Below are 144179 nucleotides of genomic sequence, written 5' to 3' on the forward strand. Positions count from 1 at the left end.
CGTAAACGTGCCTGATAAGATTCCAGCAGATGTGATCACACTGTGTACCCAATCAATACATACTATGCTAATGGCTTACACACACAGACAGTGTTTCATTTACATGTGCAATGCCATTACTTGGAATGCTATATTGAGGAGTGATTACGCGAAACAAGATTAGTTAAAGGGATACTGCACCCGAAAATGAAAATTCTGCCATCGTTTAGCATCACTTGGGTTCAAAGGATTTTCGGTGCATGATGTTTATGAACACAAAATGTACTTACATGCTTCAGTATGTAGACATTTACAATGGCAGTGCAAGCAATTTTATATTCTAGACCATTATTATTATAAAAATAAATAGAAAAAAAAGACATCAACGCTGTAAATGCACATCAAAACCAACACACAATAAAAGAAAATATAGACAGTAAATACTTTCTAGATTTTGACTTGAATCATGCCAGTGACAAACAATACCGCATAAACGTTTGTGCATTATTTAAAGAATACCATCCAAAAACAAAAAACTAGCTTCTAAAAATGAATTCCTACCTTAATCTTTTTAATCCACACTTTAGAATAATAAAACCAAACAAATAATCTAAAGGCTTTACGGATACATGAGAAGACGTGTTGTTCTGGCCGATGGCCACCGGCCACCATTTTAGCGCTTTCTAAGGACTCATTCAATGGTGATTTGAAAATTAACTTTCGAACAGATGCACTAATTCCATTTGTACTCTGGAATGCCCGGGCACCATGTAACCCAAGCCAGGCCGGAGCTGGGCTAGATCCAGGGTAAAAGGTTACGCTCCGACTGCTGGAGACTAGAGCGCGCTCTATCTGCCTGTTAATCAATACGGCTTTGGGAATAATGGACGTAATCAGTGAAAGTGATTCTACTTTTCATCTGCCCGCATTTGCCACAAGCCTTAGAGGGCACACCTGTTCCTAAATCCCCAAGTTTGCTCTTAAAAGAGGACTAAAATAATTATCAAGAGTTTGGAGCTCAATGACAAGAAAAACAAACCAGCACAACAGGTTTTAGCTTCGTCGTGTCCCATAACGTCATGGCAGCTTTGTTATGGAAATCATTAAACAGTTTTTGCATAGGAACGGCTTTATAGATGTTACATTGAGGCAAGTGTAATTACTCTTGATGGACGTATGGGCCGTTTGAAGTAATGAACAAAAGTTCAAAGAGATCACACAGAAAAAATCTGTAAAAACGTCTTTGTGAGCGTGAATGTGTTTGTGCAGGAGCTCTTTAATCATTCGCTTTACTCTCTTTAATTTTACTATTAAATTGCATTTCCTTAAAGACAGCTCTTGATAATGAGTTGGGGGAAGGGGATGCTTGTCCATCGCCACTGTTTAACAAACTGCTTTGCTTGTTCTTGAGTTTGCAGTAATTACATCCTCTGCAGGAGCTCTGTGCATCCACACCTCAACATCAACTCCCCGCTCTACCAGCAAGACAACCCCCTGCTAGGCCCTATCATTCACAAATTAACCCCAATACATTAGGGGTTCCACAAGGCCCAACTCCTGCTGTACTTATATTATTGCAACAGATTTGCCACGGATTTGCTGCATATTTTGAACTTAAATCGCTGGCCAATTAAAATGACATCATCGTGTCTTGCACTGTGATAAAAACATTTTAAACAACTGACAAGTTTTTTTTTTCCATGCAGTTTTTATACTTGTGCAGTTTTACAGTCACATTGCAAAACAAATTAACAAAAATTGCTACCAAATGTTATATATCTGGTGATAACAATAGCCTATATAGATAATAAATCAAAGTGGTTGCCACTGTAAAAAAAAAATTGTGTTCATTTAAACCCTTAAAATGAGTTCATTCAACTTAAAAATAAATATATTAGTTAACTAATTAATTTAATGCAAATTCGTTACGTTAACTAATATTTTTAAGTTGAATTAATTCCTAAATTCAATGCAGCCATGTTATTGATTTATTTTAAGTTAAACCATCATTTCTTTTTTAGAGTGTATGAATGCCAATATGACATAATCTGGTTTGTTTTCAAACGAAAGCATCCCCAAACAAAACAATTCAGACATTCTAATGTTTTGCTTTTATTTCAAGCTATTTTGTTTTTGCTGTGATCGCCTCCTTTCGGCATAAATCCGTCTCTTTTAATTCAATTTATGTACAAACCCAAGAAATAATCGTTGCTGCAACTGTACACCTTGAGCAAACTTGATTGACACATCACTGCCGTCCTCCTCCGCCGCCGTGTGATTGGTCGAACGCGCGCGGGGGGCGTGCCATTCCGCTGTCTTTTAAACTCGGTGCGTCCTATTCCACAGCACTGATTTGTATGGGAAAGGCTCTTGTCAACACCGTGGATGTAGTAAACGCATTTACACCGGGAGTTTTCTTTTACCGGTGAAGTTTCTGATATTGGAAAGCGTAAATCTGCAGCGCAGAGACTCGAGACTTACCACCGGCGCGCGAATACGGAGAGTAAACAGGAGATTAAACGTATAACGTTACCCTCAGCCATTTTGCCTTCGCCGGCCCGAGGGCTATTTATTCTCTGACCGTACGGTATGCAAACCTGCCGCAAGTCCGTGCCAAACAAGTGAAGCGGAGATGGGTTGGCTCTTCAAGATCTGAATTCAACTGAACTGTTTCCAGAGCCGCGCTGCTTTCATCGACAGGACAAAACAGACAGGATAGAAAGGATGGAGTGCAACCTGTTGGGGATTTACCTGTTCCTCGCACTTGCCCTACTGCCCCGGTCGAGCGGCACCACGGCCAAAGAGATCACCTGTCAGGAGATAGCCGTGCCTCTGTGCAAGGGCATCGGCTACAACTATACCTACATGCCCAACCAATTCAACCACGACACGCAGGATGAAGCGGGCTTGGAGGTGCACCAGTTCTGGCCTCTCGTGGAGATCCAGTGCTCCCCGGATTTGAAGTTCTTCCTATGCAGCATGTACACCCCCATATGCCTCGAGGACTATAAGAAACCCCTGCCGCCGTGCCGGAGCGTATGCGAGCGAGCCAAGGCGGGCTGCGCTCCGCTCATGCGCCAGTACGGCTTTCCCTGGCCGGACCGGATGAGGTGCGAGTTGCTGCCCGTGCAGGGCACACCAGACACGCTGTGCATGGACTACAACCGAACCGACTCCACCACGGTGTCCCCCGTGCTGTCCAAGCCCACCAACTACCCCAGCAAACCGTTTAACCCGCATAAGAAGAAGAACGGACGAGTGGCTGTCGGACCTAAAGCGAGTAAACCCTGCGAAGCGGGCTGCCAGTGCCGCGCGCCGATGGTGGCTGTAAACAGCGACCGCCACCCGCTGTATAACCGCGTCAAGACGGGTCAGATCCCGAACTGCGCCATGCCTTGTCACAACCCGTATTTCACCCAGGACGAGCGGACCTTCACGGCCTTCTGGATCGGACTTTGGTCGGTGTTGTGTTTCATATCCACGTTCGCCACCGTCGCTACGTTTCTCATCGATATGGAGCGATTTAAATATCCCGAACGGCCGATTATTTTCCTCTCGGCGTGTTACATGTTTGTGTCCATCGGCTATATCGTGCGCTTAATCGCCGGACACGAGAAAGTGGCGTGTAATCGGGAGTACGACGTGGAGCACATTCACTACGAGACCACCGGACCAGCGCTTTGCACCGTCGTGTTTTTATTAATTTATTTTTTCGGGATGGCCAGTTCGATATGGTGGGTGATTCTCTCTCTAACCTGGTTCCTGGCGGCGGGCATGAAATGGGGCAACGAGGCCATCGCCGGGTATTCTCAGTACTTCACCTGGCTGCCTGGCTTATCCCATCCATGAAATCCATCGCCGTGCTGGCATTAAGTTCGGTGGATGGCGACCCGGTGGCCGGGATCTGCTACGTGGGCAACCAGAACTTGGACAACCTGCGGGGCTTCGTGTTGGCGCCGTTGGTGATCTATTTGTTCATTGGCACCATGTTCCTTCTGGCTGGATTTGTGTCGCTGTTTAGGATCAGAAGCGTCATTAAAGAAGGCGGCACTAAGACTGATAAACTGGAAAAGTTGATGATCCGAATCGGGATCTTCACGGTGCTCTACACGGTTCCCGCCACCATCATCGTGGCGTGTTACTTTTACGAGCAGCATAATAGACAAAGTTGGGAGATCACCCATAACTGTTCTTGTTTATTAGAGGAGGAGATCAAGAGACCGGACTATGCTGTTTTCATGCTGAAATACTTTATGTGCCTTCTGGTGGGCATCACGTCCGGTGTGTGGACATGGTCCGGGAAGACCCTCGAGTCGTGGAGGAGTTTCTGCACGCGCTGCTGCTGGGGCAGTAAAGGCTCGGGCGGCTCCATGTATAGTGACGTGAGCACGGGATTAACGTGGAGGTCCGGTACCGCCAGCTCAGTCTCCTGCCCCAAGCAGATGCCTTTGTCCCAGGTCTGAATCAAGAAAGTCCCGCTAATTGTCTCGGGTCTCTTGGTCGTTAATCCATTTGCATACAAATGAACTTGTTGATGGTTTCTATTAGCTGAAGGACTGGTTGAAACAATGCAGCAATGCAGAAACAATTACTTTTTGCTAATTCCATTCTATTGATATGGACATGACATGCAATCAGTCATTCTTAAGGAGAATTCGGGCATTACATTGTTCCTGGTGGAGTAACGTCACCACAAATGTCCCCAATTTGCAGCATTTAATGTTTTTTTTCCTTTACAACCTTGTTGTCAGACAAGTTTTAAATTGTCTAAACAATCAAAGAGGGTTAAAATAAGCCTTAATGTCTTAGTGCCCATTTATTACAAATTATTATTATTATTATATACGGGTTGTTGTTTTTTAATTGCGAGATGTATTTATACAATAGTTGTGTACAAACTTGTAAATTGTGTATAAAAGAAGATTTATGAAATAATTGTAAATTTGTACATAGTGTAGATGCCACATGAGAAGCAAATATGACGTTTATTTTGACAATAAAAACTTTTTGAGGAATCTTGATTTTCTCCAAATGCTTTAATGCTGAGGACCATGCGGAGAGGGTTCTGGTAATGAGTGCAAGGCATCGGCTCTTTGTGGTCATTCCCATTGAAGATGCTTTTGCAAAAGATGCTTTTGTGGGTTCTGTCGAGAGAAACTCTTTTCGCTATCTGAGGCCTAATTAGAGACAAGGGCCTTGTGTTGGAGAATCTCCATAATTGTTGAACTCTTCACGTGCTTGCTACTTAATTTACTAAAAGAGGGCCGGTGAATGGGTTTTAAATGCAGGGAACGGGCCCTTTTCATCTGGGGAAACTTTGATCTTTCTTTTAAAGTCTAGAATAAAGGTGCCATGTAGATAGAACCTTTAGACTGATGCGGCAAGTTTTTTAATGTCTAGTTCGAAGCCGTTGTGCTTTGATCGACATTATTGAATTGGTTTTGAAGCAGGGGCCCCAGCCACGTTTTGTTAGAGGGAACCTGTGACAGTTTGATTTTTTTAACACTATCAAAACCTCCTTCTTGAATTTCAGCTGTGGTATTAATAGTATAGTTACACTCACTGAGCTTTTGAATGGAAACCTACAGGTGGTCTCTTACGTAATCCACGGAGCCTTTTTCGTGAAACTCTAAAAGAGTTCTTTACACAAAGAATGACATAGATGATGTTACAATGAAATAGGTAACAAACTGGTTTCAGTTCTTTTTAAGGAAATACTTTTTTTGAAGCATAGCTATGTGGTTTCAGCAAATTTATCAAATGGTACAAGATTTGGCTAGTAACACAACTGAACTGGAGATCATAATCTGCCTACCAAAGTAGCACGAAATCTCACTAAACTATTGTACAATTCTCACAGATTACTATATAATTGCTGTTAGAACTTTTCTTTTTTATTTACTTTCATTGATGTATTTAAGGCTATTATTTCAGGTTGTTTAAGGGTTTTAATACATTTCCCATTCCTGTGAACATGTCAAAGACAACTTCTTACATTATTTTCCGGTTTTCACATAAACTCAAAACATGAACAAAACAAAGAAAAAATACATTAAATTCTTTAAATAACCATTTTTTTATTCAGAGAGATACATACATTTATCCATCAGGTGTTCATAATGATATTACTTTGATATTAAAACAAATGCATTTTCAAACATTTCAGATGACACCATACTTTTAGGCCTATGTGAAAATCTCTCGTTCTATTGTGGTGTATCCCCATCTAGTGGTCAATCTGAATAAAACATTTACGCTGTTTGCCAAAATGCGATCTGATTTACACTTCTACATTCAAATGACTGTAGCCCCAGATAAAGTTTGTTTATAATTTTAATTCTGTTGTAGACCAACCGCTTCTATATCGATCCGTACGTATTCTAAATAGCCTATCCCAGAACAATACAGAGAACATGTATAAACATCAATAATGCAAAAAGTGTGGAGGATGACTGTTTTTTTTTTACATTGGGGTGGATATACAAGGGGGTATTTTAGTTAAAAAAAATTAAAACATCCATTTTGCAAACTTAAAACACACACCCTACTAACATAGTCATTACCGTAACTAATAGTAACGCATTTCTTCATGGACGTACCTTCAGAATGTTAAAGGCTTATAATGTAATTACGACCATTTCTGTAGAATTGTAGTAGCTATAAGCCTAATCATCACAAAGCAGTAAAATTGTGAATTCTAAGAAATAACAGAGAATAAATGAATACTGTCCACGCCTGTATTCTTTGAAAATCTAAATCCAGTAATCGGAAACTATTAGTCTAAATGGTCGTTGAGAAAAGTAACTATTGTCACGTGACAAACATCTCCGTTTCCTGGCACCAGTTTACATCTGAATGACAATAATGAGGTGCTAAAAGTGAGGAATCAGCCATTGGACTGAAATACATAGTAAAGAAGAATAAAATTAAATAAATTAACACATTTTCCGGGGTTTTCCCCTGTTCTCAGACCCCTGTTCTCTCTGCATGAATCCAGATTCTGCCACCAGATGGCGTAAAGTCTCACTGAAGCGCATGAAGGTTACAGTCTGAAGCTCAACAAGTGCTCAGTGATAATAGCTCAAATACTTATGGGACAGTAAAGGTATTGTCTAACAAAGTATTTAACTTTAAATATTGTCTAACTTTAAATATGTAAAAATTTAAAACTCAAAAACCATAGCAATCTGTCATGCATTTAGTCAATTTCATGGAGGCAATTCAAACAAAGTTTTAGTTTTATAGAAGGTGCATTAATATACAATTAAATCCATTCAAATTAATAATACAAATAACATTTGGTAGTTGAACATGTACGGGGATCAGATACATTAAGGCGGTTTATTTGTGTATTTTTTCTGGATTTATACACTGTGGAATCTTCTGAAATCTCATATAACATATATTCACTCTAATAGAATAGAATACTGAAAACACAAAATCATAAAGTGGCAAAAATGCAAATGTTGATGTGACAAGACTAGTGTGCAAACATCTGCAGTATTCTGCATCTTGAGAAATTGAATGGGGTGCATTTTAGACCACTAGATGGCAGTGTGACTCAAACAAATGACATTTATCAGTGTGGCCACACTGTCTGACCACAGCACACATTTCTGGGTCGAGATTGAATTTATATGTTGGCACAAAAATTATTTAATGTTTAATTCACAAATTCACATTTATCCGAAAAGGTCCACGGTCACTTCTTTATTAAGGAGGCCTAGAAAGGGAACAATTAATCAATAACTTCTTTCTAAATATGTTCTGGCAAAATTATCTCTGTTGCCTGCCTGTCCAAAAGAACCCACTGATAATAATAAATCATAGCATGCTTTGTAGTAATAGCAGCTGAATTGTACCATTCAATTGCATATGAAGAGTTCGGTTCCAAAATAATTGTTTTAAAAAAGATAAAACATCATGTTTTTTATTATTTTATTATGTTTTTATTGTGTTTTATTATGTTAGTTAGCTGTATTTTGTTATTATGGCTTAGATCAATACAAACCAACTGGAGTTTAAATAATATTCATTGGAATGCACAATTAAAAACATGATTTCTAAAAATGAGCTCGGTTATCTCATTTTGAAACCAAACTCTTCATATTGTTTCTATACTCTCAGTGGACGCTACGTTTGGTCAGGCGAATCAAAACAAATAACATACATCTTAAGACAAATATATATTCAAAAGCAAAGATAAAAGGCTTTTCACATCAAATCATCATCCGTGACGCATATGGTTCTTACATTAAAAGACAATCCCAGAAGTCTCCCCTGCGACTCTAATTTGACACATGACTGACATTGTGAAGACAGGACGGCTGCAGTCCAGGTGACTGCCCAAAGCTAACATGTCCAAACGTTTGCACACTGAGGCTAGCTTTTGAGAGTCTGTAAGGCGAGTGCGGCCTTGCTCTCGTGTTACACCAGATTATGGAGCTCTATTTTAAGTGTTTGCTGTAAACCTCCAAACCAAATCCCAGTGGGTCCTCGAAATAGTGTTAGATCCACCTCCATAAACACAAAGCAGTAATTGCTTCATCGTCTGAAACTTGACAAATCCTGTGCTTTCAAAGTCTAGAGGATTCCGGAAGCACTTTAAGGCAGGATTTACCACCATACCCGCAGGGAACGGGTCTGTTTGACCATTCTTGTTTGGTGCCTGCCCCAGTCGAATAAGAATGTGTGTCAGTCTCAGCTATTCAACCTCAGGGTTGCAACAGGCCTGTTTTTAGAATGGCCCTCCACCTTGTTGAAGGGAAGGCAGGTCAAGGACTGTCTGCACGGTGAAAGAAAGAGAACGTTGTAACACAAACGTGAGTGACAGGTGGATGTTGAAGGTCATATGTGATCTGAGCGTTGGCATGTAGATTGACGTCAAAGTCTTCCTCATATTTCACCTTGTGATATTTATTCATGCTGATAATTCTCAGTCACACCCACTCGGACCGTTTCTCCTCCCCGTCTCCACCACAAGTTGGCATATCGTCACCCGTGGTCATTTCTACAAGTGTATACTGTCCCATTCTCTTGGCACACAACGATGTTCCTCCAGAGACATCCATCGCCCCTTGACCGGCTGCTTTGTCCCGTCGCGGAGGTGGCGGAGGCTTGAGGCGGCCACGTTTGCTAACCCGGATGGATCTGGGAGTCCCCAAAGGCTCATTGGGACACAACGCCACCTCACTTCCCCCTCGCACCATCCCTTCTTCCTGGTTGGGTTGGTAGCTAGCGCTATCATCGTTGTTGGAACCCGGCGTTCCTCCAAGAGTGGATGATGGTGGAGGGTCGTCGTCTAATAGGATGGAAGCCGCTTCATCGCCACTTGAGACTCTGATCCCTCTTTTCCGGAACCCTTCAGAGACCACCGTGTCTTTAGGCGGTGAGATGCTGGTGTCCAGAGCTTGACTCCCGTTGCCCGACAGGTAATACTGTTCCTCTGCATACATCTCCTTCACCAGCATTTTTCGTTTGCTTTTTTGCCTCACGGAACGCTTGGCGGCACAGATCAGGTCGCACACGTTGAGCAGCAGAGAAAGAGCGGCCTCCCCTAACATGAAGTTCAGCATGATGGTTTTCTCAGTTGGTCTGGAGATGTAACAGTCCACCATGGTTGTGCAGGGCGACTGCTGGCACATGAAGCGTTTGGGGACGCGGAAGCCAAACAGGTAGTAGTGGGCAGCTCCAAATCCAGCTTCGAGAATCATCCGAAGAAACAAATGCAAGATGTAAGCTCCTGTGAAATGCTGCAAGCGCCCCTTTCCGGGCGGCACATCAGTCTTACAAAGAGATGCTTTCTTGAATGATTCTTGGTGGATCTTGTAGACGGAATCTGCTTTGATGGACTCAGAAGCAACAGTAGGACCAGAATTCACTTTGTGAATGACGTAGATGACGAACATCAAGTAAGGAAGGCAGATGGTGGTGAGCTGAACCAGCCAGAAGCGGAAAAGGGAAAGAGGGGCAAACATGTCGTAGCAGACATTGGCACAACCGGGCTGAATAGTGTTGCACACAAACCGCTCCTGCTCATCTTGATAGAGGGGATATCCAGCAAACAACAGGATCAGGATCCTTGAGAGTATCATCAGGATGAGCCATGCTTTCCCTAATAGGCGGGGTGAAAGAATATGCTAAGATTAGTGAATAAACCATTAAAAACTTTCAAACGAAATAAAATTTATTGGAGTTAAGGTTTAAGTTTGAAGATAAGGTTTGAGTGATTCGCATATTCTTTACAGTATGTCATGTTTTTTTTTTATTTCAAGTTGTGTACATTCTGGACTTTTTTGAGAAAACAATAAGGGTTTATCTACAAAGTGCAAAAACTTTGAAGCTCAATATCTTAAAACGGCCCAGAATGCAGATCGAACCTTGCCTTGTTACGTAATGCAGTGAAATGCAGTAAAATGTTTGTTTTGGTATTTTACGGTGTTTTCAAGGAGACTTTTCGTATGGTTTATAAAATATTGATATTTCGACTAGCAAATCACCTTGAAATAGTGGTAGCCAATGTAACCAATGTGGTTATTTAGATATAAGTATTATATACATCTCCAGCCAAACAAAAAAATGTATTAGTGTCATTGCCTTATATACAAATCTCTAACCAAATAGTAATCATCTAGAAACCATAGAAAAACATATAGATCCTTGTGAGTCAGTTTAGCTTTTACATTTATTTGTATTTCAACCCTTCTTTTTAAGTGAACCATATACAAAAATATTCATACACTCAACAACATGATGTTGAGTAAAATATGGACAAAACTGGGTTATAACCTATAGGCAAATTAAATGTGTTTTTACCTAATCATAGATTAAAACCCTGATTTTGGTTAATTGCAATGCGCTTTCTCCAAAGTCAAAACAACACACAGCTTTTTGGATTTAAAGGTGTTAAATTTACTACAATATATAAAGCACACTTGGTTTAAAATATTTTATACATTTATTTCACACATGGATAAATACATAAACTCCACGTGTAAAACAAATTTATTAAGACATTTAAATTATATCAAGTGTGATTCAGTAGAATTTTTAATGCAATGGAAAATGACTTTTTCGGCCAAACTGAGACATATAGGATGAAAGAGTGCAGAGTAAATGACTTCATTTGATCACATTATTAAATTTAAATTTGTAAACCACAAACGTACCATTTTTTTGCTTTTTTTTTAACTGGCACCATAATAAACCGTTGGTTGATTTAGTGGAATTGATGTATGAAATCAGTACTCAGTTGTCACAGGTTTCTTAGAGTCGTGGCAGGTGTATTGGCATGTGACAACCAAACATTTATTTTAAAATATTTAGATATCAAATCTTTTGTTGTAAAATGTTTCAAACGATTTTTTTAACAAATTACAATCATATATTTCAAATTGCCATTAGTATTGGCCATTATAAATGTAATATGAACATCACAAATTGTGCACGTACCTATGAGGGTGATGTTGTGGTTCAGTGTCAAGAAGATCATTTGTGAGGCAGTCTGTTTTGCCATGCCAGCAGAACGAGGCCTTCAAAACCCGAGACAACCGTACTGGATATCACACCGGTCTACACGCAGCCCACTTGATTCCACATAAGAGACAGAGTTTACAATCTGTATTAAGCTTGGTCCCAGTAGGCATTAAACTGTAACCCCTTTACAAGCACTCAGAATCCCAGTCAGGATAGATGGTCTTTTTAGACAGGTCTGAGATAATCCAAAATTTGCAAACACACTTGTAGATCCCAAGCCTGCCTCATGTCTTACCTCCGCCACTCTCCTGACAACAACTGCTCTCAGACAACAGAAGACGAAAGATGTGAGGCTTCATTGTGGGCTATTCTTACCCACCAAAGGCATGCCGGCACACAAACATTGCTGTGATATTTGGGTTCTGTTTGTCATTCCAGAAAATGGAACTAGCCTATGGACCCAGCATCAAATAACTTGTATTCCATCAAACGCAAGAATTGAGTGTCAGGTCATTGAGGTAATGCAGCCTGCATGAGGTCAGAATAGTTTGTTTGACTTTTTTTGACATTTCTTGACGTTTTAAATGTTTATGATCTCTCAGAAATGTAATTCATGAAGTTTTGATTCATGGACATCATAAGGTCCCTTTAGGTTAGGTTGGATTGTGTTAATGATAAACTGGGTTATTCTAATGCTGTTAGAGTATTAAAAAGAATCCCCTCTTTAGCTCTGTCCTTGAGAAGTTTGACATGACTGAATGCCATGGGATCAGAGCAGATCCTGGTGGAATCTCTAGAAGCTTTTAACCCTGTTTAAATGACCTCTGAACGAGGGACATCTGGACAGAAGGTTTGAAGGACTCGCCTTTTAATGAATGGGGACTTATGGCAAATTATATAGGTTGGACGCTTAAAACGAGTTCTATTTTGCATTGACAAAAAATGAACGCTACCAAATTCATTGTAAATTATATCATCAGCCTATTACGGTTAATGTTTACATGTACAGTACATTTCTGATTGTTACAGTGAGTATATTGTTGTTATGTCATCTTTAACAGCAGTTCCTTCAGCAATCATGAAGTTCAGGCATGATTTATGAATATTGAGAATGGTAAACTGTGGTATTTAAAACAAGACAATTTGATTTTTGTACAAAAGAGCCAGCATGGTAAAGGTCACATGTTATGTTTGTTATAACATTGGTGTCACTTTAAACATAAAATCAAGTCATTATTTAGACATGAAAATTAAAGTAACATATCGCGTCAAAATGATGATATTTATAAGACTTCCTTTCTTTAGCTCTTTAGCTCAACTTTTCTGTCGGCAGTATCCCTTTGATCTGAAATATTTACTCAAGGTACATCCTGAGAAAGTAAACATTTTAACACTGTAAAAAAAATATTCATTGTTTTTTGTTAACGGGTTGCTATAAAATGTTTAGTTAATTTAAATTAAAAAATATTATTTATTTCTCGATGAGTGGACTTAACTCGTTGAGTTGATTACTATTTTTTAGTTGATTTAACTCAAAATTTTAAGGTCACCCCGTAACTTATTTATTTTCGACGTTGAACAATGTTTTGTGGTTTTTATTTAACAAACCCCAGTTTGGGGAACCCTGCTTTAACTGAACATGCACACACACAAAAAAAATTCAAACTGATAAAAATGTGCATGCAAAAATGTATAAGTCACTTCGGTTATGCGCTCGATGTATTTTTTAGGCACAGTAACTTTAAAACGTTTTTTTACCCGTTACATTACAGATATCATTTGGCTTTTATCCGAAGCGACTCACAAGTAGGAGAGCATATAGACATTTTGTCAACACGCTTAGCAATACCGTTTACAAGGGCATGCTACTAGGAGGATTACAGTTAGCAAAGGAGAGAATTAACAACATTTTTTTTTTTGTTGATGACAGACAGACAGACATACAGAGTTATTGGTTATTCAAATAAATACAGACAGGTATGTTTTGAGCTGTTAGAAATCTCACATATATTAGTGATATTTTTGTTGCTTTTATAAAGATGCCTAAGCATACTTTACTGGTGGGCATCTTGAGGCAAAACAATGGCACTGATGTATTGTAAGATATTTCTGGGTAAGTTATATTCAGTTAAGACAGGTCAAACATTCATTTTAGTCTGGGACTAGCTTTCATCCTTGTCTGTAAAACCGGGCCTAAAGTATCTTTCCTGCACTTATATTTATGTAACTCAATTAGAAGGGCAGCTAGACACTATTTAGCTGCTAGATGGAGACACATGTCCAGGCAACTATACTGGATATTTTGTCCAAGCACTGGCAAAGCTCACCAGGCACACATTTAGAAGTATAAAGCCTTAGAGTACGAAGACTGATGACCAAAAGATCCCGGCTATATGCTGCTCAGAATGACTTCAAATGTAGATTGGGTTCATTGCATTCATTTTAGAAACACTTAATTGAGTTATTTGTTTAATAAAATTATAGGAAATGCTATAGCTGAATTTTATAGATACTCAGGAAAGTGTTCCGCTCAGTTTAACATTAGCAAGGGAGTAAATTTGAGTCTACACAAACAGCATATTTTACATAATTTTTTTTTACATCTGCATGCAAAACGCTTTCCTATTTTTCTGTATGTCCACATTTTTACAAATGTGTGATCAGACACAAAAACACGCATCACATCAGTTTTATTGCAACTTTTAAAAGTTTATTCTTGTGGCGGTTTCTAAACATTGCTTCTTGAACCTGGAGCATCAGTTAAAATCATAGTTTGAGAAAAAGAAGACTGCATGCGACCATAGCCTCCAGCTCCTGGGGTTGGTCACCGCAGGGAAGCTGGGTTCACTTAGTTCAACGGAAAGTAGAATGAACTAATATAAGTAGAAGATAGGATTCAGCCTTTGTCACACTGAAAACAGATACCAAGGAAGGCTTTGATCTTTGGATCAGAAACAAATGACAACAACAACATTGTAATTTTTCATAATAACAGGCATACAACCAGTGACCGAACATAAAATTATAAAGTCACAACTACAGCAGTTTGCTTTCTCTTTTCACAGGAAACCACTTATAGTATAAATGTTTTGAAAGAGTTGAATTTGTAATTTCCTAGAAATGAGAAAGATTGCAAGAGAGAGAGAGAGAGAGAGAGAGAGAGAGAGAGAAAGAGGTATAAATAGAAACAAAAAACTCTATGCAGAGGTAGTGTTCAGTCCAGACGGCTAAAACACGCCACACGTCTGCCTACTGTCTTCCATCACTAAGACTTGAGTTTACAACACTTTCTTAAGACCCCACAACGGGCAGGACCCTCACATGCTCACTTAAAATAAATAGAATAATACTTTTTTCATATCAATCTTCTCATCTTGAATCGCTTTCCGAAAGATGCATTTCTTGAACCTTGATTTCAAACCGTTCTACGCTCTTGCAATATGCAAGGGGAGTGTAATAGAGATGCCAGATCTTCATTGAGAATAACTTTGGTACAAGTTCCGCTGTCCTTGAAATAATGCAACTGTTTTAGTTTCATGCATTGTCTGGTATTACCTAACCTGGATATCCGTTTGGTTTGGTCAGTGGATATATTTCACAGAACTTGTTATAACATGACCGGCTCGTTTTTTTTAACCCAAAATAAAAAAAGCAAGTCAGCTCTCTTATTTTCATTTTTAGGAACATTAAGATATGGTACAGTGAAGCCTTATTTTGATGACAATAAACATTTACACATCTTTCCCCATTACAACAACACAAAATTAAAACTATTAAAAAAAAGGAAAAATGTTTATAGATAATGTAAGTGTCGCTATTTAATCAAAATTGTAATTAATTATTATTATTAATTTATTAATAATTAAAATGTAATTTTTAATGTAAATTAATAATAAAGTACTGTACCAAAATGCTGTATTATGCTAATGCAAATAATTTTTTTAAAATAATAAAAACCTTCAAATGAGAATATCGAATGCTTAATTGTCATAAAACCCATTCAATTATTTATGGTCCCAAAAGCAGTCTATTTATTGTGTAGAAAATGTTTTTCTTTTAGATTTTGGGAGAAATGTATGACATTGCCATGCTCAGACTGATATATTAATAAAACTTGGCCTACTTGTTTATATAAAGAATAAGTTACACGCACACAAAATTGAAAACAAAGAGACATTCTTGCTTGATTTGTTAGGAGTATCGTCAAATTAATTGTTTCTAAAATGTTTAGAGAAAGAAAAGAGAAAACCTATTGCAGAGTTACATTCCCATCAGCATACTGTAACCTTGCAAAATCACTCATGTCACTTTTGTGAAGAGGAAAAAAACATAAACTTCACTGATGACAGACTCCAAAAAGATTTGAAGAAGTTTAAAATCACATAAAATTCCTCCAAATCAACATATATCTTCGAAACTGAATCCATCACTGTTCAGAATTTAAGAATTAACACTGGTCACATATAAATATCTCAAGATCAAATTTCTTTAAGCATGTTGAAGTATGTACAATATACAAAAAAAAATTGGGTAGTTTTAATCCTCAATGTATTTCTGAGTGAAGTTCCACGCACAGGAGAATTTCAGTCTGAAATAGCAGGTGAACCGCATAATACAACAGATATTTTGGAAATCATACATACATCAGGCGACATAATTCAATACTTGCTGATGTTCTGAAATGGGAAGAACTGATTTGAAATTAAACTAAAAACAAGTTATAATAATAAAATGGAGTTTTTAGAATAATCTTCACAGGGTACATCGAAGGCCCTGTTCCCGCGAAATGCAGGCACTGTGGGTGAAGCGCATGGCAGTGGATACAGCAGGACTCCCTCACAAATCACAAAATTCAATGGTTCGTCACATCATAATTGAAAAATAAAACGCTGCAGTCCGTCTCACCATTTTATCGCAGTGACACCATCATTAATGACACTTTTATGTTATCACCAATTGTAATACACTTAAAAATCCTATCTCTATATCTAGTCCCATAGACCTTTCATTTGCTAGCTATAATCAGTCAAGCAGATATTATATTATATGGAACACAGTGCGTGTATTGCTTTGAGAATTTGGGAGAAATTAAGTTGAGAGTAAGACAGCATGTGCATATCTGTCATTTGATGAAGCAGACATATATATAACCGGGTAAACAGTGTGAGGGTTAAACACCTTTGTGGGCTCTGAGAATTGAATGCCATTGTGAAAAAGATTCTGGGTTTTAAAACGGCATAATAAAACCATAAATTTCAATCTGTCTATTACCTTTCCACATATTTCAGACATTTTAAACTTCTGTCTGATGGGTTTTCATGGTATTAAAGAATTATGAGAAATTTCATTAGACAATCGCTTCAAGAATTTCACATTGAGACCGCCAGAGCACCCCTAATATTTCCCTTCATCTACTCACCTTCCAGCTTCCGTTATTTTTTTTAAACAACATGAAACATCCTAAATGGCTTGATAATGCATTAAAACAATAGCAAGGTAAAAAGAATAAAATGTAAATATAATCAGCCTTGTAATACACAGTATATAGGAATGTATGACTGAGGTCCAAATTTGATATGTTCCTATTATATAATATTGTTTAAGTCTGATTATAAATGTGTAACATGTAATTTAGGATGTTTTCTCTTTAGATCTACTTTAGATAAAAATAAATTGTGGACAAAATTTCAAATAACATTAACTGCAACTGAAGTGGTAATCTTGCAAAGTTACTTTTGGCTATACTGTTTTTTGGCTGTTAGGACACAGCCACGAGCAACAAATGAAATTTGAACCATTCTAGTGGTGAAGAAATACGCTGTGAAAACGCATATGAAACAGAGCAGTTTGAATGCTGTTCCTGTCGTTGGGGGTCTTTTAACATGTTCACATCCTCTATTCCTTCTGATCCGCAGCAGAATCCTCATTCTCCGTGTCCTCTAAGCCACAGGTTTGAAATTGATCATTTTCGTTTTGTATATACAGCAGCCGTCCGACCAGCATGGAGAATCTTCAAAAGAAAAGCCTCTGGCTTAAGAGTCCTGCTGAGGTATTAAGCACATATGTGTCCTCTTAGAGAACGCTTCTTTCGACAGTCTCTTTCTCTCCGTCTCAGGTGAGAGTCCCAGAAGTCCACCATTATTAGGATATAATGGCCGGGGACCATCTAACCACTGTCAGGTTATCCGCACTCACCGAGCGCTTCTTAGCTCCTTTTCTCAAGTCTTTGTATTTGTCGTCACAAAGCCTGGAGATGGCCTGTAACATATGAAGAAGAATTATTATGTACGTTGTCAATGGCGTTCCTGTCAACAGTTTATCAAAAGTTGTTCCCTAGATTAGTCTTTGAAAGTACAAGCAAACTTAAAATTGTCTTTTCCCTTATCTTTTACAAGTCCAGTACAGTGCAAGATTATTAGCCAGAAATACAATTCATTAGATGCACTTCTTTCTCAAGGTATCCCTCAGGGCTCTGTTCTAGGTCCTCTTATTTTCATCTAGTAAGTGAACTCTTTGCCCGCCAGCCTTTAATTTAAAGTTGCCAGCATGCGCCAGCGTTTTTGAACATTTTCACTTAACTTTATGGGCTCACAGTACATTTTCTGTAATGAATATATGGACAAACAATATATCAACTGAAAGAATAGAGTCTCTTATGAAAAAAAGAAACCGTGTTCTTCAATCTTTATTTGTTCTTTTTGATCACCTCATAAATAATAGTAGGTTTGTTCAAAAGTGCCTCGTTTCGATTAAAAAGATTAGATAATAATTAATATTTTTTGTCAAACACTCTGCCCAGATTTACACCAAAAAAGATAAAATATAGACATTCCAGATTCAGAGATTCTGTACATATATCGAAGGTGTGTAACAGCGCCACATGCTGTACAAACACAGATTGCCAAAATTACTTGTCTTTGGCAGGGAACCATTGATTTTTAAATGTCAATGGCAGGGAAAGAGTTAATATAATAATCTCGTATCATCTATTGAGTAATATTGTATTATTGAGTACATACGGATCTAGTTAAATCCATTGGATACAGCTAAAGCTAGCACACAATAAACATGGGGCAAGCCTGTGCTGTCTGATGTAAGAATGATGAAAAAACCAAGTGGAACACAAGAGGCAAAATTGTCTGGCGAGTGGTGACTCCTCTTATAAGTGGGAGAAGGCTTCAATGTTGAGTCAAGAAGGAACATGTGGCTGTAATTTTGAGATGCTATCTGATTGCAAGTGGGGGGGTGTATGAACAGTGCTGGATGGCACACGGTGTCAGTCCTCATAAAAGAAAAAGATCAGAAACCAAATGACAGAGATCCCCAATCTGGGACTACTGACCCTAGACAGGTTAATGGGGCCGGGTATGCTTGACTTTCCACGTTCGACTTGACCAGAATTGCGTCCAATGTCTTGAGCATACTCAATCGCGGTTAAGTACATAAAGACAAGATTGACACATGGGCATTATGTCACCGAGTGGACTAGGTTGATTCAACACTTTGTTGCGTCTCAGAAAATGGGCTGCACACGGACGGGGAGCACGGCCAACCGCTGTCCATCCTGACGAAAATCAGCCGGACTATACTTTTGCCTTTACATTCATCATAGGCCTTGTATATAATTGAGTATTATTGGGCAGCATCAATGCTAAATGTTGGCAAAAAACACACAAGGGGATTCAGGCAGGGTAATTACTCAGCTGCTACTGAACCAACACAAGTAGCAAACACAAGCTTTCGAGTTTCATAGTCATGCTTCCTAAATTTTGAAGGAAGAGGGCTAGCAGAACTTTCATGAAAACCACAGGCCACTGGGATACAAACGAGATCGTGAATGACAATCTCAGATAAATATCCAGAGCTATATAACACAAGTAAATGATCAGAATAGGTATCGACCCCTCACCTCCAGTTTCTGGGCCTTGTCTCTGCTAAGAGGCTCCAGGGGGAAGCTGAGATTGTTAGCCTCGGAGAGCGAACGCAGGTCGAAGTAGTACTTGGCGTAGACGCTGGATGGAACATTAATATTGAACTGCAGCAGCTCCAGAAACTGACGCTCCAGCTCGTTCCTGGTGGAAACAAGCAAAGATAATTAGCTTTGCACATGTTCCTTTCCATATTTGTCAGTGGGTGGAAATATGAAAAGAAAATGTCAGTTTGCTATTCAAGCAAATTCTGATTTGGCATATCTTAAACAAGCTGAAGAAAGTAATACAACAGTGAATTGTTTCAATTTCAAGCTGTTACCCTGAAAAGAAAACCCATCCATCGTGACAAAGAGGCTTCTTCCTACACCTTTAAAATTCTCACCAATTAAACTAATTTAAGCTTTAAAGAATAATTATTTTAATTGTGTGGAGAAATCGAACTGCTAAATAAAGCCAGTCGCAAAACAAGACAACAAAAACACAAAGTTTTCTTTTGCGGTAGTCACAGAACTATTTGATTGTCACAGAGACAAGTCGTCTTTAAAATAACTGTGTGTTCAGCTGGAGTTGAAAGGGCAGATGTGACAACATGCTGAAAAAGTGTCAAGTATCACCCTTTAAATATCTTCAGCTATTTTCACAAGTCTGAGTATTTTGCTTTCGGGTTATGATATATGCTGCCTTATGTGTAGGATGTAGTGTTGCACATTGTCACAAAGCATTATAAATGTCAAACATTTCAATGTCCTAAACCATTTGTTACCATAGTAAATGTTAGGAGTAAAAAATGTAATATGTCCATAACAAGTCTCAGATAGCTTTCTGATTTTATACAATTGTTCAATGGACAACAAAAAGCAAACATTGAAATGCAAACATGTGTTGCTAGTTCTTTAGACATCCAAGCCTTGGTTTTTCAAAAAAAGAAAATGTAATAATCTTATTTATACTTTTATGCATTGTGAAAAATCTTTTTATGTATAATCATTATTTGCTGTACTATCTAGTTAAATAATATTAAAATTAAAATATTTACATAAATGACAAATCTTGTATTTCTTGATGCAAAGTATTGTAAATAAAGCACTGAATTGCCGTAAAGACAAAGAATCCACACAGACTTGAAACACACACACACACTCACATGTCTTCAACCGTGATGTCTTTGAGAATCTGGCAGTAGTCGACATTCCACACAGCCTGATCATCCCACACTTTAGATGCCAACAGGATGGCACCCAAAACAATCCTCTTCCAGTTAGCAGGAAGGATGTCAATCTCAGCGTATGTTAATAATCTCTCCAAATACACCTGAGACAGAGAAAGAGAGAAAAACATTTTTAAAAGACGATGAACGATAATATTCATGCACATTCATTGATCTCTTTCATTTTAGCCTGCAAAAGTGAAGCATGTATGTATAATGCATCATAAAGAGTTATTAAAGGGTAAATGCACTATATTTCTTTATAATGTGTGTTGTAATGAATTTTATGTAGTTGTAAAGAATAATAACCAATTTAAAATGTGTGGTGTAACAATTATTTATATGACATAACAATGCATTACACTGCTTTATAACTACTTCTATAATGCATCATACATACATTCTTCAAGGAAAGTGTTACCCAAAAGGGTCTTAAATATAAGATCTGTCAGTCAACTTCGATTCTGGTTTCGAATCATATGTTTTTTTTGTTTACCATCTAACACCATGGCACCACCACAGTACTTCTTGTATAAGCAAGTCTCATATCTTGGATGTGTCTGACATGTTTATTAAAATAAGCAAATGCACAGTGTAGTTTTTTGTTATATTAATGAGACACAAGCGCCTTTTGTCAAACCCTAAAGACAAAAATATCTAAACATTTGCTGCAATATTTCACAATTCTTAAGGGAAGAGGTAAATCCATCCATTCCATCATTCAAAATTCACCCGGCTCATTTGACTCTTAAATCCATCCGACAGACTCTTTCCACAAATCTTCAGATGCTTAAATTCGCAGACAGGGAAAACAATCCTGAAGAACGTAATTCCTGAGGTACTCATTAAGTCTCAATGTTTGTGTGTGCTGTGAGATTGCATAAACTGGAATTTGACTGTTTAACACCGCAGAACGTAAAATCTCAATTTGTTTGAGAATTTTTCTATATGAATGCGAGCAGTATTGCCTGTGGAAACTCAGTATTCAATCACTATATAATTATTTCATCATGTATTCACCGTCACATTATTCAAAACCTGTATATGACTTTCTTGCGTCATTTTTAAACTCTGTTGGAATATTACTGCTCGACCCAAACTATGTTAATAAATCTAATGTATGAATTGATGAAGACCACTTATAAAGAAACATCTCATATTCGGCGGCTGAATAGAGAGCCTGTGTTCTGTTGTCAGTACGTGACAGCCATGGGCGTCTTCAGCATTTGTGAACGCTGCTGGTGAAAGTACGTGGACAAAGACGTCCTTACGGAACGAATGCAACGAGTACGCATGATGTATACGGCGTCAGGGAATAAGTAAGACAAATAACATCAGTTTCACACCTCAGTGATGAAGAAATCCAATAGGAGGCCAGACATATTTTATTTGTTTTGGATATTTCACTGCTCAGGGGTCTCAGACTCGCCCGTGGACAGCTGTACATTAAATATGCTGGTGTGTTTGTGAAGAGTTCTGAGAAAATATGACGTCTAAAATCCATTACAGTACCATAGAACTGTTTTGCATGTGATGGAATCAGATCCCATGGTCGATGTGTACCATGAAATAATATGACTGATATTCCACTAACATCATTTCATAATAATAGGCAGTTATTCTTACCTTACTTCTTGACTAAATTTCAAATGATTCGTTCCTGAGATTAATCCGTCTAATCCCCTCCTATCCGCTAGCCTAGTCTAATGTGATTGGTCAGATGGTCTTTTCTGCTGGTCTACCGCGAATGAGGCTCACGAGCTACAATGTTTGGGGGAGAAGAGTGAAGTTTTTGCGGGCAGTCCTAGCAAAACGTGGGCGGGGACTATATGTAGTGACGTAAATCCGCCGAATCGAACTAGGGACGACTCGTTTGCGTGATTTAGAGTCGACTCCCTTGCATCCAAGCCAATAACTTTCTTATTCATTCACTTTCGGGTTTACAACTTGGAAGACTGCTTGGTTTCAAACACGGCAATATTACACACTGCATGAAATGTAATTTTCATCTCATGTTATGTACTCTTTAACAAAGCACCCAAAGAAACATTACAGTGTACAATAGTAGTTCTCTGGTAACGTCCAAAAGAAAACATAGCATCCATCAGTGTGGAGAGTGTAGAGAAACTAACTCAAAGAAGAACTAAATGTATACTAAATAATACGCAGTAAGATATCCGTATAAAGAAATAAAAAGTCTATCAAGAAATACAAAAATGGTCCCACTTTTACTTAAAGGACAAAATAATAGCAATTATTGTTCAAAGTTCCATAATAACAGAACTTCATCCTTTAAAATACACGCAGTACTTCGGTCAGTATTGATGATAGTGCTGCTCTGATTTTACATCAAAACCGAAAGAAATATGCACCCGGAATACTTTGGTGCATACACTTGCCATTAACACAAATCCTGTTTTTCAAAAGATAAGTCTAAACCAACAAAGCTTAATAAGGTTAAAGCACAAATTGACTGGTTAAAGTGGCTGATTTGGTGGAAAGTTTGCCTGCACAAAGCTCGCCAGTAGACACCCGAGGGAAATCATGAGGATCTCTTCACCCTCTGCAGTGACTCATAGTTTTCATCAATAATGAAAGAATCCTTGAAAGCCAGGCGGCTTAAACCGGAATCGCTCCACCTGTTGCCCCCTACGGGTCAAGGAACTCAATGTGTCTCAATCTACATTTAGCAACATGACACAGACACATAGAAACCTCGCAGAAGAACAGACCATGTGTGCGCCAACTCAAACCCAGAGATAGCAAGAGAGACCCACAAAAGAAATAAAACCATATCTTCTTTGCGAAAGTATAGTTTAGAGTCAGCATTAAGTTTAAAAAACTAACAAAATTAAGCATCATTTACGTACCCTCATGTCATTCCAAACCTGCATGACTTTCTTTCTGTATCAGAACACAAATATGATCTATTTGATATGTCTAACACGTGCTTCATGACAGGGAAGGAATTAGGTTGGGGAAATAAGTCGGCATGGCCCTCTAAAGAAGGATTTTATAACAGCAAAAGAACAGTTTCCACAAAGACAGCTGCTAGGCTTAGCGCCTGCTAATAAAGCGATAAATATGACAACCATTTTTAACCGAGGTGATGGTCAATCCACTTCACTTATGGTAAATGCTATTTTTACTTGTGCTACCTAGTACAACGCCTTCACCAGCCAATCGAAAATGACACAGCTGAGAGTGATCTAACTGGACCACCACTAAGTCACATGACCTGAAACTCACCAGAGTAACTATGGCACACTCGGCTGTGAGCTGGGCGGCACTGAAGAGCGTCCGGACAAATCGGTAGATCTGCTTCTGTTCCGGGTGGTGTTTGTCATAGTCTGAGGGCACCTCTGATTTCTGCAACAAGAGACAAGTGGTGACGGATGCAGAAGGGTGGTTCATGTACAGTACGTTGGTATTTTAAACAAACGGCAGGAAGACTTACTGAAAGCGGATGAAGTTTTTCATCAAATATATCTAACAGCATTCGACCGTCAACATTTCTGAAGGGAGAGGAGTGACATTAGATACGGCAGAATGTGAAAGGTGATATTTAGATATGCAATACACAACATTGAAAACATCAAGCTTTAAAAATGAAATGTACTTAATAGGGCTATCACGGTATTATCTCGATATTTATCTAAATTGAAATAAATGGAAATAAATGATGCCATCAGTGAAATTCTTTATTATTTTGGTGTTTGTTTGATATTTGGTCAATTAATCACACTTAAAATGAAAGCGTGTGTAGGAAGAGAAAGAGTTTGTAACCATTGTAATTGTTATGGAAACTTTTGGATTTGGGTGCTGAATTTATTAAAATTATGTGTAGATTTTCGATAACTGTGGTTTTTAATATCCCGATTATTGTCAATACTGATAAAATGTATACTTGTATTTAGCTCCTAAAAGTCCCAAAAGTGAAAATCAATGCACTTATAATTCATTGTATGATCTTTACTTAGAATCACTAGGTCAAATCTATTTTAATCTCAGAATGATCTATAGTGAAAATCTAACAATTTGCAAGAGAAGTTAATAATGACATATTTTTATTTTTGATCGAAATTCTAAAATATTCAAGCTGTAAAACACTTTTGTGGTTAAATTTAAACAAAGATTAGTCAATGAATGAGTACCAGAGTTATTATAGTTTTGTTTTATTAATATTTTAAATCAACTTTTATTTTTAGATTTTATGTTAAATTATCTACATTTTAAGCAATTTTCTTGCATGCTTTTGCAATTTTATAATTGATTTGGTTATTTTTATGTTGGTATGTAAGATTAATTATTACTTTTAATTTAAGTTTTTTGTGTTTTTTGTGTATTATTATAATTTTAGTGCCATAAACTTGAGGCAACATTGACATTTTTTGTTTAGTTTAAGATTTAAGGCCAGTATTTATTTGATTTCAACAACCAGAAACAATTTTAAACTTATAATAAAGAACTAAATAAGTTCATAAACAATCATGTTAAAATCTCCTTACCTTACACTTATAATGATATTTTTAGTTGACCTGTCAAATACGATTTTGCTTGAAATGTCAGAATGACATCATTTGACTTCAACACAAAAACCAGTCAAATAACTTGCATTTACATTTACGCATTTGGAAAACTTTTTTATCTTAAACATTTGTTTCTAAGTATGTGCAATCCCCTGGGATCGAACCCACGACCGCAATGCTCTTACCACTGAGCTACAGGAAAGTAAACTTCCAGTTTTACGTTTAAAATGTTGCTTATTCATTTTACAATATAAATAATACAAAAATGACAAAATAAGATAACAGTTTACTTTTAAAGGGGATTTTGTTTTTCAGATTGTTACTGTGGTCTCTGACCAAATTCCGTCAACTGTATAACTGCATTTGTTGAATGTTGTTGTCTGAATGTGGCTCTCTTGGCTTTCAAGGACGAGTACCTCTGTGACACATTACGAGTAGAATATTACCGCAAAACGGGACTCATTGTTATAACTTAGGACCAACAGCCCTTCTCTAACTCGCACACGTCTTTGCTGACAGCCGGACGATCGATATGTCTCTTACCCACAGTGCACTGCCACACATGTGGTCCAGAATGCTATTGCAACCCTTGAGTCCAGATCCATTTCAGAAACTAGATGCTGTCTTTTTAAAATATGACCCACACTGCAGGACTTCACAACTCCATTAAGCGTAAAAATGAAACAAGGTTTTACCGCTGTGCCATTCACATTTTACGGTCTGAGACCTCATAGCAATAACATCTGATGAGAGAGACCGCAATCATACCTGTTCTTTATGTGGTAGTATATTGCAAGCGCAACGCTGTAAACAGAGAAAAAAGCATGTGTAATATTCGATTATTATTATGATTATGATCTGCTTAAAATCATCATTTGGTCTGAAGCTCTCTCTCAAATCTCAACCAGGAAAAATATGGTGCATAAAGATTGGACGATCTTAATCTTAAAGACATTTAGATTTGATCTCTATCATATACAGTATGTTTGAATGTGTATTAATATGTGCTAAACTAAAGCTCTGTGTTTGTTTGGATTGCTTGAGTACCATTTGATGGTGTATTTGAGGTTGGGTTGGCTGACGGTGCTGTCGTCCAGGAAGATGGTGGAACAGGAGCTGTACTTGCGTCTTATCGGACCAGACGGATGTTGCTGAACGGATACATACAATGCAAACAAATGCATCAGTTCACAAACGTACAACAAACGGCGTTAAAACGAGGCCACCTGGAGCCCCAAACAACCCATTATCTTCTCATTTCAACAAGATTGATTCTAGCTTAATGTGTTCATGTGGGAATGTGTGTAAAACAACAAACACACACCTCAATTACAAATGCCGCTTGCCAAGACTTTTACAGCAAGATATCAAGCGAGCTATTATAAGCAACACCGATGCAAATAAATCATTACAATGTCAAAACAGATAAACAGATTTTAAGGAAATAAAGAGCAATATATGCTTGGTATACTTTACCTTCGACTCCGCAATGTGTGTTAACTTGCAAAATAATAAAAGACGTTAAAACAGGAACAAAGCGTAAGCTGTTCATTGCAAGTATTCATCGGTATGAATAGCATGCAATAATGAAATAAAGAAAATGAAGCCATGCAAACTGAATTATGTATAGAATTGAAGAATTTAAAAGAAGTGTAAGAATGGTAAAGGTGCGAGAAACGAGCGGTGAGAGTCATGCAATATGAGTTTCCACATTCAGAGGTATTGGATTTGATTAGTTCCGTGGGTGTTGTGCCTCTCGAGGGAGATGCTTTTACTGCAGGCACACAATGAGCTTTCTAAAATGAAACAAGCAACATCACTGATGGTACTTACATGGTTGACATACAGACTTTTCCTTTTCTCCCGAACTGAAAAGAAAAAAAAATTAGTCATGAAACACTGATCAAAATACAGTACCAAGATTCGCTGTGATTAGATTAAGCAGCAGATAGGGGGCAGCCTTTCCTCTCTCGCTTAAAAAGTGGTCAAGAATAGGCGACCAAAAAAGACAAAAATGTTAATATTTCACTTTTGTTATTAAATTTATTTTTTATATTTCTGTTTTATGAGGCAAGATGTGAATCATAAAAAGTATTATTATTAAAAAATGTAAGAATGAAAGCCCAACACTAACCCCACCCCTAAACAAAACCGTCAATGGGGTGAGAGCAATCGATTGTCAGAAAAAATTGAAATCATTCAAATAAATACAAATTACCCACCAATATGCTAGAACTAAAAAAAAGTTACCAATTCATATAAGACTGTATTGACTACCACAACTGTTTGCAAAGTTCTTAGTATTAAGCTCCATCATAAGGTTCTGTTATACGCCGCAGTATAAAAATGAATAACTGTCAGTCGTTTTTTTCCTGCAAACATTAACCTGCGTGGCAATGATGTTACGCATTAGGGATTTTGACAGCAGTGTTGCTGGCACGAGCCGAGTTGAGAATAGCTCAGTATGGAGGCGTAATATAACGTATTAAGAGAGTTTGTGTTCTGGTGATGTTTGCACAGGGTTTAGTCTTTGAACTGATGTTGTACACCGACTAAGCTGCAAAGCTTCATGGAACGCTCTTTATTTATTTGTCTTTATGGAGTTCTGTAGGTCTCGTTCCAGTGACAGTGTTTTAAACGTGGGCATATATCATGAAAAACAAGATTTCCATTGCTCTTTAAAATAGAGTTTGATATACTACATAGACAGACTATAAAATTCACGCAAAGCTTCCTCTCCAGTCCAACAGTCCTGTAAATAACACAGTACCGTGAGCTTATGACTTGTGAACCAATCATAACAGAAGTCATTAGCATATACACTTTTATAGTCCCAGTGAAATAAATAAATTTCATGAAATTTTGCAGCGTTTATTGTTCATAGTTTATCAATGTGGGTCATTCTCTTTTTCACTATCCGTCTTAAATGACTTCTGTTTGACGGCTTGGGCGGAGCATCCGTTAACTCCTCCTCTTCAACAGTTAGTACATCCAATCAATTCGCAGAGAAAGACGAACCACATGGCCACTATTCTCATTCAAAATTCTATTCAGCTGGGAAATGCGTCAAAATACAGATGTAAAAACTTCAGGTTCACAGGGACTTTAAAGGTAGACTAACAAAAACAGCCTGTTCAACTGCATACAAATCGTACAAATGTACACTTATAATGTATATCTTTAAGACGTCTTACCCATAAGCCCATTCTATTAGTAACAAAATTCATTGAGAAACCTGAAGAAATGAACTTACGATTATCTTCCAATGGACTGAGTGGGTGGGGCTTGTTAACTTGATTGACAGACGATGTGTTTACAGTCTGAGCCATAGTTTTTATGGATGGCACAGATGAGAGTGAAGGTGAAAATGAAGAGTCCATGACTTTGGATAGCACACAAATCTTAGATTAAACATCAGCTCTGTTGAACTAAACTATGGTACTAAAGACCCACAGAGACATCACAGCATACACACAAACCAACAGCTGCAAAGCCAGACAAACAGAGCCGTTTAGAAAAGCACTGCCAACATGCTTTGAATTTGTTTACTTGACAACTTTACTGAAATGGGAAAAAATAGACTTGCAGATTCATTTGAATCATTCCTGAATAATGTTGCTTGTAGCCCGTTTTGTGGAATAATCCTGGTAAATTGCCGTAAATTTACCAGAAACGTTTAAGAAACCTTTTACCCATCAGCACCAAAATACCAGTAAACTCTGTGATGTCACTCGGTTTCCGTTAAACCGCTGCGGTGACACTGTTGTTGTGTGTGAAAACACAAATGGGGAATGACTTTTATCTGAATGTACAGAGTCTACATTTATGTTGTTGTTTTCATTTCTGTGGCAAATGTTACTTGTTATGCCTCTTGACCACCTGCATTGTATTAGGTTATCGTACATCCAGATGGTTTTCATCAAGGAATGAACTCTGTCAGGATGATCTTGTCACACTGAACAGGTTTCTTTGGCAACAAACAGCTGGCCATACATTGTCCTAGTTATCATATGGCCGATTACATTATTATTGTTGTTGTACATTAAATATTGATACGATTTTTTTGTAACTATAAGTTGTGTTTTCGGACTTTTCCACACCACTAATCCTCTCACGGAGTACGTTTACATATAGAAAGAAACGGATATATATCAAAAATCTGCTTAAAAAGAAACCTCTCTTCACGTGTTTGCATGCATGGTATTAAGGCAGCTACGCAGAAAACCATGTTTACATGGAAGCTTAAGACTTGCCAGGTTTCTCGCACGCAGTGACGTCATCATCGATAGTCTGTATAGTAATTAAAAATGCAGCGGGATAACAGTCAGACGCTGTATTTTTATATTTCTTCTCATGTCCGCAGTACCTGCATATGCAACAATAGTTCGTCATTTTTACGTTTTCTACATCAACTGCATGATTCGAGAGCGGACTTTCATGCATTATTTTACAATTACTTCCATTTGGGAATTTTTCAATTATTGTGGTTTGGTAGTCATTGTTTAAAAGCTTAACACTAACATTACATTATCTCTTCTCTACCTTACGGTTATAAATTATGAACCAGTAAGGTAAGTGCGCCAATAAACAACCTGAGCACAGCCTAATAATAATGCCGTAAAGCAGGTGATGGGCGGACGTTGTAAACCTACCCACACACCAAAATTACAAGTGTGATTACAGCCATAGAGAGATGCTCAGGTAGCAGCGGCAGTGAAATTTGTCCGCATAAGAGTTGTCCTACCGCTTAAATAATGTTCGATTATTTTGAGGTCGACAAACTTTCTAGTGTTGCTACAACTGCTATCGGCGCCAACTTTTTATAAAGGTTGCTAACACATGATGTCTTGGTCATTTACAAGACCGTATATTTGAAAAGGGTGGGCTTGTTTGAAATAAAATACACATTTATACATTAGGGGTTCAAAATTGTACTTTTATTCACTATTTTTAGTTTAATTTGGCAATAACCTTTTTTTAAGGAAACAAAAAAATATAAGTCACGTTTATATTTTCTAACTCATTTGTTTGTACACTACCAGTTTTTGGACACGAGTGAATTGTTTCTTCTTATTAACATGTTGATCTGAATGTGCATGCTTAAATGACGTAAATGCAATATTTTTCACGACAAAACTAACATTTTATTTATTAAAAATGCTTCTGGAATGGATGACTTTGATTGAATAATGAAGAAAGAACAGCTAGTAAGATCTCAGAAAAGATGTGAACTCCTTTAATCTAGCTTTGAATGTGACACAAAACACGGCTTGTTCTAATGGGATTGTGACATCGCACCGCATCCTGTGTTGAAAAAATGTAAAATTAGAATGGGTTCTAATGCGTTCCATTGGCTTTGTTCGCGTCCAGTGTAGACACAGTGTTAGAACTGTTTCGCTTTGTATTAAGTAATAATGTCGTAATGAAGTTTGGCCATGTGTTTAATAGTCTCTTTAAAGAACTTTAACGCCTTTGTTCGAATATAGTTGAGTACCTTAACTGCTTTTGCAAAAGCGTAACCACAGCTACGAGTTTTAATTTATCTTGCTTAAAGCCACAGTCAGACTTGACTTTGAGCATGTGAAGATCGTTCAGACGGTCGTACGAAAATGGGCGGGCAGGATTCCTCCATTTTTTACATTTCTGTATCGAGAGGTCACTCTGTGACATTTTGATCTTCTATTGGTCACACAAACTCACGTGACGCCGATTCTCAGGTCAGTGTTAACCAAACTTGAACTTTGTCAAGCGAAATGCGAAGTATCGTTAGACGGCCTTGCGTTTCCGGTCTGTCGCAATCGCATGCATGTGAATGGAAGTCGATGGAGGGAAAAGTCAAGTGTGACCGCGGCTTAACACTGCTGTACAATATGAACACATAGCAGCCTGAGGCATGATATAAAACTATAAAGCTTCAACAGAACACATAGCAGCAGACCAACAGACACGTTGAGGCTAAACATACCTTTCTTGTTGGGTAAAATAACTGTAAAACAAAGAGGGCAGTGATTTCTAAATTAAATTCTTAAACACAGTTTCTATCTACTGAATTATCCCTTTATAATGTCATGGAAGCCATGTGCCAGTAGCATAACATCACACTAATAACTCCCAAAGAAACAAGGCTAATATCATAACATTAGATCCGCTAGAAATATCGCCTGCTGGCTAACTCAGACAGTTTCAACAAACCATCATCGCCCAGAGGCATCAAATTAAATACAACAAGAAGGATCTCTGAGGAGGGAATGTTTGGTCTGACTAAGTGTCGGCCATCTGTGTTCTTGTCCCTTTCGTTTGCACTGAATTTAAGGCATCCCGAGCTAAGCTTTCGATATAATTAACGTTCCCTTCCAGCATGCAGGCCTAAAGGGAATCTATCCCACTCATCTGTGAGTCAGGAAACCTGGACACTCTCTCACCGTCTGTTTGGGACTTGCTGAGAAAGATGGTGCTGGCACGCGGGTGGTCCGAAGGGTTGTACTCCATGTTGAGTTCTGAGGAGGGGAGAAAAAAAGACTATTTAAGACAGAGGCTTGTGTTTTTAATAGAATGATCAAAACATTGTTTCTAAGGAAGTGCTGGCAAACATTGAATCAGGCAAACCAAAACATTGACAAGCTGTTGTGTACACACAGCTTTGAGATAAGAAACATGTCAGGGAACGACTGACCGCATGAAATCTGGGATAATAGCTTTTTATCACATACATATATTTTTTTGAACTGTTCCTCAATACATTTACAGATTGTTGTACTTAAAAAAGTGAATATAAACTTGTTTTCTTTGCAGTATTTGAGGTCTGAAAGAATACAGAGCATCTTTTCTGGTATTTTCACCTGTTTATCCAGTTTTGTTTTTTCTGCAATGCAAATAGAAACAATCTTTTTAGATAAATAATTGTCAGTACTTCACCAAATAATACAAAAATAACCTATAAGTATCTATAAATAGTAAATTCTGAAGAATTTTTTTCATGGCTGTGTGTACTCCTGAATAATTGTGATGTTCATCAAAATATTGCCCTGCACTGAAAACTTTCTTGAAGACAAAGTTTTTAGTAAATAAGCCATATTTCGTATGTCTCTGAAATGTTATAAGCACCAAACCAGATTTTTGTTAATGTTGCTTTTAAAAAATGATTTTCAACCAATTTTGTCATTTTATAAAAATCATGCTACAAACCGTTTCCGTTTGCTGATGAAAGTCGAAATGCAAAGTACAGAAAAGCACATAGAAACGGTGTTCTTCAAAGTAAGCTTTGGTCATTACATTAAGCATATTATTATTCAAATATTGTAGACAATTAGGATATTCCAGACTAACAGAAAATTTGCAAACTTTGCTCAAAGTGCATACTGTATAATAAAAGAGTTCTATAGTAACAACCAATCAAAAAATACCTGCCACCGTATCATTGGGCGTTACCCTGGCTATGCAATTTTCAAACACTAGGGGGCAGAGCAATGACTATAGGAACCACAGCTTAAAAAACCCCATAAAATAAGGGCTATAGTGTGCATTGAGTGTGAAAGATAAATAGGCATAAAAACTATGATTTCACAAACCTGCATTTCCCTTATAAGCATCATGCAAATGCAAAGTAATGGATCTTTCAGGGGAGTTCAAGCGCATCATGCTGTATGTTTCCCCCGGCGGCTGCTTGAATTTAGACTAGGGAAATATGTTAAGACTGGGTCTCACACAACATGATACACAATCCTCTGTTGTTACCTCCCAATGATAGCCCTGCTTTAAACTGGAAACAGCCATAAAGGAAATTAAAGAATAATTTAAAACATTAACACATGGCCACCGCACCGATACAGAGTGCAACAGAGACTTTCTTTTATCTTTCACACATTCCCACCCTTTCAGACACACATTGTGATTTCCTCGCCTGTTCAGCAGCACATGCACACAGATGATGTCATGAGAGGAAAAGTGGCACGCCCAAGCCAGAAAAAAGGAAATCCAAGAGGTCAGAGCTTCTAAACGTAAACCAGTCAATGCTAAACACATAGTGTCCTGATTCTAAATGTCATCCATACTGTAGAGTTTGTGTGACAGTTGTGACATGCTAAAATCTGCAAAATTTGAAAACTGTGATCGAGAAATTAGCCATCGCCTGGCTCACAGACAGCGGGCCATCTGAGCAGGCGAGTGTATTGTGTTGGTTGTCTTTTGAAGCGCCGTCTTTTGTTTGGGAGAAGCACTTGAATCTGAAAGGACTGTCGCCTGTGAGACATATAGAGGATTTGTCCGGGAGAAAAAGGGTGATGTATAGAAATGTATGGCTGGTCACAGAAAGGTCTGTGGCTATTAGAAAATATATATTAGCTATGGCTGGGCAATAGGACCGTTCAATGTACTGTATAAAGCATTTCAGTGATATAAAATGACCAAAGTTTGGTCTAATATTGTTGACATATGCACTGTACACAATTAGTGTACATGATGTTTTCTGTTGATTGAGAAAATAAGTGTGGTGAAAATATTTTTCTATGATGCGAGTCATTTCCTCTTTTCCTGTGACTCCACCCTCTGTATATTGTGAGGAGAGGTCAGAGGTTTAGAGAGTAGAGTCTATACACCCCAGCACTTCTCACAGTCATGAAGGATCTGCTCCAGCACACACGATGGATGACACACTACACAATCTGTACATGTCCAATTAGATTCATCATACACATATGTGTCCGTATTAACAGTTTTCAAAATCCATATGGGTTTTGAAAACTGTGCAGCCACAGAAAAAAATATGAATCAATGGGATCATAACCATGACAAAGTTTAACCCTCACTACTTTTTACAATCCAATAAAGTCACGGTCTACATGATTCCCACTAGGCGATGTATTGAAAAAATGTACAATGCATTGAATGTTTTATTTTTGCTGGCAATTTTTTTTTGCATTGGGATTAAGCTTTTTATATTTGCACGTTTAAATTAAAAAGTAGAACTACTAGACCCCCCAAAAAAATTCTGTCATCATTTAGAGTTGTTCCAAACCTGTAAAAATGTCTTTGGTTGAACACAAAGATATTTGAAAGAAGGCTAGCAACTGAGATTTCTGGGGCACCATTAGTTACCATAAACGAAAAAATGATTGTATTTTTTGTTCTGTTGAAGAATTTAGGAAAGCAAACAGTTCAAGACAACCCTTCTATTTTTTTCAACTTTTGGTGCCCCCAAAATCTCTGTTGCTAACATTCTTCCAAATATCTGTCTTTGTGTCTAACAGAACAAAGACATTTATACAGATTTGGAACAACTTGAGGTTGAGTAAATGAGGACAGCATTTTTATTTTGGGGTGAACTATCCCTTTCTCAACTCTGGCCTGTGAGATCCAATTTCCTGCAGAGCACTAAATCTGATAAAACACACCTGAACAGGCTAATCATCGTCTCCAGGAATAGGCGCGTTCAACTTAATGCACCGCTGTGCTGCACAAATCTATGGGTGTTTGACATTAAAGCGGCCCTAATAAATGGGGTTTCTGTCAATCTCATATTAATCTTAAATACCTATAGATTAGTATTGCATACGTCGTATTTTCGAAGAGTAATTAGTTTGATCACATTTATAAAAGATAGAAACAGCTGTACGATTACTTCCAAAATCATATGGCACGTGCAGGGGGAGGGGTAGGCTGAACTAAAGCACATTTCACTCATCATTTCAATCAGTTTCACTCACTGCATGTGGTTCATGTCCGGCATCTTTTAGAGCTGGGATGGCTCCATATATCAGTTTCAAACGATCTCCAAATCCAGTGTTATATCAACCATTATATAACCTTCATCACCCAAATGCAGTGAACAAACAAACACCTGAACTTCGCGAACATATACTGGCACATGCTTTTCCGGGAGAATTGTCCAATAAGGGGCAAAAAAAATTGTTACAAACAGTTTTTTATGTTCGAAAAAAAGTTTCCGAAACGCGTACGATTGCTGGGGGAGTTTATCGAGAACAGAAATACTATATAAAACACCCAACTCATTATTTGACAAGTCGACCATATTAAGCATGAGAGACAGCATGTTTAACATTGAAAAGAAGTCAAAATGCATGACACATCGTTGCAGCACCCCTTTTAAGTACCACGAGAGCAATTCAAGTTTCGAGAATCGGTCTCGCGGTAATTTAGTGAGAAACACCACGCAATCTATGCAGCACCACATTAAGTTGAACGCGCCTATTCTTGGAAACCAATCGATTTTATGAGAGATTTCCAGTTGTTTTTTTTGTTTAAAAAAGATAACATAGCTGTCCATTGTAGTGACATCTATGCATAAAAAGGTTTTAAGTAAAGTAAAATATCATTTAAAATGTGATGCCTTTTAAAACACACCGACATTTTTTGTTTTTTTACTCGTCAATTAGGTCAGTAAATGTTTCTGACCTGAATTACAGCTCAGTTTCGCCACACCAGCTGTGCCCTAACATCGGCCAGCCAAACAGCATCTGCCTGTGTGTATGACCAGCTGATACCCACCGGCCTGCCTGGCACAAGTGCCCAAAGCTAACAGCATTGCCCCCGTAGTGACTGACACATTCAGGATACACACAGTGTCAGACCAGCAGAGAAGAACACAACCACATGAAGATGTCCAGGATTGGACCAGATAAATGGCCACTACTGTCTATGGCAATATGGCACAGGCACATTATCTCCAACACATCTACTCGTCTAAATCGGATGCTGCAACAAAAATACGTTTTGGTTGGAGAATCTTCAGGTTTACTTCTGGAGAATCTGCAGCCCTGAGTGGCAAGAGAACTGATGTTTTATCTTGAAAAGGGTCATACTGTTAAATGATGTCACCATCAAGCAGAAAGTGATCTACTCTATGTGTGTAGAACAGCTTTCTTTACCAATCCTACCGAGTGCTTTGCCTCTCACCATAGTCAGAGACCTTCTCAGGAGCTTGTATATCAGCTATTTAAAGAAAATCTCAAGACAGCTCAGCCAAATATCTTAAATGTGTTACTTCTTTCAGGGCTTCGTTTTTTCTTTAACTCAAGTTATAATGTGTGCATGTGCACCAATGCTAAACAAATAATCTAACACACATAATTCACTAGATTCTAAAAAGGCATTGTACATGATAACATATTTACATATTTTCCAAATAAGTGTTATAAAATCTTTAAGATGATCTAAAAATACTTGCATTCCACCCACCGCTCTGTTTTATGAAAATACGGTAAAGCGGCTTATTCAAATCCTTTAGAGCTCCTGGAATCATTTCTAATATGAAAGAAAACCCAAGTATCATGACTTAATCACGTGTGGAGAGGTAAACCAATCAGGACCGTGCATTCAGGTGGGTTATGTCAAGTAAAGTAATTCAAGTAAGTGGCGCTAGGATGTGGAAACCTGTAGGGAAATAGTATTCATTTATTTTATTTTGGGGTGGTGAAGTTTTAAATAAAAATGTATACATTATTAAGACAAAATGAATCATTTTCAAATGCAAGACGATCAAAAGGCGTGAAAAGTGTTAACAGACATCCATCATCCATAAAACAACCAGAGCCAAATACAGCGATAAAACATCAACATGATGGTGCAATAAATCATTGGGTGTGTTGTAAAGACAGCTGGTGTCAGAAGCGAGATAACAGGACAGTTTCTGGGCATCATGCTCACAGCACACACACAAACACATACACACAGAAATGTGGAAAGTGCCACCTGGCCATAATTCCTAATTACCAAACACTGACACAAAACCACATCATAAGATCCCAAAAAACACAATGTCCAATTGTCATACGAGTTGCTCAAGGAAATTCTGAATATTTCCTTCTATTTTATGAAGCAACAACTGGTCTTATTACAGGCCTGTTCCATTAACTTAAGTCTGATAACAGTTTCAGCGAAATTAAAAAACTGTGTTCCACATCAATAAATGTTGATCTCCATTAACAGCATTACAATTTACCATTATTTCACAGAGCTTAATCTGAACTTTAAATTATGCTGAGCCCAAAACATTCCTGTAAGATCATTTAGCTATACCCAAAAAGACTCAAGGTTTATGAAATACGAACCACTGAACAAACTCAAACATCACCATTTCTGTTGATCAGGCTCTTTGAGTAGAATGTGAACATTGGGGTGTGTTCACACATGAGAAGTTTTTGGTGGTATGCTTACTCTGTCAATGTGGTTCTTTTGAATATCTAGTAGCACTTCTATCAGAAGCTTGTGTTTACAACAAAAAGCGGACAGAGAACTGAAAAGTTGGGTCTTATGCTGGGTTCACACCAAACGTGAACAACCGCGTTGCACATTCTTTTACTCACAGGAAAAGTTGATTATTTGACACAAGACACAATTTTCAACTTGCGCGAAAGACGATATTGACGTGCCATTCACGTCATTCATATCGCCTGCCGGGAATTTGCGTATATTCACGTCTTTGCATTGACTGTGTATGTAATTTACTCATGCAAATCGCATAGATCGCATTTGGTATGAACCCAGCATTAGTCCCTTTCCCAAAAAACTATGGTCCGATCGGACTGAAATATAAATGAAGATATGAAAAAAAATCTAAATAATTTAGTTCCCTCACAAATTATATGTGAAAAAAAGACCAATCAGGTTATTATCTTATGTGACCATATGTTCCGTATTTTAAGGTATGGTTTTCAAAGTTTTCAAGTCAGTGTGAAAGCAAAGGGAACTATTTGCTTTTTGTCGGGACAGAAATAACTAAAAAAGCCTAACTACAAGTATTAACGCACAAAGTCTGATAGCATAAGGAACTATGAAGAAAGCGGATTTAACATTGTAATATGTTTGTTCATAACATGTATGTTCGTAATTGAACACACAAGTTCAAGTGTATACTGTAGACCCCTTGGATAAAAATCATACATAAATGTCCATTTAGCTTGCAAAATACAATAACTTCCCTGCACACTAAACAGGAAGAAATGGTGTCCACATAACACACCAGACTAGAGGTCTGCATTCCCGCGGCTATCCCGCGGGAACCGCGGGACCCGACCAGAGTTCTTGCGACGTGGGATACATTTCCAAATTAAATGCGGTAGCGGTCGGGAACTTTGGTGTTATTTGAACGGGAACGGGCGGTCTAAAAACATCCCGTTCCCGTCGTCCTTTCAGAACTACATGTCTTCACTCATTCTTATCAACCACAATTAGGGCCTACAGTCTGCACTTAGGACTATTGTGCACGCGCTGCAAACATGGACCGGTGCTTTCTGCGTTATGCATTTTTCGCAAGGTCCATGCACGCAGCATTTATGCGCAGCGGATGCGCTGTCCTTGAAGGATGTTCAACATGGACTGGAAAACAGTCAGTTTACTGCTAAGAACCCACGTCAGGCAAGTCTGATGTATGGGAGTCTTTTTCGTTTTTTATAGACGCAGATGGAAAAAAATACCCTTTTTGCTTTGAATAAAAAGAACAAATTATTAACAGACATTTTTTTCTGCAACACGTGTTCCTTTTGTGTTGACGGCTAAGTGATAAAAGCATCTTGACAAGACGAATACAAATAAATATGTTTTGTACAACCAACAGTTTTATTTGTTATTTCTCTCTTTCAGTGGTGGAAATTTAAATGTGATATTGTGGAAAAGATATTTAAATTTAGCGGGAACGGTCAGGTCGGGAAGATTTTTTTTCTAAGCGGATAGCGGGTAAACAAAGAGTGAATACATGGCGGGAGCGGGCAGGTGCGGAATATAACCTTGCGGGAGCGGGCTGGAGCGGGACGAAAAAAACTGTCCCGCGCAGACCTCTACACCAGACCAACAAACAGGAAAACATCTATGATAACCATCAACAAAGATAATAGATATTTTTTAAAAGATTGTGTCTACGTTCTTAATCTGCCTGTTTGCCACCAAATTTTAATAGACAGACATTTGGACGGCAATGATATTTTAATGCGAGTCATTAGCTGGTGTAAATGAGCCATCTGTGACCTGACACATGCCTCTGTGCCCCAATCATACTTCCTGTGAGCCCATTTCCTGTCAAGAGACGACATCATATCCTCTCATTGGACACGTTTCGGCAGACAATCAATGCTGCTGAGTGAACAATGATACTTTCCATAAAAAACAACAGTGGTTTAGAACAACAAAACAACAGACTTGGACAATGCAGATGGCATGAGGTAACAGTGAGATTGTGAGGATTAGTTCATCCCGACATAGATATTCAGTCATTATTATTTCCATAATATTGTCTCTTATGTGGATCTCAAAAGTAGAAGTTTCAAAATCTCTTTCCATACTAAAAAAGGAAAATTTGTCAGACTCTGAAAAGTACAGAAGCGGTCACATGAAAAGCTAAACAAGTTAGTGTGAAGAACAGATGGAAATGAAAGTCATTTGTTACTGAATGGCTTCATTAGGGAAAAAGAAAGGCTTCATTTTTACAAAAGAAAAAAGTATTATGGGTATTAAATGACATTTGGGTTAGTAAACTGCACAACTTTGGGAGAACAATTTAATTAACAACAACGACGCACACAAAAGTGGATGGTCATTTGCTCTCAGTTTCCCTCTATAGAATGGCCAACACGTCTCCTCTAGTCTAGTCTAGTCCAAAGTCTAAATAAATCAAAGCCTTCCTTTTGTGACTGAACTGACCGCTTCAGCCATTAGGCGGAAAGAAAGTCAATTCTGTTTCCAACACTATAAAGTCTGACAGAAAAAGTGACAAATAACACAGATTCACAGATTCACACAGTCAAATCTCTCACATGCATAAACTTCTCAAATGAGATTCGCCCAGAAATAGTCCCTTGAAACATCTCGAAGCTAAAATTGCCATCATTCTATAGAAATGACAGTAAATTGAGATAAAATGTGTAATAATGTGCACTACCACCATTTTCAGAGAGTACTGTACTGTATGTATGTACACATGGGTGATGAAAGCTGTGTGTGTGTGTGTGTTTGAGAGACAGAGAGAGAGGGAGGGTTGAAGTAAGCGGTAATTATCCAGTGTTAATACTTTGTTCGGTCTTGTCGTCGCGTCCTTGACTGTCGCCTGGGCAGCAGCACCATGGAAACAGCAGATAAAAGACACAGAGCAGTTTGTTTCTTTCACTAAATGCTTCGGCCAGTATCACAGACTCTATGGTCGTTGCCTATACAATGTATTTGCTTGGGCGCTCCGCCCAGGTATATTAATGGCCGTCCAATCACATTTGGCATCACGTTTTGTCATTTTTTATCCATCCGGGATAATGACTGTGTAGTAGAGTAGGCGGGGCGAGACCGTGGTTCGAGTCCGGTGAGTAATTGTGAATTAGCGCCAGCTGTGCGCACACCGGGCTCGAATCACGTAGGAGATGGGAGCATAAAAGGAACGAGCGACCGGACCGTCGAAGAGAGAGGACCGGGCCCGAACTTATGTTATGTTTGTATTTATATTATGTTTTGTTCGCCGGCGGTCGTCCGTGAGGGGCCGCCGGCTGTTATATTACTTTATTAAATGTTTAAATGTTTGCCGGTTCCCGACTCCTTCCTTCAGTTTTATTGAGATTTACTACAGTGGTGCATAACATAAGTTCGGGCCCGGTCCTCTCTCTTCGACGGTCCGGTCGCTCGTTCCTTTTATGCTCCCATCTCCTACGTGATTCGAGCCCGGTGTGCGCACAGCTGGCGCTAATTCACAATTACTCACCGGACTCGAACCACGGTCTCGCCCCGCCTACTCTACTACAGACTGTATCTGTGATCGATTAACTAGTGGAGAAACTGTGCTTCCGTGTCTTCTGTCTTTCCTGACTTGTTTTGTGTGGGTGGCATGTGGCTGCGTCCTAAGTCTTCTTAGTTCGCATGTACTCTCTTCGGATGAGCTGCATGTGTGTGCGAGCCCTCGGCCTCTCGTCCGCGAGTGTAGTAAGATCGGTGTAGTTTATTTAACAGCCACTTGCATTTAAAATCAAAGAAGCGTTCTTAATAGAGCAACACATTGTGGAGAAAGGGCAAACAGCATATAGACGCTCTATAATGGTTGAGTTTATAAATCAGGATTATAGCAGCAGTTAAAGTGACTGCTTGTGGCATTCAGTTGTAAAATACAGTATAAGTAGACAAGATCGGAGAGTAGAAGAAAAAAAGATATCAGTGCTTACACGATGCAAACACGGCATGATGACGTCACATATATGCTAATTGGATTGTGACATCACCAGTGCAACAAGTCTGTCAAAATCCCGTGGGAAACACTGAACTGACATGATTTACTCATAATATTATAGGGGTGGGAATCATTTGGTTTGGGATTCGATTCATAATCAATTCTTGTTGTACTAATTAGCATATTTAAGGTTTAATAGGTCATCACGTCACGTTTGCGTTCAGTCATACTCGTGTTGCTACTTTGGCTTTTACTCTCACTGAGCGTTCCCACCAAACGCGACCTGCGCAAATAATTTGCGCGTAGTTGGATGCTTGAACATTTTTAGTGTACTCGCTTCATTCAGGCGTGAAATTCACATTACAAAAGATGCAAATTCACGTCATGGGAGGGGCTTCTGCCAGCCGGCTTTAGTCTCATGTATACATATATAGCTCAAATTGGGTAAAGAGTGTTTTTTACAACTTGCCAGATTGTCTGACCTTCTCATTCACTTTCTTACAAGCAAAATCCTTTTTATTCCTGTTTCGAAAAAAGTATGATGTCAGTAAAGCTCCAGGTATCCACATACAGTAACAATGATTTTGTCCTCCATTGTTGTTTTGGATTTAAGCCACCGCTTGCTACGTCATAATCACGTCACGACTAGAGCAAGCTCCTGATTGGTTTCAACTTGCCCGTAACGCTCTGTAACAAATCTCCATAAAATGGAAGGAAGGAGACGGGAACCGGCAAACATTTAAACATTTAATAAAGTAATATAACAGCCGGCGGCCCCTCATGGACGAGCGCCGGCGAACAAAACATAAATACAAACATAACACAAGTTAGGGCCCGGTCCTCTCTCTTTGACGGTCCGGTCGCTCGTTCCTTTTATATGCTCCCAATCTCCTACGTGATTCGAGCCCGGTGTGCGCACAGCTGGCGCTAATTCACAACTACTCACCGGACTCGAACCACGGTCTCGCCCCGCCTACTCTACTACATACCCCCATCACCCTTCACTGGCCAGGGGGTACCCCTGCGACTGTGCAAGCTCCCTCCCCTCCCTCGGGGGGGGGTGGGGGGTATGCAGCGACGAGAAGAGACAACGGAGACGGGAGCCCTTGGATTGACCGGAAAGAGAGAGGGGAGAGAGGAAAAGAAAGAAAAATTATAGTCCGGTTCCCCAACATGCTGCCGCTCGTTCCTCAACCAGCCGAGAGGCTCTTCCTCGCGGTGCTATGCGGTGGTGCTGGACGTCCGGTGGACGGCCCGATCCTCCTCCGCCTCCTGGCGGTTGGTGATGGCTCCTCCGTGTGAGGGCATCGGCAGCGAGTCAGTCCGCTGGCTGTTGGCAGCAGGATTCCGGCACACGGCCAACGGCGCTGACTCCTCCGATCCCTCTCGGACGGCCGCCACCCCACCTCGGCCCAGGAGCACGGCAGCGAGCTCTCCGTCCCAGCCGAATCCTCGCTCCAGAACCACCGCCTCGGGCAGCCACTGGCGGACGTCGCTCGCCCACGCTGCCCGAACTCCTCAGCACCGCGATGCCCCTCAGCAGCGAGGGCTCTCCGACAGCATGTCTCTCCTTCCTACTGGGTTTCGGCACCAATGTAACATACTTCATGAAAAGGAAGGAAGGAGGCGGGAACCGGTAGACATTAAACACAAAGTTTTAATATAAATAATACGGCCGCCGGCGAAATAACATAAACAACAAATATAAATATAAATACAAACGTAAAACATGTTCGGGCCCGGTCCTCTCTCTTCGACGGTCCGGTCGCTCGTTCCTTTTATATGCTCCCAATCTCCTACGTGATTCGAGCCCGGTGTGCGCACAGCTGGCGCTAATTCACAACTACTCACCGGACTCGAACCACGGTCTCGCCCCGCCTACTCTAGTACACGCTCAAATCGCGCAAATTGCGTCATTCATGTGAAATGCCTCATTCGTGTCGAATCGCGCCGCAGGATGTCGTATCGCGTCTTTGCATTGACAACATGTAAATAACTTGCGCTTAACGCTTCATTCGCGTTTGGTGTAAACGTTCTATTAGAAATGTCACAAATTGGATTTTAAAGTCCCCGTGAACCGGAAGTTGCGATCTTTTGATTTCCCTATTTTGAAGAACATCCAGTGAAATAGGTCTTCGAGATTTCTACGAGAAATCGCTTTGCCGCCCTCTGCGAGACGAAATCCAACGCTGTGGTCATCGGAGACTCAATCGTCCGGAACGTACGCGCCTCCTTCAATGAAGGTAAGGTGCGCACTCACTGTTTTCCTGGCGCCCGTGTTCTCGATGTGTCTGCGCAGGTAACTGCGATTCTGAAGGAGGATGCAAGAGTAGGAGCCGTAGTTCTGCACGCGGGGGTGAATGATGTGAGAATGCGGCAGTCGGAGATCCTGAAGAGGGACTTCAGGAGTCTGGTCGATACTGTTCGCAACGCATCGCCCACGGCGAGGATCATCGTATCAGGGCCGCTTCCAACTTACCGACGAGGGAACGAAAAGTTCAGTAGACTATTTATGCTTAATAATTGGTTAATGTCATGGTGTATTGAACAGAAGCTGCTCTTTGTAAATAATTTTGATCTGTTCTGGGAGCGACCAAGGCTTTTCCGCCCCGACGGGCTGCACCCCAGCAGCATTGGAGCGGAAATTCTGTCTGACAACATCTCAAAGACGCTACGCACCATTTGACTAGTAAGTACAAATTTTAACTACAGTCTGTGTTCTTCTCACCCAACTGTTAAGAATGTTACTGCTTTCAAATGCATAGAGACTGTGTCTGTCCCCCGAATAATACAACCAAATAATAATTTATTTAAAAGTCAGAGAAAAAATCTTATCATGATTAAACCAAAAGACAATATATTTAATGAGCAAAACCAACGCCTAAAGTTTGGGCTACTTAATATTAGATCACTAAATTCAAAGGCAGTTATTGTAAATGAAATGATCACAGACAACAGTTTTGATATACTTTGCCTCACTGAAACCTGGCTTAAGCCAAATGATTATTTTGGTCTAAATGAGTCTACTCCTCCAAGCTACGGTTATATTCATGAGCCACGTCCGGTTGGTCGAGGTGGTGGTGTCGCAACAATATTTAGAGACTTTCTTACCGTTACTCGGAGAACAATGCATACATTTAAATCATTTGAAATGCTTGCGTTGAACATAACAGTTCCAAACAAAAGTAAAAAATCATTGGTCTCTCTTACATTGGTTACTGTGTATAGACCCCCTGGGCCTTACACTAATTTTCTGATAGAGTTCGCAGACTTCTTATCGGATCTATTGGTTAACGTCGATAAAGTACTGATTGTTGGAGATTTTAATATCCACGTAGACAGTGCTAACGATCCATTAGCTGTGGCGTTTAAAGAACTACTAGACTCTTGTGGTGTAACACAATACATCAATAGACCTACTCATCGCCTTAATCATACCCTAGACTTGATTATATCTCACAGAGCCGATCTAACCAATATCGATATTATACCTCAAAGCGACGATGTTTCCGATCACCATCTTATAATATGTACACTGCGCACTGCAGAAATCAGTTGTATATCTCGTTATCGACAAGGTAGAACAATCACCTCAACTACTAAAGATAGTTTCGTAAAGAACTTGCCAGATCTGACTTCTCTAATAACCTTTCCAACGAATATAAAATTGCTCGATGACATGACCAGCAACATGGGCACTATTTTCTCTAATACATTAGAAGCGGTCGCACCTATGAAGTCAAAAAGGATAAATGAAAAGAACATAGCACCATGGTATGATAACACCACTCGCGCCCTAAAAAGAGAAACGCGTAAACTGGAGCGAAAATGGAAACAAACCCAATTAGAGGTCTTTAAAATTGCATGGAAAGAGAGTGCAAGCTGTTACAAAAAGGCACTAAAAGCAGCAAAAGCCGAGCACTTCCGTAACCTCATAGAAAATAACAAAAACAATCCAAGGTTTTTATTTAGTACAATTGCTAAATTAACAAACAAACAGACTCCACCTGACCTGGGTATTCCGCCGCACCTTGGTAGCAATGAATTCATGAAATTTTTTACAGAGAAAATCGAAATAATACGAGACAACATAGCTAAAACCAAACCTCCAAGTTTGTCGGAAGAATTAGTTTCAACCGTCACCCAAAAAGAAAAGCTAGAGTGTTTTTCTCCTATAAATCAGGAAGATTTAATTAAAATTATTGCAACATCCAAACCGACGACATGCTTATTAGACCCCATTCCGACTACTTTATTAAAAGAGTTACTACCTGCTGTAATTGAGCCCATTTGTAACATAATCAACTCGTCTATTAATCTAGGACATGTCCCAGGACCCTTTAAACTGGCTGTAATTAAGCCTCTTATCAAAAAACCAAATTTAGACCCAAATGAACTTGGAAGCTATAGACCGATTTCAAATCTCCCGTACTTGTCTAAAATACTAGAAAAAGTAGTGTCAACTCAACTGTGTACCTTCCTACAAAATAATGACATGCACGAAAAGTTTCAGTCTGGCTTTAGACCGCATCACAGCACTGAAACTGCGCTCGTTAGAATTACAAATGACCTTCTTATTGCTTCAGATAAAGGAAACATCTCACTCTTAGTCCTGCTTGACCTTAGTGCTGCTTTCGATACTGTAGACCATAAAATACTACTAGATCGTTTACACCATTATATCGGTATTCAGGGACAGGCACTGCAATGGTTCAGATCTTACTTAACAGACCGATATCAATACGTCCATTTAAATGGGAAATCGTCAAATCTTACGCAAGTCAATTATGGATTACCACAGGGATCGGTTTTAGGACCCTTGCTTTTCTCCATATACATGCTGCCCCTCGGCAACATTATTAGAAAACATGGAATTAGCTTCCACTGTTATGCAGATGATACTCAGCTATATATCTCATCAAGACCAGATGATTCCTTTAAGCTATCCAAACTGGCAGAGTGCATCGAGGACATAAAACATTGGATGACTAGTAATTTCCTCCTTTTAAACTCTAGCAAAACAGAAATATTACTTATAGCACCAAAATTAAGTAAACCGAATATCTCCGATTACAGCCTGCAAATTGAAAGCTGCACTGTTACTCCAACAAATACAGTTAAAGACCTAGGCGTTATATTAGACGGCAACCTGTCATTTAAAAATCACATCTCAAATATCACAAAAACAGCCTTCTTCCACCTTAGAAATGTTGCCAAATTACGAAATAGTTTATGTGTTGCAGACGCAGAAAAGCTTATTCATGCATTTGTGACCTCACGGCTTGACTATTGTAATGCTCTACTTAGTGGTTGTCCTGTATCATCGATAAACAAACTACAGTTAGTTCAGAATGCAGCTGCCAGAGTTCTTACTAGGTCAAGAAAATACGATCACATAACCCCAGTTTTATCATCGCTTGACTGGCTACCCATTAAGTATCGCATTGATTGTAAAATTATTTTAATTACTTACAAAGCCCTGAACGGTTTAGCACCTACTTACTTAACCGAGCTTTTATCACGTTACAACCCATCACGCTCGCTGAGATCTCAAAACTTAGGACTTTTGACAATACCTAGAATAACAAAATCCACCAAAGGTGGACGAGCTTTCTCATACGTAGCACCTAAACTCTGGAATAGCCTTCCTGATACTATTCGAGGGTCAGACACACTCTCCCAATTTAAATCTAGATTAAAGACACATCTTTTCAGCCAAGCTTTCACTTAATGCATAGTTAATGAACAGCAGCTACGCTAATTATTCTCTTTATTCTCTTTCCGCCTCTGCCTCGGGATGCCCATCCCGAGGTAGGAAGAAGTTCCACCATGTCCAGACGACCGACAGATGCCCATCCCGAGGTAGGAAGAAGTTCCACCATGTCCAGACGACCGACAGATGCCCATCCCCAATTTGAGATTACACCAGATACAGCTGCAGACTGACTGACCATCCCAGCTCCATCTAAGGCAATTCCACCAGCTGCCAAGAGAAATTTGACCATCGGACCATCCCAGCTCAGACCACTACATCCCCAACCAAGAGCAAAGACGGACTATTTGTCTTATTAATGCTGAAGTTACAATATTTGGTATTAAATGCTAAACTAAAATCACATGTCACCAGTCTGAGTGCAGCTATGACACGTCAGAGGGGATCTGGCCCTCCCGGTTGAGCCTGGTTTCTCCCGAGGTTTTTTTCTCCATTAATCAATCATTAATTCAATCATTAATCAATCAATCACACAGCAGGGCAGTGTTGGCCTGCTCACCGGGAGACTGCATTCATTCATTTATTTATTTAGAAATTAGATGTTATTTATTAGAATGAACTTACTCGTTGTATAAATACCATGCACTGTGCTGTGTTTTAACTTTTCTGTTTTTCTTGTTTGCCCCTGTAAAGCTGCTTTGAAACAATACACATTGTGAAAAGCGCTATATAAATAAACTTGAACTTGATAAACTTGAACTTGAAATAGAATTTCTAATGAGGCAAAATAGTGGCCTTGGCTTTTGTCCTTCTCTGCGATATTGATTGGATATTACAAAAACAGCCATTGCATTGTGAAATGGAACTGGCAGCAGACTGACAGTTGAAGGGAGGAGTTAACGGATGCTCCGCCCAAGCCGTCTAAAATACGTAAATTAAGATGGATGGTCATTACAGGAAGGAAGTGCATTTTCAGATTTTAACTAAAGATTATGAGGGCACACACATTTTAAAAAGAAAATGACCCACACTGATAAACAATTTACAATAAAAGCTTCCATTTTTCAGTAAAAAAAAATAAGGCATTGTAATTTTTACAACTGGGACTTTTATACAACTGAGAGCCCAGTAAATTCATTCTCATTCACGTAATTCAGCTCAGCTGTCAGACATTAAAGGTCTCACGAAGTGTGCTTGTTTATTGTATACACAGCATATAAAGTACAACATAACAGTTCAACGTAGTACTAATAAAAAATTATGAGTGTGTTTTCTAAACTGTTATTTACAGATAAGATAGACAAATGAATATTGTTAAATAAAGATTGTTATTGTGAATTCTTTAGGCCCCAATAAATGTGGTATCTCTAGTAAAAATGTATGCCATTTGTGTCAGGGTATCGAGTCATAACATCCTAAAAATGCCTTTCATGGCCCTTGCAACCAGCTAGCACACCCTAGCAACAGTACTGCAACCACTCGGAACACCTAAGCAATGTCTTAAGAAGGATTTCATCCCTTAAAACTTTAAAGGGGTGATTTGTTTCTTCCCCCATGAGGTTGTTTGTTTTCTGAAATAATTGTACAGTTGTATCTATCTTTTATAAATGTGATCAAACTAAATACTCTTCCAAGATACAAAGTATGCAATATAACTCTATAGGTACTCAAGAGAAATACGAGATTGGCCGAAACTGCACGCTCAACAGAACCTTTAAATCTGTCTTTAGGCTATCTAACCTTAAAACGTCAAAGACAAAAGCTTTGTCAAGCTGACCCTTATGCATTTGGTAGACACTTTTATCCAAAGCAGCTAACAGTGCATTCAAAGTATACACACTTTATCAATATGCTTGTCCTGTGGGAACATCATTCAAAGTTTGTCTTGAAAACTTTCCTTGTATGCAAATTGCAATTGACAGGTGTGTTTGTGTGAGGTATTACAAACCGGCAAAAATAATTAAAAGGTGACCCCAGACAATTTTGGTAAATAAAAAAGTCCATGAAGGGATATTTCACACAAAAATGTCATTCAAAACCTGTATATATGACTCTTTCTGTTCAAAACAAAAGAAGATATTTTGAAAAATACTTTTGTGCTCATACTATGAACGTCAATGGGTGTCAATGCTTGTTTGGTAACAGACATTCTTCAAAATATCTTCTCTTGTGTTCTGCAAAAGAAGACAAAGCCAAACCGGTTTGGAATGGCATGAGGGTGAATATATAATGACAATCGTTTCATTTTTGGCAGAACTTTCCCTTTAAATAACATAAATTGTATATATATCGCTTTGACATGTAAAAGATTTTACATATCACAGCTGTCCTATATGCAGATTGTTCCCTAATAAATTTAGCTGGAAAACAAGGTAACTTAAATTGATAGAATCGCACAGATTGCAGCTTCCAACTAACATCACACATTAATCTGCCCAGCTCATATAAGAGACCATCCCCTCCCCTCAGTGTTTGAGGGCCGTGCAATGGAAAGAGAGCTGTCCAAATAGTGCCAGTTTAGTGTGGCAGCTGTGATTTGTGTTAATGTGTGGCCAGCAGCACCTGCTGAAGTTTCAGAGCCCAGATCTGAGATCAGTGCAGAGCCGATGTGTTAACAGGTGTCTCTGATCACAACACAAACTCATTGAAGCTTCACACATATGCTGAGCTTGGATACATGGTAGGAGATACATTTTCTTAACCATAATTAGAGCCTCTTGTCTTGACCGCTGCTGTAGGTTCAACATTGTTTCGGTTATTGCTTCAAGAAAAGCAATAGAACCATGAATCAGGAGAACTAGCTCTGCCAAAAGCCCCAAAACCATTAAAAAAATTACTTTAAAAAAGTAAACTGTAGTGTACTGTAGCTTTCCTGTGGTTTAGTGGTTAGAGCATGGCACTAGCAATGCCAAGGTCATGGATTCGATACCAGGGGATTGCATATAGTCAGGAACAAATGTATAATACAATGCAATGTAAGTCGCTTTGGATAAAAGCGTCTGTCAAATGCATAAATGTAAACTTTTAAACACTAGGAATATAAAAATAAGTGTCTCATGGTTTGTAATTGAGTGTGATTCATATGGACACATTCAAAAGATGAATAAAAGGGTAATGTGTACAATGTTGTTAGGACTAGTTACTAAACGAAATTGCAAAACTAATAACACTTGGTTTTACAAAACATTAGATCTTGCACTGGTTGGATAAACAGATAGCCCCATCCCAAGACTCATTCCATTGGTTGAGTCAATGTCACTATGTCAGGCTTGTTGGGCTGCTCAATCAATCAATGAAAAGCACCACAAAGCCACAGTAGTTTTCACACTTTTTGGCAAAGAATCATAAATGTGTTATTGTTGTTAAAAACAGTGCAAACATCTGAAGAATGTCCACCAATGTACGTCTATAAAAAGTCACAAAAAAGTGAAGTGTTAACAGCTAACAGCAGTATGTATATCTTGAGTGAATCTTGAACAAGTTCTACTCAAGTAACTTACGGAATGGTTTTCTGCTGCAGCGTGAATGTAAGTGTGTGTTTCACACTGTGAAGGAAGCAGGTCTGACTGTGATGCCATCTGTGTCAGCACCACACTGCCTTCCTGACATTTAAACTTGGCATTAGAATTCAGAACGCCCATTACGCACTCTACTCAAGACTACAAGTACACTACAACAATATATGATTTTATATTATTACACTGTGCACGTTTCCACAGTTCCTCACTTCATATTTTCGGTCTAAAACGTTCACCATCCGGGTACTTACAGTGCACTAGTTTTTTGAAGGTTTTCAATGTGAACGCACTACTATTATTTATACTACAAAATGGCGTAGAAAAGTGCATACGTGCGCCATTTGGGACGCACCTTTATATTCGTTAGTGAATGAAAAAATAAATCGTTTAAATGAATCGATTCTCATGAGTCATTTGTGTGCGAGTCGTTCTGAAGGTAATGTGAGTTCATACTGCCGAATTCGCAATGTACAGTATACGCTGATTCCACGATCCAAATGCACAACTAAAGACATCACAATGATGAACGTCATGTTAAATTAAGAAATAAAAAAATGAAACGTACGTGGACACAAAAAAAACATCCGTCAAACACAGCAAGCTCTCGTTCTGCAACTCTTTTTAGCGCCTCAGTGTGCTGATGACGAAACAGTGCCCACTGTGGCAAAAAGTTGCAACTGCACTTACAAATGACAGTCTGTTAAATGCACGCAGCATTTCTTGTGAAGACACCATACATAATTTTGCGAGAGTCTGAGGCGGCACAACATTTGACAGAGGCGGCTGCCTCCAAATTTTCTATGCAGGAAAAACCCTCATTATATTTGCAATGATTAAACCAACTTTTTTCATAACATTAAATATTTTCTCGTAAATTTAAACTTCTTTCAACTTTTCAACATTTACAAATACTACATTCCCTTTTTAAACTTTTTTTATTTTAAAAGCAAATCAACACTGAAAGCTGTGCTTAAGAAACAATTTCAATCATGTAATTATTTTCAGTTGTGTAAAAAAATATCACATTTGTTGTGGTAAAATTAGCATTAAGAAAACCAATTCACTGCTATTGCTTGTAACCCTGTTTGATATTACCAAGTTGCTTTTTTCTGTCCATTTGTGAACCCCATCCAGCCTCATTCATTTTTGAGAGCTTTGAATTCAGGTCATCAGAGGTGCTGAAAACATGTTCACAGGCCACGCCCCCTCACTGCATATTCATAAGGTCTCTTTATCATGAAGCATCTTCTCACACAACAACACTGAACAGCTGCAATGATCTCCCAGGAACAGCTTTCTGGGCATATCTGCTGCTTCACAAATCTACAAATTGCCTGAAAATACACTCTAAAAAATAGAGGTGCTTCACGATGCCATAGAAGAACCTTTTTGTCTAAATGGTTCCCCAAAGTATCTTTAATATTCAAAGAATCTTTCTTTTTCACAAAAGGTTCTTTGTGGCGAAAAAGTTTCTCAAGATTGTAAAAAGGTAAGAAAGGGATGATTCTTTATAGGAACGTTGAACTGAATGGTTCTTAGTGGAACCAAAAATAGTTCTTCCATGGCCTTATAAGCACCTTAATTTTGTGTACTTTCTTTGCATATGGCACATATCAAAACAAAAGTAATTTATTTGTGAGTAAATTCCATTTTAACAGCATATTAATGTGTACCTATTTACACCTGACATTTCAGCAACTTCATACTTGATGGCTAACCTTTCAGAGCACACGTCACTTGAGAATATTACGTTTATAGTCGCTAAATTTATTAAAACAGAAGAGCAAATAATCTCAGCGCGTTTCTTGGGCTGATTTACATTGGCCTAAAGTGGCATGAATAATTACTAGAATTCAAGCTCCTGAGATGCTCAAAAGGCCGGTATGGGTTTCCATAGAGTTGTTAACATAGGAGGGCCAACGCATTACTGTAGCCACGCTACAGACAGAGAGAGAGAGAGAGAGAGATAATACTCAAGGGAATAGAAGCTAGACAGGCAAAAAAGAGCTCAGATCAGAAGAAAGGGGGATTTCACCAGCTGGCTGTTGTCTGTGTGGTTTAATGAAAGGGTTGGGTGATATTTATGCACGTCTCTGAAGCTGGGCCGTGACTCCTACACCCACCTAACAATGGCCCCCACAGACTCGATTTGATGCAGCCATCGGCTATTAATGCCCCAAACCAAACCAAACACAGACTCTTTCGTCTCGAAACGTTTCCACGCCCTTGTGTCAATTCACACCCGGACGACTTATTTTCGTCCATGACACACTGAAAGTAGGCCACAGCTTTTTTTTATACGACAAAAGTACACAGCTTTCAGGTTGAAATTAAAGTCATTATTTAATGTAAATGTTGTCCTTTGCCAAGGTCTTAAATGTCACCAAAGATGCTAAATGTCACTGGCTTTCTCATGTCCTGCAACCCATTATGAAGCAACGAATAGGTCATGGGTTCGATCCCAAAATACACACGTATTAATTAAATGCCAATTCACTGTTGTATGTCGCTTTGTGTATAAATGTGTAAAATAAGTAAATAATGAAACAAAAGTTATTCATCTCTCTATCAAATGTTAATGGTCCAGTGTATGAAATTAAGTGCCATCTAGCTGTGAGGTTGCGAATTTCAACCAACGGCTCACTTTACCGCTCGCCCCTCCCTAAAAAATTTACACATTGCACCTTTCAAGTATCATGTTGGGGTCACGTTACCCTTTGTCACACTTAAACCTTCTGCAAATAATACAAAAGTGTTACAAAATATGGTTGACCAACATGCAGTTATTGACAGGAGTGTTTATTCAAAGCATTTCATAGACCAGCTCAAAGTTTTTTTTCATCATTTAATGATGGCTATGCTATTTACCAGAGTTATTGCTAAACACATCCTCCTATTTGGCTCATTGTGACGGTCTTTTGGCTTTACAAAACCAACAGGCAGGATTTTAGTGGATGTATTTGGCTGTAGCACATCTGTCTTGTGAAGTGGACCCAATTATAATAATGATTTGGTACACAAACAAGCTTGAATCTGATTCACTTTCGAATCATGTGGCTCTTGGTGCTTAAAGCACTGAATCAGTCACTCTAGAGAGAATGAACAGTTGCAGTCTGGCTGACGTACCGAAACGAAAAATGTACTGAATTTAGTTATCAAACCAATGTGAATTTCATAGTGACTGAAAACCTGGCTATAGACGAACTCATCGGACACATGTGCCTGGCCCTAAGTTGACTTCTGGTCTGTGATTCTAACTATTTTGTATCTATGGAACTTTGTAATGTAGCTATTTACATTAATATGAATTTATATTATTATTGTAGTATATAGTATTGTATTTAATAAATGCTTTGTTGAATTTGGTTGTATGTTTATTTTACTAAATAAACAATTTGTTGAATGGGTCGTGTAACTTTGTCGCATTTGAAGAAACCGTATGGTATATTGACATCTAGTGGTTGAGCTTGGTTTTGCATTGTAAATTAAAAAAAATTGGAGACTAGGCAAGTTCATCCAAGTAACAGTTCTTCTCGGTATCTTTTGCTTCCAGGAATCTACAGGAACTCTATTCTTTGCGGATGTGTAGCGGAAGTTACGTTCAGGACACAAAAGTGTCCGTACGCAGAAAAGTTTGTTTATGTTGTTGCTTTGAAACAGTCTATATAAATTTCATTTAGCTCAACTGGTAGACTACGAAGGTCCCTTTGAGACTTAATTATATTTGTTCTAGCATTCAAATGTTACATCTTGAACTCGCGGGCTTATATAAATATTTTTCTAATAAACAGTGTCTAGAATGACAAAATGCAAACAGTGGTTTTAGTTTTGGTCAAATGTGACAAGAATACAGAAAATACGACAAACAAGAAATGTCAAAAATACAATTCAATTCCCATCATCATACAATTTAATTCAATGGTAAAATCACTACAAAGCCTCTTTAGGCCTTTGCTGTATTTTCTTTCCTCAATGGTACTATGGATCACACAGTATTCTTTACCACCTAAAACATGAAGTGTTGTAGTATTGACAATTGACAGGATCAAAGTTTCTCTTCTGACCACAAGCTTTCACACAAAGGATCACCATTTCAGATCAAATTCCCAATGTCTGATTAACCGGCACTATGTCAGGTGTCTAGATTTTCAAAGAACCTTTAGGCTAGCCTGAAGATCTTATTTCTCAAGGCTTCAGAACTACTGGACACCATAGACAATTCACAACTCTATTTAGTGGGCCTGCAGCCTGTCTTTCATCTGGGCCCTGGTAAACCCCGCGTTTAACTCAGCTGTCAGCACTCTTAAAAACACACCATCATCTGTTTTCTCGCTTGCTGAAAGTATTTCACTTTAAAAGTTCCTAAAAATCGTATCATTCGAAAAAAAAACTTTGATTTTAAGAGTATTCATCAATATTCAAGTAGCTCACAGCTGTAGTAAAACTAAATAATAAATGCATAAATACATCACTGTCGATCACTATATCAATCGACCAAGATTCACACCTAAGATCTCTCCACATCAGCTCATTAGGTAAGACTAAAACCTTAGAGACGGCCGACTCTGCCCTGCTGTACATACAGGAAGTGTACAAATTTAAAGGAAAGCCACCTTCACCATGTTCACTGATCTACCCACAGCCGCTTTCCAGGAGGATCTCACAAAACTCATCCTTTAAAAATGTTGTGCGATGAGGAGTGTTCAAAGAGAGCCATCCTGTGCCTCGGGCTTCACTCCTACAGTGACTGCTGCTTTACGAGTCACATTCATTCCCATAATCCTTTTCAACTACTACAATTTTATGTAGTTCCTGTAAGTTTCCTTTCAATCTGTTCCCGGATTTCTTCTTTTGACCTCTTACAAAAAACACCTAAATAAACGTGAACGATTATGTTAAAGGGGTGCTGCAACAATGTGTCATGCATTCTGACTTCTTGTTAAACGTGCTGTCTTCTCGTGCTTAACATGTTCAACTTGTCAAAAAATTTGTTGGCCCTATTAAGTAGTATTTCTGTGCTCAATACACTCACTTTCACTTGTGTGCAGGAGATAGAGCATATGTTTGCGAAGATCAGGTGTTTATTTGTTCGCTGCATTTGGGTGATGAAGGTTATATAATGGTTGATATAACACTGGATTTGAAGTTTGAAACTGATATATGGAGCCATCCCAGCTCTAAAAGATGCCAGACATGAACCGCATGCAGTGACTGAAGCTGATGTCTGTGTTTTGTTGACAATGTGCTTTAGTTCAGCCTACCCCTCCCCCCCGTATGCGCATAGCGACATATTGCAATACCTCTCCGGGCCTACAGCGGTCAGGTTTTCTTCTACAACCATGAATCGATTTTCCCAGGACATGGTTAACACCTGGTGGTAAAACGAACTATTGCAAGAAATGGAATGCGCATAGTGAAATTAAACTAAGTATTTGGGTCAAAGACATTATTAGTCCCCATCAAAAGAAATTTACAAAAGTGGTTTTATGTCCATAGAAAGCACACTAAATGTAAGTAAAATGTCTACTTTATTGTTTCATAGTTTTTTGAGAATAAATGTCAAAATTTGGTTGAAATTTTTTTACATTTTAATTCAGTCTAACACAATATTTATGTTCAAATTCAAACTTATTCTGACTTGACATATTTAAATATATAAAAGAATAAAGGAGCTTATTATAATTTTTTTGTGTATTAAAAAAAAGAGTACAAAAGTTCTTATTGACAAATGGGAAAATTAAAAATAAATGTAAAATTAGCATTTGGGGTGAAAGTAATTAGTCTTCTAATATGTCATAAATAGATTTTTGTTGTAAATATGACTGACAAGATTGTTACACTGCAGGACATTTTCGTGGGCGTCTTCTGTAAATCGGGGAAAAATGCAGAAATTTTGCTCAGAAAAATAAAAATGCAATTAAACAAAAATATTTCTTCTCTTTTTCTGAACAACAAAAATGTAAAGCAGTATTACACTTATTGTTTTTATACTTAAACCCCTTTTAGTATTTGACCCATGTATTGGACCTGTTTATATTGGTGTTTGTATTGCTGTCCCCATTATTTGTCATGTACAAGTTCATCTAGTCAAAGCAAACAAAATGAAATCGGTAACAGTTCGTTTTCAAAAAACATGCACAGGAAGTATTTGTGGAATGACCATATGAAAATGAATGATAAAAAAATCCCACAAAGTTCCTCGTGGCAGTACACTGTTTTTTCCACTCATTTGAAGAACATTACACAAATCAGCATCAGCAGGGAAGGGATTATTCTGACAGGCTAATATATATTCCCCACTTCATTAAAGCTTTGAGAGCACCTTGCTGGAACTATGAGAGGTTTCCAGGGCTACAAGACTTAAGCGCTGAATATATTCATGCAACAGCAATCTACGAAAGCCTCCTCAAGACGCCTCCATTGAGGAAACAATCAAACTCACCTTTGAAGTTCACTAAATAAACAGATGTTTTTTTTCTGCAGCGAGTGTAGCCACGGCAAACTTATGATATTACAGCATGTGAAATGTGATATTGGGGTCAAAGAAATTGTGTGATTCAATCCCAAAAGACTGGGCATTAATATCAGGGTCAGCATATTATAGAATCTGTGAAAGAGGTCTGTTGCCCTTGTTGACCAGGTGCGAAAGTGATGGTGTTTTCTAAGGATGAGTAACGACATTAAAGCAACTGAACTGTGATGCAAGACCATTGAAAATATACATTATAACAAACCTATGCTATGCTAAATATAGGGCTGGGTTATATACGCCGAACATTTCCCTATAATAATTTCAAAAGGTGCAATATAAGAATTAACCCAATATATGTTACATAATTTATTCGTTCATGTAAAATTACTTGGCTTTGATAAATATTGCAATTATTTCAATGTGCTTTTAAGTTATTACAGATCATGCACTAGATAAATAGAGTCGACTCTGGCTCATTTTGTACTGTGTCTATGGCTCCAACCGTTTCAAGGATTTGCTGTTGGGTTAATGAAAACAGGTTCTTTTTCTCACTCAAGAAAAAATATATTTCAAAGTAACTTCCCATTTCAAAGCACAGACCAAGAACAAACCTTCACATTTCTGAAGCGTCTACAGTCTGCTTGAAACAATCTAACACACGGATAAAGAAGAGGAAGGGAAACCAATGCGCATCCTGTATGTCATTTCCTTCAGAGGACAAAATCACAATGAGAATATCACAGGCAGAATCTCAGCCAAATGTCACGCGGGACTCGTTTCATTCATGACAATGATTAAGCACGATTAGAGAACATTCTAAAGCTGACTCATAAAATGATGCTCTTTCATTACTGCTGAGATTTGTTGCCACATTTAGATGCAAAAGAGCTTTATTCTTCAGATCTGACATTCTCTGACTGTCCTCCACTACACACTTCAAAATATTCAACACTATTGCTTTGCAAACATTTAGAAAAACTATGCAACAATAGGTGACACTAAATTATGCTGGGGATATATTGAGATATATAATATGTAAAACAAAATGAAAGAAGAACCTGGATATGGTGATGTTTTAAATGTGGCGTTTATTTGGCTACTAAACTTCTAAAAGAGAGTGTAGTGAAGAAATGTGCATTTGTGTCATATACTAGTGCAAATGAGGGTCAATGACAAAAGGGTTTAAGCGCAAAACAATAAGAGTAATACTACTTTAAATTATTGTTAAAATTACAACGTTTTCAATTGAACTTTTTCTGAGCAAAAAATAAATATCATACATATTTCCCTGGTTTACAGAAGACGACCACTAAAATGTCGTTCAGTTTGACGATCTTGTCAGGCAAATTTACAACAAAAAATCTATTTATGACATTACAAGACTAATAACTTTCACCCCAAATGCTATTTAGTTGTAATCATTTTTATTTTATTTTTTTAATTGCCACAATCCTAGTTGCTCATTTGTCAATATTTGTTTTACTCATTAAAAGGACAATTAGATGTAATATGCTCCCTTATTCTTTTATATATTTTAATAAGTAAAAGTCAGAATAAGCATGTCGTTTTAATCTGTACATGAATATTGCATTACCCTGAATGAAAGTGTAACAGTATTTCAACCCAATTTTGACATTTTATTCTCCAAAACCTTAGTTGACACCATAACGTAGACATTTTACTAACATTTAATGTAATAAATACATTGATTTTGATAGGGACATCTTAACGTCTTTGACCAATGAATAAAAAATGTCCTTGGGTTTATTCAATTAAAAATGTCTCGTTACATGGAAATGCCTTGATTCTTTTGATATAATCTATTATTGTATTGCCTTAATATTTAAAAAAAAAAACATTTTTATTACCCAACCTCACAGCAAACAAAAGTGGTTTCCAAACATTATGTCTTCAGTTTATGTGAGGTTATTCCCAAGCTGTGCTTATCTAGGTGGATTTAAATATCTAATCACCAGATCTGAACTCTGTTGCGAAAGCAGGAATTAACACAATCGTCTTTATCATTCCTGTCAGAGAGTATGTAAGGCCTCCATATTGTGGCTAAAATTTGTCTTGTTTTCAGTTTCCTCGTGTCACATGAGGGGATTTTGAAATGAATCTGCAAATAAGAGATATGCTGGGAAATCACTGCTGATAGGTATTCATTTTCAGTACCCATTTTACGTTTTACATTTTTGTTGTAATCTTTTTAACAAATATGTTGTTTTTGCTATACGTGGTGCCAGGAAGTGGGCTTATGCTAATGTTGAGTTTGAATAATGAATGGAGCGCCCGTTTCGCCTACTTGCAACCATGCACTTAGTTTGTAGGGAACTAGTATGCAAGCACTAACATGTAATGTTATGGAAGTGACTCGTAAAAGTTGATTCCTAAATGCACATTGTGATTGTTTAAATCACAAGCAGCACAATTCAACTTTGTACTATTTAATTTTACTTTAGTGTAGACCCAGCAAACCCAGGACGTTCTGACAATGTCGCCAGTTAGTCTTCATTTGGTCCATGTGACTTTACTTTAACGTTGTGATGACATTGTGGTTAAATTCTATTCCATTTAGTTCAGTTAGTGTGCATGAAACTGCAAACTATCCAGGTCATTCATATATAGTTAGTTAATTCATTAAGTACAGTATACTCATTTCAACTGTGATGTGGGACTATTTCTAAAAAAAAAAAAAAACATTTAGAACAAATCGTATACCAATGAGAAGTAGCAGTATGCAACAGAGGAAGTATGAAGATACTAAGAGAGGAAAATCTGAGATTATGGAAACACTGACAGTAGGAGAGTCCATCAGTAAAGAAATGCTTACAGAAGGAGAACAACTCTAGATAAACCAACAGAAAGAGAACTTCAAAATGCACTAAAGAAAAAGGACTCCAAGCATATAGCGACACTGACAAGATAAGGAGGATGCCGAGGTCAATGGGCTAAAAGGAGCCAAACCTATAAGACAGATTTGGTAAAGTGAAATATGAGGTTTTCAAGCTGGATGTTTTAGGGTCCACAGTCAGCAGACCTGATGCCTGACTTCACACAAGTCACACATTTGTATGGGGGAGTCACAGTTATGAACACAAGCCTGAAGCAACGCGCATGCACGCACACACCCTTACTAACAAACGATCTACTGTACTGCGTTCACAATCATGCCACAGTCACACTCCGCTCTTGGTGCCTCCACAGAGAAGAAATGATTGAGATCAGATGAACGTGGTCTGGTGACATCCTGTGGAAAGCTGAAAACCATAAACTAATCTCAAAAGTGCATTTTGCCTCAGTAGGGGCGTTTGATTTCCAAAGAATGTATTTGCTGGAAAAAATGGAAATTGTTGTGTAATATATTGTTTAAATTTGAATGGGAGATATCAGAGAACCCCTTTACGGTTTTGTGTACAATGTGCATCGGGTGATCGGTGACAGGCCTGTGAGCTATGCGAAACTAGGTCTTTAACCAGCTCAAGTATAAAGACTCTTTAAGAAGATGCTAAGTAAAGCAGAAACATTATTGTCATAAGACATTAAAAGTAAATTCAATACACTCCATATAAAGATATCATTAATTAAGGGGTCCTATGACATGGCTTAAGAACGATTATTATCGGTTTAGATGTAATGCAATGTGCATACTTGATTTAAGGTTCAAATACGCTGTATTTTCCACATACCGTGCATGTTTGTATCTCCTCTTTGATACGCGCAGATATTTTACAAAGCTCATCGCTCTGAAAAGCGAGGTGTGCTATGATTGGCCAGTTAACCAGTGCATAGTGATTGGTCGAATACTGCGAGCGTGTGACGAAAATGTAACGCCACTTACCATATTTGGAACATCAGGTTCCAACGCATCTGTACTGACATGTACATCCACCTTACTTGCGTATACATATGGGCGGGCGGTCTTGGTCAAATCATACCCCGAACTGACGCGGATGTGGTTATAAGAGGCGTTTGAGGCAGGTCCGGGTGAGCATTCGCTTTTAGATAGAAAGTATCTTTTGTTCCGACACTTTCATTTTTGCAATTGTACGTGTCTAATACATGCATGGGCAACTTAAAACACACCAAAGACACAGAAAAACACATATTTGCGCCATATGACCCCATTAAACACATTAAGGTTGATGCATTAGGCAGCTTTTAACAATGAGCAACTAGAACTGACAATATTCTCTGGGATGTGATTCACACAGTAGCTGTGTGAATCACAATGGGCTGTGTTAATCACAGTACAGTTCCTAACCCATCTCTGGAGACTGGCACAGAACCACCTCGCGCTCAAGAGAGTATCTTCACCCAACAAAAACCCTCTCCTCTCCTGAGAGAAAAACTTAACTATAACACCATAATGACACAATAAGTATATCTATGTTTCCATAACCATAATTAAAGGTGTCAGTCATGATGTGTATTTCAGGTAACAACAGCATTTTCATCACTTCCTTCCAGACTCTCAGGCTATGCACATTCCCAGGCCACACACAGATAGCTTCTATGTCGGAGGCCAAGAGTATGTCTGCCTGCAGTCTCATGACACCTCCATCAGCCCCTCTCTCTCCTTTCAGATGTTCATTAGAACATATCTGGATCCAATCTCCACTACAGCAGATGTCCAGCATGTAAGCTCCATTATCTGCACATCTAAGATGGTATATATGCATTCACTGTTGTGTTTCCAAAAAGTTCATTGTGATGGCACAGGTAGATGGTATGTGACGTGTATTATACTAATAAAATGAATGTACCATAGTCATGTCTGTGGTCAGCAAAAAAAACTATTATGTTTCTGTCATAAAACATGACCAAGAAACAGGGTTGTGTAGCAATATATATGGTACTTTTTGTAATAGGGGTTGTCCCCAATATATCCATCTGCAACGTAACTTCTTGAAACATTGTAAACGAACAGAGGATGTGTATAAGACTTATTCAATTATGTTTTCAGAGTTTATCATTGTACCAATAACATAGAAAATCCAGCAATTTAGACAAAGATTATTGGCATCTAAACATTGTAGCGCACTTGTTTGCGATATGTTTATAGGCCTAGTTAATGTCCCATTGCTTTACACGTAAAGGTGACATCATGTTACAGTGTTTGTACTGTGACTAAAACACCATTGTAGGCAACCGAACGATTGCAATATTCATTATATATGTATAGCATTTACATGCTACCAAAGACAACAGTATTAGCATTGGTTTAAGGTATAATTAGAGTGTTTATGGCACTGCACCGCATCCAATAATGATAACAACGCTATGCTGTTTTGGCACATTTTGGTTCTCTACTACCCTGACCCTTTATACTGCAAACACTGAACAGAAATAAATCAATAGATCAGCTCGCATTCCCAGCGTGCGCACTGACGCCGGAGCAACACACCCACCGTCTATGTTCTCTCTGTCGCTGATGTGCTGGAGGTTGCAGCCCGTGTCCTCTCGACTGAGCTCCGGTTCGGGCCGGTACGGCTCCAGCCTCGAGTGCGCGTTCCTCCGGATCTTCGGGCTGGACGACACGCAGCACGAAGTGCTGTTCCCCATGTTTCCTGGTGTCTGGAGATATCAACGCTGATAAATATCCGCCCTCTGATCGATGGAGCCCACCCGACAGATGATGGGGCGTAACAGCCGCGGATGATGGGATCAAACACTGGAGTCGCGATCCGCTATTAGATCATTGCAGTATGCCGAGCGGATTAAAATGCTCACGTAAAGCCATTGAAATTAAATGCATTTAAATCACCGATCGGCGCTGTTTGTATAACGACTTTCCGTCCCCTCATCAAAACAACACACGCTGAATAACAACGCCTCTGTGTGTTGTTCACATGTGTGTGTGTGTGTGCATCAAGAGATTATTCCATTTCCGCGCGTCGCCGTTACATTGTATCATTCAGCTGTCAGTGTATCGCCGAGCCCACAATCAAGCGACACACGCATACACATACAGACGCGACTAGGACGGAACAGCTTCCGGTTCAGCGCCTGACGTCACACAGAAAGATGCATTTGAGTGTCTACAGCACTAAAGACTGCAATGGGGTGTAGCTCCATTGCTCACGATTCAATACACGATATCTAGTTCACTATACTGTAGTGTGACGGTATTTCGGAAGGGGAAATGGTACCGATAGCCAAACAGATTTAATGTCAAAACATTTTTACTAACATTTTATTATAAATACAAATGGCTATAGAATAGACAACATTCAAGGTCTAATTTGACTCTTATGTACGTCAATTAGTAAAAATTAAATAGATTTATCATTGCAAAATAAATTTAAAAGAACAGTAAACCATATCCGTCGAAGCATACACACTGCATTAAAGATTCTCAGCAACATAGATAAATATGTCAAATGTATATCATATTGTTCCACCTACTAAATGTGATCTGGATTGTTAATTCCTCACTTTTCTCTTACTTTTCCATCTTTATTATATTCTGGAGCAAAGGTTGTTTTCATGTCTTGTTTGTGAACATCCATTGCCTTTAACCATGGTTTTATTATAGAAAATGTGTAACAGTCACATCACATCATGTAGTATTATTATAAACACAATTGAATTTAAGAAAAATAAAATATGTGACACATGCTTCATTTTGTGTTTGTATTTACATATGAAATAATTATTGTTTAATGTTAGATATAATGCACATATACATAACATCATGGTGTTAGTCAACTATTATTTGACAGTGGTCGTCCTACTTAACAACTCTTTAAGGATGCATTTCAGTATGTGCATGCAGTACACTTGATGATCAACAAAATGTATTGAATATTACTTACACCCATGATATCTCTCCAAACCACCTGGACCTAAGCAAAATGTATTTAAGATTCCAGGTTTAATTGCATTTATCAGCTACAACAAAGAGGCTTTACATAAGAACTGTACAAAATGTGTCTCTAATGAAAGTTTAAAATGGACACTGCTTTGTTTATGTTTTCACAGCCTACTTTGATTTAATGCCATTGACAGCATGTGTTTGTCATGATATGAGACGTTTCAATAACTGCCTTTAGTTTAAAAGTAGGAATTAGATGACATCTGATGGCTCTATAAATATACAGATGATCTAAATTGAGAAAAAAATACATAAAACAATTATAATGACAGAGTTGTTGAAATATGTGAATAAGATATCTCTCTATCAACAAAGTTGAGGTGTTAATAGTAGATTTTGAAATAAGACATTAACGTAAGTGACACAGCGTTGCCAGACTGAACACATTTCTAAAGGCTAGTTCAGCACATTATCAACGGTTTAACTTTGTCTTTTGTCATACCCACACACAGCCCCAGTAAAGGTCAAGTAGCATATCCCTTATCAACACTGAAGGTCATGAGGTGCAGATTGACATTTCCTTGAAATCCAAAAAGGTAATGCTTCTTTTAGTGTATTGAAAGCCCTTCAGTTTTAATTCATTTCGCAAAGCAAAACTTTTCCTAAGTACCATCTATTTTCATCCACATACATCTTATTACTAAAGACTCGGCTAATATATCGCATGATTGCCATCTCGTGGTAGAACATGGATTTGCTCTTGAAGATGTTTCATGAAGTTCATTCACATTGTGTACACACTCACCCATAACTCCCCTACTATGTAGAGAATAATTAGAGGCAAATTAGTTATGATTTTTTTGTGAAAATGTATTTTATTTATTTATGTTTCTGCCCTTATTTACTTCTTAAATTCCTCTGTTGATCTGTTCAATATAAAATATTATGTTTTTGTTTAAAAGACTGGGGGAATCCGTATTGACATACAATGTGGGAGGAGGGGGGATGTTAGGGGGAGGACATTTTAAAACATGAAATAACAACGACCAAAAAATGGCTAAATTTGATAAAAAATGATTTTAAAACCCCTTATGTTGATTGTGCAAAGTTATGTAATATAATTCTGAACTGTAAAGAAACAGTGGTTTGGTTAAAAGGTGCAGCTCTCCCCAATGTAAGCATTAAAAATTTACAGTAGTGTGTGTGTTTGTACTTGTACATCAATCTTTATGAGGACCAGTTTGAGTTTTAGACCAGCAGAGTGAAGACAAAGAGAGTAAAGTGAGGACATTTTGGCTGGTCCTCACTTTCTGAGACGGCTTTAAAGGGCTGTTTTAGGGTCAAGACCTGGTTTTAGGGTTTAGGTTATAATTAGGTTTAGGTTAGGTTTAGGGTTAGGGTCGGGTACTCAGTTCTGATGTTTAGGGTTAGAGTAAGGGGCTAAAGAATGAATTGCATCAATGTATGTCCTAATAAAGATAGCTGTACAAACAGGTGTGTGTGTGAGTGTGTGTTTATGTGAGTGTGTTCTGTGTTGGTGATGTTGTCAAAGCCCACCCCTTCTTCTATGTGTTTGATCATGCTGTCAGATTTATTGATTTTTCTTTGAAACCACCATAATGTTGTGTTTAGATGGAATCTTATTAAAATTCTGAATCTAAAAACTGAAAGCTGAAATTGCTTTTAGACCGCTCAGGCAGAAAAGATTTAAGATGCTTTTATATGAACTGTAGTTGAGAATAAATGGTGGTGGTATGTTTAGCAATTGGATCTATCTTTCAAGACCTCTTCTGGCCATCTGTGCAGTATTTGACACATACTAACAAAATTATTTGTACAGATCTCTAATTTTAAGTGTCACCTTTTGGATTTTTTACTGTAGCAATATTTCATAAATAAACACATTACAAGTATATTTGAAGAGTAGACAAAGTAACATATGTTCAATGAACCCCTCTTTATATTACAATTAACATTATGTCTACATCACCATTTGTTGCATTCTTGCAGACATCATTATCAACTGACATTATAGCCATTATGAACAAGATAACATGCATGTGTATGCTTTTACTAGTCTATTGTATTTTATTTATAAAATGAGAAAAATAAATTGTCTGATACAACCAATATAACTGATCTTGTGCTTGAATGAGGTTTTCACCTGTGATCTGATATAAATTACAGTGAGGAAAATCATGTATGATGTCCACATGCATTTTTAATATTAAAGCAGAATAATAAACATTGCCCCTCACATGCATTTGATATATTTGGTTTATTACACACATAACTCACATACTAAAATATCTATTCACGACATGACTGGTAACAAATCCTGAAAGGTTATTTTGATCTTTATTTAAAAAAGCGAATATCGCCATCATCCGGTCATAATGCAGAAACAGACATTTTAACCTAAAACAGTCAAAATAAATGAAAGGTTTTGATATTAAACCAGTCTGAGCAGATATGACAAATATTGATTAGAACATATATTATACTTTAGTTTACAAATAACATGAGATAAATGAGGTCAGGTGTATGAACTAATACATTTTTAATTCGCAAATTATAAATGAGCCTGTTAACTATTATTAACATCGGCAATGTTGAAGCATTCTATACATTACAGATTGTTAATGATGATGGTGATATAAATTGATCTTTCATCTCAAATAAATGAATACAGACCGGAAGTCGAAGCCCTGTTTTGACTGTGCTGCTTCTGATTGGTTCAAACATTGAGCAAGTAATGCTGCCTTCACGTGCTCTCGGAAATTTGATAATTCCCACTTCTGATGTCATGATTCCGAGTGGGTTTTGTTCAGGCGCTTGTTGTCGGAAAGAATGGAGGACACCAGGTTAATGAGAAATGTTATATGGTATCCTTAAAAATAGTTTTCAACCGTAGGTCTACATCCTGTATAGTTATATATAGTTTTATGTAGCCTAAATGTGTACTATTTTTACACCATGACAATGAAGCTGCTGCGGAAAAACCTATTCAATCTTTTCAAAATTATTTCCCAACTTCCCAGTCGGAAACGCGACATCAGAGGGCCTTCATGTACAATTTTTACCTCCGAAACTCACATTTCCGGTTATTCCGAGAGTCGAGAATAAATCATAATTTACACAGTTCATGTGACTGTGACTGAAGGGAAACTGAAAGAAAATGTTAAGTGTTTATCTTCTGACATTTTAAACAGGTGAAGTCGATATATAATGTTCGCTATGTGGAGTATCAAACGTTTATTATAAGTCTTTATAAAAGCATATAGAGGTATTTCCGTGTATTTATTAGGTGTAAACGTTGGATGATGTGAGTGTTCAGGAGTCGCGAGACGCTTTTTACTTCCTCATTCTTTCTCTAAAAGACCGTTTCTTTTTTCCATATTTGTTCAGATGATTGAAAATAAAACATGTCTATATGGTATAATTTCAGAACGAATATGTTATTGATGAGTGATTTCAATTTTATGGTTATGAATACGTCCTCTTTGCCATGGTGAAATAACTTTTAATATATACACCAGAGCCTGAAAAAAATAATATTTTTGTAAATAAATTGTCAGTACGGCACCTAGAGGCTTTTGCATCTGATCTCTTCATGTGTGTCTTGGTTGTTGTGTGTTCTTCTTAGAAAGAAACACACTTTGCATGTTAGTATTGTGTCAATGTAAGCTAGGAAGTTGAGCTGTGAAACAGTCGTTTCTTACACATTTAGGAATTATTATTCTGAATTATTCACTTTCTGAAAGTCTGAATGTCATATTGATTCAGTGTCTCTTGTGGAGATCGGATTCACCTCTTTTGCAGCTCCATCATGAACGAAACACAAACATCCCCAGATGGAGATTTCTGTACAGGATGCAGGTACTTTCTAATAAAATAACACTTTATTAAGTTAATTTAATTAACAGTTTCCTTGTCAAGTCTTTGCTTTCAATTTGGTCCACTTTAAGTGTTAATAATGAATCCTTTAAAATAGAAAAAAATAGCAATAATAACTGTAACTAAAGTATTACATCTATTGTGTTTTATAGTTTAGTTCATCAGAAGAGATCAGACTCAACTGACATCAGCTGTGTGTCTATGAAGAGTGACGAGTCTATAGATGTGCCAATCAAATTTAGTCATGGAGATAAAAGCACTGCTCTCAGGTATATGAAATAAAACTCTAAAACAAATTATTGTAATTTAGCATTTTTGTTTTGAAATTGTAGTTTTATAGATATTTAAGAAATTCTTATGTACATTATTATTTGTTATTTTTAAAACAGTGTTTCTCATACAAATATTTAAAACACCTAATCTGTTCGATCACAGACACATTCCTTCAAAAACAGTGATTCACTACAGGATTAACTGTAATCTGTTATGTTATAGTTCAGTTCATCAGAAGAGATCAGTCTCACCTGACATCAGCTGTGTGTCTATGAAGAGTGACCAGTCTATAGATGTGACACTCAAATTTAGGACAAGCCCTGCGTTCAGGTAAACATGTATATAAAGTATCATTGTAGTGTGACTTTTTACTCAGTATGAAGATACTATATTGCACACAACATATATAAACACAACCTGAAGCATTGGTTATATGTACATTCACTTATGTATACATACCGTGATTCTAAGATAGAATATATTGGCAAAAAGTTGATTTTCTGTTGATTTTTTTATTATTTGACCCGCAGACCAGTCTTAACAGAACCCGTCTGTAGGAAGTTGGAACTTAAATCACAAGACTTTAATGAAGACATGTGTGCTGGATTCAGGTTAATTGTAGGATTTGATTTGCTTTGTTAGATGCTACACACAATACTCAAACACATACTGTAAGAACACACATTCATTAAACCTGTTGATGTCCAATATTTTAAGACGCAACAAAAATACACTCTAAAAATGATGCTATGTAACACTAAAAGTGGTTCTTGGCCCATAATCATAGGGAAACCACATTAAGTGCTATATAGAACCATATCTTTCTGCTTCTGTGGTTCTTTAGTGGTTCTTCCAGGGTTCTTTGGGATGACTGAAGTGCTATGTAGCATCGCTTCTGTATAAAGAACCCATTAAACCCCTGTATGATTCTTCAGCGTTTTAATGGAGCAGCTCAGTCATCCCAAAGAACCGCTGAAGAACCGCTGAAGAACCCCTGAAGCACCAAGATATGGTTCTATGTAGCACTTAAAGTGCTTCCCCTATGATAACCAACCAACAACCTACTATATTGTACCATTATTTTTGAATTTACTTCTGCAATTTATGTAAATATTTGGCATTATTATATTACAGCCCTAAGTCTAAACTTACTGAAGTCCTCAACATATTCAGATCAAATCTGAAGCAGAAGTTTGAGTGTTTGTGTGAAGGAACATCACAAAAGAGAAACCCAACACTGCTAAATGAGATCTACACAGACCTCTACATCACAGAGAGTGAAAGTGGAGAGATCAGTAATGAACATGAGGTGATGCAGATTGAGACACAATCCAGGAGAGCAGCAACAGAGGACAAACCAATCAAATGCAGTGACATCTTTAAACCTTTACCCGCACAAGACAAACCCATCAGACATGTGCTGACTAAAGGAGTCGCTGGGATTGGAAAAACAGTCTCTGTGCAGAAGTTCATTCTGGACTGGGCTGAAGGGAAAGAGAATCAGGACATCCACCTCATATTTCCACTTCCGTTCAGAGAACTGAATCTGATGAAAAACAAAACACTCAGTCTTTTAGACCTTCTTCATCTTTTCTTCCCTGAGATGAAAGAAATAGAAATCTCCAGGGGTGAATATAAAGTGTTGTTCATCTTTGATGGTTTGGACGAGTGTCGACTACATCTAAACTTCCCCAACAATCAGAGTTTGTCGGATGTAAATGAATCGGCTTCGGTAGACGTGATGCTGAATAACCTCATGGCGGGGAATCTGCTTCCCGCTGCTCTCATCTGGACCACCTCCAGACCGGCAGTAGCTGATCTCATCCCCTCTGAGTGTGTTGATCGAGTCACGGAGGTACGAGGCTTCACTGACAAACAGAAGGAGGATTACTTCAGCAAGAGGATCAGTGATGAGAGTCTGGTCAACCGAATCATCTCACACCTGAAGTCATCCAGGAGCCTCTACATCATGTGTCACATCCCAGTGTTCTGCTGGATTTCAGCCACCGTTCTAGAGAGAATGTTGGGTGAAGCAGAGAGTGATGGAGAGATCCCCAAGACTCTCACTCAAATGTACACACACTTCCTGATCATTCAGACAAACATCAAACATCAGAAGGACTATGAGAAGAATGATAGAGAAATGATCTTAAAACTTGGCAAACTGGCTTTTGAGCAGCTTGTGAAAGGCAATGTGATCTTCTACGATGAAGACTTGAGAGTGTGTGGCATTGATGTAGCAGAAGCATCGGTGTACTCAGGATTGTGCACTCAGATCTTCAGAGAGGAGTTTGGCTTGTATCGGGGGAAGGTTTACTGCTTTGTTCATCTGAGCATTCAGGAACATCTCGCAGCTCTTTATGCTCACCTCTCGTTCACAAACAACAACAGAAATGTGTTTAAACCTGGATTTTTTTCTAAGATTTTGGATAGGATAAAAAAAGAGATTTTCCTATCTGAGCTGCATCAGAGAGCTGTAGATAAAGCTTTACAGAGCAGGGATGGACATCTGGACCTGTTCCTGCGTTTTCTTCTGGGTCTCTCACTGGAGTCCAACCAGAATCTCTTACGGGATCTACTGACAAAGATGAGAAGATGCTCGTACAAGAAAGAGGAAACCGTTGACTACATCAAACACAAGATCAAGAGGAATCTGTCTCCAGACAAATCCATCAATCTGTTTCACTGTCTAAGTGAACTGAATGATGATTCACTGCTTCAGGAGATTCAACATTACATGACATCTAGATCGGTGGCGCAGTCCAAACTCTCTTCTTCACAGTGGTCAGCTTTGGGTTTTGTGTTGCTGATGTCTGAGCAGCATTTGGAAGAATTTGATCTAAGTACATTTGTTAGAGGACAAAATACAGCAGATGAGGTTCTTGTGAGACTGCAGCCTGTGATAAAAGAATCCAAAAAGCTTGAGTGAGTAAAGCTTACAACAATCACTTGAACAATTACTTGAATTATTATGATTTTATTTGGATAATTCGCTGTTTAAAGGTCCAGTGGATGAAAGTTTGCGGCATCTAGTGGTGAGGTTGTAAATCGCAACCAATGGATCATTCTCCTCTCCCCCTCCATTTCAAAGCACTATGGTGGCTGACACAGGGGAAGATGTCGTCGCTTTTTCGCTTATATGCTGAATGAGATAACATATTTAGGAAATGCGCTCTGTAGAGCAGTTTGTCCGTTTAGAGCTATTATAGAAACAACATGGTGAATTCCATGCAAGGGGACCCACGGTGTATGTAGATAGAAATGACTCATTGTGAATCAAAACACAATGCTTCATTATGTAAGGATATAGTTACGTATATTCTATTGCATTTCTGTCAATAGATCCTCTAAAAAATTACACACTGGACCTTGAAGCAAATTAGTCGAACTGAAGAGTATCAAGGGTCTTGTTTCTGTGATGTGGATGTAAAACAGCAGGTGTCGTCAATAGCAGTTCTTTGAATTAGTTCATAGATTTGATGTGACTTATTCAGTATATCCGATGTGTGAATTATAGGCAGATAAGTGTAAAGATCTCACATCACAGTTTGAAGTGTGTTATCAACCGTTTTGTTTGGAAGACTGTATGTTCTTCAACTATGTTTTCATTTACTGCCTTTCATTAAAGGTTAAGTTGGTGTTCTATCACAGCTGAAGGTTGTGTTGCTCTGGCTTCAGCGCTGAGATCAACCCCCTCACATCTGACAGATCTGAATCTGTCTTATAATAATCTGAAAGATTCAGGAGTGAAGCTGATGTCTACCGTACTGGAGAATCCTCACTGTAAACTGACGTCCCTCAGGTCAGATTGTGTAAATCTTTCAAAACCCTTTTCAAGCATTCTTTCACCATGAAGGGGATGATAAAAAGCTGGTTGCTATTGCAGAATAAACCCAGAAAGGGTGATCACTACCCCGAGACGAAGAGGAGGATCTTGTATGACACTGAAGGGGGTTATTTTGCGCTAACAACCGGCTGGTTAATACTGCATGTGTAAACTGTTATCATTTGAAATATTAGCTAATTTGTAACTAATGCAAACCTACAACCAAAAGACACACATTTATGATAAAAATGCAATATGGTTTAATTCTTAGTAAATATGTTCAAATAAATGTTATTAATTAGGAAATATTTGGACTCACAGTGCTCAAATAAATCTGTTATTAGATTAAGGTGGTTGGTATAGAGGAATATCTAACATATCTTGGAATTTTCCTTTTTGCCTCATAAATGCTGTTATATTTCAGATGATGTTTACATTGGTATATTTGACCAAGCTGATATATAGTATGTGACTGAAGTGTTTGTCTCTGTTCTTCACAGATTATGTGGATGTTCTATCACAGCTGTAGGTTGTGATGCTCTGGTTTCAGCGTTGAGATCAAACCCCTCACACCTGACACATCTGAATCTGTCTGATAATAATCTGACAGATTCAGGACTGAAAATCATCTCTACTCTACTGGAGAATCCTCAATGTAAACTGGAGAAACTGATGTAAGCTTAAATAAAATATTCTATTTGTTCTTCCTTCAACTATTGACTAATCGATAATACAACTACAAAAAGGCAAAGAAATGAATAAAACCAAAAAAAGCAGGCAGCACTTTACATTAGGGTTCTATTTGTTAATAGTGTGTTAACTAATGTAAACTACTGATGAAAAACGTTCTTACAACATTTATAAAATTTAAATGAAGTTGATCATTTTATTGTCCATTAACAATAACAAAACTATTATCTTTTAAAATAACTTAATTTCGTATTTAACTCCTTTCTCACGTCTTCCATGAGTTCTTTGGTGTTTTTTTTAGTATTGAGCAGCAGGTTTTTATCAGTTCACCAGCAGCACGACGATTGTCCTCCTCCCCGTAGGCTGATTCCTTGTTCTTGACGAGTCTGATCACCTTGGTGTCATCTGAAAACTTGACAATGGTATAGAGCCATGTACAGGTTGGCAGACGTAATTAAAAAGGGAAAAGAGAAAAGGACTCAGCATTCAGCCATGTGGTACACCAGTAAGAATGAGGGTGAAGTATGAGCAGTGATGGTCCAAATGAACTGGGTTGTGTTAGTCACAAAATCCAATAGCCAGCTGCAGAGGGAAACACTAACACCCTAGTCTCTAACTAATATCAAGGAACAACATTCTGGCCAAAAATGTCTTTATAGTCCAAATGAGAGAGGACAAAGTGCAGCGCTATGGAAATTGTCCACCTGTTCTTGGGGTAAGCAAATTGGTGAGGGTCCAGGGTGGGACTGGTTTTGAGGTGTGCCAGGACCAGCCGCTCAAAGCAAGTAGTGATGATCGAGGCAAGTGCTACTGGGCGGTAATCATTGCACTATTTTGTGGGGGAGTTTTTTGGTAGTGGCACGATAGAAGTAGTCTTAAAGCAGATGGGCACAATTGCTCAGCCTAGGAACAGGTTTGATAAGTCTGTCAAAACCCATGCAAGCTCACCAGCACATGTCCTGAGGATGCATCCATGGATGCTGTCAGGCCCTGCAGCTTTCCGTGCATTAAGTGAGAGAAAGGTTCTATGGTGATTTTGTACAAACTGAAAAGGGATCAGAAGTCATAAGGAGGGTTCAGTTAAGGGGGTCCGGCTTATGAGAGGCAGCTTTCTAAGCAGTTTGTCGTAAGGGAGATAGAGACTGATCACCTGAATACAGTACAGATGATGTCCACATTTAAAGACTTTGAATTTCTCATGACCTGCTGTCTTACACTTATCATGATTGTGATCATCTTCATGTCAGATTCAGTTCATCATTCATCGCATCTGTTTGTCTGAACTGACAGACTCAATTGTTTGTCTCTGTTCTTTACAGGTTGGAGCGTTGTTCTATCACAGATGGAGGCTGTGCTGCTCTGACTTCAGCTCTAAAATCAAACCCATCGCACCTGAGAGAACTGAATCTGTCTGATAACTCTCCAGGAAATTCAGGAGTGAAGCTGATCTCAAATGTCCTGGAGAATCCTCACTGTAAACTGGAGAAACTGGAGTAAGATTATGATCCGATGCTCGGGCAGAAATCACATTAAGATTATTGTGAGACTCTAGAGATCATAACACTTGTAATGAATTTATAGTGTATTATTTAAATCTCAGTGATTAGTATTAGTTTTTTTTTATAACAGAAATGTAATTTTATGCATAAACATTCAAAATCAGTTCGAATGAGACACATATAACAGAATATGTTGTGATGTCTGATAGAAGGAATCCCATTATATTACTGTTAATATAAAAATAGAGACTAGTTAATTTACTTTAAATTTTTACTAATGTGTTCCAGGAAAAATCAAACACATGTCAATGAAAATAAAATGTACATAAACACTAAATATCACAATAAGAGAAACACATTCAACTCACTGTAGATTTGATCTTTGTGTGTCTATGCTCTCTACAGGTTGAAGAAGTGTAATATCACAGATAAAGGTTGTGTTGCTCTGTCTTCAGCTCTGAGTTCAAACCCTTCACATCTAAGACATCTGGATCTGTCTGATAACTATCTGATGTATTCAGGAGTGAAGCTAATATCTACTTTTCTGGAGAGTCCTCAGTGTAAACTGGAGAAACTGGAGTAAGTTTGTCTCAGTGTCAAATAAATTTTCAGTTTATTAGTGTCAGTATTTAACACTTTTAAACTATTTTTCCAGCTGTGCAAGTTTTATGTATCTTGTACACAACTGCTTAGCAAATAAATAAACAAGCATCAAATAAACAGTATGAATATGTATGAAATGATCAGTAAAGTTTGTGTACTTAAGAGTGTGGTGTTATTCTTCACAGCTTGAGGTTCTGTGACATCAAAGATGAAAGTCGTGCTGTTCTGGATTCAGCTATGAGAATAAACTCACACCTGAGAGAATTATATTACTGAGACATTACTGCAATATAAAAAATAATAATTTCCATTCCTGTTCAAGTTGAACAATTTGATTGCCTGTATCTACAGTACATATATATATAGTATGTATTATACGCTATAATGTTTGATTTATATAATCATGATTGATGAATAGTGATTGTTAAATCCTACAGATTTTTATTAAATCTTCAGGAGTAAGTGGGTGTGGGGGTGTTCCCAGCATCACATCACTGCCCACATCTATTGCTCCTCCTTTAACTTTCACTTTAATTCATTTATTTGTTTGAGTGACATTAACATACCTCTGATGCGGCACAAAGTTTCTAGTGTTTTACAGTATTGTTTATGAAGTTATTCAGTGTACTGGTCTGTTTTTTTGTTTTAAATATTATAACGATTTCCTCACATTTAATTGTAATGTCATATTGGATTGAAAGTGGTAGTCATTCAGAGCTCCTCCTCATTACTAGATCTCAAAGTGTGAAGTTTAAACTTTGAAAATGACAGATAATTTGTTGATGTGGATATGCTTATTTTAGGAATTGACATTGTCACATGCATAAATCAATTCAAACAAATTTCCATAATTGTCTGTAGGTTTGTACTTTTAATACACAGCCCTATATGTGTTTGTCACCTTTTTCATGTCAGATTTGGGCAGAGTGAGCGTGAGCCTAATAACGTGTGACTCAAAGATGAAATTTTTAATCTAAGTAAAGGCTTTAAGCAGTAGTTTAAAGTTTCATTCAGTCTGTCTTGCAGTAACGCTGTTCCACCAAACAGGAGGCGCTGTTGAGCAGTGGTTCCACACTGTCTTCATCCCTAATATCCAAACAGGGCATACAAAAAAATCACACTTGTTTAACAACCTACAAATGTTCATATTTATTAACACGTGTGGTAAGTAACCTAATTAACCTAAACGGATCATCTAATGGCATTATTGTCCTTTATTCATTGCACTCTAATTTGTGTAACTGTTTCACTAAAATATTGCAGTAAATAAAATATACACAAAAATTAAAGCAATTGTTCTCCCAAAAATGATAATCTTGACGTTATTTATTCACCCTGTGTCTTTTGCAGAACACAAAATATATTTTCAGAAATAATTTAAGAAAAAAGATTCAATTATTTCTATCATTTGGCCATTCATTTTTTTTAAATAAATATAATATCTATAATTATAATTCATTGCATTTTTATTTTTCGGTGGACTATTCCTTTAAGCCGTTTCGAAATCTTTATTAAATAAACTGATTGGAATTATTCTCAAGTCAACATATTTGTAGCTGTTTTATAGCAAAAGGGTTAAGAAAAGTGTGAAAGATTGCTACGAGATTCAAGTTTTGTAACTTACAGTCTCACATATACTTCCAGATATAAAGAAATGTATTACAATTTGAGTGTTTAACCCAAAGTCAAAATAGCCTTCTAATACTCCTGACGTGTTGGCTTTTGCTCATGGCTCTGGATCAAACTATTTAAAATGAACCTTTAATTAGAACGAGTTAATTTCAGATTCATCTTTTCCCTCTGAAGGTCACGAGGTGCAGATTAACATTTCCAGACAATATTTCAAATATGACATCATTTGAAGACATTGCTTTTGTACCCTGCGGCTAATAGGTCAGTTTAATTCTATTGTCTCTTCTGAATAGGAGAAGGGACAGAAGAAGAAATCCTGCAGAAATGCTTACCACGGTCTATAACAGATTCAGGTAGTGACAGTTTCACAAATTACAATGCAGACAATAAATACGGTCTATGAACAATGTTTAATGACAGCAGAAATGTCAGCATGATACAATATTGCATTGAGGTTATTGCTGTGTGTGCATATCGCCATATCAACAGGGAGACAGTGTTCACTTCACTGTCGGGAACTGGATGGCACACATAGGCCTACAAATAAGCTTGTGAGTAAAAACCGAGGCTCATTATAGCTCAGCAAATTTATTAAATACATATTCTGAATGTTGGATTGAAAATTCAAGGATCTCAATATTTTTAATGATGCATCTTCATACACCAATAGTGACAATGCCTGTTAAGCTCCAACGTACATTATCTTTAACATTTACAGTATGTACTGTATATGACAGATTATTTCATGTAAAGTGATGTAAACTGCATTTGGCATTATACAGCATATACATTTTATCCGTATGATTTATGCTCCGTGTCTTCTGAAGCTGGAGAAGTGATTGTGTGGAAAACAAATGGTTTTCATTGAAAATCTTGCATTGCATTTAAAAATGATTAAGTACATTTCAGTCTGTCTCTTACACAAAACTATTACTTAGTTTCATAACTTACAGACTTCTTTTGGAGTTTTTTTAACGGATTGTATTGCTCTTGTATGCATTGAAAGATCACAGAAAAAAAAGAACAGGAATATTTTTTTTTTCATTCCTTTAACAGTTGTAATCTCTATAATTTAAATGGAAGCCGAATATGAAGGTTTTTGTAGCTTCTTGCGGTCTGCAAAGTTTGATAACTGAAAGAAAAATGAGACGCAGTCTCTCTAGCCAGGATGCATTACACCACACATCAGCAGAAGCAAATCCTCATCAGGAAGTGAAATCTTTTCAGGAACTGAAATAAGGCTGAAGAGGAAAACTGATCAGCAGTATAAACTTCAAGAATAGCTTTCGGTTATATTAAAGTCTAAAAGAAAACAGATTTCATTTACAGGCAAACAGGAAATAGTTCATCCTCAATTAAAATGATGTACTCATTTATTCACCCTCATGTCACTTCATAGAATGTTTTTTGATTGTTTTAATAGAAAACAAAATGCGATGTTTATATGAAAGTGAACATGTGCTGTATTCAAAATCTTGTAAACCACCATGATTTATTTATTTGTAAATAAGAAGCTAACACACTAAAGAAAGCCTTATCCTAATCCACCAATGATTGAATAAAACACCAACATAAGTTTGTATCTCTATGAGTACGAATCATTTTGTATGGAAAAAAGAAGCTTGGAAATGATCTATAGATGAAAACATGAAGTCCAATGGTTTCAAGACACATTAGGATAAATAACTTTATTTATATTTTTGGCTCAAACTTTTTCTTTAATGAAGAGGTGAGAAAATGTAACCAGTACCAGTTATAAAACAATTGCTTTCCAAAAAGCTTTTATAAACTGAAGAAACATTGTTACATAACACCGTACCAACTGTTAAAAACAGAAGTTCGCTAACAACAGCAATGGCGTTTCGCAACAATGACAAAACGTCAGCACGGAGGCATATGTCACTGTGATTTGCGGCCCTTTCCTGTCAGCCATACAATCTGTCTCTATTCTGTCTCCAGGAGCACAGAATCCTCATCCTTGAGATGACGTGGAAAGGACATAAGACGTCTTCTCTCCTCATTTAAATCTTGAATGACATTTATTGAAATCAGATCACCAGGTTTGCATTTCCATATCTAAGTGAATTGCACTGAATAGGACGAAAATGTCATGAAGAGTTAGACGTTGTGATAGGTCGTGGCTACTGCTGCCTTGGCATTTGAAATGGAGAGTCTGATTGGGTTCACTGGCTGTTTTGTCTTGTTGGCTCCATCTAATGGCTTGCTTCATTGTCCGACGCATTTGCTTGATATTTCATGTCTTTGTTCTTTATATTGTGCTCTGGGACAGAGGTCATGAACCCTTCAGCTTAATAAAATGATTGCTTTCTGCTTTTTCAAAGTCTGTCACTGATAAGGTCTACCTCTTGATGTTTACGCAGAAACGTCTGTAAATGCACAGATATAGTTCCTATTTTAGCCACCATGGGGCAGTATGGGATTTCCTCGAGGTGGTGAGGAGAGCAACCCCATGAGAGCTACATCACTCAACATTTTACGAATGAAATCATGCCATTTCTGTGGAGTTTAAGCATTGGTTGTTCATGAAATTTAACTAGACTGTACATATTTTTCCATATATGTAAAAGAAGCAATAATGAGTTTGTGTATCAGTCCTACAGGGTTATATTATAGTGCAGGAGGAAACATTTTATTTTCTAAAAGATCTCTCACATGATAAGACGGAGTCCTCAGAATATGTTTCATTTACTTCATTTTCTTTCTGATTTTCTCGTTCTCGTTTATGGACAACAAAACCAGTCTTTTGGGACAATTTTTTGAAATTTAGATTTTTAAATAATCTGAATGTTGAATAAATAACATTTATATTGATATATGAGTTGTTAGAATATGAGAATATATGGCTGAGATACAACCGTGTAAAATCGAAATATCGCCTTTGAAGTTGTCAATCAGGGGCACCATGGCAGGCCGTCCACTCACAAAAATAAAGTTTTTATATATTAAAGGTAGAAAATTTAGTAAATCTCTTCATGGAACATGATCTTTACTTAACGTCCTCATGATTTTTGGCATGAAAGAAAAATCGTTAATTTTGACCCATACAATTTATTTTTGTCTTTTACTAAAAATGTGCATTTAAGACCGCACTACTTAAGACTGGTTTTGTGATCCAGGGTCACATTTGTGTTTTGTAGTATCAACCTTTTTCCTAAAATTGCTTAGGGTGAACACTAATAGAAAGAAATGAGGAAAAAATGAGAGAGAGAAAGAAAGAAATTGTTTAAAGACACGATTGGTATGGAGGTGTAAAAAGAATGTTGACTGTAGAGGTCCAATAATCTGGTTTTGGCCAAATTTGATGAAAACTGTTTGTGTTCATACTGAGATCATATCAAATCTGAGCACAGTTTCTATCATATCTGAGATATCTTCTAAAACAAAGGTCTTTTGTGAGATTTTTGACTCATTTTCTCACAAGAAATATCTGAGACAATTCCCCCAAAAATGAAAATCATTTACTAACCCTCGAGTTGTTGCAGATTTCTTTATTAAAATGTCTTTGTTCTGATGAACACGTTATGGGGTACCATTGACTACCATGATAGAACAATTGAGTCGTAAGTGCCCCAGAACTGTTTGATGTCTAACATTCTTTGAAATTGTTCTGTTGAACACTCAACTCAACTCAACTTTATTTAAATTTCGCTTTTTACAATTTACAATGTTACAAAGCAGCTTTACATGAGTTATTGACTATAAGCAAAACAACTAAAGTCAAATACCTGTTAAAACAAGAAAAAGGTGAAAACACAGAAGACAGACATACTTACAAACGCTCCACACACACACTATGCACATACGGACACACACGGACACACACACGCACTCACATTGAAAGCACACATTTAAGATAAAGGAGAGAGAAGCACAGGTCAAATATTAAACAGACTATACATTTCCTTATGCAATATTAATTATGTAAAACTTCTGAACACAAAAGAAGGCACTTTCTACTACTATGGTAGTCAATGGTTGCCAAGAACGGTTTAGTTACAAACAATTGTCCAAATATCTTCTCTGTGTTCATCAGAACAAAGGCATGCATACAGATTTTGAACAACTTGAGGGTGAATAAAAGACTTTTCGTTTTGGGGTGAACTGTCCCTTTAAAGGCTCACACAGCTGTCTGGGTTGAAATCTGAATCTGATCTGAATTATAATGTAAAAACTCATGTCTGGCTTTGTACTTCACATAGTGACGTGCTTCTTCCCAAACGAGAGCTGACATTTCCTGTTTTGCACTACAAGTATGAAAATGTGATGAGGTCTGTAAGTAAACGTCCTCAACTAATGTCCCATCATTATTCTTGGGTTTATTAAATTAAGATGATTAATGGCCAGTTTGGATTGCTGCGGTATATTTTGTAAATGAACGCTTCACTGAACTGGCTGTTTCATTAACTTCTGACCTCAGAAGCACCCGTTATATTGTCTTCACTGCAATTCGGAACAAGATGGACCTCCGAGTTCAGAGGTGCTGTTATTCTTTTTTTAATCAGCCGTGGCTTTCATTCCCCGCTCTGAAATGTGTGGAATTAAAGCCTAAATCTGCTACTTTTCCTCTATAAAACCCACAGATGAGAAGATAACCTTAAAATTACAACTGCATGAAGTTATGTATTTACCAGCTTTTAACCATTATTTCTCCATAAATTGCAGAGAATTTCTTTTTTTATATCAATACCCCACAGCCAGTTTTGTAATGTAGGCCTAGTGATCAACCAAAGACACTAACACCAAAAAGGGTTTTAAAAGCTCACATGGCAATTTCAGTTAAAATGGCCTAATATTAGAGGCAGTCATCGTAATATCTCCATCTCTGTTTGGATCCGATTTTATGCGTTTATTAACGCGATGTGAAATTACCCCGGCGTGATTTTACAACACTTACCACGGAATAGCCCACATTAAAGCGGCGGGCTTTTCTCCTAATAGTTAAATGTAGGTCATTTACGCACATCGATTCATTGATACACAGCTTGAGATGCGAGATTTCCGACTCTGCCGTCTCTCTAAAGGAGAACTGCTGGGAAGAGAACTGGGGCTCGCATAAATGAATATGAATGCACCTCACCTCTATATAATCAGCCCACAAGAAGCACTGATTGTCCTCCTCCGAGCACCCCGGTGAATTTTAAACAGCAGTTTAAGCCCCGTAATTCACCTGGGAGAGAAAATCTCAACACATTACCTGGAAAGAGCCATCACGCTATCACTCAAGTCCTACCGCTGGGAGTTTCGGCTGAGCCCTCTTTCCGTACCCCGCTCCCGAGAGCTTAAGAGCCGGTAATGTGGACAGATGTGCTATGTAAAACTAGACCCCTGATCTGTTTCTCTGGGGTTAAACTATAGGAGTCAAGCCTGTGCAGGTCACCGGTCAATAAAACGACATTATCTTCCGGGGAGACGTTGTCTGTGTTTATTGCGTGTCATCTGTAAATGTTCCAGATGGTGATCTTGTGAATATCATGTTTTCGTTTTTTTTAATGAGTTTCGTGATCCATTTTTCTCGAGTCCACCCGAGTTCTCCGTCTGGCCTCGATGACCTCACCCCGCCTGGAAATCTGACAGAGCTGTATATTCCCATTTCAGAGATGATGTTAACATCGCTTATTGTATTGGCAGCTGTCAATGCCAATACGGCGCGATAGGGCGAGTCAGTGTTTCACACAATATTCCAATCTAATTATAATGCTTTGCTTTCTGCGTGTGTCTCGTGTCACACAGAAGAGGAGAGGACACTGTGGCAACGGCAAGACGTGCCCAATTTATAAAGGAAAGTGTTTGGACAGAATGTGGGCCCTGGTTTAAGGAAACGATCATCCAGAAATGTATATCATTTGCTCATCCTCATGGCTCATATGAATATTTTTATTGCTCTCTTCCATTAAATAAAAGTACAGCAGTGGCCAAAAGTGATGCCCAGTTTTAGAAGATTGATGTCTTTGCTGTTTATCCAAATTTGTTGGTGAAGACATGTTTGAAAGATCACTTTGTATTCATGTTGAATGTTTGTCTTTGGAGTGTAAGCTAAAGTTAAACTTTGCGAAGAATTTAGGGACGCTTGACAAGAAAATGACACGTAACACTTGTACAAAGTTTACAAAGGAGAATGACTTCAAAATATTACTACACAAGACAGTTAAAGTCACCATGAAATCAAAGTTTAATGTTGTTATTTTTATAGAATATTGTAGTGTTATAAATGATTTGTGTCATTCATAGCTTTTTAAATTATGCGCACTCATTATTTTGATCAAAAACGTAGGCTTTTCTAAATATGCGTTCTTCAGCGGTCTTGTACTCGGATGTGTTCTTGTTATCAAGGATGTATCGAATTCAGACCTCGCAAGACCGGTTTCCTCGAGAACACAAGTCCGTTCTTTGCGTTCTTGGAATTGAGAAAGACAAGAAAACCCCCTTCGAAAAAGCTTCAGTTCCTGTCACGAGTTTTGGCGTGAGGGGGGGCGCCCTCGGGTACTTGTTTCTGGCTCTCTTCTCCAGCATCATGTCGATAAAAAGATTCAAATCTACATTCATTGTGTTAGCGATGCCCAACTTCCAATCGTCCAGTCATGATCCTATGGACAAAATAAAGTCACGCCTACACTTTTTTTCTCATGGCGGAAGCCGTTTTATTTGGATACACGTCATGATTTGGAACAAAACAAAAATTTTGTTTTATGCCGACTTTGACAATTAATAACAAGTTGGAAGTTTTGTATTTTTGTTTGATCTCTTTTGTTCTTTTATGTTTTAAGATGCATTTCTATATACATTCTTATAGAACTCATGTTCATTAATACTGTATCATGTAGTTTGTTGTTATTTGTCAATAATTTAGTCCAATAAATATCTTAAAACCTTAGTTTTTTTTAATCCATTTTGCACCATACAACTCATATTTGATGGTTTAATCTATTATGAGCTGAATTATGAGCCAATATATTTTAATATTCTTCCTTCGAACATCACGTTTAGTCACTACTGTTTAAGTGCCCAGTGGTTGATATCTCTGATTTTAGAAAATGTCACTTGCTAGCAGAAGAATGAGATACCAACATGGATATGTTGCCTGACGTGACCTTATCCACTAAAACCACAAACAATGTAAAAAATATGTCCCAGACCAGCATAAATTACTTGTTGCGCCATTAAACTTGTTTTTTGCCAACCACAATTTATGTGACGTGAATAAAGGGCTGCTAAGAGCATAATACCATAGACAATTTCATTCATTGACATTTGGAGGAGACATTTAAATTTTTTTCCATTTCCCCATTCATGTCATGGTAATAATTCTGCACGGATGTTAATATTCCATTTCTGGTGAAGTATTTGCTTACTTTTTCAAAATTTTCAGCATTGTTTTGGTTAAAAATCATTGATTTATAGGTCCTTTTTTTCTTAGAAGAAACAGTGACGAATGTCTCGGCCTTCTAAATCACTTAAGCTTTGTACTGTCCTTGCATTCATTTACATTTTTTCCCATTCACTGTTCCAAAATTGAACTGTACAGCATCAGCGCCTCTTCAATTCGCTATACAGAGACATTACAGATAAACATTAAACATAGATTTAGTACTTTCTCGCAGGGCAGCGCATCTGTTCCGTGCAAATTGTCCCATCCGTAAACAGAATGGCTTCCCAATTCCCAACCGCTGTATCATTGGCCATAGACAATGAGCTGACAATCCATAGGCAGTGAGCCAAGTTTCTCTATCACTACATAAATCTCAAGCGCACATATGCTGCCGTCAACCAGCCATTGTTCTCATAGCACTTATTCGCCTGCTGCGTAACTGCGGTCTATTTTAAGGAATCATTTATGAAGCTGTATTTAGAATCACCTCCTGTTTAAAGGATAACTATTCCTCTGGAATTTCAAATCAGGATGAATAGCATCACGAAAAGTGAATCATTTACACTTGATTAGGAGGGTTTAGCATTCAGACGGCCGATGATGTAACCCTGTCGTGTCACACGGGCCTCTCACACAGCGGCAGTGAAATATTATTCATCATTTTAACTCCTGCATGAGGTAGACTCCTGGTCTTTATCAAACAATATGAATCACGCAGAAATACTCCAGTCGGGAAAATCGATTTATTGACTGTTTTCAGGAACAAACTTGGTGTTCTTGAGCTTTACTTAATTCTCAGCAATGACGTTAACTCATTGCGTTTGAAGTAGAAATGTCCTGCTAATATAAAGATCAGCAGTGAGATGTGAGGATACCTCAAATCTGAACTTTACCTTTTGGTATTTCTCACAAAATCCATTCGCCAACACCATTTTAATAGGCCATATACAGTACCTTATTTTGGACAGTAACGTAACTCAGACTGCTGACAAAAACAAACACTCCTGTTAAACGTCACATCTATAATTATTTGTTAATTTCACTTTTTGTTTAGTAACATATCTAAACATAATTGTTATTGTTATTTTATTTTATTTTACATTATTTTATACATTTTTATCTTTGGACATATAAACTATAATAGGTATATACAGTGTATTTATATATATATATACTGTATACTGTACATGTTACATAATGTGTTTTCTATTTTGTCATGTGTAATTAATGTCTTGTTTTGTCTTATGTATGAGATACTCATATAGTCTATATGAGTATCTCAAACATAAGACAACACAAGACATTATTCACAATGACAAAATAGAAAACACTTAATGTAACATGTATGTGTTATACTTCAAATGCAAAAATATTCCAAAAAATAAAAAATAAATAACACTAATTGACAACAGAAAGATATAAATAACACAGGCTGTGCATTACCGTATAATACGGACGCCAAATTGCGATTTTGCGTGCATAAATACGCCTTTTTTTCGTGCATATGATACGCCAATTAGCGTGTTTGCATATTAAACAGCAATTTGTCTCATTACCCCTAACCCAAACCCTAAACCTAATGTTAGCGTCCGTGCATATTATAACCTCTACCCAAACCCTAAACCTAACCTTATTATTTTAATTATTTCAGTGTTTCCTCTTCATGTATGTTTTAAAATGGCTGCTCTCCACCCAGGTACAAGCAAACACTGGCGTATCATATGCACGCAAAATCCCAATTTGGCGTACGTATTAGACGATAATTCAACAGCATTATGGTGGGCTCTCCCTTTTTTTTCGTGGACGTTTGCTCGATGGGTTTTGGTCGGAGTCAGTGAGTGCAGCTATACCACGTCAGATAAGATCTGGCCCTCCCGGCTGAGCCTGGTTTCTACCAAGTTTTTTTTTTCTCCATTTATTCATCATTGGAGTTTGGGTTCCTCGCCACAGTAGGGCAGTGTTGGCTTGCTCACCGGGAGACTGCATTCATTCATTTATTTATTTATTAGATATGATTTATTCAAATTATCTTGGTTGGTCTATAAACACCATGCACTGTGCTGTGTTTTACCGTTCTGTGTTTTTCAGTTTTTCTTATTTGCTCCTGTAAAGCGGCTTTGGAACAATGCACATTGTGAAAAGTGCTATATAAATAAATTGAATAACATGAGGGTAAATAAATTATGTTTTTTTATTAAATATGCAAGCCATTTTTATTTAATGCATTGGTAAATGCATTATTTAACACAAACTAACCAATAATTATACTTTTACATAATTTATTAATCTTATTTCATTTTAACTTCAGCATTTACTATGCATTATTTTAAATCAAAGTTGTATCAGTTAACATTATTTAATGGGATAGTTCACCCAAAAAATATAAGTCTGTCCTGATCAACTCACCATCGAGTTTGACCTCCATAGTAGGGAAAATTACTTTATATTTGGCACGTTTGACTACCATTGTGATTTTTCCGACTATGGTAGTCAATGAGGTCCAAAAACGGTTTGGTTGCATGCATTCCTCCAAATATATATCTCCGTGTTCAACCAAACAAAGAATTTTTTTCAGGTTTGGAACAACAAGAGTGACTAATTCATGAAAGAATTTTCATTGTTGGGCGAACTATTCCTTTAATGCATCGTGAACTAACATGAATAATTGTATTCACATTAACGAACATTAATGTTAACATATGCAACCTTATTGTAATGTCTTTCTGATGCGGCCATAGATACATGTAGAGACATGGCGGTCCTCTTTTTGATTAAGCCTATAAGTGACCAGCTTTCATCTGGACCAAAACACCCTACAGTACAACACAGCAACCACAAAGCAACGTCTTCACAAACCACTCAAACACTTTACAAATTTCAATTTTTCCAAGAGCTATATTTACACTTTTCTCTCGCTTAAAACAGGAAATAAAACCAAATCTAATAAACTCGGGCAAATCTTACTGCATGCCCTTTGACATACGCTTGGAATGTTTGCTTACTGTAACTCACTCCAAGGCTATTTCCGTCACTGGCAGAATACAGTATACAGACTCTGAGCCAAACCATTTATAGTTGAGAAATGAATCTTCGCCAACATCCTATATCTACAGCATGACCAGCCACCATCAGACCTCAGCCAGTGGCTCTAATCCAAAACCTGCTGAGCTGCCTACATAGACAAAATTTAAGGACATCATAGTCACGTCTCCTAACGCTGTTCCAAAATGTGAGGATACTTATGCTAACTTCTAAAATAATGTCTTTTGGACACCTTGAACAGCATTCGGAGAAGAAAATCCCATAATCCATTGCAGTAAACTATTTAAAAAAATCTGATCTTCTGTATGGATTTCTATACCAATACTTGTCTGTGCTATATGTTTTATGCTCTTGTTTCGATTCAATAGAAATCAATTGTGAGTCAGTAAGCTTTCACATTTGAAGAAGTTGACTCATGTACGTCTACGTTTTAAGATAAGGATCCTGTATGCTTCCATTTTTGCTGCTTTGCGAGGGAGACAGGTCATCAGGTTTATGATCAGAGCCAGTGCATATGTGTGTGTGTGTGTCTACTTGTATGGTCACCCGGGGCTAAAAGCCGAGAAGGGGCTTATTCATGCAGTCCATTTATTGATTATGTAAATGCAGGCCTCATTGTCCTCCTTACTTCTTTGAATTCCAAATGTGTGCATTCATGCTACCCAACTGGAAATTTCTACATCCCATTATCTATATAAATCATCATTCCCCCACTGGCGTAATATAGTCTAGACTAATAAGAATATCAGTAAACTATAATAATGCAGAGGCAATCTGCGCAGTACACACGCCTACCAGATATGTTAATCTTGCGAGCAGTCAGAGTGTTTGTCCCCTCTACCGTATTTCATATACTGAGAGTTCTCGTACCTCTAATTGAAAATGAAAATTAATCAGATGGAAATATGAAAATGAAACGAAACTAAGCAACGCTGCCTCTGAGGAAAACCTCTTAAGGAGTTTCTGAGTGTGGTTACATAACCCCTCCAACCAAAGCCTAAATGGAACAAACACGATAAATTACATAAATTACAGAGGCCAGCCACTTTCTGCCTGACTTTTCCATTTTCACTGCTATTTTCAAGGGATCTTGAATAACACTGAGTCATGCAAGTGTTTCTCCTTCCCTGTCTTTCAAAGTGGTTTGGCTGAGCACATGATAGTTATTAGCAGTGACGGGACGGTCAGCGTGTCCATGGGTGTGACCGGCAAGCGAGAAGGCAGGGTGTGGATGTGCTTCTCTTACAACAATCGTTTTTAGCCCACCGGGACACTCCCCGTGAGTCACTAACTTTACACCGTCAACCGCAATTTCCCATATGGACAGATCATCATACGCCCAAAAAGCTTTGCTGCATCTTGCCCATCATCTGGAGTCCTCTCCACGGCATTGAACTGATTATCAAACTGAATCATTTCCATTAAGAGGCCAATCCTAGTCTACACATTTTGTTCAAAAGCCTTTAGTAGAGAATCACTTGGATGTGACAGAAAAGGCAGAACTTTAAATTTCAATGCTGCTTTTTCTTTAAAACATAACCGGGGTAGCCAAGTTCCAAGTATACTGTAAAACTTAGCTGTAGTTTTTGTAGCAGGTTTGCCAGTAACTTACTGTAGATTTAATTCCTACTTAATATACCTTCCAATTAGTACTGTTTTCAATTACTTTAATCAAAATGAAATTTGAGTTTTGAGATTCAAAATGAGCAAAAAGACACTAGCATTAGCACAGTAACACTGCAAAAAAACAACATTCTTCATAAGAATTTTTTATTTATGTTCAAATATTTAAAACTTCTTTAAATTACGATACATTTACATAAAAAGAAAAGTGACCCAAGATATAAGAAACATATGTAAACTAGGTAAATTTATGCTTAAAACAAAATTGTACATTAAATTTACAGTAAGTTCCTTGCAAACCTGCTTGCGAAATTACAGCAAAGTTTTACAGTGTAGAATAAAAGCAAAATTTCACAATAAATATGTTCAAATTATGATAGATGAGGGATTAGAGTGTAAGAAAACCAATTACATTTTGGTCTGCACACAAAACTATTGTATGGCTTTATAGTGAACACATAATATGTAATACCTCAATATTTACATTTATTCATTTAGTAAATGTTCTTATCCAAAGCAACGAGAGAGCATGCATTTACATTTTGTCATTTCATATACACTTCTGTTTGATAACCACGTTGCATTAAAATAACAGCATTTACAGCATTTTAGTGCATCAGGGGTCCGCAAGGGAGTGACGGGGGTCCGTGGAAAAGTCTAGAGAATAACTGGTAAATTAAATAAAATCCAATAGCTCATTAAAATACATTAAAAAGATTGTCTTAAAAAGTTTTTTTGGGGTCTGAATAACACATGACAATGAATATTTTTTGATGAAAACATCAACAGTATATTTAAATATAACTATAAAGATGTATATAGTTTTTATTGTTAAATTTGTGGTGTCTTGAATTTAGAACCATTTTTAACACATTGAGCCTCGTTCATAAATCATCTGTATATATATATGAGTCAATATACTCATATATTTACTCAGTTCATACGTAATATTTACTTAGTTCAAGTTCGCTCATTCATTTGCTAATGTTTACAAATCCAACCGTGTTGTAATGTGTTTCCGATGGGGCCATAGCTACAGGTAGAGACATGGCGGTGCTCTTTTTGATTTGGGCTTGAAATGACCATCTTTCATCAGACAAAAACACAGCAGTAACTAAAAAGCAACTTCTTCATAATCAGGTTAAGAAGGTAAATAAAATTAAATAAATAAATAGGATTTATGCAAAAACATTAAAATAATGCTTAAATGACAAAAGTTAGCTATTAAAATCTTAGTGACTTAATATATAATAGATTAAATTAAATTAATTAATAAATGATTAAATTAAATCAAGGCAGAGTAAATAAAATATAATTAAAAATAGGCATGAAATAATAAACACTTCATTAAAATTAAATAAAAGCACACAAATAATCAATGCTTTAATTTTTAATATTTGTACTATTAATAATTTATATATTATTGTTACGTTTATACATTATATGTTTATAATAGATAGAAGCGCTTTACATCCATTTTACCTATGTTTAACCGTCCAGTACAAAAGATCTGACATTCCAATGAAATGAAGTTTCGGACAGAATACTCATTCCCTTTAACATCTCACTATTCAAACTATAACTTCTGCTAAACTAAAGCAGCACGATCTTTCTCTAAACTGCCTTTATCATTGGTCAGTACCCTTTAAATACTCTTTACTCGTCTCTCTGCTGAATAAATTCCCAGCAGCTCCTCGGGTGAGTCACTCTCCTTGTATCTGGTGACACATCCAGGAGCAGAGAGCCTCTGCCAGCTCTTTCTGATTCAGCTTATGGTTAAACGGGCACGCTCAATCGCACACACGCGCTTTCCCTCTCATCACCTGACTACCGGGAAGAGTACAGCGGTCTGACTGAATGGAAATTATGTCATTAACCCTTGGCCCAACAGGGACATCGAGAAAGTGAAAGTCAGTGGGTGGCTCTGCAATTCCTGCCGGTCATTACCTCAAGCATATGCATCGGATTTAGCAGAAGACGGGACAAATTTAACCACACACCATTAATAATGCAGCCACCACCGGAAGCCATTCCAGTCTAAAGTTTGCGGATTTGATAAGGTGGCTTTTAAAAAAACCCAATGACGAGACGGGGGGCCGGTCCATATATTGTACGTTGAAATTAAATGCAATGCCTTGGAGTAACAAGTACGACTGAATTTCATTTTATCTGGAAAGTGCAATGCTAGCAAGGATTTCTATGTGGAAATAGAGATGAGGTGGTGTGGTATTATCTTGTACTTCCAGGCGCGTCTTGACAGCATGTCTCGGCTCATAGAGCAAGTGTGACTCATATGAACGTGTGTATTTCCAGTGCGACACGTGAATCACATTTGCTCGCTGCTGTCAGGGAAACGGGGCAAGAAAGGGGATGTGTGTGTAAACTGTGAATTATCATAGAAAGGACTGGCTCCGCGATATCATGTTCGCCTCGGGGTCAGCCTGGAATGTTCTCATAGTCTCCTACACATCCTCATATCAACGATTGTACTATGAAGTGTGTGATATCCACCAATGCCCACCTGTCACCAGTATTTCTGATATCCACAATGCTAACCCGTGTCGGTCAGGATTTAAGCTGTCTATAAACACAGATGCTGAATATAGAGATTGATATCAACCGTAACAACCCAACTGTACACCCCCAGCTTTCCCAAAATGACCAGCCAGCTGTCCTAATGTGGGTTACCCCCTTCATCTGTCTCCCGAAACTGCTGTAGGATCCTGCCCAGTGCATTTGGTATAATGGGGAATCTCCGTTCATGCTCCGCTACCCCTCAGTGAAGGGTGAACGATGAATGTCTAGACTTCCCCTAACAGCTACGGCCTCATTGGCGATGAAGATGAAGTGCTGAATCTCTCTCTGTCGGGTCTCTGTTTACCCTCATAGGAGACTTACGCCTCTCACACACATCTAGGCTAATTTCCGTTTGTGTGTGTCATCGTATTATATTATTACATTAATGCATTTGACGGATGCTTTTATCCAGAGTGCATTCAAGGTGTTATACAAAAGAAGATATTTTGAAGAATGTCTATAACCAAACAATACTGGCCTCCAGTGACTTCCATTGAATGGACAAAAAAACCCCGTCTCAAAATACCTTCGTTTGAGTTTCACAGCTGAAAGAGTCACATACACGGGGTAAATAAATGATGACATCATTTATTTTCTCGAACCATTTAAGATGGTTTGACTTGTCAGCTAGCTTTCCTGCCACCCTGACTAGTTTAAGTAACATCAACCATCATAGACACTGTTTTATTGTCTGAGTCATGAATTTCATTTTACACAACATCATTCTCTCGACAACTTTTTACCCTTGAGTTCTTCTGAACCATGAATTAAACATCACGCGAAGACACTCAATTATTTCTTTAATACGACAAAAGATACGCAAGCCTGTCAAAATGAATAGAAACCACTGAAATGTTCATTTCGGCCTTGTGTGCCTTGCATTACCTGATTGTCCTAAATATCATAAAAATGTTCAAGGTGCAAGCATTTTCACAGAACATTTTTATCATGTAAAATTATTTTGAATCACTTGACCTTGTAGTTCATTTCACTTTCATTTAACAGACCTCATAAATGTTCTTGAAGTCTTGACCTGAGCACTGTTGAAAGGTGACGTGAAAAGGATTCACACAAGTCACAATACGTTTGCCGGGTAAGAAATGTGCAATAAAGGACATTTTTGTTGATTCTAAAATAATTTAACTATCCAAAAAAGCGTTCAAACATGTAACAGCTGGACGCTATCCCCATTCCTTAAAGCGATAGTTCACCCAAATACGAAAGTCCTGTCATCCATTATTCACCCTCGTCATTTCAAACCTGTATCACTTTCTTTCTTCTGCAGGAACTCAAAAGAAGATATTTTGAAGAATGTCGATAACCTAACAACACTGTTCTCCATGACTTCCATCGTATGGACACAAAACCCTTTCTTAAAACACCTTCTTTGTATTTCACAGCTGAAAGAGACGGCACAACCGAACAACGACGGTACCAATTTACTTGCATAGGTTTTGTGTCCGTAGAAGTGAATGGAATCTTGAAATATCTTCTTTGGTGTTCTGCAGAAACCAAGGAACTCATTAAGGTATTTACCAAATATTCTCTCAAAAAGACCTTATCATACACAAAATATCCTTCGTGGAAGTCATTTGTGGTCAACCGACACTGATTCAAAGCCTTTCCCTGGCTCTTTTGTCCATTAAATGTCTATATTTTTACAACTCCAATCCAAAGAACAACCTCCCCACATTACCAAAAAATGCTGTCGAGTTCTAATAAACACTATGGAGGTTGCTAGTAACCACCCAGCTATCTTTCACGCCTAAAGTGCTATATTATATTTCCGTCAGACCATTTCTCACTGTCAGTAATGCACATCAAATCCTACTAGCCGAGGTTTATAAGATTTGATCTACTTTAATGCCTTTAGCCACAACCAGTGCTTTGCTACAGGAAATCTCATTTAGCGTTGCTCCTCGTGTCTTGGACTTGGCTCTCGGTGGCTCGGAAACCTTGCGGTTCGCAGGCTTCGAACAGAAAGCAGATATCTAAATCCATCTTGATCTCATTTACACTGCGGCGGCTGATGTTTTCCTTGTCCATGTACAGAAAAATAACAAAAATAACATCTCTTCATTTGGTGATTAGGACGTTCTATGTCTTGATTGGGCAATGACTGCGGTTCATACAGTCTTTTCCATCCTGGAAAAAAACTGCGAGTAATGAGAGGCGAAAGTTTCCACTTTTACCTCACGTCACTCTATCCTCATGTGACCTTTTGGTTTTACAGACGCAGCTAAATGCATCAACCTTCCGTTTCCCAAATTCAAATCAATCATTCGAAGAAAACAAAGGGCAAACAGAAGCCAAGAAGACCAGATAGACAGATTTACAGAGAAATATTAAGAACGCGTTTTTGCACACAACTCATATACTGTGTGTATAAATGTGAATCATGTCCATGTTAATGAGACTCAAACTGAGGTGTGAAATGTTGAATACTGAGTTCTTTTGTGTTTGTACTGTTCAGATCGAAGCTTAACACGGGGTACAGAAAGCTTAAATTTGAGTCACAAAGCGTCTGTCATGAATTAACCCAGCTCAAAGAAAAAAGCCAGTGTGCAGTTATGTGCCCAGCTTCTCTAAAATGAAGTTTCATTTATCTTTAAAACAACAATGTCATTTTGAATTTCGCTTTTTTTGTTTCGGTCACTATAACAACACGTCTTTGCACTGCTGTTTTTATTTGTTTTGTGATTGTTGTTTGGAAAAGAAGTTACGCAGACTGTGACATAATAGTGGGCAATACTGAGCCGTTCGCCCTCAGCACAGAACACACTCACAGCCACAAGAGGAGAGTGTGCCATACTGTGACGCAAGCGTGGTTTCGAACGTCTCGATTCACCGTATCCTCAGATGACCTTTCTGTTGTTTCTAAAAACATGAAAATTCACATCTCTTGAGTTTCATTGTTTGCTGTTTTCTCATTGTTCACTATTTACTGGTCCTTCTAGAGGCATTTAATGAAAAACATCAGCTATTTTTTCCCAGACAAAATGATGTCTTAGGGAACAGATTGATTTACTTCACAGGGAGCTGATAGTCTGGTACTACTGTATATACAAAACATATTTGTTTAATTTTCCGACTTCAAGAAAATATCAATGTTTCATATAAGAACACATTTACATCAGGCATTTATTTAAATGTAATGTGTAATGTTAAAGCATACCCAGATATATACATTAACCATTGTTGTCAGGATCAGAAACATCTTTATTGCCAAGCATGTTTACACACACAAAAAATTTGTCCTGGCGACATTTCAATACAAAAGTACAGACATGGCAGAAGAAAGTACACATAAGGAATTTTTTAAAAATGTAAAGAATTTACAAATATGTTATTTACATCTGTTATTTACTTATATAAGCATGTGAGCAATTTATTACAGTTTTTTATTAAAACAAAATAAAAGCTCAAAAATAAAAACTCAAAAATAAAATGCAATAATTGTTTTATATTTGTTTTAAATTTACGACATTATTGAATGATTGATTGAATAATGGGTAACATTAGATTAGAAAGCTACACTTCAGCATCTCTATTCCTCTAAAACATCTCTCTGTCAAAATGGCATTAGAGATTATGAACATCACAACATCATAACATCTGGTCAATACCCTGTTTGTCAAAAAAATCGTCCAAATAATTGTGCTGTCAACATGCCTTGTGAGAGCCGCTCGGCCTTGTTTGCGGTTTCTGTGTTTCGTCCTTGAGTGGCACGTCCAAAACGGCCCCGACTGTCAAACCGTCAAGAGATGCATTGGCATGCGTGTCACTCTCCGACAGCTCCAGACCACTGTCGTCTTTACTCACAGACACACTAGAGGGCAGTGTGTATACAACATGGGGATGTTGAAAATGAAGACACTACCTCTGGAAAACATCTGCGAATTTATGACATGATCAGGTTTATTATAAATTGCATTAGCCTTTAAATGACATTACATAACGGCAAAAAATTATGATCTGTTTGTCTCCGCCTTGATTTCGGCTAAATTGCCTCAACTGCCTTATAATGGAGGGCAATGAGCGGAGAGATAGAATGGCAGGTAAAACAATCAAAATGAAACGAGATGATAATATCAACAGCGGCTCTGATCTCTCCATTCCTGAGTTTTATTTCATTACATTACGTGTTTCATTCGATCCGAGCCCTGCTAATTAAAACCACGGCCGATTAATCAAACAGAGGCGACCTACGGGTCAAAGAGGGGATTATATTTAATACAGCCGAGCTGAGAGTAAGTCTCTCTCTCTCTTTCCAATCATTCCATCACACTCCGAGCGTCTGTCTCTTTTGGCACTAGGCTGACGAGACGGCATCAAAGAGACATTGTCTCTGTCACATTATGCAGCTTTTTCTTGACCAGGTTTTGATTGAGCGTAGTGATCCAAGACTGATGCATCCCGGATACCGACTGACTCCGGAGGGAGGAAGATCTTGTCATTCCGAGATGCACATCAGCGCACATGAGGCTAGCTTGCGAGAGATGACTATGTTGGCCACGCTCCGAGGAGTCTGACAGTAGCTCATCTCGTTCTGCCTCTCTTTAAGTGATGTCTCTCTCGCTTAGACCTTTTACGCGACTAGGGCCGTTCAATTACCGCGGTACGGCGAGAGCTAGTGCATGAGAGAGAGAGAAATGCACTTGATGACTTCCTGTGGTGGGGAGACGCTATATTCTGTTTAAGGAACAGAAGTTACGGCTTTTGTAAGATAGCTGTTGTATGCAAGTCTAGGGTATGAATTGAATTTTATTTTAAGGGTGATGGGTGTCTTTCTGTCTAGATCTGGTAGTCATCATTCATAGGATGTTTGCTTTAAAATAAACACTGGCGATGTCAAAATATTGCTTTGTTTGTACAGTATGAGCACTTTGATCAGCCCAACATTAGAGCTTAGGGCGGGACTATCATTTTGACCAATGGCAGACGTGTTCGAGGTCTCCATTTAAAAGGAGTCATTTTTGCCATTCCGTTTGGTGAAGATGGATGGCAGACGTTATATACTTCACCTTTAATGTGCCATAAATGAGCTTTGATTGTTATGTCGCTTGGCAACCGTCAAAATCCTGCCGTTCGGCTAATAGCCCATTAAAAAGTCGTAAAGATTTAGGTTGTGTATTATTGCGCTTCTCTACATTATATGACAGTCATATAAAGACTCAGATGTCTACGTCTACACTGTGAGGTTTTGTTTTTATAACATCTTACGAATTGCTTTTTTATGAGGTCAGGGGAACATGTAAAGGAAAAAGGTTTTAGTATTTTTACTATTTGTACATACTCTGTAAACACAGTAAAGTCAACCTCTATAGATCATGATACCTATCTTGTCTTCAAGGAACAGTTCAACCAAATATGAACGTGTTCTTAATATACTCACCCTTGCGTCATCCCAGACGTGTGACTTGCTTTCTTAAGTTGAACACAAATGAACATTCAGTATAATAAAAAAAATTGAAATAAAGACAAGCAGGCCTGAGTGATGTGTTGGATTATGGCCAAATTTGGCAGAACATCAATGACTTCAAATCGTGTTGGTTATTGCACATCTCGTGGAAATATGACAACTAGCCACAAGATACAGGAAACCCAGTGAGATTTAAAGTTATCGATATGCCGGCAAGTTTAAAGGACCATTGTGTAATTCTTTGCGGCATCTAGCGGTGAGTTTACACACTCCACACGTTTTGAAGCAAACGGCGGCTGACACAGGACTAAGATGTTGTCACGTTTTTGCTTCTTTGTTGAAGGAGATAACGTATTTAAAAAATGCTCTCTGAAGATCAGTTTGTTTGTTTGAGGCTACTGTAGCCATACTGTACATGATGAATTCCATGTTAGCGGACCCGCAGTGTATGTGGATAGAAATATCTCATTCTTAGGTGATATGAACATGTATTGTCTTTATACACCTCTGAAGACGTATGTATATTATATTGCATTTCTGACAATAGATCCTTGAAAAACATTGCACCTTTCAATGTATGGCTTAGATCTGCTTGTTTACATTTCAGTTTTTCCACAGTAAATAAGCTTAAATACGCATCTTTTTCTAACAAATGTATTGTTTTGCTTCAAAAGACATTAATGATGGATGAACTGTATGTGCTTTCACGATTTTCGTAGATACCAAGATGACATTTTAATATAAAATCATTTGTTCAACTGAAGTAAGAAAGTCATATACAGCTGGGATGAGATGAGGGTGAGAAATATATGAATACATTTTGGCTGAACTGTTATTCCTTTCATTGTATAAACTCCTTTTTCAATTGACATAAACATACGCAAACGCACACAAGACAGACAGACAAGCAGGGAGAGTTTGAAAGCTTGTTACGTTCACCCACACACCCACAAGATAGGAATGTCACCCCGCACTGACCCTCTTTAGAGTTACATCAGTTACGACTTAAATCCTTATATAGTCTTGTGGAATTTCATCCTCATAATTCTCTCATTTGGCAAGAGCGCAGTACAGCGCTTTCACCTCACCCGATACATCAGGACAGCAGCGGGGTTTAAATGGCCGCTCGTACACATGCTGCGGCCGTGCACTTTGAACCGGGGTTCCTCTCTTTGTGCGTTTTCCATTTACATGAAACACCAATCATTTAGAGACACCTCGTATGCCAGGATGCGAGCGCATGTCATTTCCAGGTGTCAAAAGTGCCCGCTTGCCTGGTTTCTTCCTGCCTGTAATGCGTACATTAACTTTGAGCGATATTGAAGGAAACATAGTGAGTGACTGATGTTTGGATTCTATTTCGAATGCTTCCTTTAAATTTAAAATCACATTTTGCCCTGAAAAAAAAAGGCGCTGGAAGAGGATAATATATTACTGATGTTTAATGTAAAATTAAGGTGGTCTTTAAATCAAGTGCTGTTTTAGATTCCTATGGCTCGGTTCGGAGTGATATAGTCCAGGTTGTTATGTGTAAGGCAGATGCTGTTTCAGGCGTCTCTTTGCACTGCGAGGGTCCTGCAGTCTGGTGCGTGTGGAGATCATTACTGGCCGAGCCAAAACCACTTCCCACACATGCATGCCATTCCTCGCTCTTACGTTTACACATACATCGCTCACTCTCACTTTTGGCTTTGCTTCCCATATTAACTGTCTCCTACCCAATGTCTTTTAAAAGCACTTGATAGACATTCATACATATATTCATATATGTTAAAATAACAGCGTGGGAAGTGTCTTACTTTAAGTAACAACACTATAAAAGACAAAAAACAAAAATATTAAAATCTCAGTAACATGCTGTTTTCAAGATACTTTACCATCCAAGGAGGTCTATAATACCTGGAGAAAGCTATTCATTAGTATTCCCATTCATCTTAATGGCAGAGACCTTGGAAGTACGACACAGTAATATGCATATTTTCCCAATGGACCACAGAGCTTATAGAGCAAGTCAGCTGAGGTGTAAATGTCATGTGACCAACCCCTCCAAATCTGCAAGATGATGACATCATGACATCACGACTATCCGCAGCACTCACATATATCAAAGACTAGCAAAAAAGAATACATTTCATAAATACATTGCTTATAAAATACACAACAGCTTCTTATGAATAAACATCAGTGGTGTAGTTATTTAGTTTAACAGTTGAGCGTACTAAGAAGAATTATTGTGATCACTAAAAATCGCTTTCCATTTTTTTGTACACATATTGCAGCAACAGTCCAAGCACAACATGCAAATCGCATGAAATAAGACCGTTCGGCTTCAAACGTTCACAGGTGTCGGTCAAATAACTAATCCATTACACTCAGAGTAAGATGCATAATGGAAGAAGAACTTAAAAGAATTCACTCAGGACTAGAACCCCAGTTCACCCCATCTCCCTATGCACATCACCTCCAAACCCTCTGTACTGTAAGTCCACGCAAGACTGAAACTCAGTTTGCAACATGTTGCAAACCATTTGCAGACCCTCTTACTCCTTATGTCGCTCCCCTGTCCAGATGGAAGTGTATTTCCTGACCAATCTTCACATTGGACTGCTTGTCAACACTGGATAATACATTTGGGAAATTTGTTTCTAGAGTTTGCAAATTTAGAATCACTCGGAGACATCATCGAGTAAACCAACATATTCTGAAGTCTATGGTCTTTTATAATCCTTATATTGCAGTTCACACATGCCCATAAATGAAATGCGCATTTGGCACAAAGCAGCACTGATCCTTATGACTAACTCTGATGCTATGTTGTTGGTGTTATTTACTTTAACTATGACCAGCTCTTGGAGATATACTGTTTTCAGTCATCGTGAATTGACTTTCAGTTCTGTCAGATAGTGACATGTTTCCGTGGAATAAATAGAGATTTAAAGTAGAGAAAAAAGTTTAAATTAAAGAGCCATATGCATACAGGGACCGCCCCCAAAGCCAATTAATATTCCCTTTTCTTTCCGATTAAACAGACCTTAAAAGATAAAGGTTGTTAGCCATTTTCCATTTTTATGACAGAACAATTTGAAGGCATTTTATAAGAAATTTCTAAGCTGAATGAGCACTAGTTATTTAAATGATGCGCTTTGTAAAAGTGTGCAAACCGTTGGACTGTCTAACATTGGCTTACAGATAAGGTAATAATTTAATAGTTTTAACTGAAAAAGGAAAATAAACTTTGTGTGCATTTGAAAAATTGTACACATTATGTATGCCGTCTGATTCATACAGTAGGCATATTCTATAATGCATTTTGAAAATCTGTGTTTTCACAGGATGCATTCTTGCTGTCAAAAAATAATTTGGTTACATGAGACATATTGTAACACAATACGGGCTACTCCAGTGTTGTGTATGAGACATTTAGCCTAAGCTTGAAATAAAAAATTCACAGATAATGTATTCAGTACCAATTTAATGAATCATTTGTTTTTATTTTACTAAACCCAGACATCAGAAAAATATCAGCCACAAGTTTTTCGGTTTTAAAAGTGGAAAAAAATGGATGGGAACAGAAAGGTGCACGTTGTTGTGAAATGGCATACTTTGTAGGCTTTCTGTGAATAAAAAAGTGCTCAAACCGGAAGCATTCATTCCCAACAAATAATGGCTCTTTAGATGCATTAAATATTTATGATATTAAAATGTTCATGTGTCCATGAGAAATATGGACCGTTCTGGATGTGACAGTTTGTTTTGGACAATCATGCTTAAAAAAACCTTTAAAAACTTTGCATCGGTATTTAAACCAGCACATGACATCTGACGTATCAGTGAGGGGAAAACCTTTGATAAAACTTGATATTTTCATCCTACACTCTTAAAAATAAAGGTGCTTAAAGGTCCTTCACAGTCATAACCATTTTTTGTTCCACCAAGAACCATTCAATCAAAACATCTCTTTCTTACCTTCTTATAATCAGAAGAACATATTTTTTCGTGACAAAGAACCTTTTGTGAAACAGAAATGTTAAAGGTTCTTTATGGAACCCAAAGGTTCTTTTATGGCATCCAAGAACCTTCTGAAGCCCTTCTTTTAGTATAAGGTTGACATTTGCATGACATTTCTCAAATACTATTTTTAAATTGTGGTGCACGTGTTTTAGTAACCTGATGTGACAAGACAGGACAGAAGAGCACCAAGCAGGTCACGTTCTGATCTTCTGTCATTCATAGACCTCCTTGACATCCTCCATGTTAAAACATTCTTCAAAACAGTCTTCACTTTCAAGTATAGAGATAACTCTTTGTAAAGCAGATCAACAACACTTTTGACACTCTTCAAACTCCAAACTAAAATTCAGTAACAAAGGTGACCCTTGTGTTTAAATGGGTTAACAACGGGCGCATTTCAAAGTCATGGCTCACATTAAAAATTGAACATGCATATTATCACTGAAAGTCAATTGCGCTATGATAGCGTGGCAGAATGGATAAAAGATAGCTCCGGCTCAGCATGACCCGCGCCTCCGGTATGCAAGTACCATCTTTTAACAATAATCGCAAGGTCTACATGCTGCGTGTGCTCTTCAGGGGAAAAAAAGAAGCAGAGCAGAAGGTGGACAAGATACTTCAGACGTTTCATAGCAGTCTCTGAATGCAGAAGACAGCAGGTTGGCATGAACACTGGCATACCTTGAGAAAGCACTCAAAAGGCGCACCTTCAGAGAATAGCTGGCACGCAGCCGCGTTTAGCACACAAAAGGCTCGATCAAAGGCCTGCACATCACCCCCGGCCCACTTTTATCTGCTCAGCCGCACCTGACATGAGGCCACCACAGGGGGCGATTCTTTCTCAGAAGTGCCTCTCCTTTTCTTCTCCTACAGTTTTACTTTTTTCTAGTTCTGAATGACTCGAGCACGGACATACCTTCGCTAATCACAGATTAACCTCAGTTGGATAGTTCACAAGGCTTTTTTTGCAAATCAACACCAGGTCGTATAAGCCACGGGTATCTGCTGCAAAATGAGACGTACCTTAGTACTGTCATACATTTGTAGTCACCCTGAAAGTTGAATCCTGAAATTCTGATGCAATTTTCTCAAAAATCGTTTAATCATTTTTCTCATCTCTTCTATTATTGTGTACTGAGATATGAACACGTAACGCCTTTCTCAGGGAACGCTGCTTGTATTTTTTTTTATCATGCTTTTTATAAGATTACAGCTGAATTTTCAAGAATTTCCTTCTTTTACCTCAGATCACAACTACCAGAATAATCATGATTCTAATACATTTAAAAGTTTTTGGGTTAAATGTTATTAAGGTAAATTGAGTTTAGATACATTACAATACAAATGAAATTCAATAAATGAAAAATATAGTTCAAATAAAAAAATTTAACAACTGTAGCCAAAGAAAATGAAAAATGTGGGCCATGCACTATATGTCACAACTCCCTGATGTTGACTTGTGTGTTTATTAAAACATGCGAATAAAACTGGAAATTGCGACCTAATATTCCAAATATTCCTGCTCTGATTTACGTCAGCATTGCAGAATGCAATTATCCAAGTGTGTTTTATTGACTTTTATACCGTTCTTTACGGAAAACCACAGGCTGATTCTTTATTAATAACATAAAACTCTTTTTACAGTGCAGCACAGGATGGGAAAAGATGTACAAAGCACTTCAGTGGTCACCTTAAACTGCGAATAAGCAATGAAAATGCATTTTGGGAAACTGTAACAAGCCCCCAGGGCCTGTCAAAAAATGAAAACTGAATAAAAGAAAGGACGCCAAAAGGAACGTATAGCTCTTTCTGCGGTTCAGCATTGAACGTAAGATTCGTATTGTTTCAATCAATCCCAATTTAATAGACAGCAACCCGGAGAGAACCTTTGGGGAGTCATGAAGGCTGACAGATAAGAATTTACTGCTATCATTCAGAGTACCATCAAAGACCGCGCCAGCACCCAGCGCTTTCAATAAGACGTGAGGGAACGCCACAGACGTCTAGTGCTTATTCTCACGGGCCACGGTATACAAAACTAAGCTGCGACCTGTGAGAAATAGAGCTGAAACTAGTACGATCGGTGCACATGGCATAGAGTTTTGCCATCGTAAATATGCTCAGTTGTAAACCCAATATGGATTTTCTTTGAGGACAACAGGTTTTGAGGGGCATGTTGGTGCAGGTTTAAAAGTCTTGTTGTCTATTCTTTCTGAAGGAAACCTTAGAAACAGATGTCAGGGGAATTAGGGTATTGAGAACAAAAACTTCCTTCTTTCCTCTCACGACCTGTCTTTTCAGATGATACATTCCAGAATATTCAACACAGTACCGGCTGAGTAAACATACAGTATAGCCCAATAATTAGCTGTACCTGCTTAGGAAAATGTAACTATTACTGTTGTTACGGATAAAGATGATGCTTGAAACTGTATGGTTATAAAGCAAACAGATACTTTGTCTGGTAGATGATAAAACACAAACAATTCCAGATTAAAGCATCTGGACTAACACAGGACACAGAGTTGAAAGAGGGGTCTGTTTTCACATGGGTCAGTAAGCAACACCTAGGAACATCCAAGCACACATCACAGTGATAACCAGCATTCAAATATATATATATAATATTTCTGATATTATAACCTTTGCCGTATGAAGTACATTTCTGCTTTCTGTTATGCATAAAAACCGTGTCATTTGTACCAATGCGGTTTTTATCTTAATGTTTATTTGCACTTTTGCAGATGTCCTAGAAATGCTATCTTTACCATCTTTAAAATAAAAATAAATGGATTATACCGCGCCCTGCGATGGGTTGGCACTCCATCCAGGGTGTATCCTGCCTTGATGCCCGATGACTCCTGAGATAGGCGCAGGCTCCCAGTGACCCGAGAAAGTTCGGATAAGCGGTAGAAAATGGATGGATGGATGGATTATACCGCGCAATAAAATTCCCAAATTCTTGGAATTGGCAACAACAGCAGAATTTCTGTCATAACTAGATATAAACGTTAAGAAACATTGTTCACGTCACATAAACAATAATGTTATGTTCTAAATTCTTATACGTGAATATCCGTCTGTCTGTCTGTCTGTCTGTCTTTCTCTATCTATCTAGCTCGACCTAATTTTGCCAAGTGGTTGGTGTCCTCAGGACAACATATTTTGTTGACCTAAGGACAACATTTTTATCAATCAAACCTAAGCCCCCGTCAACCCCTAACGCTTATCGTAACTTACCCCTAAAATCAGAGGAAAATGATACGTGAAAAAATCTGGTCCCTTATCCTGGTTGAATGATGAAATTTAAAATGAACTGTAAACGTATTTCTTAAATCTGATTGGTTGATTTAAATATTGTCCCAGGGTCAACATGAGTTTGCCCTAAGGACATCAACCACTTGGCAAAAACATGCCATCGATCTACGCCTATCTATCTACGCAAACAAACATTTTTTATGTCCTTGCGAACCCGAAAGCTGGATTTCTAAACGAAGAATCACCCATATAGATTTGGTTTGGAATTAACATGCACTTACAGTGCTTAAATGCATTCCCATTTGCCCGAAGATGAAAAGACTTGTTTCCTCTCAGTAGCGCAACACATAAATCTACACCGACCTGCTGTGTGAAGAATTCAAATAGGAATATAATAACCAACATCATTAATCTCAAAGTTAGCGCAGGGCCTATTACGCGACTTAAGTGATGATGGTGTCTGTTTGTTGTTCGGGTGGTTTTAAGGAAAAGTGCGAGAGAGAGATCTTTACATGGATCTAATTAGTGTCGTTGCTTCTAAACCCGGCAGCTCACTCTCAGTACTGAACTCTGTCCAATAAATAAAGCCACGTTTCTTAAAAACAGGAAATGCACGTTGTGGTGGTGGAACCATTTAGATCTCTATTGGATCTCCTTAATGCCCGAGAGCGATCAATATCCCTTTAAAAACAAATGGACAACTCAAATGGGCTGAAATGGCCCAATCTCCAATTATATAGTCTGGGCGGATTTGTATCCTTTGCTTGCACGTCCATTTGGTCATAACATTTGAATTGTAACAGAATGCTGAGCCTCATTTTCCATTGCACAACAACGCTCGCCCTTTCTCATCTCTGAGTTAAAATGAATGAAACATTTGATCTCAATTACAAAAGTCGCCCGCATTTTACAATGGAAACACTGAACGAGCTTGGATGGCGTATAATCAGACCTTGTTTTGCCAAACATAAGCAAATGAATTGCGCTGGTCTCCGTTGATATCAATTTAAGCAGATGATCATGCGTAAATGCTATGGTACCTGGGCAACGGATTTCACCATTTCAGCAAGATTTAGAAGGATTGTGTATAAAAACCACATTTCATTGGAAAATAAGCTTAAAGTTTAACGATATTGAAGATGCAGGCACTTCTCGCCGTATTGCTGTGAAATACAGAATGCCGTGCGTCTGTTCAATCGCAGATAAGACGCCGCATCCAAACAAGGTCTGATCCAATGAGAGCGTGTGAGAGAGAGCTAGTAACTCTAAACAAACTCTAATGTTAAACAGATGTGAGAGGTTCCTCCCCCATACTACACACCGCCTGGAGTCGAATGTATGCACTTTCTCCCAAAAGCAAACCACTTGTTTAGGGGACATTTTTAGCATTGCTGGGATTCCTGCGGCGGATTCGACATGTTAAGGCCAATCAAATTGCGACGTGCAGAGGGACATACTGAACAGAACAAGCAGGAGGCCTTCAGTTTTGATGGAATGCGAATTGCAAACACAGTGGTTGTTGAAAACGGTGCAGATATATGAAAACCGCAGCTCTATCTGATTTATCTCTGTGTTCTGGAGTGCAAACAGAAGATGCATTCGGTGCGTGTCTGCTCTGCCAGAGTTTAAGTGGATTTAAACGATCCTATCAGGCCTCGAAACCAAACCTTGTCCTTGACATGAACCAGTACTTTTCTGAAGCTTGCATCTTTTACGCAACTTAGCAAGAAGGTTTCTTGACAACCACGAAACAAAAGCGGAGCTACTGGGAAGACCGGTGCTGTGTTAGAAGTCTTGAAGTAAAACAAACACTTGCAAGGGCCAGATGCATCTTGTATTATTTGGGCGAAAACTTTCAGTCTCTTTTGAAAAAGTGCAGGACCCTGGTTTGACCCTCCGTCCCCGCAAGCAAACCGATTTGACTTAAGGTGCATCAAGTCAACGCTGAGACACTTAACCCCAGACTACGAAAGGTGAACGCTAAAAGCCTCGTAGCTGAGAGCGCTGACGTCACTCGCTGTAATGAAACTATGTGAATGCTCGGAAGGATTAGCTCAGTCCAAACACGCACGCAGGCGACAAATCGCAGCCAAACATGGAAGTCTTTAATATCGAACAAGCTAAATTAAAGATCTGTTTTTAGACGGGTAAATAATGAGCTAGAAAATCACTGCGGTTTCATGCCCCGTCTTGTTTTGAATTTCGCAACGAATGTCTTTCCATTAGCCGGCAAATCACACATATTGAGTAAATAGCTGTCTTACATAATGCCGCAAAACAAGGTATAGATAATGATCGCACACTTAACTGATTTATTGGGCTGTCCGACACGTTGCCTGTTAAGATATTTACATAGCAAACAAATAAGCAATGGCACTTGAAAGTGCTCCTGGATGTTTTGTCGCCTCCACTGTGGTGGAAAATAAGATTGAGACATCTGTCAACATGATCCATTATCTCGAAGGTGTTTAACTTTGCAGCTTTGTAACGGTTGTTTATTTTTCCTGAGAACCCTTTGAGTTGTGTTGTAAAGTGTCAGGTATCCGATATCTGATCGGTATCAAACATTCAGACACAATACTTGGTGATTAATGTCGTGTGTTTCGTAAATAAACCAACGAGCAAGACAGGTTATGTTTCACAGCTACAGAATAAAATATTCATAGTCACCTGAAAGCAGAGCATTTCTTCCATTGGGAATGGTTTGATTTGACCTGGAGCTTGTGGGGGTGCGGTGGTCTTTTGGCTGTGGTTAAGACATGTTGCTGTCTGAAGAAGGCTGTCACGTTAAGACCCCTAATCAAATCACTTTACTCTAAAGCCCCAGGCATGGGAGTTTACAAATGCTAGATGACTCCATTATGTGGAGTCACGCAGGTCAAGACTGATCATATTGAGTAAGCATGAAAGGTTTTGTCTTTTAAACTAGCCTCTTGTGTCTTCTAGTTGTCTTGTGGTTGTTTGACAGTGTCGGGTTTGCTTTTACATTATTCTGGTTATATATCTCATCGCTGGCTATCACACTTTGGCATGCAACTTTTCTTGCACTGTGGACATGATGATACCTTAAATTGTTGGGCTTGTTTAGGAGAGGTCTGTTTCTACTTTTTTTTTAAACAATTAGACATGCATTGGAGTGACCCAAACACCCCCAAGCTCTATTGACTTCTGTGGTTGGTTGTTAGGGTGTTGGTGTCCAGTTGCTATGGAATTGTAAGAGCCCACTTGCCCATGTTAAAAAAACCCACCCTCATATGTGATACTGAGTGGTATCTAGTAGCACTGGTGCTCAGATATGATTCAAAACCCTTCTTTAATCTGAATCTGTAGGACGCTTTTATTAGTTTTATTCTCCACCAGGCAACCAGGTTTTTAAGCCCTATTCCAGAAGTATTAGTACCTCTCTTCATCAAGTCAAGTGGTTTGAGGTTCAGGTTTGTGTTCAATTACATATCCCCTAACCAAAACATAAATGAGTAATCTCAATGTTGTCGTGTGTGTAAATCAACCCGATCTCGGAATTTGTGAAATTGTCACAGACTGTAATCTATTAATTCGTTTTCATCAACACAAATTTCCTCTTTTGTTCCTGTCACCAGCACGACAATATTTCAATACACCGACCGTGTGTGTTTGTACATTTAAATATTTCTAACCTGATATCAAAAGAAGTCGCAAATACTTTGGGAGTTGGCTAACCACACCTTACCTCAACTCAAACCCTAAAATCACTGTCGCAAGGCTAATTTAGCTAAAAATGCTGGTTTCACAAGGTGGCAAAGCAATGATAAATGGCTCCCCTAACCCCACCCCTAAACCTAACATCACACGGGAAAAGTCACATCATAACAAAACATACCAATAAGATCGTAGGAAAACGGATAAATTTGACAAATTCCTGTGAGACGGTAATGCGTATATACATAAATGCATAGAACCAATGAGATCCAACGTTGTTATACGTGAAGAGTTTGTTTTCCAAAATGAGATAACTCTTTTTTTTCTAAAAACATTGTCACATGTAGCCATTACACATGCTGTTTTCTAATCTTTTTATGTTCAAAGTCTAACTTGACATTTGCTGGCTAAATACGCTCAAAATACGTTTTTTTTTTTGGTCACAAATGTATTGTTTCACTTCAGACGACATTTATTAACCCCCTGGAGTTATGTGTATATTTTTTTTGATGGATATGTGTGCTAGGATGAGCCGAGATATTTGATAAATATTACTCAAATTGTGTTTGCTTTATGAAATAAAGTCATCAACACATACCGTAGGATGGCACGAAGCATGGTAAATTATGATTCCTCTGTGAACTATTCCTTTAATATCACAGTTATTGTCGATAATGATATATTGTGGGAGCACTAGTATGGGAGCGACATAAAGAGAGAGATGGGTGGATGGGTAGAAATAAGACAACAAAGCTGTGCGAAAGAGATCGGCAGAAAGCACTGATGTGTCTTTAATTTAGCGTGTGGGGACTATTGTTTCTTCATTTGCATAAGAGGTCAGCTTTATCATTCGTCCTGAGCGAGTCTGATGCACTAGCCTGCGAGTGCCGTAAAGCATTACTCTCACTAGATCTGATCAAATCAAAAGAGCGCAGAAACTGATTTCTTATCTCTTAAGATGCCGCATTTCCCTTTTTCCACGGAGCAGAGAGAGAGCATTACGAATCATTTGATTACTTTTGCCCCAAATGGAGACCGAACAGCGCATCTCTTACCCCAGGAGCCCTGCACTGCACATAAAAATCAAATTAAATCCTGGAGCTTCTGTATTTTAAAATAATTAACTGAGTTAAACACCGTTATTATTGTGGAATGGGAGTAAATGGAATATTAAAATACTTTTGAGACTCAAGACGTTGTGGTCTTACTGTGTACTTTGACGCATGAAGCGCTGCAATTTCGTATGAACGAATGGAATCCGTTTAATTGTCATGTTTACTAACCTAATACATTAGACCGAAAAACAAACGAATGAGTCACGTCATTGACCCATATGCACATGGTGACCTTGATTCTCGTCTTTCTGTAGCTATTCTTTAGTAAAGCTCGAGGCAAAGACGGTTACTGTAAGCAGATGTTGGTCATCTCTTCGACAGCTGATCACAAGGAGATGTTTGGACCACAGGCGGCAGTGAGTAGTATATGCCCTTCCTCCATGTCCCATATGGTCCCACCCTGAAGGACTAGAGTGTACCCAGCTGCTCATTTCTACAACCTATACATTGATATATCGTTGGTTATGGGATTCTAACAACATCAGAAAGATATCACGACAATGAACCAGGCTGAAAAAGACACACGGGAGCGGTCCCATGGACATCCCTTTGTAATAACCTTTTGTTAATATCTCATCAACGGCCCTCGCAATAATCACGTTCTGAAGTGGCGTGAAACGCCGCAACACTCCATAACTGGGCTTGTGGCCACAAAAAGATGTAATTAACTCCTATTGACTTTCATTATTGTGGAGAGCTCTCAGCTAGCATGCGGTTCAAGTGTATAATTGTCATATTAGATTCGATGCCTTTGAGAGATCAAATAGAGTTTCAATCAAGTTGTCTGAGGCGGCTTCGGGCAGATGCAGATGCGACACGGATCGGGTTGTTTTCGTTGTTGCGTGTCTTGTTAACGTACATCTGTTCACTTTAATCTTTCTTTTCCGTCGCAGGTGAGAGCGATGGGGATGAAGACATCATGTTTTGAGACTGATTTGGATACGCCGCTTTGTTTGTTAGCGTTAGCTTTTGAAGAGGAGAACGCCTCAGCATATGTTCAAAAGCTTTGACGTGACGCTCGATACGATATAGAGTTCTGCGTCGTTGTATCACTCAGACGCACCTCACATCTCTTCCAATGCATTTCATTCATTTGAAGGCGATATGAAAAAAGCGAGCACTATTCTAACCTTACTGTTCAGTATAAACAGTTGTTTCTGTAGTGTAAAGGTTCTGATAATGTTGTTCTTCTATGTACGTTGTTAAACAGATGTTGTTTTTTAATGTAACAGATACTTAATGCCACCGTTTTCCCCCTGCAATGTTTAGGAACCTTATTACCACATCCAACCTGGTCATTACCAATCTGTTTTTGAGAATGTGAGACATTTATATCTCATCACATTTATATCAATGTCTCTCGTTCACAAAATGGAAACAATATGAATAATCACAAACTGCTTGAATCAAAAATTTGTCTCGTTTGCATGTATTTGCATGTAACATTTCACATGTTGCTATTTAACGTTTCGCGTTGTAAACAAATATATGTTTAGTGCCACATAACCAAACTATAACCAAAACACTGTTGTGAAACGGAAGAATCAAGACACCTGTCATACACCAACTACTGCATGTTAAGAGCAAATGTGAGTAAAAATAGCAAACAAAGCCTGAACATTTATAGAGCTTCTCTGTGCTGTTGCTTGCATTGCTTTAGGAGCGACTTGTTAAATGCCTTTGAGTTTTCCTGTTCTTATTCCCTTGTGAGGAAACATAAAGAAGGACATTGATTTGTGCCCTGTTTTGCCCTTGGGAGGCAGAGTTTGACAGATGGGGAAAAACAGAGGGGGATTATAAGGAAAAGTTCTTTAGTGGAACGTGCTTAGAAATGCATATTCCTCCGAGCCACCTCAGAAGAGTTCCATGATCTTTTGTCTGAAGCGCTAACGGAGCTCAACAATGCTCTCCAGATTTTCTCCTTCTCCTAGAGATCTTTAAAGCAAGAGTGTCAAACTAAACGGGGTGCAAACCTGCCTCGCGTCCAACATTTTGCAATGTATAGATGTCATTAGATGATTCACCAACTTATCAAAGGGTTAGTTCACCCAAAAATAAAAATTCTTTAATCATTCGTCCCTTGAGTTGTTCAAAATATGTATAAATGTCTCTGTCTGTTGAATACAAAATGTAGCATAGCAAACCGTTCTAGGTCACTTTTAACTACTATTTTAACGTGTTCCTACTATAGTAGTCAATGGTGTCCAAGAAATGTTTGGTTACAAGCATTCGTCCAAATATCTTTCTCTGTGTTCATGAGAACCAAGACACTTATACAGGTTTGGAACATCTAGAGAGTGAGTTAGTTATGACAGAATTTTCATCTTTGGGTGAACTATTACTTTGTACACATTGTGGACATGCTACATCCACTGTTCTCTATGTGATTCGTGTGTTGGCCTACGTAACAACAGTCATGAAAATAACTTACTCAAATGTTGTGAAACAACTTCAGTTTGACCGTTTAACCAATATATTATTTATTCCAGATAGGTGCGACCAGTGTACATCGTATTGAGAAAAAATGCAAAATCACCATGTATTTTATGTTGTTATTTATTTTATTTTTTCCTTTACTACAGCAACCACTGTCTAATTGTGTGTAAAGCTGCTTTCCAAAAATGCAAAACTGTAAAAAGTGCTAATGCATTTATAAAAGCATCATAAAAGCATTATGAAAGCGTTATAAATAGAAAAATTGAATTAAAATGTGTCAGTCACTACATCACTTACATTGAAAAGATCTATACAGCTTTCAGTCTTTCTGGTATTTTAAGATGGTTTGTCGGCATCTCGGTCCTCATGGGACAGAATAAGTAAACACATAGTGAAAATGTCAGTGGGAGCCATCTACTGTCCGGGAATTTCTTCCAAAGTGTTTATTGAATCCCAAGGATTTCTGCATACTATTCATAACGCATACTCATTTTTGCATACTATATAATATGAAAGTAGGTGATTTAGGATACAGGCAATAGAGTGTAGTCCCAGCCTTAATCACACACATCTGATTTTCATGTACAGGTCGTCTTGAATTGGCATGTACTGCAACGCAATGCTGCTTATTTGCATCACCAATGGCTGCTGATGCTCATGTGGCTGGAAGCTCTCACTTTACCGCTGCAAATCACTGCGTCTCACTTGCATATGTGCGCTAGCTTCCTGATGGCACCTCAGAGATCATCTCCGATCTTCTGATTGCTTGAAGATCGAGTAGCTGACAGAGCTACGTACGGTTCTCCAGACACTCCTGTAAGCCAGAAGAGACTTTCAAAAGAACCATTAAAATGCGCATGAAGGAAAAATCAGGAACAGGCAAGTGATTTGGCATCGTTCAACCTTCTCATGCATATTCAGTACGCCGTAAAACGTCCTGAGTGATCTTTGCTATGCGCCTACAGATGAATAGGCAAGTGTGTGGAATGTTCCCTCAGACTATTGTAAGATTTCACTAGTGCGGTTATTTCCTTTGAAATAGGAAAAGGCAGTACAGTGTGTGTGTGTGTGTGTGTGTGTGTGTGTGGACGTGTGTTTGTGTGGGAGTTGGAAACTAAATAAACAGACCCTTCAAGTATAGTACTTTAAAATGCTTGAATTCCGGATATGAATGAAACCTCAAATAGTGTTGATTAATGGAGAGAGGTGTGTAGTTAATCTGCTGTGGCAGACAACATTTGAGGGAAAAAAACGGACAATTACATTTAACGAAGGACCATATTTATAGACTGGAATATCATATAGTCTTGAGGATAGGCTCTTTTGACTTTGGCCAGCAAGCAACCAGCCTGAAATGTGTTAACAAGCACTTAAAACACTTTAGCAATCTCATAGAAATTCACTGGCAACCACTCAGCACTTTAGGATAGTGGTGGTGAGTTCTCCACCGGCAAGAATCATTCAAAATTCCTTCAAAACAAATCTACTAATTCTTTTACTTTTATTTTTATTTTTCTCACCCTTTGGGTTCATTCATAGCTCCTCACTCATCACGTTCAATAGAAACAGGAGTTTAGGGGCATTTGTAGTTTTGTGCAGGATTACAGAGCAAGCAAGAACAAGCCCACCTCCTTTGTTAAAGAAGTGCAAGTGTCCCCCTGGTTATGTTGTACATTGAATGAATGAATCACATGAGAATGCTCCAGGCTGAGAAAGAGAGGGGGGGGAGGTCGATGCGGACTTACAATACCAAACATTAATAAGCAGTATCACACAATGCTGTACTAAATATCTATTTCATCAGTGTGACAGTTGTACAAAAGTTGTATAAACAAGGATATTATTAAATAACTTAGTTATTACCAGTTAGTGCATTCTTTTTTTTTCTGCTCAGAACATTCTACAATTCCTCCGCTCCAGGTTCTCCATCTTTCTCTTCCCACTGAGAAAACCCCAGTTCCCAGCGATCCTGGAGTGAGCCAAATCGCTTTGGATAGTAATAGCACACTTTCCCTTCTGAATAGAAGAAATATTCATTCAACGCTGCAGGACAAGCGTTTAACCACAAACTCTACATTGTAAAAAGTAAAAATGTGAAAGTACCAGTCAAGTTAACTCTTACTTAACCCTCACAAATTAAAATGGAACTGCCAAACTATTTGTTCATCCACCTAAATATGTAGACCGAGCTGATTTGGAGGATTTCGAGAATTTCACAGCTCACATAACAAACATTCTGTACTGAAGATTGTAAGTGCATTTCTCTTCAAAAAGCTTCAAATTTCTTCTTAAAACCCTTCCGGCCTGCTTGCCTGCTAAGCTTCCAGTCTAACTATATTACTGTAAATGCATTTCCTGTACTGTACACATAATGGTATCAGATGAAACTGTTTGTGGTAATTGACAGCATGTTATGGAGAAACATTATGCCTCTAATAACATGCTCTTTATTATTACTCTAAACTTTCTTAGGTAGTAAACTCAAGCGATGACCGATTGTTTAAAAAGGACAGATATGAGGATTCATTTCTGTGCACACGAACGAGAGACAAAGAGAACGATAGAGCTGATCTTCTACAGCTGGTTGTCTAACCCCCGTGATCCTGATCCCTGCACGTCTGTGAAGTGTCGCTCCCTCCCTTTCCTTCGAACATCTGCAGAGACCTTTGAGAGGAGAAAGAGAAACTAATGCAATCAGTCGCTCATTTTCTGCCATACAGATGGATGGAGAGACTCCAGCAGAGTTGGGAACTTTTCTTCAGCTTTAGATATGTGTCATGTGATACTGACCACACAATACATGACTAATTATGAATTCGTATGATGACAGTACGTTCAGCGTTTTCTATTATGTACGGCGGTATGTAAATAAGTGGGTGTGGCTGACTCACAATCAAGACACAATTGAATCCTGAGCAGGAGGAGGAGCTTATTATTAAAAGAGGTTCTATGAGATCGGTGGTGTGGACATGGTTTGTGTTTACATGCATATATATACACACACAGTAAATTGATACCGTGATATAAAATGACTCAAAATAACAAAACAAATTTCGAAACTCTATTATAAGTGTTTCTTTCCCCGCAAGTTTTGGGTTCCGTTTTTTTTCTATTATGTTGTGTGGTAGTTGCCCACCCAAGTTTAGATAGCCCACCCCCAATCTTTATTTTTGTGTTGTCCTGATGGGGTTTGGCCCTCAATAAAATGAAATCTATGGGATTTTGACCATTTTATCACTTATTGTAAATCAAATTGAGAAAAGTACTATTACAGATTAGCATGCTTCAAAATTGGAGATATCATTCCTGTCTATATCACAAGTGTAACTAAGACTCTAAAACCAAATTTGGGAAATAGAATAATTTGCCTTTCCCCGTTACAATAGCTGAAGTGTCACATCTTAAAATCCAGCTATTTCTCCTTCATAACAATACTTTGACGACGCAACCATGGTGGGAGGTCACTTCCTGTCAGCAGCTCCATGCTGGGCACTTCCATTACGTCTTCTCCAAATGAGAGACCAAACACTCGCTCTGGTTTCCTCCAAGCTGTGTAATCCATAAGGAATTGTCACCCTGCTGGAAGCTTAAGGAAACAGATGTGTTAAGATAAGAGAGATGTTGATCTGAACCTGCTGAGGAACATGTGCCCTCAACCCCCCTCTCTCCAAACCCTCCCTTTGTCCTCCCAGCTGCTTCCGCCTCACGTTGGCCAGGAAGAGTCACCCCAGAAGAGGTATTACTCTGACGTGCACCATCTCCGTGATGGTGGGACTGGAGCCAAAAGGCATTTAAATCAGTTTATTTGGATGTGCCATTCCATTCTCAAAGTTCTTCAGGAAGGGCGTGTGTGATAGTACGTGAGAATGATTGAAGGCATGTGAGATAATACTGAACAGTTTGACTGCTTAAGTCGAAAAAGAACAACAAACAAGCAGGCAGACAGACACACAAACACATTCCATACAGTGTGTATGATCTGTTCCAGACAATATAAGTAGCTGGAAAACTTCCAGAAAATCACCACAGGAGGAATTCAAGATTATTTAATATTTTAGATAATAAAACATTTAAGTTCATTGTTTTAATTATTCAATATACTCATTTTAATCATTATTAAATAATTATAATACAAATTATAATAAATAAAATCTGATCTAAAAATATTGCCTCAGCTATAAACTGAAATAAGTTTAAGTTTAGGCACTTGTTTATTAACAGAAAACACATAAAAACTAAACAAAAATGGCAAAATAGTCAAATAAATAAATTAGTTTTCATGAAAATAAACATGTTTAAAATAAACATAAAAAACAATAAAACTAAATAATTCAATTTTATGTAAAAAGTATATGTTCTGTTCATTTACAACTCACATTTGTTTCCCTTTGACAATATTTACATTATAGTAGCTTATTTGTGAAGTCTCCATATTAGCTTTCAATTTTTTCATAATAGATTTTGACTTTTCAGCGGAAGAATCCACAAATTCCATTTTGGAAAGTATAGGTTCTGTATGATCTATCACGCTCAGATAAAGATTCTTAGATGAGTAGACCTGGAGGACATCTTCAAAGTAAGAAGGACATCAGAGGAAAGTGAATGAGCTGAGTCTCCTCCCCTTCACATACTTAGAAAACATTTCATGTGCTCCGCTGCTGGGCAGCATGTCACAGCCATCACACTCCATGCCGTTTCCCAACCATTCACTTGATTTAATTTTCGCAGCTAACTCAGTTAGTCTCTTGAATATGCACTGTTAGCCCTTCTGAAGAATGAGTTAAACCATGCTCAATATTTTACAAATGGTTCCCTGAGCGTCTATATGTAAAACTAAGCAGAGAAATATTGCTACAAATAGGACATTAAATGTGGAAAGGTGCTTGAAAACCTTCTTTAAGTGGATTTAAAACAAGAGTAATACTTGATTTTACAATCCCGTTCTACATGTACGTAATATGTACTTATTGCCAACCGTGTTTACTGGTTAGGGGGTACCAACCCTTAATGAAACCTGTGCACATACCAGTATTTTGTTGCATGCACATACTGTGAAATAAATTAATAATTAAAAAAAAACTTAAGTGGGCATTACTTCATTTCATTTTGATTTCAATACAGTTTTAACTTTCACATTTAAAGAAACAGGCCAGCTAAAAATTAAATGAAAAATTCTGTCGGCCCTGCCATGTTTATATTTCTTATGATGTTTACAGTACAACTACTAAAACAACATTTTGTTCCAAGGACATGATATCTGTCACTTTCAACATGTAGAGGCTAGAAGCTTTTGTCTTGAACAAATCATTTCTCATGCTCATGTCCTCATGCTCCGCTCTAAAGTCTGTCCATCAGATTCTACAGTCTCTATCTCTCCCGAGAGTGATTGAGTCTCTCATCTGAGAGAGTGTGAGTGAAAGAGAAAGTGCAGAGTTGTAACAAGACAAGAAGCCAATCAAAGCACAGAGCTCTGCTGGATCTGACAGTAGGGGAACGTCAGGAGGTGATAACAGCCTTTGAACCTCGGCTGGCTGAAGGCCCCCGGCTTGGCCTTCCTTTGATACCAACCTCAGAGAGCCAGAGCCTTCCACATCTATCACGACTCAGACATAAAAACGCTGATACTGGTCTCAGACCTGAGATCACTTGACCGAACATCATTTATAGGCTAAGTGAGGCCACTTGAATCAAAATATGTATTTATAAAAAAACACAACAATATCTATCGGAAATACATAAGAATGGACGTTGTAAGAATCTCTTAAAGCGGGTGTAACACACAGGGTTTCTGCAAATCTCATATTAATATTGAGTATCTATAGAGTAGTATTTCATACTTCGTATCTTCGAAGAGTATTTAGTTTGATCACATTTGTAAAAGATAGATACAGCTTTACGATTGTTTACGAAAACATACGCGCGTGCGGGGGGAGGGGTAGGCCGAACCAAAGCACTTGCACACCCATTGTCAACAAAACACAGACATCAGTTTCACTCACTGCATGCGGTTCATGTCCGGCATCTTTTAGTGCTGGTACGGCTCCATATATCAGTTTCAAACTCCAAATCCAGTGTTATATCCACAGTTTATATAACATTCATCACCCAAATGCAGTGAACAAACAAACACGTGAACTTCGTTAACATATGCTCTCTCTCTCCAGTTACAAGTGAAAGTGACGTCTGCGCATGCTCCTTCTCCTGCTCTCCTGTGGCCATGCCCCGTGCTTTTCCGGGAGATTTGTCCAAGAAAAGTTGTGACTAAGAAAAGTTGTTATGAAACAGTTTATATGTTCGAACCTGTACGATCGCTGGGGAAGTGTATAAATCACAGAAATACTATGTAATACGCCCAACTTGTTTTTTGACAAGTTGACCATGATAAGCATGAGAAGACAGCACGTTTAACATTGTTAAGAAGTCAGAATGCATGCATGACACATCGTTGCACTTTAAAACTCTCCATTTAAATCTTTGATAATTATACTGTACCGCAGGGATGACGTTTTTTTTGTATGCAACCCTGGAAGCATTTTAACACTTCCAAAATCTATGGGTGTTTTGAATGGGTTTTTGGTAAATCGCCTGAAATAAGGTCTCTGGTTAACAAAACCTCTAAATATTAATATTGGTTTTAATGTATGACATAAAACACACGAGTTATACCTGCTTGTGGTTTTAAAGCTTTATTTTGTGGTTTCTAACAAGTTGCCAAAAGCGACATTGAAATCGAGGGTCTGTTTACAGCATCACGCTTTTTACTTTTGGCAATTGTAAACTTTGGGTTGAGGGAACATGTGCTCTGCTTACTTCCGGGCTGGCCTACAAAAATATGCCATTCCTGCGGCAGGTCTTGACAGGTATTTTTTTATTGCAAACTATCGAAACACCATAGCAAATTGTAAAAGCAATGACCTTGCAACCACAGAAGCAACATTTACACAAGCCAACACCAATAACACTTTCTATAAAGACTCATAACTTCTCAAATGTGTTTATGTATAATTTTGATTAATATATAATTTTGATTAATAGATTTCATATCATTAGACTTTTTTAAATAAATAAGTAAGTCATCTGCTATGCATCACATAATGTTAATCACTTTTTAATGAAGGTTATTAAAGCATTACTTAAATGAATATGTTACAGATTCAAGCTGTTGAGAATGTTTGATTTTGAGCACATTTTTATGACTTTTGCTCTGTAACTGTTCCAAAACGTATTTAGCCGCTTACTTTAAACTGCCCCAAAAGGTATAACATAAATAAGATATACAGTTAACATAATACCTCGAACCTTAATCAAACACACTAAAAAAATCAAACCAAAGTCTCCACGATTACTTGAAAAGTAATGTTTGATTAGGAAGATCGATCTTAAGATCAAATATATCAAAGCGATTCTCAAACATTTCCTAAAACATTCTCAAATATATTCTTAAGAACATCTTCGTTTTTGTCGTAAGAATAAAATAATATGATTACACTCGCTTGCTCATGTGGTAACTGTACATTTTTATCTTCTAAACTTTATGTGTAACAACAAGCACATTGCATAAAAGCATATATATGTATTCGCATTAAACGTCATTTATTACATGTTAGCCAATATGTTAGCGAGCGTTTAAGAAATATAACTAAAATACACTGTGTTTTACAAAAACTAATACTTGACCCTCTCTGAGTCACTTTGTCCCAGAATAATGTAAAAAGCACTCCGTGTTTAATAATGAAAGCTAAAGTGGGGGAGCTAGCTCATTATTATATCAAAATAAATATTCTTTTTTAGCAAGTAAACGTCAAAATTATGATTCTGGCTCAAAACAATACACGTCACATGTGAAACAACTAAATATATGTATTAAACATCTTAACTTTTGAGATTTCAGACAACCGTGAGGGTGTCGTAATTTTAAAATGATATTAACAACCCCATTTGTTTCGAGAATAGGGATTATTCTCAATTCTTTCCTAAAATCAATCTTGAGAATTTTTTTAAGAACTGTCTTAACAACTTTTTTTTCGGGAATACGTTACATTCCTAACTTTTGTCTTAAATTAGCAGTAAGAAAAAACATGTCAGTTAAGAAGAATTTTCCTCTTTAGAATGTTTTGTGAATCCGGCCGCAGAACTGTCCATCCCTGATTTATTCAAGACTGAGGAATCGTTAAAATATAGCTCATTCAAAATCTATCACTGTCAAACCAAACGAAATTGCTACTGATCAGCAAAGGAAATTGACTTGTTACCAATTGGAAGTGACTGGAGGACTGAAAAAAGAGTTAAGGACCGTATTTTACCTTCAAAGTGTGTGGGAAAATCAGTTTGTCGGGTTAGCTTAGCAACATGCTAATGTCACTTTGCATGAAGAGGAAGGCAGCTGACTAGCTTATGTGGCTTTAAGTGCCACACAGATGGTGACTTTCTCTGCAGATCTCATTTGAAATCCTTTTGGAGGACAACTCAACATTTTCCATTGAGTGAAAGGGAAAAGATGTCACATCAAGACGTTCATGTAAAGGTCATGGAATTGTTCTTTTCCTGCTCTTTCCCCACTGTTCTGTTATTCAGGACAGATTCAGTCAGCAGAAACATGCTCTATTCTTTCTGTAGACTCTGTTGCAAACCCAAGTGAGCTGCCTTGTTGTCTAGTGTCTGTCTGTCTATTTCAACCAATCTGAAAATTGCCTGAATCGTTTTTTTGAATCGTCTCACTGTGTAGCTAAAAGTCATCAATGCACATTATGCCAAAGACAAACATGTTGAATAAATTAATTTACTAAGTTTCAATAATAATGGACCCCAAAACAACTTTTTAATTTAAAGCTTTTTGGAAAAGCTCTCCAAAGTGGTACGTTTAAAAACATAAAACTTCATATGTGGTGTGTATTGTTAAATGGTGGCTCTTTAAAATTATAATATTCTCATTGCATTGTCTGCTCTCCAGTTTGGTAGCGTTGTTGAATACCAGTTTAAAAACGGTACCGTTTCTTGACATTGTCATGACATTTTAAAGAAGCACAAAGTAAATATGTTTCTTATGACGTGAACTATTACCACGTCGTTTAAAAAAAAAAAAAAATTCAAATCTTTCTGGATTTTTATAGAAATAACGTTATGAAAACTATGAAATTTTATCAAAATGTACACACAGAGCCATGAAACAATAGACCCAAAGAATGTGTGCAATTCCAGTAACCTGTCTATACACGCCTACAAAGACACCGCCTCCAAAAGTAGGGCAAAAAATTGTTTACTAGTCACATCTGTTTCTCACACACTTGAGTTGCAGAATCAGGTGAGAAAGGTTACAGGTGCAGCAGGTATAACGCGCCCCGAGGGAACGCTGTGAATGTTATTCATGGGAAAAGAGAACATAATCGGGCTCTGTACCCCTGTACCTCAGCAGAGAGGTGGAGGTGTAGCCGTGCAGACAGAATATCTGCATATAAGCATGCAAAAGAAACAGAAGCTCATACACGTGTACGCGCCGCAATCGTATAAAAAAGCATCTATAATTGCATCTCCACCTGCGGAAAGTGTGGGGGGGAAATAACCTCACGGCTATTTCAGGCAATATTGCAACGAAGTCACAGAAAATGAAACAAATGGGGTTTTGTTTGGCTGAGCATGGTTGTGTTTAAAGCTCATTTCTGAATGTCTGACAGAGTGAGAGCGGCTGTATGCCAGTTGTTGTTGAAAAGGTGTTTAGCCAAGCCGCTGTGTGTTTTAACTGTGAGGAGACCTGCAAAAGAAAACAGAAAAGTTAAAACAGAAAGTGTCACTTGATATATTTGCTCTTCTGAGAAAGTGGCAACCTAAGAACTAGCACAATGACAGATGCTTACACCCATTAAAGTTATCACTAATTATGGTATGTTAAACATAAAAACATTTTAACGTGCAGTTAATGTGAACAATGAATGTGTTATATTCCAAAACATTGTCAAATTTGTGCCACGATTTTCTCTCAAATTGGAATTGCCACTGTAAAAATGACCATATTAAGGCAGCTGGGACTCTAGACATAAATATGACATATTTTCATGTTACACCGAACATTCTATTTCTGTAATGTGGCATATTTTTTTAGATTTGATAATTTTGTCAAATAACACAGTAAAATTACATAAAATTATCGTTTTAGCGTATTATTTCCAAAAAAAATTACTTATTAAAAATCTTCAAATTACAGAAATAGAATGCTTATTTTCAGGTTTGGTATAAAAACCATAAAAGCCATGTAATGTTACCTTACGAAAATGGCACCACAGTTGCTGGAATATGAATGTTTTTACAGGTTGTTTTTACACTGAAAAAAATATATATTCTGTCACCTTTGAGCGATAGTCTTTTCTGTAATTTAACAGTTTTTGACCGTATTTAAAAAATAAACTAAAAAAAAATCTTAATAAAAGTAAAATAACGGTTTTCACTGTAGAATGACATGCCCCCTCCCGTTTTCAATGAAAACTTGTAATCTTTTTTTAACAGTATTTCAAAAATACAGAAAATATGTAAAAAAAAACAATTGTGAACATAATGCTGAGGAACCTGAACCTGCACGTATACAAGAATAAATGAAACCAAGATTTAAAAATCCTTTACACAAAACAAAGTGTGTAACTATGTCTTATTAAGTTGGTTATATATCAAAAGTAAGTCAAGGTAACATGTTTCATGAATGAGCTGAATAAACGGCCTGGATAAACCAGACTTCATCCTGTGAATTATGATGAACGAATGTGTATTAGATTGTTGAGGTGCAATTGTTTAAATCTGGCAACGCACAATTTAGAAAAGCATTGAAATGAGAGAGCAAAGAGGGAGGGAGGAGAAGAAAAAATGAAGCAATTTGGCAAACATTTCAAAAACTGAAGTAGGAAAGCACGCGCGGGAGGGCAAGATAGAAAATGCTCTTTGATGCTCTCCAGCGCTGATGGCCATGAAGGGCAGGCAAGGAGTTGAAACGTGGAACACTGCAAAAAAATGTTCCCAACTGGGGTGATTTTCTGCTTACTGAACACTTTGGCTGTACATGTTTTTAAGATGTGAAGTGCAGTGTAATCGTCTGTGCCCTTCTCTTTACATCAGTACATGTGTGGCCCCAAAACTCTCTTTCTGCTAACACTTTTTTTTGAAAGAGAGATGAAAAGAATGTTCCGGACTCCGATTGTAGGGTTTTTTTCAATTACCGAAGCGCTGATAAGCAAGAGGTGTTTTTCACATGTGAGAGAGAGAGCAGTTGTAAAGTTCAAATAAATCAGGTTTCTCTATTGGTCTTTGGAGTTAATCCTTTTTTTAGCCCGTGGGCGAATTAGATTTTCCATGTATGCAGGAAGCATTACTGTCCTACTGAGCGGAATGCAGGTTAATGGGAAATTCCATGGGCTTTCAGCAGTTTAAAACAAAGCAAATCTGACTATACTGTTATGTGATACAATTGTTTGCTTTGGCTCTACGCCATACCTATTTGGAGCACCTAGCGTGAGCGTGTCTTTGCATGTTCTTTGATTTATAAAAAACGCATACACTGAACTTTTCAACAGTAATTTGATGTGCGATAACAGATCATGGATACATAGAAAAAGGTCAACATCTTGACAGGCCTAATTTATTATACTTGTTTGGAGTATAGAATTCGTTTGAATGAGTAACGGCGTCTAAAGTGAATTAGTGCATGAGATGACCCATCACTCGAAGGGTCTCTTGCGCTCTTGTGTAATACAGCACCCACCCATTTTAGTAAGCACTTCATGAGGGTCCTCAATATCAAGTACTATTTGGTGAAGTAGTCTCTATGGACAAGAGCCAGACACAGCAAACTAAAATCAGGCATGTGCGGTATCTTGTACAGAATCTTATCTTGCAGATTACTGTCTACTTAAGGAATAGTTCACCTGATATTCTCTCAAAATTAACTCACCTTCATGCAATCCCAGATGTTTGATTTACTTGCTTTGAACACAAAGAAAGATTTTTTTTAAAGATATTTATCAATTTACGCCCATGTACAGGTGCCAACTTTTCCCAAAACCTCATGCATCCATCATGAAAGCCATCATTAACACAGCGGGAAAAATGTAAAAAGGAAAAAAAAAAGTTATGCTTAATATCTTAATATCATATGAGCACTATCATGACACATCGATAATTTCAAAGCTTACTGGTTCTCAAGTGTCTCATATCAAAATATAACAAAAGTGACGTCAAGAAATGTTAGAACCAATGAGATTTGAAGTTGTCAGGGTTATATTTGAAGTTAATGCTTTACTGCATTTTTAAGTTAATAAACTACACCATTGTAGGAATGGTATTGCTATATTATATTGTTTGATTTAACAAAATTGTTAATATTTGCGAATGAGATTATGGTAAAAACTGGTAATTTTTGATTTTATTTATTTTCATTTATTCTTTTAAATTTTAAGTATTTTTGCTAATTCTTAGTGTTCTGCAGTTTTTCAAATTCTACTTTGTGTGTATATAAGCAATTTCAGGAATCTTTAAACATTATTTCACCACATGAATCTTTCAAACTATTGCCCAACTGTCTGCTCAGAAATTTTGCTCAGTTTGTGTTTCATCATATGTCTGTGTACTGTGCATATTAACGTTGTATTTATGAACACATACACGTACATGCATACATTTAAGAAAAATAAACTTTATTTGTAATTTAAGCTATTGGTAAATAAATAATACATCTCAAAATTGTATTAAATATAATACATTTATGTGCACGTTTTTTATTCATGAATACAAAATGAAGATGCACAATTCACAAACCCATATTATGTAAACACAAATTTTATTCTGGATGCGATTAATCAGTTGACATATCAGAAATGCAAAAGAAATGTATTTTTTTTATCTAAATCGGTCGCCCACAAACTCTTAAGAACTGATATATGAAACTCTTATTTATGTTTGTGTAGCTGCTACAGTTAACAACATGCTTGCCCTCTCTTCTCTGTAAAACGGTTTTGGGATGGGGAGGGAGGGAGAGACAATGGCTCAGATGATCTGCAATGCATTAGCAAACATGCAAACAGTATGTTACTGCCCATTAGCGGTTAACAATGAGAGCAGCTTCTCAGATGCTCCAGATAGCCATTACTGTAATACAGTCCATCCCGGCTTTCCTCTCCCCAATGACAAGGTGCTTCCGGCACTGACATTAGATCAATAATGCAAAAGCCTTCTTAAGCTCCCTCCTTGTGGTTCTGTTTAAAAGGACCCTCAAACTAATGATGCAGGTTAATTGGCTTGTCATCATTTGGGACTTTACCCAGATAGACGGAGAGAGAGAGAAAGAGAGGGAGAGAAGATCAGGCCCCTTAAAAGGTTTGCTCTCAGTAACTACTCTTGTTTGCCATGTTTTATTGGTGAACTACTTTCCTTTTTTCTTCCTTATTTTCTGGCAGCTAACCACATACAGTCTAAAAGGCCCTTTTTGGACCAGCATCAAATGTCCTCAATTGCCTCTTTAGAGCAAAGGACCTCAAAACGGCCCTCTTGACATGCTGTTCAGGGGGAATTATTCATTTAAAGGTGCCATAGAATGAAAAACGGTATTTATCTAGGCATAGATTAATAATAAGAGGTCTGTACGTGGAAATGACACAGAGGTATCGTGAGCCTCAAATACTATTGTTTCCTCCTTCTCGTGTAAATCTTGTGCATGCAAAAGACCATTTACGTGAAAAGAGGCGATAACTCCCACTGTGATGTTACAGTCGGGATTTACCTCCCCAACATTGCATATGCCCGCCCATGTTCAAGTTTATATGCCCCTATAACGGCAACCTATAGCCTTTGAGAGGCTAAGTAGCAGGGGTACTGATCGTTTCATGCTTTTTAATTCCACATTCAATATTAAACAAAACTGATATAGACATTTAAGTTCAAAATAATACTGTCAACAGAAAGTGAGCGTTCCCCTCTTCACATGCACATGAAACCTGAATATTTAGGTCTTTTGAACCCCCTTGAACTACAACAACCCAGAAATGCATTTCCAAATATACAAAATAAAAGTCAAATATAACGTGCACTTACGACCCCTTTAGCCTTGTTTATATTTGTTAACAATGCAATTTGATGCACAGAGCAGCGAGGGTCAGGTGGCGAAAGTGAAAAGGACAGTCTTTCGAACCTGGGACAATATCAAGGAGGCTTCGCTCTGTGTTTTGATACCGATTTAAATTCCGACTACATTTCCGTTAGAACCCCTGCAGAAAGCAGTAAGCAGTGATTTTATCCACTTCTTCCATTTCACGCCTGACTGTAGCGATCTGATGATTGTGTGAGCTAGTGAAATGTGCTGCGCACTGAAACAGCCAATCAGAGCAGAGCTCAACATTAATATTCATGACCCTTCCAAATAAGGTGATGACAGACCTTTTCATTCTAATCCTGGGGATGTAAATGGACATAAAAATAACGTTTCTGTATGATATTTGCACTTAATAAAGCCACATGCCTTTTATGTAGATATCAGAGAACAATTTAACAACTTGTATCCATGAATTCTGTGGCACCTAATTGAGAAAATGGTGATTTATATAGTGGTTTGACTTACTTTGCCGAAAAGTATACGTTTATTGATTGGCTCTGCGATTAGCGGTTTTTATATAGCAGGGCCCTCAAGCTTTATCAAACGTTTGGCGTGAGATTGCATCAGTTAGGGTAGGACCTACTCAAATTCGGCCCCACCAATTTTTCTATATAAATTATTCATCAAAAAAGAAAGTAAATTTGCCCCAAAACAAGCCAGCAGATCAATTTACATACTGCACACATATCAGGATTATGGAACTTGATCATGTATGTGAAGCTGTGTGTGTCAAACATTATTGAAATGATAACCGAAGCGCTCTTCTTTAAGAATTTTGGCCTAGTCTTAACATGGCTGAAAACAATATTAATAAAGTAGAATTTAAAGCTAAGCTAAAGCTTCTTGCAAAGCAGACGGAGAGAAACAATTTAGCATGACTTTGGCTATTCCCCAACATCAGCTCTCACTATGTACATTACCCAGGAATCATAAAATTCTAATGTTAAAAAAATGAAGGACACATAACATGGTTTAATACAAAGACTGCTGAAGGCTGCTCCAACGTCCCATATTTACACCAATATTACATAATGTTATAAGATTAATGTATCTAAAACATAAAACATAAAACTCATTAAAATGCATGTCATATTCTTTTAGACTTCACAGACAAACTATTTGAGGGTGATTATTGCGGATTTTGCATTAGTAAATCTTCACATTGTTTCTTTTATCAGCATGACACATTTATTCAAACGAGGAATAGTCTGAAAACGAGCAAAAAACGTCTTTGAAACAGTGACTTCTGTTACAATTTCGCCTTATAATGAATGGAGCTGACTGCAAAAAACTCCCTTTATAATACATGAGTCTGACTGACCTTATCTGTGCTCTGTTGTTTCTGTCAGCAAGTGTGAAGTGCGCCACACGCAACAAAGCTGTGTTACACCGATGACTCATCTAAACTTCTGATAAGTCATTACGTTCGCGCGATGTCGATGATTGGTTGTAATGCTAAGCGCTCAGTAACTACACTTGTTACAATGTTTTATTGGTGAACTACTTTCTTTTTTTCCTTACTTTTATTTTCTGGCAGCTAACCACACACAGTCTAAGAGCCCTTTTTGGACCAGCATCAAATGTCCTGAATTGCCTCTTTATAGCAAATGACCTCAAATTGGCCCCTTTTGACACGCTGTTCAGGGGAAATTATTCACTTAACATTTGAGAATGTGGTGATTTCTAAAGCGGTTTATATTGCCGAAATGATGTGTTTATTGATTGGCTCTGCGATCGAAGACGTTTTTTATTATACAGTATGAAGAATGCTATACATTAGCATTCCTGTGTATCTTAATATCAAATATTAGAAAAAATGTGTGATTTTGTATCACTTTCAGAAAAACAACACCATGACAAAAAATATTGGCTGATGGCTACACAAGAACACGCAGAGTCCTTAGCCATTCGCTTACAAATATATTGCCCGTGAGTTAGCTGTGATGTCAACAACAACAAAAAGGGAAAAATATCTGATGCTTTTAAAAGCCCTCAAAAAATAATCTCTGCACATGAAAACATTTCCTATAGTGGTTGAATGGTATTTGATGGAGAAAAATTTATTTTGCAGTCAAATGATACGGCAGGTTCTAACTGAGCAATGCTAACTACGTGTCGACCAGATAGTACAATTAGGCCAACAGATTTGTTTAATGTTTTCCCACCATTATGTCAACTACAGCCTAAAAATGATTTGTGAATTATGTAAATGTATTTTGTACATCACATTTCATGAACAGCACGAACAGCATTGCCCCGTTTCAGTCATTATCAATCCTAAACAAGATGCTTTGTTCATTCAGTACATTCACGGAGGACACGTTCCAGTTCATTTAGTATGTTCACGACTGATAAACTCCATTTAGCAGTTTTGAGGAAGAGTTTTGTTCAGACTGAAATCACAGATTTGTGCAGTGAATATATTTTTAAACAATCATATGCTCATACACAGCTTGTACATTCTTATATCATGCTAAAGACAGGAAAAAAGGCAGGGATAATATATAAGAAGAATTTGTATACTCAAAAATGAAAGACCACTGGTGTTTGTGGTAGGCCTATATTAAATGACAGTAAACATTTGGGTCAAAATCACCCAACGGATTAAGACATTACACGTTCTCTCTCGCTTCGACGGTTTCTAAGCGTAAGGTCTGACAGTCTGAACCTTTGCAACGATTTGCTATCCAGTCACGTGTGCGACTTCCTCTTCATCAGCCTTCGTGCTGGTCAGTTTTACACCCTGAATACCCAGCGCCCAATCGATTGACACAAGCCCGGCTTATTAATCTACCGGCTGGCCACTTTGAGGCTGCCATCCGTTACTGGCGGCATCAGGAACCATTATGGTGACACAGCACTACATCATGCTGAATAAGTCATAAGGGTGGGCGGTTAGCTCCTCCCCCACCCCTACATCAGCATTTAGAATAAATGACTTAAGCTAATGATAGGGAAACAAGGTATACCGTTAACGTGTTTGAAACTAAAAACTGGTGTGCGACCTTGTGAGAAAGTGTCGACTTGTAATTAAAAAGTGTGTATGAATGAGGAAACGGAGTGGCATTTAAATGTGCTGTAGTAAGCCGTTTGACAGATACACGAAATTGAGGGGAGGAATTAGGGTTGAATCTTTAGAGGTGGAAAATCCATCTCACAGTATGTGTGTGTGAGGGATGGGCTATTTGTGTCAGTCTTGCTACTTAACCCGGTTGGAATGTGAGTGTAGGGGAGTCTTGGGGCTCCTACATGAACACACACACTTATATTTTCCTGTAAGTACAAGAGAGGAATGAGCTGACGTGAAAATATCACTGTGGCATTTAGTTATGTTTTAGGTAAAGGTGGATCTGTGTATGGGGGGAATTCACAGATTTGGCCGAATATACCCCACAGACAAACTGTTGACTTTGCTAAAAATAATGAAGTCCATACTTTTCTCAAGGTCAAAAGGTCATCTTCTTTAAGTCCACTTGCAGATTGGTGTCTCCCAACACTTTTCTCCATTGTTGTGAATGTTTGCAACTTTCCCAGAATTTGCTAAGCTGTTCCTAAACCCTCCAGGATGATTGTTAGGGGTTTGGAGTTTCGTGGCATGTTTTGGGTGGTTGTTAGATTTTTGCTAAACGGTTGCTAACGGCCTCAAGTCAAAAGAGCCCATCCTCAATCTGTCTCAGTTTCAGGACACTAGTTATAGCTTGAGCCCGGTGTGAAAAGAATTTGACGAATATTCTTGAAATATGAACATGGATGTGACCAGTCTTCAACATACGCTGAGCATTGGTTTGTTCTAGAATGTTTGAGCATTGAGTTTTTAACAAAAAACTGAATACTTTATGATTTTTGTCTGCACATTTACACAACGAAAGAATTTTGAGGCCTGAAACCTTTGAAAGTTGGTTCAAAATCTAAGTTTTCGAAAACAACAACTATATCATCTGTGTGTAGGAAACAAAAATGGAAAACGAAGACATCATGCAAGTAAACATCATCGTCCGTTGTTTTTGCTGGTGTGTGGCGTTGCTTTAGTGATATCGCCAACTAGTGGCTTGGTTTGCATAAATAAATTTAAAAAATGCTTTTTCGGTCTGTTTAAACAAATCTTTTTGAAAATATGGTTATTATTCAAATAACTCTAATTATGTGTTCACTACAAATGCAAATTAAGCAAGTAAATTACTAAAAAAAGTCAATCCAAAGAAACGAATAGACGCAAACTCACGTCAATCTTAAGCACAAGTTAAAAAATTTCAACTCGAGTGAGATATTGGCACGAAGATTTCATTGACACCTGCTGTTTGACGGATCCAGATGCGTGAAGACACTCCCCGTTACGTGATGTTTATTGCGTGACTCACGCAAGTAATAAAGAGCGTGGAACACAATCGTTCCATTTGGTGTGAACACAGCATAAGGACACACTTTTTCATTTTAAGTACATCATTGTTGTGTAAACATACCCTTAATCATCCAACAGCATATCACCAATCACAGATACAAATATTAAACAATTAAAAAGAATATGTGCTATTCACAAAATGTATACAACATACACAAAGTTAATACAATATGAAATCTGAAGGTTTTTAATGCACAGTTTGCTGATCCAGGTCTTTCAAGTTTTCAAATGTTTTAAGCCGTGATAAAGAATGTCAGCATCTGAAACGTTGCATTCAGTTTATAAATACACCCGTTAGACGCCTGCATGTGACAAGATGAATGTGTTCTAAACGGGCTTCTCTGAGGACTACTGCTCCTTTTATCATTGTTGAGAAGAAGGACACACATCACTTCGGTGCCTCTGAAAAATAGTCAATCACAAGTGAAGGGGGCTCATTAGAATTACTTGAATACTGAAACTCTACAGACAAGGACGCCAGCGACGTTTCGCAGCACGCACACACCTGCGCTAAGGTCAAAATCTCAATCGGGATAAATCAGAGCGCCGCAGTGAGACTGAGCTCTTTAAACATCACGCTATCATTTATCTCATTTTTGAGAGAGCTGCAGTTTTTGCGAACACAATGAAATGCAAATGAATGCTGCATGTGTTTTCTCGGAAGTCTCTTTGTCACACGTCCGCACGCATGCGGTTGCTTGGATGCTGCCGTTAACGTCCCCTTCTGTTGGAGGTCCTGGCAAAGATCAGACGATGGTTCTCCTTCCCCGCCAGGCCTGATCGTCTCTGGAGTGCCACGATGCATATGTACGCAAATCAATCAGACCTTGTTCTAATCAGTTCCACTTATATCACCCTGGAAATAAATGATCCGTCCCAAGGGGGAGGAGGCGGGACCGATCAATACTGGATAAGGTGAAGGTCTGTCCGGTTCCGGGGCCTGCAGGCTGAAGGGAGGTGAGGAGACACTTTGGCTTAAGAGTAAACAGGTTGCTCTTTCCATAAAGTGATTTGTCACTGCTCCAGTTACTGCCAGGCATACGGCCCCCTCGTCTTTCCAGAAATGTCAGTCAATAAGACTCCAGAAAGTGTAAGGAGCAAGGGGGAGGTGTGAGGCTCCCGGCGGGGACTGTTTGTAAGTTGCGGGGGGTTTTGAGGACACTGGATGCAGCGTTGAATCCATTACACCTACTTAAATTCCATCTTCCATCCTGGTGTTCCAGTTAAGGTCCCTAAACATGAGCCCCGACCCTTGAGCAGCTGCTCGCCATCACTGCTTGCTCCAGATTAGAGGGATGGGGCCGTAACAAAGGCTCACCAATCAAAAAGAGAGAAGCAGGGTTGGGTTGAATATATTCTTTTGAGCCAGACTTTAAAGTATGAGAATTTGCAGCTTCTTCTGGCCAAGAACCACCCACATGAAACAGGACTAGACCGTCTGGCATGTAAAGCGACCAACAATTTCTTTTATTTTTTTCAAGTCGTTTTGGGGTGCAACTATCTAAAATAGTCAATTCCACAGTAACAGATTGGTTTGGGATAAGATTGCTCGGAACAGCAACATTTGCATCAGTCTGAAGTATTTTGGAAATGAACTATATTACTTGGAAGAATAGTTAATTCTGACTATTATGAACAATAATTTGAAGTGCATATTGTCTATTGGTGTGATTTATAATATTGCTTTGAATTTTATTGAATCCTCTATTACCGGTGGCAGAATCTCTAGGACACATGGCCTCTCGTGGGTTATTGCATTACCAATTACATCAAGCAAAACTCTTGAGCTCTTTCACACATTTGTTGCAAATAACCTGCTGAACTTGTAGCCAATCCAGCGATTCATTTGTCTTCAAAAGTCCCCATTGTATTTATTAGACTGGTCCACCCTGAGCGTCCAACCAATCAGATCAAACGGTCAGGGAATGTACCGTGGGCGATGCGTGGGTGTGCCGTCTGAGATCCACCACCCAGAGAGGGCTGGTACACCTGTGTTTTTACAGACCACATGCTCTGATTCATTCATGTCACATGAAGTCTGGATTTGGTTAGAAATCCGAGAGTTTGAAAATAAAAGGCTGGCAGGATTCAGAATGACTCAAAGATTCACAAGTGACTCATGTTTCTTTTTATTACCTTCAAACGCGGTTTGCTTTGTTATTCATTCTTCAGCAATGCTGTGGCCGGCCTCCTGCCTTCAGTTGGGAAGATGGTGCTTGTTATGCTTCTAGAAGACTCTAGAAACTGGGGAACTTTCACAATCGCACTCTCTATTAGAGGTAAAAATATGGCGGATGTCTTGGTCAGCAAAAAGATGTGATTCAAACACTCGTTCTCCCGAAGTGTGTTTTACAAAAATCATTGCTAGCGTTCAATCAACGTTTTATTGAAGGCGCATCCGGATCTCTCTATGAATTGAGTGCTTTTTTCAACTTCTACACAAGGTCATTTTTTTTAATGTTAGGAAACATTCTGTCGGACAAATTAAGTGCTGTTAGTAAGTATTCCCATGAATTGCATTTTGACTTGAATACGAGAATCCTAGTTTGTTGAATGACCCACCTGGATTTTTCCACCGATCTGCTTAAACAGCAGACATGAAGACACATGTCAGGGCCAATTTTTAACGAATTGTAAGATCCGCGGATTAAGTTTGCAAACACAGCGTGTTTGTTGTGTTTGTTTCTTTGTGCCAGATGTTCATTGTAATCAGATGCACACGTTTAATATAAGCACCTCTTCAAAGTTTAGACTCCCCCTCTAGTATTGGAAAACCACCACTACAGTCTCTGACACGTTTATTGTTGCTTTGGTTTGCTGAAGCGTGCAAGCGCTGTATTCCCAATGCTGTACATTTCCCCCTTCCTGCGAAGCGCTCAGTTTAACAGTCTTACAGTATTCACGATTGCAACGGGGTGTATAGCGAAGCATTAAAAGCCTGGCTGAGTAAACCAGATACATGTAGTGTAAGCATAGAATCGAACAACAACAGTACACATGGATAAGACTCATGTTTGTAAAATCCTGATTTGTAGCTCACGTGCTATTTTTCTCTTTCGTAAATGCAGGCTTACTTTCTGAAAGGTCACTTTCTAGGGATGCATATTTTTATGTTTTGTGGTACTGTGTTGAGACCATCATTGCTCATGTAGAACATGGAAAAAAAAACATTCAACTTCAGGGTTCTTGCTCTGTAACTGAACTGTAATCGAATGATTTCATCTTCAGAGCAGATTTATCGTGTCCAACCATTTCACATTATGTATGTTTTGTGCAACAAAGGAGCATTTGGATACGGGCGAATGGGAGTACATGTTTATTTAAAGAATGACATTTGGCTGTATCATCGTGTAATGTCAAAAGAGTCATATTGACTCTCATGGTCATACTGTCAGATTATTTATAAGCAAAATGTTTGGAAATATACGTACTGCATCCCAGAGTGTTTACGCGTTTACGTTGAGAAACTAACAAGCTAACAAGTTAAATTTGATTCATATTTACTATAAAATGAAGAAAAATACTTTTAATATTTTTTTTAAATAAAACTTGTGTTATCTGGGAAAAATGTGAAAATTAAACAAGCTGTATATTTTGAGTAGAATGTTATTTACATACAGTAGTATATAACAGCCAAAGCTGATGTAATTCTTTAAAATATGTATATATATATCCTAAACACCATTTTTGAGATCAGTTACTTTGGTTTTTTTTTTAGTTTTTCACGAGGCGAAAAAATATTTCCTTAACAATTTATAGAATGCGCCACTAGCTCAAATATCTATTAACATTTGCCTTTAGCAAGGAAAGGCAGAAAAATAAATGAAGTCCTCAGAGTAATTCCTCATTCAAACCAATATGTGCAAGACACCTTTGATCTTGAATATTTTGATCTTGTATTAGTTTTAATGTTCAGCAGGCATCTTGAACACAAAAAGACATTTTGTTTTGTTTTCCTTTTCTGTTGAGGATTCTTCAGATGAAGACGAAACCATACTGAACAAATTTTACATTTTTTTAAATGGGAAAAAATATATGTCATTCTTTTGGTCAGAAAAGACAAGGTAATTAGAATTAGTTGTTTGTCCAATGTTCTGTATTTATATATATATATATATATATAAAGCAACTCAATATATATAAATGTATAGATATGTATATAGTAAAAATACTTTGAAACATAAATAAACACACACAAATAAAGAACCAGAATAGGTAACATTTGCAGATTTAGTGTTATAAAGATACCTTGCAAGGGCAAGGTAGTGGGTTGTTTTGTAGATATACAGCATTTCTCAAAGAAAAATAAGATTTTGATTTTGTTTTACTGTATGTAATCCAATGGTTTGCCAGGATGGAGTTTATGCCCTTGTCAATCCCCATGATAGAGCCCTCTTAGGTCACATTCCAGCAAGAGGATATCCGATATCCTCGAATGCGTTCCAGTGTGTGGAGTTTGAGGGGTTACAAATGCGGAAACCCCATTAATTCCAAATCTCCATTCTGATTGGCTCATATAAGGAAAACCTCAGAGGACAAGTGGCGCTTTCCCATACACGCTGAAGCCAATGAAAACAGTGGAAACAACACATTCCCATCAGCCATAAGTGGCGACATTGTGACCTCCGGAAAGTATGAGTAAACACCGACATCGGACCTTGAGAGGGAGATGCCGGCATGGGGGAATGGCAGGGGTATGAGGGTGGGAAACACGGATGATAATTCTGTATCTATGGATATCTTTATCTGACCCTGACTGTTTGCACGGTGACCAGAGAGATGGCCAGAACTTCCAAGATGGTATTGTGCAGCACTCTGGATATGAACTCGGCAGCCTCACCTCAAGAGCCCCGGTTTCATTATTCACCCATTAAGTTCATTAAAACTTCATGAGCGCTTTCGACCCAAGCTTCATAAGCATGCTGCTATGACAAAAGTTTCATTCTTCAGGGATCTGCACGTGTTCCAGTTCCTGACTTCAAAAAGAGTTGCGTAAAGCAGTGTGGGTTGGTTTGTACAGACTGAGGGGGGTATTGGAAGACTAACGCAGAGCTTAAATGTGAGACCTCTTGCCGGACCGGTTCAGAACAGATGTTTCTCATTTCACATTGACTAGCTCTGGGTTTGTTTGTGTTGTTTTTTAAGCACCACAAAAACCAATACATCCTCTGAGAGGAATTAAGGATGGATGCAGTTATGTTTTCAAAGGATCAGATGCTTTTAGCATATTCATATATCATCATCATGCTAAAGTGTGTCTTTGGACTATATACAAACACAAATACAAATATTTGACCCTGGACGACAAAACCTGTCTTGATGGTCAATTTTTATAAATTGAGATTTTTACATAATCTGAAAGCTGAAGAAATACACTTTCTATTGATATATGATTTGTTAGGATAGGAGACTGGCGGAACAACATCTATTTACAAAACTGGAATCTGAGGGTGCAAAAAAAAGCAAAATTTTGAGAATATTGCCTTTGAATTGTTAATCTGAGGCACTGTTGCAGGCCATCAATTTACAAAAAGAAAGTTTTTATACATTTACGTTATGACATGCATAAAATATGTTCATGGATCATGACCTTTACTTAATATTCTAATGATTTTTGGCAAAAAGAAAAAATCTGTCATTTTTCCCCCGACAATGTATTTTTGCCGCTTACTAAAAATGTTCCTGTGCTACGTAAAACTGGATTTGTTATCCAGGGTCACATATACAGAAATATGAATATGTAAAAGAATATATAAAAACATACAACATATAAATGTATAATGTTTTATGTTTGCATAATACTTGCACTTGTTGTATATGTTATTGTTTATGTGAGTGCACTTTATTGTTCTGCAATGTATTGTTAGTCTGGCTTGATCCGCACTGAATTTGTATATATGTGTGGTTCTATACTGTTCAATTCTATTCAAATCTATTCTACAATACTCTGCACCTCTCTACTCTACTATACTCTACTCCCCGGTACTCTACTTACCGAAAAACATGTAATAGGATGTACATGTTTTTTTGTGCATTCATTTGCACACTTTTTGTACTCAGTTTTTAAACAAATTTTTTGTCAAGACTGTTTTTTTTTGTAAATATTACCTTAATTATTTATGTAACACAAATAATGAAGGAAATCCTATTTCTTTTTTTTTTGAGTTTGTTGTATTCTATTCTATTCATCATGTTTAACATTATTTAATATTTTTATTTGACAAATTTACAGTAAGGATTGCAGTAATCATTTAATTTTCATTTATTTATATATTGTATATTTTATTTATTGTTTTAAAAGAATTGATAACTTGACAGCAACAAAATACACACAGTCTCTGCAGTACAGCATAGCCGGAAATATAGTAACAAGACTGTTTTATATGCAAAATTAGCAGCAACATACTGTAAACTGTTTATACAGTAAAACTGTTGAACATACAGCCATACTACAGTGAAATCATTTACAGAGCATTTACAGTACAAATGAGATGAAGTGGAAACAAGATCATTTCATGATAGGTCAATAAAAAAGATTAATCCGGTTAAAAGCTTATTTTACTTTTTAACATGGTTAGAGGACAGAGTATTTACCAAGCGTGTAAAAAAGTTATCTCACTATTATTAGCTCTCATAATTGCACATACTTTGTGGTCTTAACAAATTCTCGAAAATAGATCAAAATTCTGCGTCCTGGCATCTAAATCGCAGGAACCTCTATATAGTGTATGTGTGCAGTTGCATGTTAGCATGCTTGTATCATCCGAGTGATTGTGAGACGATGGTATATCCTGCAACGGGTTTCCTGTGGTAACACAAACAGGACACGTTGTTCTTTTTTGAAATCTGTGGCTTGAATGACTCACACTCATGCAGCCGTGGAGGGATATCCCTGCTCCCTCCCACATACACACACACACACACACCCGACCCGACCCAAACTGACCCAACCCAACAAAGACCTGCCCCGATGATTCACTGCAAAGGCACGGAGCCCCCAGTGAGCGGTGGGTGTGTACTAGCCCTGCATATTCTGTTCCATTCAGAAGGACGTCTTTGTTTGGTGTTGTTTGCAGTTGGCTTGGTAGCTCTCATGTAATCTAAGATAATTGAAACAAATTATGGTTTTACTCTCTTATTTTCTGAACACGTGTCTCCGTTGGTGTGCACATATAGCATGCAGCAGTTTTACCACAGTGCCACTCATGTTTTTATAAATCTTGCATAAGTATGTAGATTCATTACACCAAAATAAAACAAAGAATTGTATTTGTCAACTACACTTTACATAAATTCTCCTAGGAAAATGTCAAACTATTTTCCTTTCATTAGCAAAAAACACTTTTTAGTAAGGTTTAAGTTGTTTTAGTGCACTGGTTATCATATGCACATGACAGTTATATTAAAGACAGTAGGATGTGTCAGTGCCAGGGTTTCTAACAAATTCACCTTCCTGGAAGGTCTGATAAATGGCTCCTGAATAATTTTTCAAGGCTATTAACTTGAGTGCCTTTTTATTCAGTCTCATTACTTTTTAAACAGCCATAGGAAGTCGCAAGGAGGTTTCTAAAATCCAAACGTCTCATGAAGTTATTTAAATACAGCATTCTTAACTTTCTGTAAATGGATGGCATGAGAGAGAGAGGTCGGGGTGTACTCCAACCTGCTCCCACGATGAGGCTCTACAGATCATTAAATCTGAGCTTTCCTTTTCTATCGCGGTGCGGGAACAGACGTTTTTCTTGCTGATTTTCTTTTGCTTTGGAAACAAAGTGACAGTGTGGTCTGCCACTGCGGAGCCTGTGTGTGTGTTTGTGTGTGTGTGGGGAGAGCAAATAGTTTCTCCTCGAATCACTGTGTGATCATCTAAAGTCAGGGCCACGGCCGTCTCCATGGAGATAAACACAAAGAGGCGCACACACACACACACACACACACGTGGTTAGACACATGGTTTGACACATGGTTTACCGCAAACTCAGTTGAGTTTGTTTACTCAGAAGTGACAAGTTTTGTTATCTACATATTATTGTTGCTGAATATCATAATATTACTATTCTGGAAGTCTCTATATCTCATAATTTTATGGTATATGGTAATACCACAGTACTTTCTACTAAGGGAAGAGTTTGATTGAATAAAAAAGACATCAACAAAAGCATTTAAAGAACTTCTAATTCCCTGTAAACCTCTTTATTTGTTCTCATTTAAAGTATTAACAGATAATCAACACCTTTTTAAAATGATGTCATGTTTTATTTTATCTGTGCATGGGTGTTCTGTACAGTTACCGGGCGATGTTGTCACTGTTGCTATATGGTTGCTGGGGTGTTCTGGGTGATTTCCAGGCTGGTCTTAGTGGTTGCTAGGTATATACATTCCAGCCCAAACTAATTTTCTATGGTAGTCAATGGTAGTTATGACTTGCATCCTTCCTTTAATGTTAAAATAGGATTTATCCACAAACAGTGTGGGATACGTTAATGCACTGAAGCTTAATATTGGAGGTTTGTTTAAATCCCACAGCACGAAGCAATAATATTTTTGCCTGGGCAAGCACCTCTAATAAATATTTTTAGTGGATAGATAAAGCTAATATTAGCTGGATGTTTACTCAATTAAGCCTCTCACTAGTCTGAGGATATAACACTCATAAACTATTTGTCTGCTCATTTAATGTTCAAGGGCTAAAAAATCTAATGAAGAAAAACAGAATTAACAAGAGCCCAATATTTAGCCCTCTAGTTTGCACAACAGACGTGTATTTGCTTTGACAAAGTTGCCATGGTGATTTCAACGTATCTTTGCAACGTCCGTCTTTTTAAAGTGCCTACCAGCATACGAGTTTAACCTCAGCGGCGTGAGCAAAGCTTTCCACCGAGCGGCCCACTTGCATGCTGCTGTTCCTTCCTATAAGCGTTTATAAATAGACATCACATAGACTCTCATTTCTGAATGTGTGTTTTGTCATAAACACTCATCACCATGGCGACCTTTGTGTTCACTGCTCTAATCATACAATTACAGTAGCAGGGAGGGGAAACCTCGGGATTCCCTTCCACTTTACGGCTGTCACATGCGCCGCATGACTGCAGGTTGCCGTCTTTGTGAAAACAAGTGGACGGTTGCTCAATAACGGTGCTAGTCCTTCTAGCCATGCGTGGAAATCCGGCCGCTGCCAAAAATCAACAAAGTTCATGACTAACATGCGACTTGAATTTGAGGCAGGAATGCATAATTTGTTATGATACAGGACTTTGGTTCACAGTGGGCCCAGAAGTGAATCCAAGTTTTGCTGTTGAAAAAGGATTACAGGCAGCGCTGTACTTCCCCAGTCACACTTCGCTTATTTGTCTCAGGCATCGATCCAACATGGCAGATGGCCACGGAATGGCAGACATGAGCGGAAGAACGGGACTGTGGAGAGGAGAAAAGCAAGGCTGGAGGAAAACAGACACGCAGACATCTGAATCTCACACTCCATTTCTGCAAGGCTGCTGAACTGGACGACTATCAAGATGGCATTCTGTACTCAAGCTAACACAACAGAGAACAGACTCCAGTCGGCTATAGGCAATGACTTTCCTTCTAAAACCTGTCAGCGCGTCCTTTTAGCGAGTGTGTTTTTTCCAAACTCGTAACACTAACACCTGGTGTGAATCGATAAATCGGCAAGCGATGAAAACTAGCATCGTCTGGACCGACTGTGACGGGGTTTTGGACAATCGGTAGTACCCCCCTCTCTCTCCCACCACTGTTGGATACCAAACAACCACTTGTCATAACTGTACAATACCCTTTCTTGTATAAGTGATTAAAACAGACAACATTAAAGGAATGGTTCACCTTCGTAATGAAAATATGTTATCATTTACTCACACTGCTGTTGAAAAATGCTATTAATCAAAATCCTTTGGTCCCAATGGACTTTGGAACCAATGCAAGTCAATGGGGACCAATGGTTTTCGCTTACCAGCATTCTTCAAAATATCTCCTTTTGTGTTCTGCAGAAGAAAGAAAGACACACAGGTTTGAAATGACAAGAATGCATGTCAATAATAGCAGAACTTTCATTTTGAAGGTGAACCATCCCATTTAAACTCTTATGGTACGCTCTTATGGTATGAACTGTTTTTTTCTAAATATTTTCCACATACAGCAGCTTGTCAATAGATATTACTTTATAGAATAATGCACTAGTATCCTCTGTGGTGGCTGATGTGCAAATAAGTCATATAAACTCATGCATAAGCAAGAAATGTCTTTTTGAAAAAAGTGAGCTACATGTATGAACGGGTGTATTAAATGTCTTCTGATTGGTTGTGATTGTCCAGATAGGAGAGATGATTGATCAATGTTGAATCAATGTTATAATGATGTTATATTGGTTATACTCAACATTGATTCAACATTAAAATCAATTATCTTTGCTGTCTGACCCTCAGGCAGAAGTTTTTAGTGTTCAGTCTGAATCGAAAAATTTGCTTGTATCTGGACGTTTAAATAGTTGATAAAAAGTAAATAAAAAAATCTTTATTTATTACACTGCATAGAAGGACTTTCTTACTTAGTCTTGTTTTCCAGTCACATTGTCTACAAATTCTTGAATCAAGATGCATTTACTTGATGAGCAAAATGACCTAAGAAAAGTCTTGTTTATTATTAAAAAGAATATGACATTTCACTGAATTTGTGCTTAAAACAAGCAAAAAAAAGATTTGCCAATGGGGTAAGAAAAATTATATTGAATTAAGGTTTACCTCTTACTTAGGTACTCAATTCAAGATTTTTGCTTGTTTTAAGCTCATATTAACTGAAATTTCATATTTTTTTACTAAAAACCAGGTTTAATTTGATTTTGCTCATCAAGAAAATGCATCTTGATTCAAAAATTTGAAGACAATTTTACTGGAAAACAATAAAGTAAGAAAGTAATTTTTTGCAGCGTAGTTTTTCACACACACACAGGCTAAAAGAATTAAGGTTCTCTCTGGTATATGTTTCTAACCACTTTTCTTCACATGTCAGCAAATCAAGGGTCACTTTGACCGAGACTTTATTTTCCTATTTTTAATAGAAACACACCAGATGGAAATTGCCTCATGTTTGGACTGCAAATAAGCCAGGAATTTGTGACATCATCCCTGCCTGAAAGAAAACGTACCGACCCAGAGACCCATAAATGAACCCTAAAGAGTTCAAAAGCTCTTTTCCAAAACGCATCGAGCTGCCAATGTGAAAAACTTTCTGCTTTTGATTTACAATAGATTCAGTTGACCCAAAATAGTTTATGTTTGCATATTACTAAGCTATGATGATGATTTGCATAAAATATCCAGTATATATTAAACATAAATAAAAAAATGACTTACATATAACTATTTTTATTGGGTCTTTCCAGTATTTAAAGCAATCACGTTTTAGTATATGTGTTTGATAAAAAATGGCATCCAAATACCATTCTTTTTCAAAACGGCTTAACAACTGAGCCTGTTTTGATGCTTTAAAGTGACTGGGCAGTTCACTAGATTTCAAAACACAGCTAGGATCTCACCCATATGCTTATCTTGAACTGTGTGAATGAAAGCATGGACAATGAGGGAATTCCAAATTCCCGTGCAGTTGTTCGAAAGAGAAAATGAAAGCTGGGGGTGGGGTGAGGGTGGATTGGGGGTGGGATCAGTAAGAAATTGAATCACCGCAGCAACTTTAATAATATCTCTTTTGCAGCTCACATATGAAAGGAAATGAGTTTCAAAGGTGAGGTCATGCTTCAACTGTCACTTCTATACGATAGCATCCACACATCAGAGACACGAACGCTTCTTCATACAGTGAGGAGATATGCGTTAATGTGTGCTATACCCCACCTCACATGTGCAATGTAAATTCTTTATTGCCTTTACCCACAAGCCATGTGGAAAGACAATAAAACACTTATATTTTACTGGCCGTGAAGGAAACTATAATCCAGTCTGTTGAACCAGGAAATGCCTCATCCTGGTTTGGGTATAAATATATGTACTCTAAAAAGAATCACAGGATTGCTTAGCGCTGGTGAAACATTGAATATGTGTAAGCAAAGCTATTGCACACGTCTAGTGACATTTGCGAATTGCGAATCTCTTGAAGGAACATATGCTGCATATTTCACCCCAAAAGCATGAAAAAAGTAAATCTTAAATATAATACAAATGAGAAATTCTTACAGGAGAAAAAGTGTAACATTATTATAATTAGATACATTACACCAAATGTCATTTAGTTTCAAGTAATATTCATAGGGTAATAGTGTAAATTTATATTACATTGCATGATACTATTTATTTGTATTTGAGTATGTAAATCGAGAGTAATCAACAAATAGAAACAAAACTTTTCCTTTTTAATGAAATAAAATCGACAATTTGTACTCTATAACTCAAATAATGCATCTTTATTTCTTTTTCTTTTTTTCATGATGCGTAAGGAAAAGGTTTCTAAAAGTTGGCTTAATGCTCTTTTGTAAAAAAAAACTTTTAGTGTGTGGTTCAACGGATTTCATTTTGGGCTGAAAAATGATCCAGACACATTCTTGACAGCTTTTGTGAGATTTACACAACAGTCTTACACAAGCCAAAACAATCTCTTCAAAGACATCTCTGACTGCTGTACAACATTCAATTTGACTACATTTAAATTCACTGAATTAATAATGGGCCGATGATTTTGATCTATTTGTAGATGCTGAATAATTTACTATAAGACGTAGCTTTAAGGATCAGGTTCTAAAGGGAAAACCCCACTGGTTACAAAAAAGGCCCAAAAAAGCTGTGCTTTGCAGAACACACAAACACGGATACCCTCATTGCATATTTGTGGTCTTTTATGCCCCCTGGCACATTTTTGTAACTTTAAGAGGGCTGTTGTAGGCTTCAGTCAGCAGTAAATGATAGACTCTGAGCCTCTGCGCTCTGCGGTGGAACACCTCCCGCATTCCTCCTAATGGGCAGGTAGGCTCTTAGAAGCCATTTTCCAGTGTAATGTGCGCCGTGATGCTGTAAAGTCTAAATATATTCAATGGCATGTGTTTTGAATGCAGTCCACAGCCTGTGGTGTTTTTTCGATATTCTATCAACACACCCAAAATGTGTGACGCTCAGTTTAGCGCTTTCCCTCTACTTATAAATAAGATCTGCTGTTTTTAAAGCCTTAAAAGGATAGCTCGACCAAAATTAATTTCTTTCTTCATCAGAACACAAAAGAAGATATTTTAAAGAAAGCTGGAAACCAAACAACATTGACCCTATTGACTTCCATTGTATGGCCACTGAGACATTTTTCCAAATATCTTGTTTTGTCTTGAGTGATATGCATAATAAAAAAAATGTTTTGATGGGTGTGAACTTCTTTTAAAGGCCACACATCGTAGTGTGGTTGCCAAGAATGCTAGTTGGGTGATTTTGGGAAGCTAGGTGCTTTAACTCACTGGATGTTTTGTGGGCGTTCATAAAAATCAATAAAATACAAAGCGCTTCACTTGAACCGTAGGATTGTTCATATTAAAATACTAATTACAGTCACAACTGTCTAGGGTTATAATTTCCCTAGCATGAAACTAAATGAATGAGCGTAATGGTGTGTGACAATGTATGATGACATTAACATTCATTTATTTAATAACAGATGCAAATAAGTCATATTCCAGCAAGTGAAATTAAAGTGACTGCAACTTTAATGAATTTCAACACTTAATTCCGTTAAGTAGTCATCTGCATTTCCGTTTTTTATAAATCGCACCACAGATATAATATGGCATTAAAGTATTTGAGGATCTTCTTCGGTTCACTCATTGCTACTTAATAACACGTTCACAAAACATGTGGTGAGTTGCGGTTGCCAAAGATGATAACAACATCACATTGTTCATGTGTCCAGCCCGTCCAGTTTTCTATCTTTCATCCGGTGTGTTGTCTACAATCATGCTGGAAGCTGGCAGAACAATTTGGACGCGATGTCCTGGAAAGTGCAACATTGGTGTTTTCAGGCTTCGTTTCGGGGAATCTGGGAGTCAACCTTCAAATTAAATGTTTCTCCTGTAATAATCTGTAAAAATCACACGTACTAAGGTGTAATGTTCCTACACTTGAACAAATCTACATTGACTCAAGCATTGCATGCTGATTTTGAAGGCTCAGACTGTAACTTTGTAATGGTTGCCACTTCTGTGCAACTAGCGTCATCAAACAAAATCACAGAAAGCACTTTATGAACAGCCCTGACAGCCATTGGTTGGGCCAAACATATGATCCTGCCCAGAACTCATACCATTGGTTGAACCATTGTTGCTCTGTTCTCAAACAAACAGCAACAACAGAATTTACAGTTTTGATAGTCAAGTGTTCAAACGTTTTAAATGATATTTGTTTTTATGTTTTAGTTTTTTATTTTCCACATTGTTTAGTTTCACCAGCAAAATATTAAAGTGCAGAGCTTAGACAAGTTTTCCAAACTTCTTAAGCTGATCTTCAGTGACCGAAACCAGCTGATATCAAAATGCAATACCATAAGTCTGGCGTAACCACTAGCATGCTTTCTCCTTCGACCTTTAACCTTTGACCTCTGAGAGCGTGACCTTCACCTTTGGCCACAGCATGGTCTGCACAGACAAACCAAACCCCACAGGAGGTATGAGACAGAAACCTGACATAAAACATGCACTGAAGGACTGCCTCCATAGACTGAATCCTGTGTGCAAAAAAAGAGCAATACAGTGTATCCCCCAAACACAAACTGAAGTGATAAGTCAATATATGAATGTCATTGCATTACATAAGAACATTTCATAAGAACATAAGTGCCATCTTGAAACAAAAGAAAACGCTTTGGTTGAAACGCTATGTAGTGCAAAGGCATTCA

General features: G+C 37.9%; 4 protein-coding genes across 10 annotated transcripts; 2 read left to right on the forward strand and 2 right to left on the reverse strand.

The window, feature by feature from the left end:
* Positions 1 to 2344: 2344 nt before the first annotated feature.
* On the forward strand, positions 2345 to 5000 carry fzd8a (frizzled class receptor 8a). Its single transcript, XM_056739013.1, is given in 2 exon segments — positions 2345 to 3793; positions 3796 to 5000. Coding segments are annotated over 2 exon segments (1737 nt in total). The 5' UTR covers positions 2345 to 2703; the 3' UTR covers positions 4443 to 5000.
* A 3918-nt stretch (positions 5001 to 8918) lies between these two features.
* On the reverse strand, positions 8919 to 11494 carry gjd4 (gap junction protein delta 4). Its single transcript, XM_056738990.1, has 2 exons — positions 11431 to 11494; positions 8919 to 10093 (listed from the first exon to the last, which is right to left on the reverse strand). The coding sequence occupies exons 1-2, from the start codon at positions 11492 to 11494 to the stop codon at positions 8919 to 8921; spliced, it is 1239 nt and encodes a 412-aa protein (XP_056594968.1).
* Positions 11495 to 15613: 4119 nt separating this feature from the next.
* Positions 15614 to 62987, reverse strand: ccny (cyclin Y). 4 transcript variants are annotated; one of them, XM_056738035.1, is made up of 12 exons: positions 62386 to 62987; positions 31544 to 31618; positions 31087 to 31107; positions 26955 to 26989; positions 26598 to 26621; positions 26169 to 26272; positions 25890 to 25925; positions 24050 to 24107; positions 23842 to 23961; positions 20530 to 20696; positions 19364 to 19526; positions 15614 to 17712 (listed from the first exon to the last, which is right to left on the reverse strand). In XM_056738035.1, the coding sequence occupies exons 1-12, from the start codon at positions 62537 to 62539 to the stop codon at positions 17596 to 17598; spliced, it is 1074 nt and encodes a 357-aa protein (XP_056594013.1). In that variant the 5' UTR covers positions 62540 to 62987; the 3' UTR covers positions 15614 to 17595. The 4 variants fall into 4 exon arrangements, with proteins under 4 accessions (XP_056594013.1, XP_056594014.1, XP_056594015.1 ...); XM_056738036.1 differs by lacking the exon at positions 31087 to 31107 and having other exon boundaries at positions 62386 to 62985; XM_056738037.1 differs by lacking the exon at positions 26598 to 26621 and having other exon boundaries at positions 62386 to 62985.
* Positions 62988 to 66906: 3919 nt separating this feature from the next.
* Positions 66907 to 75765, forward strand: LOC130413556 (NLR family CARD domain-containing protein 3-like). 4 transcript variants are annotated; one of them, XM_056738849.1, is made up of 11 exons: positions 66907 to 67003; positions 67578 to 67670; positions 67841 to 67957; positions 68184 to 68291; positions 68492 to 68572; positions 69096 to 70886; positions 71590 to 71763; positions 72288 to 72461; positions 73797 to 73970; positions 74382 to 74555; positions 74765 to 75765. In XM_056738849.1, the coding sequence occupies exons 2-11, from the start codon at positions 67621 to 67623 to the stop codon at positions 74853 to 74855; spliced, it is 2934 nt and encodes a 977-aa protein (XP_056594827.1). In that variant the 5' UTR covers positions 66907 to 67003; positions 67578 to 67620; the 3' UTR covers positions 74856 to 75765. The 4 variants fall into 4 exon arrangements, with proteins under 4 accessions (XP_056594827.1, XP_056594828.1, XP_056594826.1 ...); XM_056738850.1 differs by having other exon boundaries at positions 66939 to 67003; positions 67614 to 67670; XM_056738848.1 differs by having other exon boundaries at positions 66945 to 67116.
* The last annotated feature ends 68414 nt before the right edge of the window (positions 75766 to 144179 follow it).

The sequence above is a fragment of the Triplophysa dalaica genome, chromosome 23 (assembly GCF_015846415.1).
Source record: "Triplophysa dalaica isolate WHDGS20190420 chromosome 23, ASM1584641v1, whole genome shotgun sequence".
In the NCBI taxonomy this organism is placed as follows: Eukaryota; Metazoa; Chordata; class Actinopteri; order Cypriniformes; family Nemacheilidae; genus Triplophysa; species Triplophysa dalaica.

Coding starts and splice junctions, on each gene's coding strand:
- gjd4 (XM_056738990.1), bottom strand. CDS start 11,494: ATGGCAAAACAGACTGCCTCACAAATGATCTTCTTGACACTGAACCAC. Junction 10,094..11,430: donor CCACAACATCACCCTCATAG/GTACGTGCACAA, acceptor CCCGCCTATTAG/GGAAAGCATGGCTCATCCTG.
- ccny (XM_056738035.1), bottom strand. CDS start 62,539: ATGGGGAACAGCACTTCGTGCTGCGTGTCGTCCAGCCCGAAGATCCGG. Junction 19,527..20,529: donor GACATCACGGTTGAAGACAT/GTGAGTGTGTGT, acceptor TGTTTCCACCAG/GAACGAGCTGGAGCGTCAGT. Junction 17,713..19,363: donor ACAAGGCCCAGAAACTGGAG/GTGAGGGGTCGA, acceptor CATATGTTACAG/GCCATCTCCAGGCTTTGTGA.
- LOC130413556 (XM_056738848.1), top strand. Junction 70,887..71,589: donor AAAGAATCCAAAAAGCTTGA/GTGAGTAAAGCT, acceptor CTTTCATTAAAG/GTTAAGTTGGTGTTCTATCA. Junction 72,462..73,796: donor TGTAAACTGGAGAAACTGAT/GTAAGCTTAAAT, acceptor TGTTCTTTACAG/GTTGGAGCGTTGTTCTATCA.